Here is a 144179-nt window from a genome sequence, read left to right on the forward strand (position 1 = left end):
ATATTATTTGCAATTGTGCATCCAGCTCTAATTCCGTTAACTGCAGTAATTGTGACGCACCGCACCGAGACATGACTGGCTGTTCGCGTTTATCCGACCGAATATCCGTGTTTCTGTATGTTTTCAATCAAAATGAAATCCTTTGAAACTGTTTATATGTTTTAAATCTGTTAAAGTTATCACGGAAACACTGTAATTCAGAGTTTTTGAAACTAGGGTACGTGAATCCCATTACCCCTTGAATTGTAGCTTAGTGTTCCGCAATGTAATACTGTTTAGCAAAAATATTGATTTATTAGCGGTCTGCATTATCATAATTAGACTTATCGTTGAATGTAGGTGCACATTTACTACATGTTAAATTTTTTTCATTGAGAACTTTTGCTCAACAGGCTTTAAACGTAAACATACGACGTCAACATGCTACTGTATTTCCGTACAGTCAGAAGGAAAAGAAAAATAACGTACTGTAGTACATACCTTGCAAGTTCAGTCCTCGTCATCATTGATGCAATTACCAGCGTTGCAGTAAACGACGATATATTCTCGTAAGTTGTCGAAGCTGAAGCGTCTTCGCCTATCGCTTAAACAGTTTTTGTATCGAAGAGTTTCTGAAGAAAACCTCTAAAATGGGGATCACTCAATTTCTTTAGAGGAATATTTGTACTGAGCATCATGTTGCAAGTGTCGTTAGACCCGCAACTAAATGATGATGATGATGATGATGATGAAATATTTATATATTAATTTTATAAAATATATTTATGTATTACTTTCGTAAAACATATTTATATATTACTTTTGTAAAATATATTTATGTATTACTTTCGTAAAACATGTTTTTATATTCCTTTTGTAAAACATATTTATATATTACTTTTGTAAAATATATTTATGTATTCGTAAAACATATTTTATATTACTTTCGTAAAACACATTTATATACTACTTTTGTAAAATATATTTATGTATTACTTTCGTAAAAAATATTTTTATATTACTTTCGTAAAACACATTTATATATTACTTTCGTAAAACATATTTATATATTACTTTTGTAAAATATATTTATGTATTACTTTCGTAAAACATATTTTTATATTACTTTTGTAAAACATATTTATATATTACTTTTGTAAAATATATTTATGTATTACTTTCGTAAAACATATTTTATATTACTTTTGTAAAATATATTTATATATTACTTTTGTAAAACATATTTATATATTACTTTTGTAAAATATATTTATATATTACTTTTGTAAAATATATTTATATATTACTTTTGTAAAATATATTTATATATTACTTTTGTAAAACATATTTATATATTACTTTTGTAAAACATATTTATATATTACTTTTGTAAAATATATTTATGTATTACTTTCGTAAAACATATTTTATATTACTTTTGTAAAATATATTTATATATTACTTTTGTAAAACATATTTATATATTACTTTTGTAAAATATATTTATATATTACTTTTGTAAAATATATTTATATATTACTTTTGTAAAATATATTTATATATTACTTTTGTAAAACATATTTATATATTACTTTTGTAAAACATATTTATATATTACTTTTGTAAAATATATTTATATATTACTTTCGTAAAACATATTTATATATTACTTTTGTAAAACATATTTATATATTACTTTTGTAAAATATATTTATGTATTACTTTCGTAAAACATATTTTATATTACTTTTGTAAAACATATTTATATATTACTTTTGTAAAACATATTTATATATTACTTTCGTAAAACATATTTTATATTACTTTTGTAAAACATATTTATATATTACTTTCGTAAAACATATTTATATATTACTTTTGTAAAACATATTTATATATTACTTTTGTAAAATATATTTATGTATTACTTTCGTAAAACGTATTTATATATTACTTTTGTAAAACATATTTATATATTACTTTTGTAAAATATATTTATGTATTACTTTCGTAAAACATATTTATATATTACTTTTGTAAAACATATTTATATATTACTTTTGTAAAATATATTTATATATTACTTTCGTAAAACATATTTATATATTACTTTTGTAAAACATATTTATATATTACTTTTGTAAAATATATTTATGTATTACTTTCGTAAAACATATTTTATATTACTTTTGTAAAACATATTTATATATTACTTTTGTAAAATATATTTATATATTACTTTTGTAAAATATATTTATGTATTACTTTCGTAAAACATATTTTATATTACTTTTGTAAAACATATTTATATATTACTTTTGTAAAATATATTTATGTATTACTTTCGTAAAACATATTTTATATTACTTTTATAAAACATATTTATATATTACTTTTGTAAAATATATTTATGTATTACTTTCGTAAACATATTTTTATATTACTTTCGCAAAACACATTTATATATTACTTTTGCAAAACATATTTATATGTTACTTTCGTAAAATATATTTGTATTACTTTTGTAAAATATATTTATATTACTTTCGTAAAATATATTTATATTACTTTCGTAAAATATATTTGTATTACTTTTGTAAAATATATTTATATTACTTTCGTAAAACATATTTATATTACTTTTGTAAAACATATTTATATATTACTTTTGTAAAATATATTTATGTATTACTTTCGTAAAACATATTTTATATTACTTTCGTAAAACACATTTATATATTACTTTTGCAAAACATATTTCTATGTTACTTTCGTAAAATATATTTGTATTACTTTTGTAAAATATATTTATATTTACGAAAACAGCTTCGAATCGGAACGTTAAGAAGAGTAAAATACTAATTAATTCACAATGTTCTGTCCAAGGGCAGGTCTTTCACTGCAAACCCAGCATTCTCCAATCTTTTCTATTTTCTGCCTTCTTCTTAGTCTCCACATGATCATATATCTTAATACCGTCTTAAGTAAAATATATCACTATACAAATCTGGCTTTCAGGTAGTAGCTCCCTGTAAAACAGGTCACTGTTAATTCTGCTCCTAATAATAATGTAATTCGGATCCATTTATGATTCTAAATTCCGATAACAACATATGTTCAAGTCCACACCTGTGGAGTAACGATCAGCGCGTCTGGCCGCGAAACCAGGTGGCCCGGGTTCGATTCTCGGTCGGGGCAAGTTACCTGGTTGAGGTTTTTTCCGGGGTTTTCCCTCAACACAATATGAGCAAATGCTGGGTAACTTCCGGTGCTGGACCCCGGACTCATTTCATCGGCATTAACACCTTCATCTCTTTCAGATGACATTGTGGCTCGCAGTGATAGCTGTGCATTTCGCTTGCTTCTAACCTCCGCCAGCCCCCACCCTCTCACTCACTGGAGTCAAACTCCGTTCCATTTGTATTTGTCTCTGACCTGCGAGTGGCATATGTCTCTCTCGAAACCATGTACGAAAGTTCCAAGTAGGATGAGAGGACGCATTTTTTTGCTGCCAATATAATGAGAATATTAAATGTATGGTTTGTTCACAAGTATTACGAGGAAAACGGTTGTATAACATAAAACGGCACTATACTACATGTTACTCATGAAACATTAAAAGATTAGGTGTTATCATCATCATCATCATCATCATCATCATCATCATCATCATCATCATCATCATCATCATCTCTATACGTCGACCCTTTTTCAGCAGATGTACGAATAATGCTGTTAGCTCTTCAATTTGAACTCACTGATTTACTATGTGATGTCAAATGAAAGCTAGATGTAAGGACTTGAGAAATGTTGAACTTTCAAATCTTTTCCAAAAAATAAATATCCGAAGATTCGTTCTTTCGCTTGCTCTGTTGAAGCCATGTTCGCTACAACTTACGTTTGTGAAAAATTATTTTCAACAATTAAAATAGTAACAATCAAATTTAGATCACGACTGACAGACAAATACCTTCGTGATCAACTACAACTGGCAGTAAGTGACATAATTCCTGATTTTGAAACTCTGTCGCAGAGACATTCTGAAGACAGTTAATTTTAGGTTGTGATATTGTTCATTTATTGTTCATTTCTTTCTTCGTTACACGTACTAAACATTAGTTCGTAGCCTTGTACTGTATAAAATTATATTTAAGTGCTTGACGTAAGGAAAATGAAAATACGTTAATAAGTCAGACAGTTGCTTCACTTCCACTTCGGGTGTCCGCCTCCCTCCATAGGTGCTATGCAGTGTTGTCATACCTACTCATTAAGCAGGAGATTTCCTGTTTTTTCATTGAATCTACTCCTCTACTTCTTTTTTTGTCAAAAATACGAATTTCTCCTTCGTTTTTGGCATGCTGCAGTCACTTGGTTCTATGCCCGGATTTTCAATTTATTACATATGATATTGTATCACCATGTCTTACTTTTGCAACTTATGTACAAGTGAAACAATGTTTGTAAGAATATTCTTCTAGCTCGTTGTGTCTCCCTGCTCATAACGCGTCGCGACAATGATGCTTAAAGAGCAAGAACACGTGAAACAGTGAGAGAGTGAAGTGTAGGTAATGGTATTTGTGTGTTACATATCGTGCACAGGGATCTTTTAAAATGAGTGAAAGTGTCCCAGCAAGAGAGAAAAGTAAATACTCCTTTCCAGAATTATAAATCATAGTGGAAAAATTATCAACAATTTAAAGGGTAGTTATGCAAAAACAGCAATAGGGATTATTTTTCGTCTGTTATAATCACAGCTAATGCAGTACTGTCTTTAATATAATCTTTAAAATAAATCTCGTTCTATCGAAAATAAAGGGTGCGTCAGAAAGAACGGATGGATTTCAAACTATCGATACGCAACGAGGAGAGAGATATAGTGAGGGGGACCATGACGGTTGGGTCAGCCAGAGAATGCAGTTTCAGTTGAGAACATGGTGTTGGTCTGGTGTACAACGTGCTTTCATCGTAGAGACATTTTTGAAAAATGAAGAGTCTGTGATCGCCACTCAGGACTCATTTCGACATCGGATGTCACGCTAGGATTCCAACTGCGGTGGGTGGCTTCATTTCGTATCACAGGTTCAACATTAAAGAAGAAATCACCTGGACGAAATTCTATTGCACTGAGATTGTCCGAGGTTACGGTAAGGTCTCGCGCCCTGCGACTTCTTTCTTTGGGACCATTTGAAGGCGTAAGTTTGTAAACATCGATCACATATACTGGACGAACTAAATACAGCGATTCGTGAAGAAATCGTGGCAATTGCACCAGCTATGACTGTGAAAGTGATGGCGAACATCAGAAAACGCCTCGATGCCTGTATTGAAAGCCAAGGACATCATATGGATAATGTTGTTTTACATAAATAAACTGCATGTATTGGTGAATATGTTGCTAACAATAAATTTTTGATTTGATGAATCTTTACAATTTTCTTGTCATGTGAAATCCATCCGTTCTTTCTGACGCACCCTGTAGTTTGTCAATATATAAAAAAATTCCTGATTAATACATTTTAATGCGAAACATTGTCAATGAGACATTATTGTGTAAAACCAAAATTGCATGACTTATTTACATACGCTGAGTAAAGATGACAGTAGTAATATTTAGCAAAATTGTTCCATTTCATTGGTTAGGGATGAGCTATATAGTAATACAACAGTAACATCTTTCTTACAGTATACACTGTTTTGTAATTAATATTATAATACAAAGAGAACTTTTTTTTTAGTTGGTTATTTAACGACGCTGTATCAACTACTAGGTTATTTAGCGTCGATGAGATTGGTGAAAGCGAGATGATATTTGGCGAGATGAGGCCGAGGATTCGCCAGAGATTACCTTGCATTCACATTAAGGTTGGGGGAAACCTCGGAAAAAACTCAACCAGGTAATCAGCCCAAGCGGGGATCGAACCCGCGCCCGAACGCAACTTCAGACCGGCAGGCAAGCGCCTTAACCGACTGAGCCACGCCGGTGGCTTGAAGAGAAAATAAATTCATGTTTAATCTACTGTAATCTCCTGTTTTTTCGATGGTTTTCTCCTGATTTTCGTGAGTTGGTCGTGGCTACACTGGTGCTATGCACGTTGCAGGTTACACAGTGGCTCGGCGCACGATTACATTTTCGCCAACGCTGCCGTAATGAGTTACGAAATGTTATATTTTCAGTCATCCTATGGTTTAATGCTGTATCTTACTGATGTGTACTTACGGTTTTAAAATATTGTATTCTAACGTAGTGTGCAGTAATTTTTAATAAAATAAATGGTATCATTTAATAAAGATGTGAGGGTGCATGGAAGCCAGGAGGAATTAAAAAATTCATAAAGTGATGTAGTTAAAATATCACAATGCTAATAGAATGAACAATGTATTCCACGTGCCTTTGTAATTGACAACCTCCGTACGATGTTATATACTGTTATGTGTCCCCGTGTATTCTGACGCATGCGCATAAAGGTATAACCGCGTTGATGCTATTCGAAGGCCGCTTGTTGGTGAACTGAACTCCAGCAACATGCGAGGGTCCATTCAGTTGTGTTCCCACTGTTGCAGTGCGTGCTTGTATGTTTAGCTACGCAGTCTTTCTTCTCGTATGCTTTGCATTGATTTATTAAAACATAATGGAAAATAAACGTGCATTTCATGAGTGGTTAGCACACGTGAAGAGCTGACAACCGTGTTACAGTATTTCTTGTGTTCATGCCAACAGTGAAGTCACAAGTTTTTGTTCTGGTTTCGAGTCAGGTATTTCAGATCAGCTGATTTGCAGACAGTGCCTGTCAGACCTACATTCCAAACAGTAGTTGGACCAGACAAGCCAAGTCATCATGGACTGGGTTAGGAAGAGGAAGCGGAAAAGGTACGCTCGTAAACAAAACCACGTTTTATTCTTATTTTTTTTTTTGTCAGGAGGTTTTTAAATTGTATGTGAAGCTTCGTTCTGAAAAATCAGCAACTGAACAGATGCGATGTTACTTGATTCCTGAACTGCTTTGAAAGAGGTTCTGCTTAAAAAGTTGTCTTTTAAATTGTACGTAATGCAGTTGTTACTCTGTACATCTTTTGTCTTTTATAAATTAAAGTATATTTACATTGTTAACTAGTGATTGTCCTATTCGCGATGAGATTCTACATCGTTTATTGCAGCGTTTCTCAAACTTTTCTGAAGTGGGCAAGGACGTCGCTAGGGGGATGCGAAAGGGTGCGCAAGCACCCCATAAAAATCGGAGCACCCCTTTCCGCACCCCAAAGGGCAATTTATTAAAAAAATAGTAGACATAAATTATTTTGAAGAACAAAAACAAACAAAATTTCTTGGATGTGAGAAAACTACGTCCCTTAATGTATTTTATGGATATGAATAATAATAATAATAATAATAATAATAATAATAATAATAATAATAATAATAATAATAATACGTAGTAATATTAATAAACAGATGTAAAGTATGCGCGCAAGTGCATGAGAAAACATTTTGGATTTTTTATGTACCACATTTTTACAACTCTCACCCCATTCGCACCCCCCTGCCCTGATCCTGGCGACGTCACTGAAAGTGGGGACCACTTTCTTAAGTCAGAACAGTTCCGCGGACCACTTTACTCTTGTTCCCTTCGAAAACAAATTTATCATTTATGTAGCATATTTTAATACCAGTATACTTACATTTTAATGTAGAAATAATTAATCTAATTCAATTAATTTTATATTAGTATTAACTAATTAAGTTAATGTTAATAGAAGAAAATTTCTTATATCGTCATCTGTAGAAACAGAAGTAAAAAAATGAATGCAGAAACATGCCCGATTTTCAACAAGTAAAGATGCTATTTTTCACGTTCTATAATTGGTGTACAACGTACAGTACGCGCCCATTTCAATGTGCAGACTGGGTGTCGTCAAACTATTAAGAAAGTCATAAATACATGAAAAGGTTCGGTACTTTGGTCCTGTTATGAATTTGGGTAGTCCTTAGCTGGGTTACAGGCACAGCGCCAGATGTGCAGGGAAAGGACAGCAAGAAACGCCATGTTCATAGTGCTTTAAATCCCTCTTTTGTTGCTGAGAGTAGAGTGGGAAGGCAATAGACGGGAGGGTAAATACATTTCATAAAATATCAGTACTCGGAGAAAAAGTGAAAGGCGATTGCCATGTGTCATTTATAAACTCTGAGATTTTTACTTATTGTGCGATACGCAATTCGTTTGAATTTTATATTTTCTTCTGTCTTCTGGCAGACCTCGAGGACCACAGGTCGTCCGCGGACCATAGTTTGAGAAACGCTGGTTTATTTTATGTATTACTATAAAATACAAGCTTCATATCTATCTATTCAGATGTCAATCATACTTAGCTTATTAACACGTGCATATATGTTATGTATACAGTACAAATCTGATTTAGAGATCTTTATTACTGCTGAAACCGATAAGTAAGTCGAATATGTTTAACCCCAGCAATACCAAATTAGTTTAAATAACATGCAGTACCATCGGAGGGGGGAGGGGGTATTTTGTGACCACTACAAAAATGTTTAATTTTGAACAATTTTTTTTTTAATTTGAAATCAGCAAATAGTACTATCTACTATAATACAAGAGAAAAATTTTAATGTTATTCTATATTTTCAAACAATTACTTCAAAAAAGGGGGAGTATTTTTGTCCCCCTAAAATGTTTACTTATTTTAGTAAAACTGTTAGTGAAATCGATTAAACAATAACACAATAAATAGAAGGATTCATAACTGACAATAAATAATACTTTCAAATTTTTAATATAGACCCGATTAATCACATATTTAAGGGGAGAGGATGGTATTTTTTTTAACGTTTTTCCTATTTGGTGTAAAATATTAATTATTTTGTATGTAGAGAGCTCATAGATGTGGCAACTCAACCAAATAAAAATATTTGAAAAAAAAAATTATTTGGGGGCCCAAATTTGAAAAAAATATACCCAATGGAGGATTGTACTAAAACCGATATATCTAAACCGTTTTTAAAGATAGATTCAAACAGTTTTTTGCAATGTATTTGCAAAAGCATGTTCTACAAACTGTCTGTAACAGAATTTTGATATTAGTCCGTGCGTCTGTAAAATAAACAATTAAAATTTAATAACAATTTTCTGATTTCCTTTCTTGCAAACAAGCGGACGTATTTTTAAAATGAAATCAATTAACAAAATTCTGTTAGAGAAAAGTTTCCTAATAGTCTAAAGAATGTGTGTTCTAAATTTCATGCATGTATCTTTAATAGTTCAGAAATTATATCCATTTTTGTCTGGCAATGTAACAAAAAAATGAAGTTGCTGGAAACCGATGAAAGCAGGCGTGTGATTTAAAAATCCATAGCGCAGGAAGTTTAAAAATGACGTCTCAATATCCGATAAGGGCACAAATACCCACAAAATGTTATGCAATGCATTCCAGAAATATCAAATGGTATTTTAAAGAAAAAAAAAATTGAAAATTTAATTTACCGGAAACAACAATAAAAGTGGGCGAGTGATTTAAAAATCCATAACGCAGGAAGTTTAAAAATGGCGACTCAATGTCCGATAAGGGCACAAATACCCACAAAATGTTATGCAATGCATTCCACACATATCAAAGGGTATTTTAAAGAAGAAAAAATTTGAAAATTTAATATACCGGAAACAACAATAAAAGCGGGCGAGTGATTTAAAAATCCATAGCGCAGGAAGTTTAAAAATGGCGACTCAACGTCCGATAAGGGCACAAATACCCACTAAATGTTATGCAATGCATTCCACAAATATCAAAGGCTATTTTAAAGAAAAAAAATTGAACATTAATTTACCGGAAACAATAATAAAAGTGGGCGAGTGATTTAAAAATCCATAACGCAGGAAGTATAAAAATGGCGACTCAACGTCCGATAAGGGCACAAATACCCACAAAATGTTATGCTATGCATTCCACACATATCACAGAGTATTTTAAAGATTTTTTTTTTAATTTACTCATTTTTCACCAAAAAATACCATCCTCTCCCCTTCAAATGTAAATTTTGTAAAAGCTGGACACAAAATACTCCCCCCGTCCTCCCCGTTGGTATTGCTAGGGTTAAGAAAGATCCCAACGTCAACGATGAAGTGAAACATATGCAGTTGTGTATAGATGTAATAGCTAATACCCAAGAATTATAATTAACGACAAACAAGAGATTTCAATGAAAGTATTCGTTCTCACGTCCACAGAACTTTGACATACCCGTGAATTTGACAGCGTACCTTATTAAACTAATGTTTCGTGACAGGTTTTCAGTGTTTGTCAGAACTCGCGGTATTCAAGGTGAACGAATAGCAGTAAGCTGAACATACTTTTTGTATTGTAACATGACTGTCCAATAAGGTCGGAGGCACAACAGTATTGTCAACATGTGTTTAATCTACTGTCAACAGTAATATTATGGAATGGAATGTAATTTCGAGAGGAGGGCACTGCGACCTTTCAAGATCTATTGCGGTAACTCTCGGACTAGGCGCATTCCCAAGCCACACCGGCTGACTACACTAGGCCCATTCACAATGAAAATTAAACATAACCGTAACATAAACACAGAAGTTTGCGGCCAGGTTATCAAATGGGATCATTCACAATGATTCACATAAACACTGACATCAACATTACCGTCAGATGTTAAATGTTATGTTTTATTTAACGACGCTCGCAACTGCAGAGGTTATATCAGCGTCGCCGGATGTGCCGGAATTTTGTCCCGCAGGAGTTCTTTTACATGCCAGTAAATCTACTGACATGAGCCTGTCGCATTTAAGAGCACTTAAATGCCATCGACCTGGCCCGGGATCGAACCCGCAACCTTGGGCATAGAAGGCCAGCGCTATACCAACTCGCCAACCAGGTCGACCCGTTAGATGTTAATATGAAAGTTTGCGAACTCCAAACTTTCATGCTTATGCTTACGTGATTTGCAAACAGAACACAATCGTCGAGCGCTGAAGTATACGACAGAATATGAGGAAATTGCGTCGTTGTTATGTTTCCATGGTTACCAAGTATGTTCGCTGTTATACAGGGTGATTCAGACCACCTGTAACAGTAATTTATTTCGGCAACTAGTGCATGAAAATTTTCGAGACAAAAATATTTATAACTAAACCACATGTGAATTTTCACATGAGCTTGATTTCATCAATCAGCTCTAACAGGAAGTAGGGTCAGTGGCGTATCACTTCAAAATTTCAAATGGGAATTGGGATCAAATATGATACCATTTGATAGAGCCCTTCAAAAGAAACAACTTTCATAGGAAACGTTTTTATTAATTCCTACTCTTTCAATGAGAAAACGTACGAAAAGGCAATGGGTAATTCGGACCAGCCGTAACAGTAATTTATTTCGGCAACTAGTGCATGAAAATTTTCGAGACAAAAATATTTATAACTGAACCACATGTGAATTTTCACTTGAGCTTGATTTCATCAATCAGCTGTAACAGGAAGTAGGGTCAGTGGCGTATCACTTTAAAATTTCAAATGGAATTCGGGGTCAAATAAGATACCATTTGATAGAGCTCTTCAAAACAAACAACTTTCATAGGAAACGTTTTTATAAATTCCTACTAGGAATGAATAAAAACGTTTGTTTTGAATAGCTCTATCAAATGGTATGTTATCCTATTTGACTCGATTCTCATTTGAAATTTTAAAGTGGTACGCCACTGACCCTACTTCCTGTTAGAGCTGATTGATGAAATCAAGCTCAAGTGAAAGTTCACATGTGGTTTAGTTATAAATATTTTTGTCTCGAAAATTTTCTTGCTCTAGTTTCCGAAATAAATTACTGGTACGGGTGGTCTGAATCACCCTGTATTTATGTTCCCATCGTGAATGATGGTGTGACTTCTTGATTTTACCGTAACGTTTATATTCTTAAGTTAACGCTTACGTTATGTTTAATTTTCATTGTGTGATGCATCACAACCACACATGGCGCACGTTCCATTGAACAAAAAAACCGTATTGACAGAGATGCGGGACGTGCAGAGGAAGAAATACCGCATGAATAATATAAACAATGCAATTTTCTGGATTTGAATGTTAGAGTACAGTATACCTATAATGATGCGAGAAACACGTATTTAAAGCAATATCATTTAACAGGGTCTGTAATAATATGGACGGGCATTCGCTATCTCTCAGTTCATTGACCAGCCTATGATGACGCTGCAGAATTTCTTTTGAATAGGTGCATTTATAGTTCCATAGATGTTATTGCAGACATTAATTTATACATTGACTTATAAATTCTTTCATTCATAGTGTTATGCCCAAGGACAGGTATTTCACTGCAAACCTAGCTTCCTCCAATCGTCCCTATTTCTGCCTTCCTCTTAGTCTCCGCATATGATCCATATATCTTAATATCGTCTATCATCTGGTATCTTCTTCTGCCCCGAACTCTTCTCCCGTTCACATTCCTTCCACTGCATCCTTCAGTAGGCAGTTTCTTCCCAGCCAGTGATCCAACCAATTCCTTTTTCTCTTTCTGATCAGTTTCAGCATTATTTTTTCTTCACCCACTCTTTCCAGCACAGAATCATTTCTTATTCTGTCTATCCATTTCACACTCTCAATTCTTCTCCATATCCTCATTTTAAATGCTTCTAGTCGTTTCTCTTCACTTCGTCATAATGTCCATGTTTCTGCCCCATACAATGCTACACTTCATAGTCTCTTAGGACCGTATTCATATACGAGACTTTGGATGAAGACTTCCCAAAGTCGACTTTCGTAGTAAAGTTTAACTTCGTTAAAAGTCCTATTCATAGACAATACTTCTAAGAATTTGACTTTGACTTCGGTAAGTTGAGATTTGACGATCTTGTTCTAATGTTGGCAATCAAAATCGCTGCCTTCTAAACGAATTAAATTAACAGATAGTTGAAATAGAGTAGGCATTGCCACAATCAGAGATATCTTTTGAGACACAAATCAATGAAACAATTGAACATCGGTACATGTTAAGCGATTGTTAGCCGTTTTTGCAGCTTTACATAAGAATAATTTATTATTCGTGGGTTTAATGTGAAACTAACGTAAGTAAAAAAATTGCCATTTTTAGATCTTTACACAGAACAGCCTGTTGGATTAAGAAAACAGTGGTACACAAACTTCAAACGGAACGTGAAATTTTATGTTGTTATTTTTATATCGCTTCTTTCTGTCTACTGGCCACAAAAAATCGTAACTCAGTTCCAAACAGTCTTGTACTCGTACAATAAAATTCGTAACTACAAAACATGATTGTGTACATAGTTCATCTGAAATAGTATTGCCTGCTAAGAATTATGTTGTGAATAAAACATCGATTGTAATTATGTTAGGTTCACATTAAGCCCTCGAATTATTTTGCTGACCATCCACCGGAAGCCCGCTCTAAGAATGTCTATGAATATGGCCCTTAATCTTTCTCCAGAGGTCCGCAGAAGATGCTTCTTTTTCTATTAAAAACTTCCTTGGCCATTGCTATCCTCCTTTTGACTTCCCGGCAGCAGCTCATGTTACTGCTTATATTACATTCCAAGTATTTGAAGCTGATTTACCTAAGTAACTAGTTTCTCTCCTTTCATATTTCTTTCCTGCTGCTTTATATCAAAATGCGGTACACAACTTGGCACATACAGACACACACCTGCTAATATTGTGTGCTTGATCTAAAGAATGCAAGAAATCCTAGATCAGTGATGTCAAAGCAAGCGCATTATTCTGACCTTGACGTCGTGCGCGGGCACAAGCGCTAAGTATGGAAAGAGGAAAGGTTGTGTATATGAATAAGCAGCCTGTTGGATTAAGAAAACAGTGGTACACAAACTTCAAACGGAACGTGAAATTTTATGTTGTTATTTTTATATCGCTTCTTTCTGTTTGATATTATCTATATTGTCTGTAAACAAAAGTACTAATACCGATTTCTTAATATTGCACTTGTGTTTAAACGTTAATAACATAATAAAGAGTTAAGAAGAAATATTCACATACTTAAATTCCATAGTAATACAACTATACTTTACTAAATGGATGAAATACATCAATCGTAAAGAAAGTGATAAGAAAGAGATTGAGTATCACATGATAAGTTGGAATAGATATTGATGGTACCTTTAGCCTTATAAAAGTAATGAATAAACTAATAAAAACAATATTACAATACAAAGCAAAGTTACCTAGGAGCTGTATATGTTTTTTAAGTGTAACTAATATTCCATAACAAAACCCTTATCGTATTATTCTTTTAAGGTGATATTGGTTAGCAACTTCCTAACATCAGAATATTATTATTTTCTCGAAATGTCCCGAAGCTATAGAGCTGACATTTTTACAACACATGGGCACATATCTTTTGGTTATAATGTGACAGTAGTTGCTTTGTTAATTCATTTCCTTACAAACAATTTCCATGGGAATATTTTAAAAATTTTCAATACACTATCTTCAGTAATACGTATTTACGTATATTAGATTTACGAAAACATTCTGTAAGACTACTAAATAAATAGGCCTATATCTGAAAATTTCACTTTTCTATAAAAGAAATTGAGAAAATATTTCTTGTGAATAAAAAATGAAACTTGTGAAAAATGAGCATTAAAATTAAAACTTACATTCTTATAATGAACTTTACTTCTCAGACAAATCTAAAAATTAACATGGATACAATAAGTTCTCTTCCCTTTATCTATTGAATCAGTGCTGGCCAACCCTGTATATATCTCGACCAAGCGGCATATACTCTTTCGTCTCTCTCTTTCCTTTCCGCTGTAAAGCGCTCAGGCTCTCCTGAGCTCTAAAGCGCGCGCTTGCTCCTGTGGGCATCAATTGACATCACTGTCCTAGATCATTAGCATTGGTCAACAACATCATTTCATTTAAAAATTCACTCTTAATTGTATACATTGCGATTATTATATGTTTCAAATTTTGTTGTTGTTATTATTATTATTATTATTATTATTATTATTATTATTATTATTATTATTATTATTATTATTATAGCTTGAAATTTAATTATTGAGAACCTGAAATGATGCTTATAATTTAGTATTCAGTGTCGTCATGTTGCGACGCAACAGTCTTGATATGATTGGAGTTCCTAATAAATAGGCTACGTACGTAGTTTCCTCCATTAATTGTCTAAAAGAAATTACATAGTATTTCATTTCAAGAGAAGTTCTGGTATAGACAAAGAATTCATCAACATTCCCACATGCACTACTCTATCAAAGTATACACACTATGAACGTGCCACTGCTGTCTGTTAGTCAACACGGGACAGCCCATCAGCCTGAAGCCAATCCAAGCCAATGTATCATCAACACTTCACGCATTTCAACAACCTGCCCCGTTTGACGTGCATTCACGAGTGATCATGGACTGTTGGTTCCTTCAGTTAGATTAACTTGTATCATATTCTGTCGTTCAGTGCGTTTCTTGGACGATATTTCCAGAACACTGTTCTTGCTTTATTCATACAGGGACATCATTTTATTTTTACTAACATTTTTAATATTAACCTGGCTATATTTTCGGATTAAAGGTCTATAACCGGAAACACCGCTTGCTTCCCCTTCCAAGACTGGAGTTCGATGATACTGGCGTAAGATACAAATCACTCTACTAGGTACAGGAGGGAAGAAAAGTAGTTCATCCATTTATGTAAACTAGGAAATATCGCAATTTTGAGTTTGATAATTTTCATTAGGTTTTTGTTTAATCAAAATACAGTACTGTATTAACAATTAGTGTTTTTACTCACGAACTGAGCTATCCATTCGGACGTATTAATTATGCAGTGTATATTGTACTGTTAGAGCACATTAGCGTACAATATAGAGAATGAAGTTAAATAGAAAAATAATCATAATATGGATATTTAAACACATTTTTTAAAATGGTGGCCGTTCATTTCCATACAGGCTTCAGTTCTTTTGTACATATTATCGCACTATAGACTATTGTACCTAATTCCAATTACGTCCTTCGTACGAGTGACTTATGTTTAAATAATTCTGTACCTACTCTATAAAAGAGTACCTTACGTACTGTAAATTTAATCTTCACTTCTGCCCGATCCGAAAAGATAAAACTACTCAGAAATGCTATCTACTGTCCGTTCAAGTGGTTTTGTCGCAGGGTCGTAGAAAGGAGGGGGGGGGGGGAATCACGTGACAGTTAATTACTTAACGAGGCCCTTTTATTTAACTTATTTTAAACAGTTGTATAATATTACGTAGAGTCCACGTCTGTGGAGTAACGGTTAGCGCGTCTAGCCGCGAAATCAGGTGGCCCGGGTTCGATTCCCGGTCGGGGCAAGTTACCTGGCTGAGGTTTTTCCCGGAGTTTTCCCTCAACCCAATATGAGCAAATGCTGGGTAACTTTCGGTGTTGGACCCCGGACTCACTTCACCGGAATTATCACCTTCATCTCATTCAGATGCTAAATAACCTAAGCTGTTAATAAAGCTTCGTAAAATAAGCTACTAAAATAAAAAAAATATTACGTAGACGTCCAATTCCTAACAGAAATTAATGTTTTCAGAAAAGAGCTAAGACAGCCCAGCCACTAGCCTTTACAGAGGTGCGAACAGAAGCAGGTGGGGGAAACCGGGACGCGACGTAGGCAAACGGACGACAGTACTTGTGCGAAAATATGATTCAATATTGAAAGCTCTTTCGTCACTGGAAAACGGGAACATATTTCTGGAACGTACTATACTCACTAACTCAGTACTGCATACGCGACCTTGGTTCTGTGTGGAGAACGGTTGGTAGTTTACTAGTAGAGGGGATGGGAGTGAAGTACATTAAAAAAACTCAGGTATAATAAAAATGTAAGCAAAAATAAAATGATGTCCCTGTACTTATTAATAAAATATTTATTTAGCATTCCGGTACGTTAGTAATATCGGTCCCGATTTCATAAATTACAGCGAAATAAATACATTAAGATGATGTTGGTAATGTGACACACACACACACACGCACGCACGCACACGCACACACACACAGATATATAATTTTATAGTTGTGTGATTGTCACTGTTCGCGTTTCAAGTCTCGAACTGTGCAGTTCTTAAGATACTTCCTAGCTAAGTGCAGCCGACGCACTATATCACATATTTATCAACTTGCTTTTCATTATTAATGCGCTTGTTACACCGATTTTATCGACATATTCAACCTACATTTTATCAAATTTTAACGCGAATTTTTAAATGATCAGTGTTTAACATTTTAATATTTGTCTTATTGTACATTAACCTATGAAAGAGATTTTTGTAGTATACTATATTTTATCAATTTCTATGTATACATATTATTATGCAATAGTAATCCAAAAATGATGACCCAATGTGATGTAGTATTAATTTCGAAATGTTTGTAGCCTATATACCTGTATTGGGCCATTCCATAGTGACACACGTAACATTTTTTAAGTACCTAACTTTCATCTTCACAGGATATTTAATTAAATACTTAGTAATTCATAAAAAAGACATTACTAGGCTACGAGACTTTGGACGCGATACAATAAGTTTACTGTGCATGCACTATAGGTTGTTGACTCGCTGCAGGTAGATAAAGATGTGTTGAGGTAACATCGTTGCTATTTAGAGTAGAGTACGGTAGTATGGGGAAACACACACATAAATGGACATTCTGAAAGTAAATATACATTACACAATGATAATGTCAAAAGAATGTAAAAAGCATTTATTCTCCTGTCTTTTATAAGCATTTGTGTTTAATTATACACAGTGTTAATGGTGGAAATAAGCATGTAGCAATTTTAATTTCTTCATTTATACTATTGGACGTCTTTAGGAAGTGCAGTCACAGTACCGAATTGCAATGTACCTACTACAAAATACATTCTCAGTGTCTCAAACAAGCCACCGGCGTGGCTCAGTCGGTTAAGGCGCTTGCCTGCCGGTCTGAAGTTGCGTTTGGGCGCGGGTTCGATCCCCGCTTGGGCTGATTACCTGGTTGGGTTTTTCCGAGGTTTTCCCCAACCGTAATGTGAATACAAGGTAATCTCTGGCGAATCCTCGGCCTCATCTCGCCAAATATCATCTCGCTATCACCAATCTCATCGACGCTAAATAATCTAGTAGTTGATACAGCGTCGTTAAATAACCAACTAAAATAAAAAAAATAAAGTGTCTCAAACACAAATCTTTTTCGGTTATCTGCCAAAGTTTGTACTGTAGAAACCTGCGCTTTACTTCGCATGACGTGATAGGAGCAAAACGAAAAAACCTAACATCATTGCAGTCTCTAAGAGACAGTCCTTCATTCTCGGGTGACTCTATGTCAACTAATTTGCTGTTTATGTTACGCAATGTTCCATATCCGTTATTTTTACATAAAATTGATTTCCATTTCTGTTTTACACGTTCAGTAACCGATGTACTTGGTGTCTCATTAATTCTCTACATCATTTTCTAAATTAATTTCTTTATGACTTTTCTAACCGTGTAATAGTTTCAGACACAGTTTGTATGAAAACCAAATTATTCGTCAGAACCTTCGAATCCAGAGCGTTTTCCTTTGCGTATTTGTTGGCATTCATTCTACAGTACCCCCCACCCACTGTACGCTTTACCACTATACTCAGTACGCCGTTATGCGGATTTCCCACTGAACTGCTCTATTGGGTCCTAAGTCTCGAAGCCTGGACATTACTGTCTTTTAACATGAGCATTCCTAAATACAAACAAAAATTCTTAATGAAAAGGAATAATTAATAATGCAAAAAAATATTAAATATTGTATGGTGTGACACACGAACATTTTCTTGCCAGTAGATTTATCACCAAAATGGAAAATGTTCATATTATTGTGCTTTTTCTCCCACATACGTGTTGTTGCACAATGAGTGTTATCAAATTCAAAAAATTCGGATCATAATGAAAAAAATGACATATAACAAGCAGAGATTCGTGAGATTTTTATTTTTCGTGAAAATGTCTCATTTTCGTGGAATGACGCTATTGTATTAATCAATGAGAGTAAAATTAAGTAAATCCATGGCGCTACAGCCCTTTAACCGACCGACCAGCCGGCTGCTGGCATCACGTCCACGTCCCGAAGTAGAGGTGGACGATCATCCAACTAGAATGGAGGCTCAGTGAGAGTATTGTTCACTATATTCTATTACTCTCCATGTTTATATATGAATATTAACCTCAGGATGATCCAATGTGGTTGAAAACGTTTGTTATTAAAGACTTTTAAATATATATTAGGTTCCAGTCCTTCCATGATGATAAGTTACTAGACGGAACAGACTTGTAATTTTCATTGCTCCCATATGAAGAGTACAGGGAAAAACCTGTTAAGTCACGTTTTACTGTTTTTACAGGAGAGCAAGTTCAAAATTTTTTCAAGACCCATTATATTATATTGTCTTTGGGTTATCATTCCTAAAATTTCTTTGGACTAATGAGGTTATTATTCTGTACATATAGTTAAACTACACAAATCTACACTAACTGAGCTATTACATGACGTCTAAAACAGAAAATCAACAATTTTGGACTTGCCAAGTTTCCACTGTACACTTCATCATCTTCAGGGACATCATTTTATTTTTACTCCAATTTTTATTGTACCTGAGTTTTTGAATGTACTTCACTCCCACCCCTTCTACTAATGAAGTTCAAGCGTCCTCCACACAGATCGAAGATCGCATATACAGTCATAGTAGCTTACGGTCATAGTAAACAGTACGTTCCAAAAATATGTTCGCGTTTTTCAGTGACGAAAGAGCTTTCAATATTGAATCATTTTCGCACAGGTACTGTCGTCCATTTGCCTACGTCGCATCCTGGTTTCCCCCACCAGCTTTTATTCGCCAGTTAGTGTCTGGGCTGTCTTAGCTCTTTTCTGAGAACATTAATTTCTGTTAGGAATTGGACGTCTACGTAATATTATACAACTGTTTAAAATAACTTAAATAAAAGGGCCTCGTTAAGTAATTAACTGTCACGTGATTTCCCCCCTTTCTACGACCCTGCGACATAACCACTTGGACGGACACTAGGTAGCATGTCTGAGTAATTTTATCTTTGCGGGTCGGGTAGAAGTGAAGATTGAATTTACAGTACGTAAGGTACTCTTTTATAGAGTAGGTACAGAATTATTTCAACATGAGTTACTAGTACGAAGTACGGAACTGGTAATTGGAATTAGGTACAATAGTCTATAGTGCGATAATATGCACATTAGAACTGAAGCCTGTATCGAAATGAACGGCCACCATTTTAAAAAATGTGTTTAAATATCCATATTATGATTATTTTTCAATTTAACTTCATTCTCTATATTGTACTCTAGTGTGCTGTAACAGTATAATATACACTGCATAATGAATACGTCCGCATGGACAGTTCAGTTCGTGAGTAAAAACACTCATTGTTAATACTGTACTGTATTTTGATTAAACAAAAACCTAATGAAAATTATCAAACTCAAAATCGCGATATTTCCTAGTTTACGTAAATGGATGAACTACTTTTCTTCCCTCCTATACCTAGTAAAGTGATTTGTTTGTATTTTACGCCAGTATCATCGAACTCCAGTCGTGGAAGGGGGTAGCGAACGGTGTTTCCTGTTCTCCTGTTGATCCAAAGGTATAGCCAGGCTATTATTAGAAATGTCAGTAAAAATAAAATGATATCCCTGTATAAGTGTAGCTTGCCGTAAAGCATTTATTCCTTTCTAGAGTGAAAGTTTTCCTTATGAAGAACAGAATTTATAACGGCGCTATTAGAAGATATTTTGTGAAAGTTAAGTAAACAAATGTATTATTGGAACTAAATATGTGTTAAGGATTCAACACAGTTTCAACCAGAACAACCTCGGAAATTGGAGTTTCGGGAGGATGGCACTGTGACTCAATACTGCGACCTTTTACGATCTAACGTGCTAACCCTCAAGTTAGGCGCATTCCCAGATCCACACCGGCTGACTACACTAAGGTTCGCTGCGTACCCAGGTTTCGAGCAGACAAGCCCCCTTGTCCCTAGGCCAGCCCCCTCCGTGCGTCACCAGCTGGCGTTAGGAGAATGCTACGGAATGATGCAGCCCTAACATGGGGAAACGGGAAAATCCGAGAAAACCTCAACTGCGACTTTGTCCGACACAAGTGTCGCTATAGATTTTTCAATGAAAAATTCCAGGTCTGACAGGAACTCGAACCCGGACCGCCTGCATCACAGGCTGAAGGTCAGACCGCTCAGCCACTGCAGGGGACGAGATCAACTTTATTTTTTTTTATTCTGGAACCTGCAAGGAGAGAGAAGTTATCCAGCAATATCTATTTCATGTGTAAGCACGTTAACGGTTTCCTGCATTACAAGGCAAATGATGGGATCGCCATCTCCAGACAAATCATTCTTACGATGAAAGAATAATGGAACGGAGAAAAATTCCCTCCGGCGCCGGGATTTGAATCCGGGTTTTCAGCTCTACGTGATGATGCTTTATCCACTAAGCCACACCGGATACCCATCCCGGTGTCGGACAGAATCGTCTCAGTTTAAGTTCCAACTCTTGGGTTCCCTCTAGTGGCCGCCCTCTGCACTACGTCATAGATGTCTATGAACGTAGGACTGAAGTCCACGCATGTGCTGAGGTGCACTCGTTATGAGTGACTAGTTGGCCGGGATCCGACTCATACCATATATATTATTTTAATGTACCGAAGTACATAAGATATTTCCATGCAGTTGTTCTGCGTCATCATACGATGAAAGAGTAATGGAACGGGTTCAAATCCCGGCGCCGGAGGGAATTTTTTTCCGTTCCATTACTCTTTCATCGTATGATGACGCAGAATATCTGCATGGAAATATCATATGTACTTCGGTACATTAAGATAATATAAATCATTCTTGTCAAAAACATAATGCATGTGAAGAATGCCCGCCACGGAAAGTCTAGTATTATAAGGCCGATAAAGAAAGGCTTACTGTTATGCATACAGTGTTGCTGTTGTTGTTGTTATTTTTATTATCACTCTGTGTATTACATTGTGTTGAGAAAGAATGTATCACTTGTTTGTCCAGTGGCCTCAAAGAAACATTTATACAGCTTGAAAGTAGGCTGTGTAAATATCGTACATTGACATACACTGATAAATTTTTCACCAGTGGAGATTTGATCTAATCTGTTTGGATAAAGTCTCTTCTGTCACTCACCACTAAAGCAGAATTTCGAAAGTGTTCTAGGAGATTTCCGAATTAATGTAGCTTTTGTTGTTTTGTGCCTGGATGACAAGAGCTTGAGTTGAGCGTGTTCACTAGTATAGTGCTCAAACAGTCTCTCTTCATAATGCTAAAGTGAATATAAATATAACGTATAGTAGTATTGAATTTAACACTTTTGAAAGACTTTTATGGTGACAGTGTCCAGAATTAGGCTTTTAAGTATTGGAACGTGTTCTGGAACTTGACATTTCCAACGTTTCGGAACTACTTACAGGTTCCATTTTGAGGACAGATAGATAAGACTAGAAGGGTCGTCTATTCCGGTATGCATAGTTGCGCCCCGCGGTCAATTGGGAGGTCTAGGCATGGCATAATTGCGCCCCGAAGAAATCAGGTAGCAGATGGGACATGGCATAGTTGCGCCCCGATGAAATCAGGTAGCAGAATGGACTTGGCATAGTTGCGCCCCGCGGTCAATTGGGAGGCCTAGGCATGGCATAGTTGCGCCCCGAAGAAATCAGGTAGCAGAATGGACATGGCATAGTTGCGCCCCGAAGAAATCAGGTAGCAGAATTGACATGGCATAGTTGCGCCCCGCGGTCAATTGGGAGGCCTAGGCATGGCATAGTTGCGCCCCGAAGAAATCAGGTAGCAGATGGGACATGGCATAGTTGCGCCCCGAAGAAATCAGGTAGCAGGATAGACATGGCATTGTTGCGCCCCGATGAGCATAGTACACACAAAAGTGATTGTCATAAAATAAATAAATTACTTAAAAATATTACAGTGATAGCTGCATTCAAATCAGGTAGGCCTAGCGTATGATCAATTTTGCTATTTAAAATAATACTTTTTTATTGATCACACACAATAAATGAACTGCATTTTTTGTTTCTACATCGATATCTTAACCCTACGGTACAGGGTTTCGAAAATTGAAACTTAGAACCATTATCAATTATTAACTCTTCACCCTTTTCACTAAACTTAACATTAATTTTAAATTAACCTCACTATCCGCCAAGACGGTGTGAAAATCACTAATAAAATGTCAAGACTGCTAAGGCCCCATATTCCAACGGCTCACTCATTTGAATATGTCAGTTAATAAAGTACTGCCAACTTCATGGTGTTCATTTTAACGGTAGGCTATTGATAATCACTGCATAAACAGTAGAAAAACAGTTAATAAAGTACTGCCAACTTCATGGTGTTCATTTTAACGGTAGGCTATCGATAATCACTGCATAAACAGTAGAAAAACGGTTAATAAAATACTGCCAACTTCATGGTGTTCACTTTGACGGTATCGATAATGAATATAAATCGAATAAGAAATCAATAAGGTTGGTTGATTACGAGGCTCGAGTTTCCGTAGTGTCTTTTCCTCTACCTATTTCATCGGGGCGCAACTATGCCATGCCCCTTTTCTCTACCTGATGGGAACGGGGCGCAACTATGCCCACAAAACAGGGACCCTTTTTTATATGCTGCATTTTATCTGACCGTGTGGCGCAACTATGCCTTGCCCGTCTATTCTGCTGGGCTTAAGGCTCAAAGAAATATTTGGCAACTTCTTCCGGTAGTTACTCTGCCATATATACAGATATCCACACCGTTGTCTGATGATGTCCATAAGAAGGGGCGAAAACGTTCACGTGTAATAAGATGGATTAGCAAAAATAACTTTGTTGACTTTTAATAAATAGGTAAAGACGTAAATATCAAACTTCACTTTATAATAATTCAAGCAGAACAACTCCTGAGTCCGCGAAAGAAAAGCTGCATGATAATCTAATGCTTGGGAATATTCCAAATTGTGGAATTTCTTTCTTTTATTTGAAGCAAAACTCTAAAATACAACATTTCACGGTAATTTTCTTTTATCTGAGGCAAAACTCTAAAATACATAATTTCATGGTAATTTTCTTTTATTTGAGCCAAAACTCTAAAATACATAATTTCACGGCAGTTTTCTTTTATGTGAAGCAAAACTCTAAAATACATAATTTCACGGTAATTTTCTTTTATCTGAGGCAAAACTCTAAAATACATAATTTCACGGTAATTTTCTTTTATTTGAGGCAAAACTCTAAAATACATACCGGTAATTTCACGGTAATTTTCTTTTATGCGAGGCAAAACTCTAAAATACATAATTTCACCGTAATTTTCTTTTATTTGAGGCAAAACTCTAAAATACATAATTTCACGGCAATTTTCTTTTATGTGAAGCAAAACTCTAAAATATATAATTTCACGGTAATTTTCTTTTATTTGAGGCAAAACTCTAAAATACATAATTTCACGGTAATTTTCTTTTATCTGAGGAAAAACTCTAAAATACATAATTTCACGATAATTTTCTTTTATCTGAGGCAAAACTCTAAAATACATAATTTCACAGTAATTTTCTTTTATCTGAGGCAAAACTGTAAATTACATAATTTCACGGCAATTTTCTTTTATCTGAGGCAAAACTGTAAAATACATAATTTCACAGTAATTTTCTTTTATCTGAGGCAAAACGGTAAAATACATAATTTCACGGTAACTTTCTTTTATCTGAGGCAAAACGGTAAAATACATAATTTCACGGTAACTTTCTTTTATCTGAGGCAAAACTCTAAAATACATAATTTCACGGTAATTTTCTTTCACTCTTTCGGATAGCATAATGTTCCAAATTTCAACAGTTTTCCCGACTCTTCACAAACTCTGGTTACTCACATACCTCTGATGCACGCTGAATAGTAGGTAGGTCGTTCCCAAGCAATGTTTCTTCACCACCGACCTCTGTTTGATTGAATTACTATTTCTTGCGTTATATTAATACCAATGGCAGGCATATACTGTGAATCAATAAATACGATTATTTCCCTTCATGAGTGCGTTGATGACTAGTAACGCTTAAAATGAAATCACATCATTGTATACAAAAGAGTAGGCCTGTAGCATAATAAGTAGTGGGAACATTTGCTGCACGTTACGTTAACTTTTATAGTTATTTCTTTAAGCACCAGCATTGTCTCTGTTTTCGAGAAGAGGAGTCATTATATAAAACATGATGAACTATTTTGTCTTGTTAATACTTAATTTTTTATCTGTTGGAAAACTATTAAAATACTACCTTTTGCGAGTGAAACATCATTTTATGTAATGTTTATAAATAATCACAGTTACTACATTTGGGATAAAATTATTACAATATCGTATGGCCATGATTTACGAGAAAAATTACGCTAACATTGAATGTTAACAAAGTTAATCAAATTTTTATGATATTGCCCTATGATGATAAAATTTGTGGCACAAAGCTAACACACACTTTCTGATTGTACGTTTTAAGCATTTTGTGTTTCTTTGTCAAGTTGCGAAATGTCATCACTAGGGCTCGGAAGTTGATGACCTTAAAATAACAGAAAAATAACCTATAAAATGACTTTAAACTTCTGAAAATATGACATTAAAATTTAAAACAAATGAGCATGATTTGAATAGTAAAATACGAACAAAATAGTAGTATACTTCCGTCTGTGGAAAGTACATCGTCACCAGACTCAGTCACTCTCGCAAAAAGAACTCTGCTTTATTTTACTGTACATTCGGCACTTCCATGTCTTCACTTGTGTGATACAATATGCTGACTGTTGACCGTGGGCACTGCGGCTGCAGTATTTGTTCTGTTGCGTTGAACTGGGAAAAGCACATAACAGACGTAAACAAGAGTCAAGGCTGATGTAACCATAAGGAAAATTCTTTTAAGACGCAATCGAATTACGTAAGCAATCAGCAGAGGTTGTCGAATATAGACTACGACTACACTGTAAAAAGAATGTCCGTTCATAAACAGAAGAGGGCAAAAAATGCAACAAAATGTAGAACATTTCCTAAAAAAATGACCAGTAGACAATAAAGGACCTAAAAATGCAAACAAAAAGTGCAGAATAAACTTAGGCTATATTGGTTCGTGTTGTAATGAAACGAGTTTATATTGTATCCTGTATTGCCTGTGACGTCTCAGAAAAAAAGATTGTCATCAACTTCCAGCCCTGGTTGTTACTGTCATTCGGTGTAAAAGCCTGTAGATAATGAATATGAATATAACCCGTGTAAAAGCCTGTAGATAATGAATATGAATATAACCCGTGTAAAAGCCTGTAGATAATGAATATGAATATAACCCGTGTAAAAGCCTGTAGATAATGAATATGAATATAACCCGTGTAAATGCCTGTAGATAATGAATATGAATGTAATCCGTGTAAAAGCCTGTAGATAATGAATATGAATATAATCCGTGTAAAAGCCTGTAGATAATGAATATAATCCTTGTAGAAGCCTCTAGATAATGAATATGGATGTAATCCGTGTAAAAGCCTGTAGATAATGAATATGAACATACTCCGTGTAAAAGCCTGTAGATAATGAATATGAATATAATCCGTCTGAAAGCCTGTAGATAATGAATATGAATATAATCCGTGTGAAAGCCTGTAGATAATGAATATGAATATAATCCGTGTGAAAGCCTGTAGATAATGAATATGAATATAATCCGTGTGAAAACCTGTAGATAATGAATATGAATATAATCCGTGTAAAAGCCTGTAGATAATGAATATGAATATAATCCGTGTGAAAGCCTGTAGATAATGAATATGAATATAATCCGTCTGAAAGCCTGTAGATAATGAATATGAATATAATCCGTGTGAAAGCCTGTAGATAATGAATATGAATATAATCCGTGTAAAAACCTGTGGATAATGAATATGAATATAATCCGTGTGGAAGCCTGTAGATAATGAATATGAATATAATCCGTGTAAAAACTTGTGGATAATGAATATGAATATAATCCGTGTGAAAGCCTGTAGATAATGAATATGAATATAATCCGTGTAAAAACTTGTGGATAATGAATATGAATATAATCCGTGTGAAAGCCTGTAGATAATGAATATGAATATAATCCGTGTAAAAACTTGTAGATAATGAATATGAATATAATCCGTGTGAAAGCCTGTAGATAATGAATATGAATATAATCCGTGTAAAAACTTGTGGATAATGAATATGAATATAATCCGTGTGAAAGCCTGTAGATAATGAATATGAATATAATCCGTGTAAAAACTTGTGGATAATGAATATGAATATAATCCGTGTGAAAGCCTGTAGATAATGAATATGAATATAATCCGTCCTAAAGCCTGTAGATAATGAATATGAATATATTCCGTGTGAAAGTCTGTAGACAATGAATATGAATATAATCCGTGTAAAAGTCTGGGAGAAATTCCTGTTTGCAGACGGACAAACGTGCAGAGATGTTGAAAACATAATTTCCTCGAAAATATCTCAAATTATTAATTTTTTACAACGTCGCAATACTTTCTCAATGAGAAATCAGAATGAAATGGAATTTCCAACTCTCTAGCAACGTACAAATCGATTAATTTGCAGTAATACAAATTAATTAACTAAGCGGAAATTATCTTCGTTAAAATGTAGGATGCAATTGTCCACTCATGGAAAGGATGATTCATGTTGATGTTGAGCACGTGGTTAGAATTGATGATATGCGTGCGGTGCTTTAAACGTTCAAGTGGCCGTATGTTCTGTGAGAATGCCAAGATTAGAAATGTACGTAAATTACACATACATCATCTGACGGGGAATTGCCTGTCTTGCCCACGATCTGCTTTGCATCTTTCTTCTGGATGTATATGATTTTCCTCCCTGCAATTGCATTTTCATCCCCTCTATAAACCCAGTCTCATCTGGGTGAAGTGCTCCGACCATAGCTATGCATAGCATCATTTGACAGAGTTCCGGACATCGGAGAGCCCAGTTCCAAGTGCAGGTTATTAAAAAATTGTTTTAAAATACACAAGTGGCGAAGTGTATCAACATTGGTTAAAAACGCAGTAACCGTAGATTATGAAACGACGGTTAAACAGTAACAGTGGTTAAAATGTAATTTGTGTGCACCATTCATAATCACAGATTACTTAAACATGGCTAGCTGACACCTCATTTAACCAGAGTAAAGCCTATGCTGGTGTATTGTTTCTACAAAATGACTAAAGGAAAGCATCCATACCGCTGTAAAGATAATAGTCAACGTCTAAAAATGACTGCGCTCACTCCGTTCTACATCGAAATGAACGTGTCCTACATTTTCGCTTTGCATTTGTTTGCCTTTGGGCGCTGTTATATTTGCGAGTTGCATTTCTTTGCTGTTAGGTTAAAATCGTACAAAATAGAAAATTGAATGCAAAAATGATTATATCCCATTGTGTGGTTGAAGTGTCGCTAGACTTAATTACTAGAATTTAAATATATTATATAAAAAGATAGAATATCTATAAAGGAAAAGGATGCAGAAGATTAATAGGAATGTGTATACGATCAAGGACCTCATTTACACAAAGGAACTGTTCATTATCCTAAGATCCATAAATAACCTCTCTTTGTTCAGCCAGTGACATAGAGAAAGAGATATTAGAGTATTCTCTCTTAAAATACAGAAAATATCAGTTACATAGAATCGTAATATAAGCAGCCGAACCATAGGAGAAATATGACTTTTTGTGTTACCGGTATTTCAAGTGATCCATTTGCAGATTTTGATAAACGAAATCCCTCCTGAAATTTTCTGTCACTTAAGTCCTCGTAAGAATTCTCCCTTTCCACTAAAGAACCTTCACGCTCACGCTCTATCCAAGTAATTCAAGTACTGTGTAATAATAATCGTCTTCGAAATAAACATCTGTGGCTCTGGCCGCCATTTTGCTTTACTTGCTCTACTAATCACTGGTTATCTCTTTTAACCGCTCGAATATGGCCGGTTAGAGATTACTGTGGTTAACCTCCTATTTAAGTCGTAACCGAGGTCGATCCACTGTAAAAATGCTTAACCAGAGGTTAGGTGACAATTTTAACCGGTGGTTACACTAACCGACGTTGATGCACGTGAGCCAAGATTAATTATATTGCCAACGAATTTTAAAAATGTCCTCAAATTTGAGTGACTACTCGCGTACAGTATTCACACTGATGGTCATGTTACAGACATCTTACCCATTTTTGTCTCTGTAAAAGGATAAGTGACTTTTTTTATAGTTTCTCATTTTATCAAGGGCATCTTACCAGAAGGGCGAATCAACAAATGCAGCTTTATTGAAATATTTTATGTTCGAACCTATTTATGTTCGAAGATAATCGTTTGAGAATTACAATGGGAACGAGGAAGGATCAGAGAAAGTACCTTGTTATGTAGACAAGGACAGGAAAAGTTATTCTTTATTTAAATTGCTCTAATGTAAAGTTGAAGTTTTGTTGATATGCACTTCTGGTATGATGTCTTCTATATAAAGTGTAAAGAGAAGATATTGTTATACTATGTGATAATAAATGATTCAAGCAATTTTAATGTTGTCCCTTAAATGTGCAGAAATTTGATGTAATGTAAATGTAATATTTTAAAATTCCTTTCCAGAACGAAAATTTACATTTGTTCGGGTCAAATTTCTGCACATTTAAAGGACAAAACTGAAATTCTTTATCATGATACACTGTTCTCTTAAACTGACCGAGCATATTGGGAATTAAATCAATGTATTTTCCGAAACACGCTATGAAATCTTTCATATAAAACAATTTCTGGTCTCGAGAAGAAAGAAAAACTGAGCAAAATTGTATTGAACTTTTTTGTTTTAAATGTCTCGATGAATGATCCCTTGCAATTAGTGACATTACTTAGATTCATCCTGTATGTATATATAATTATAATTATTAATATTAATTTCTTTATTTTCTGTGAATGTGTTTTAAGCATTAGTGATAACGAGCATGCCATCTCCCTCTGTATATAAGTATTGAACGAATTTTATTTATATCCAGCGTATACGAGCTACCGCAACTGTAAATTAAACACATAAAATATAAATTACATAATTGTTTTTACTAAGGTGGTTGTTAAAATCACAAATGCAGATTTTCTTGAATTATATTTATATTTTCATTATTCTTTTACATAAAACAAAATTATGTTTGTAATGGAGTAGAAAATATGTCTCCAAAGATATTTGTGTTGGTTTGGATGAGGCCATTTCGTTTACAAATCCCTCTTCTGTGTGAAGTGGATGGTGCCATAGGTCACAACTGATATTCATAACCCCGTTATCTGAATGACCTTACGAAAATAAATTTTAATTGCTCCAACTGGAGCAATTTATCCTAAAAATGTTACGCACGTAGCCTACTGAATCATTGCAGACAGTGCTCCATTACTCGCAAGTGTCTTGCTTCAAGACTTCGGCAGCTATTTTCTTAATGCAAGTTGCTAAATGTTAACGTGTTTTTAAGTAGCAAGTAATTTATGATTCCGAATTTGTGAAGAAAATATTTATATTTCCCATGGCCTGTCACTGTTATCAATAGGGCTAGGATTTTGATGATCTATAAATCATAAAAAAGTCCTAAAAACAATGCATTTATGACCTAAAAATCTAAAACAAATGCCCTTAAAATGCCCTAAAAATTGATCTTACATTCTAAAATTGGCTTAGTAGGTAAAGAAGTTTTGTGCTACTTTATATTTACACTAGAAATTAAATTAAATTCTAGTACCAACATTTAAGTTTATTTAATTTTACATAATTTTTTCTAAGTGGTACACTTTAATTAATTATTTTACCTGATGTAGTTTCCATGTAGCCCATCACAAGGCCACTCATACGGAATTAGCAAGTATAGAGGAGTCTATATTGAAGGGTGGTTGGACTGATCCATTGCATGGGGTGTACTACGTTAAAAGGGCAATATTTGTGTAGAAAAACGATTAAAATATTATACAAAATAATGGCGTAGCTCGGTCGATTAAGGCGCTTGCCTGCCGATCCGGAGTTGCGCTCGGGCGCGAGTTCGATTCCCGCTTGGGCTAATTATCTGGTTGGGTTTTTCCGAAGTTTTTCCCAACCGTATGGCAAATGTCAGGTAATCAATGGCGAAGCCTCGGCCTCATCTCGCAAAATATATCACTATCACCAACTCCATCGACGCTAAATAACTTCGTAGTTGGTACAGCGTCGTTAAATAACCAAGTAAAAAATAAAGAGTATTAATGGACAAAATATGTAGACAAAATATCAAAGGAAATAAACATTATTTTATATTAATAATGGGGATTTGTGGCCAAAATTAAGTGAAAATGTCTAAAAAATGTCCGAATAACACAAAAAAATGCTCTTATGAGTTGAAGCAGGCAAAAAATGCAAAAAAAAATGCCCTAACAAATATGTCTTAAAACACTTAGTTTATCACTTAACATATAAATACTAAAGCAGCTATATTTCTGGCTTACTAGAAAAAAGATGCAATTTCATCATAATCCTAGCCCTAGTTATCAATATTTTGTCTCGTCCTTCGCCACACTGATGGAAAGAATTTCTTGCAAACGATGAAAGAGTAATGGAACGGAGAAAAATTCTCTCCGGCGCCGGGATTTAGAGCTGAAAACCCGGGTTCAAATCCCGGCGCCGGAGAGAATTTTTCTCCGTTCCATTACTCTTTCATCGTATGATGACGCAGAATATCTGCATGGAAATATCATATGTACTTCGGTACATTAAAATAATATATATTCTTGCAAACGGCTCATTTATTTGCCTACACTCTTTCGTATTGGTATAAAGTTTGACATAAACCAACCCTTTCTGCCTGTTTCAGTGGTTTCCAAACTTTTTGAAAGCGTGGCCCACTTTTGGGGTGACTTCAGTTTGCGACCGGTTCTTGACTTCATTCCAGAAATACAAATCCCTGTAAAATCACAAACAACCATAATTTTACTCAAAACCAGTGTATACCACCCGAAGTACGGTTTTAAACATATCACATTAATTATGTTTTACTTTACAAATGCTGAAATATTGTTTGATTTTTATGTTCAGCGTTGTTTATGTTTCTTAATGCAAAATAAATGTATGTCAATAAGACGTTTTGGCCCCCATTTTGGGAACTGCTGCCTTGTTCTAGCGCATAGATGGGCATCGTGCCTCACTTGAGAATTTGTGCCTCACTGACCTTCACAGAGCTTATCGCTCTGAGTGACATCATCCTCACGGTATCCGTTCCTCTCTCACGCAGCTCCTAGGCGTGGGCAGGTTCTATATCAGTTTCATAAGCAGTATCAGTGGTGGCATAATGGCATTATCAAAGCAGTGTGTACGCGTTAGAAAAAGATTATTTCATGAGAAATGGGGAGGAAGAGTTTTTTTGCTGTTTAGAAGGGGAGAACATACGCTGTATGTTATGCTCAAAAATCCCATTAGGCATTAATAAATTTAATACACAACGACCTTATTCCTTATGCCATAAAGAAAATGCTGAATTAGAAGGTAAGACAAATTAAATGTTATTTTTCGTACTATTCCGAAGAAAATTTATGATCTTAACATTTTCATAGTATACTAAATACGACATTATACCTTAAACACGCTGCATTAAAAGGTACGAGGATTTAAATGTTGTTTGTACGTATTATTTCCAAAAGAGATTTATAAAAAAATATATCAAATGTGCGTAGAAAATGAAATATGATTTTCTGAAATGATTTTAGGTCGAGAACGTGCAAATCTATTAAGTAATCTTGATAAACACCAGAATATTCAAGAAAATAAACGTAGACAACGTGATGGAATATTATTGGCTAGTTACGCAATTTCTTGCCTGTGATTTAAATCAATTCAATGATGGAGAAATAGTAAAGAGGTTTATGATTAATTTGTCAAATTGAATAAAAGTTTTCGAGTCTCTCACGTTAACCAGGCGCTTTCCTAATAATTCGCCACTGACCGCCTTAGCGATTACGATAAGGTGACGCAGGTCACAGCAGTTTATATTTCCCATCCTACTCTGCAGTCTCCTCTCCTAGTAAACAAACTATTTCAAATCGAGTGCCTCACGTAACCGAAAATTGTGCCCATGTATAGTCTACAAAAACGAAAGTTTCAAGGAGGACGGGAGGACGCATTTTTTTTTTTTTTTTTTGCTGTCAATATGATGAGAATATTAAATGTATGATTTGTTCACAAGTATTACGAGGAAACGGTTGTATAACCTAAAACAGCATTAGGGTAAATTAGGGTCTGTTGGACAGTCGGGCGTGTTGGACACTTTGTACTTTAACGTGTTACCTCGCCACTTGTGAGCACCACATTCTGCTAGAAGTCAATGACGGAAGTAACTCGTGGCTACTTCCGTCATTGACTTCTAGCAGAATGTGGTGCTCACAAGTGGCGAGGTAACACGTTAAAGTACAAAGTGTCCAACACGCCCGACTGTCCAACAGACCCTATTTTACCCTATACTAAATGTCATTCATGAAACATTAAAAGGTGAATAATTATTATTATTATTATTATTATTATTATTATTATTATTATTATTATTATTATTATTATTTCTGTATGTCTATCTTTTTCGCCAGATGTACGAATAATGCCGTTAGATCTTCAATTTAAACTCACAGATTTACATTGTGATGTCAAATGAAAGCTAGATGTAAGAACTTGACAAATTTACATTGTGATGTTAAATGAAAGCTAGATGTAAGGACTTGACAAATTTACATTGTGATGTTAAATGAAAGCTAGATGTAAAGAGTTGACAAATGTTGAACTTTTCAAATCTTTGCCAAAAAGTAAATATCCGAAGCTTCGTTCTTTCGCTGGCTCTGTTGAAGCCATGTTCGCTACAACTTACGTTTGTGAAAAATTATTTTCAACAATGAAAATAGTAAAAACCAAATTTAGATCACGACTGGCAGACAAAAATACCTTCGTGATCAGCTACGACTGGCAGTAAGTGACATAATTCCTGATTTTGAAACTCTGTCGCAAAGACATTCTGAAGACAGATAATTTTAGGTTGTGATATTGTGTCCTATGTTTCCTTGTTCGTTTCTTTCTTCGTTACACGTACTAAACATTAGTTTGTAACCTTATACTGTATAAAATTATATTTAAGTGCTTGAGATAAGGAAAATGAAATCCGTTAATAAGTCAGACAGTTGCTTCACTTCCCCTTCAGGTGTCCGCCTCCCTCCATAGGTGCTATGCACGTTGCAGGTTACACAGTGGCTCGGCGCACAATGACATTTTGGCCACGGCTGGTCTAGATCGCATCACTTTATTAAACAACTCCCTGCAACTCTGAAATACTCAGTTACATTGCGCGCAGCGTTCAATCCGGCACTAGAATAAGAGTTCTGTCTATTATAGATCTGAACGCTACAAAGTATCACTGCTCCCATCACAACAGTAATAAACCGTAAGTAGCAACCTGGGCCACTTAAGCGTAATAACTGCACTGTAATGGTTGCGTAAGAGGTTATCAGGTTGAATATATCATTCTGAAATGTATGTAGTGCAAACATCATGCTCTGCAAGGTTAACTTCCCGTATCTGACACGTGAAGTGTTGATCAGAAAGATAACGTTGGATTCCGAATTTTATAATAATTATATTTAAATTTATTTTAAATTGAGAAAGAATGAATGCTGACACATATATGCGGTCGTAGCACGTGGAAAAATAGAACGACGTGATACATGGTTACAATTTATGTAGCTGCTTGTCTATGCGGATGACGTGAATATGTTAGGAGAAAATCCACAAACGATTAGGGAAAACACGGGAATTTTACTGGAAGCAAGTAAAGCGATAGGTTTGGAAGTAAATCCCGAAAAGACAAAGTATATGATTGTCTCGTGATGAGAATATTGTACGAAATGGAAATATAAAAATTGGAAATTTATCTTTTGAAGAGGTGGAGAAGTTCAAATATCTTGGAGCAACAGTAAAAAATATAAATGATACTCGGGAGGAAATTAAACACAGAACAAATATGAGAAATGCCTGTTATTATTCGGTTGAGAAGCTTTTATCATCCGGTCTGCTGTCGAAAAATCTGAAAGTTAGAATTTATAAAACAGTTATAGTACCGGTTGGTCTTTATGGTTGTAAAACTTGGACTCTCACTTTGAGAGAGGAAAATAGGTTAAGAGTGTTTGAGAATAAGGTGCTTAGGAAAATATTTGGGGCTAAGAGGGTTGAAGTTACAGGACAATGGAGAAAGTTACACAACACAGAACTGCACGCATTGTATTCTTCACCTGACATAATTAGGGACATTAAATCCAGACGTTTGAGATGGGCAGGGCATGTAGCACGTATGGGCGAATCCAGAAATGCATATAGAGTGTTAGTTGGGAGGCCGGAGGGAAAAGGACCTTTAGGGAGACCGAGACGTAGGTGGGAGGATAATATTAAAATGGATTTGAGGGAGGTGGGATATGATGATAGAAATGGCTTATGTGAGGGCGGCAATGAACCTCCGGGTTCCTTAAAAGCCAGTAAGTAAGTACTTATGCAGAGTCTAAATTTATAAACAGTAATAATAATGTCATGGGAGTGACTCGGTTCTTGCGTTATACTATTTTTTTTAGTTCTTAAACAATCACCTAAAAAGACACACAAATTAAACAATTTATTGTATACAGGAATATGATAAGATACAAATCTGCTTTCTGGATTGCATTGAAGACATTCTTTGTAATTTGAATTAATTCATAAATTTACTGGCTGTTATACACATCATCATATAATCGCTTATATTATTGTTTAGCTTTTTAACAAAATCAGTATTAAATTTGATTAACATGTGATTAACATGTTAGTTTTCTTTATTGGGATTTTGTGTAACTTAAGGGAAAGAATTAAAGTCACAATAATTCATGGATAATCCCTCTCGAATAATATGATCAAACTGACTGTGAAAAACAAGTGAATGATTATCCAATAGTCTGTAAATGGCAACACTGGCGCCATTTGCTGACGTTTGTAGCGAGGAACGATTGTGATGTTTCATTTTGACTCTTAAGTGTGTCTTCCCGATCTCTTAGATTATTCTTCCGCTTTTAAGTCTCATTTTCTTTTATGTATTTCCGTAACGGCTAGAGTTATGTTAGTTCTGAAAATTAGTTGGTGTAGATATATTAAAGCTCTACAAATATTTGAAGTTTTCAATTCGACATATAATTAGTAATTACCTTCTGTAGATACTAATTTTCATGCAAAACTGAGGTATACGATATCTTTGCTCTAAGGCTGTTGCTATACTGAACAGGATTGCGCTAATTTTGCGAAGTAATTCGGATAGATAATTTTAAGCCCAACATTTTCGATACCGCGTACCGTGTACAGAGTGTATTGATAATGATTTTTAGTAATAATTAATCCATCTAAAGTGATTTTTTGGACGTAACATACTATATAATTTAATTTTTTAATGTATTACTTCATTTTATGCAAAAAAAAAAAAAACTTTAATTTCGACGAAGTCACTGTTATATCTTTTCCAATTTTAAAGAAAGATTCGTTAATTTTTTTTTAGTAAAAATGTATTTCATTGCATCTGAATACTGAAAGTAAACAAAATCCATCCAGTAGTTCATAAAAAAAACCATACACATGCACTAAAGCGACTTTTTCGATGTAGGCTAAGGGATGCTTAAAACTTTAATTTCCTTGAAAATCTCTAAATATAGATTTTTCATTATCAGAATACATTTTATCATTAGTAGGCCTAATAAAGCTCTTCTTTTCTATATTCTTCATTATAATGTGTGCTTGGTTTCTTAGGTTTGCGTTTACTTCGTAACTCTTGATGAGTAGCCTACAAGAGTCTAGATAAGGCGCATCTTACGACCTTTATTCTTTTCATTTGTTTTGTGGTTAAGAGTTCATGTTTCATATAATACAGCAGACACACAGCATTTCCATGGTTATACCACAGACTACTATATACAATGACGAAGCTTGAGTTTTGAGGGTGCTAGAAACAATAGACTGTGACGGTACTATTTTCAGTGGCGGCTCGTGGGTATTGAATTAAGGGGGGCTGCATACAAAAAGTAAACAAGCAACTTATTTTATTTAAAGATTAGTTCCATGCGCCTTGTCTTGTAGGTTGCAAACTTTTGAATCATCTTCTTATTAAAATCCAGTATGTCGTTTAACATAGTCTTTACAATGGAAAACACAGCTAATGCGGTCAGTCTCTCTTCTCTCATCGTATTTTTAAGATAGGACTTTGCTCTCTTCAAACACGAAAAGCAACGTTCTGGTTCGGAAGTTGTCGTTGGTATGGTGATAGCTATGCGTAATAGTTTCACAACTTCTGAAAATGAGACCTGCAAGTTCTCAGATAGAAGAAACTGCAAGAGCTTGACTGCGTCACTGATATTTCTGAATTCTTGTCTCTGATACAACACAGTGAGTTCCGTTTTTAATTTGTCTTTATCGAACATTGGAAAAAGCTTCACACATACTTTTAGGTCATTTTCAGGAAATGAGCTCTTATAGCATTCCAATTTTTCTTGACACAGAAGAGAAGATAATATCGGATGATCTATGATCTGGAATCGGGTGTTAGCTTGTGTGATAATGAGGTTACACACTTCCTTGGCTGCCGCAACCCTTGTCTGAATCTCTTCGACCTTACGACGCTTTTTAGGGTTTTCATTTTCACAGATCTCGCTGCTCAACTGTGCACTGTTCCGTGCTTGCCTCATTCATTGTGGCGTTGTTAGATGAAGATGTTTTAAAATGGTATATTAAACTGCTCGGAATCTCATTTGACTATAAAGAAACTCAAAGGAACTCAAGAACATAGCCATAACCTAACTGAAGACCATGACTTTACTGGTTTGAATTACAAAATTACCCTAAAATGATTAAACATTTTCTATAGTTTATAATATAATACCTACATTTACAAAAATCCTTCAGTCTACCTTCTACCGCCCTTTGTGTTGATAATTTCCTAATATCGATCTTCACTAAATGAAGCCATCCTCAATGTTCTTGTAGTTATCATGTTTGTTCCTTGTTCCGAAGTTCACAGGTTCTAATCCTACCGAGGGAGGTAGATTTGTAAAAGATAATAAAATCCTGAGCATGACTCCTCCGGGAGAGATGTGAAGCTGGAACCTCTTGTTAACTGCAGCAGAAGCCTGCCCTCTGATGGAGGGCTTCAAACAAAATCTGTCCCCAATTTCTCGCCCTGGATTATGGAATGATAAACCTAATTCTAGTCGGTTAGGAGGAAATCTCTAAATGACGTAATTGCTCACAACACATGTTTTGTTTGTGTGTTTTTTGTATATAATTTTCGTGATCTTGCTACGAAGAAAAAGAATTTGGCTTGGAATAAATTGCGTACTGAAAGATGAACTGGATGTAATGGTGAACGGGAGAACAGGTCGAGGCAGAAGATAGACGACATTGAGTTAATACTGATTGTGTATATGTATTCAATCTCTCTTTTTTATTTTATTATTTTTATTATTTTTTTTAAAGTTAGGGGAGAGTCGGGTAGTATCGGACATGGGGTAATATCGGACAGTGAGTTTCTTTCATCTACCATACGATGATAGTACCTGATTGACATGGTTACATTTCTGTGATATCGCATAGAGAAAAGTAACCATGTCATTCAGGTACTACTATATGGTGGTAGATGAAAGAAACGCACTGTCCGATACTACCCGATGTCCGATACTACCCGACTCTCCCCTAATGTTTGTATACCGGTATGTATTTTTCTGTATGTTATTTGATCCTGTTTGAGTGGAAGAGAAAGCCTGATGGGCTTAACTAAAAATAAAACTATTATTATTATTATTATTATTATTATTATTATTATTATTATTAAAATGAATAGAAACGCTGGAGTAGAAAAAGAATAAGCTAATAATAATAATAATAATAATAATAATAATAATAATATGCGCGACAGTCCATAGAAGAAGAAACATAAAGAGTAAATTATTTTAAAATGCATGTAGTTTTTGTACATAACATGTGATTGGTAGCGTGCAGTAATATTTACTCTTTATTTTATCTGCATTTAATTTAGCTATTTATGATAAAGTAAATTCTGAAATTATGAATTTTATTTATTTAGTTATTTAGTTATAACCGGATAAGAGTTCCATGAAGTTCTCGTTTATTTTATAAATCTGTAATACCATGTACAATGACTTCTCCCTTGCAATAGTAATATGCGTTACAAGAGCGGTATGCTGAAGTTTTCATGTTCGAGGAAAAGTTTGAAAAAGCGAAACGTAGTTGAGCTTTTTTAATTTCCGAGAATTGAAAGAAAACATACCGCTCGTGTATCGTACATTATTCTGTGCGAAGATAGTTTATTACATACCTGAAAGAGGAATTTCTAATTAGTTGCAATGAAATCTCCATCTTGGTTTCTGTTCAATGACGGCAAATTTGCAAAACAAAAATATCTATCTTCAACATTGTTGCTTTAAAATGTTTTCTGTGTTTACTATACTCCAGCAGGCCGTGATATAGGTCTGTCTTTTTTTCCCCCAGTCTATAAATGCGAACTTAAAACAAACGGTAAGGTTATGTAATGATTTATTTTTCATTTTAATATTTTAACAATATTATTTATATAACATATTGCAGTAATAACATCGGCAAGTTTAATTTTGCCGGTCAAGGAGATTTTTTCACGGCTTCCTTAATGTTACTTGCATCACGAATGCAGTAACTTTAGTGGAGTTGTAGAGTTTACTTAATTTTTGCAAATATTTAAAAACAATAATAATTAACAGTGTAATTTAGGTGAAATTGCAGTGGTAAGTTTCCAATTTATAATTATTATTATATTGAACGTCTTTAAAAATAATATGTTAAAAGCCTAAAGCAGTAAAATGAATATGTCACTTAAGCGGTAAGAAGAGGGGAAATGGTTATGTGTGTTAGGTTGGGAATACTGAATGTGGAATTTTAGACTTTCCGCGGATTGGTTTTGTGCGGAAAGCAAGCAAATGCGCACGATCTCACACAAATATAATTTGGATGGTTTGTTATTGTCGATTTTATAACCGTTATGTGTGTTATATTTTTAAAAGTTAGAACAAGCAAACGAATACTTCTGCATGACTGCGCCTAATTTAATACCAATACAATGTGAACCGTAAGTAATGTCATTAATTTCGAGAGGCCATTCTTTGAGATACTTCAAAAACTAAAAAGTTTAATACAATTTTGTTCGTTTTTTGCTTCTTTTTCGAGAAAAAATTGTTTTATATGAAACATATCATAGCGTATTTTGGGAAAAGCACTGAATTCATTCCCAATTTGCACAATCAATTTAAGAGGGCACTGTATTATGCTAATAAATGATTGAAAGAATTTCAGTTTAGTCCTTCAGATGCGTAGAAATTTGATACCCACGAATGTAACTACTCGCTCTGCAAAGGAATTTCAAAACATTACATTATTTCGGATCAAATTTTTGTACATTTCGCAATATGAAATTATTCACATAAAACTATTTTTATCTCGAAAAGGAAGCAAAAACGAGCAAAATTGTGTTAAAGTTTTTTGTTTGAAATACCTCAAAGAATAACCCCCTGAAATTAATGACATTAATTACGACTCACTATGTATAAATTACAGAGATCCCGATATTTGGGATCCAGAGATCTTGGTATTGTAGATCCTAACTAACTAAGGTTTTCCATGGTACAAGTTTTATTTTGGATGTCCCTTGCCTTTACATTTATGTGTGAATGAAGCGTAGAGAAGTGTAATATTATGATCAACAAGATTTCAGCTCGCAATTTAACTAAAAATCGTGCATCGCCTCGAATATTCATACGGTATTAGAACAACTTTCTTAATTTGTGAAGTATCATTTGTGAATTACACAACACCGACCTGCTGTAGATCCACTCTTGTCATTCTCGCTCCAGGAATATCATTCTACTAGCGAAGTCTCGGGTCTCCAGAAACTTCTATGCTAAATGATCTCTTCATGGTCTGTTAAAAGGGGAAGCAAACTGCTTAACCGGATCATCTCGTTTACTGCTCCAGTGATCACAGCTTTGGTGTTGTCAGTCCAATGAATCTTGCACAATGGAGTCGATCGTAATATTCCACTCGAATTTGCACGAACGAACAATACTGAACTTTTCCAAAGAAACGCTTCAGTTACATAAGGAAGAGAGTACTTGGGTATCTCTAAATTATATCAGTGTTTTGTGACATGAACACGAATTTTATGCAACTTTATGTCCAAGTCTTGCTGTTACTCAAAATGATGCCTTTTCACCAAAAAATCCAGAGAAACCTCGGTTCGATTCACGACGTAAAAGTAAAAGTTTATCTCGCTTCCACAGAAATTAGGCGTTTATAATTTTAAATACCTGGGCTGTGAAATTGGAAACACAAGAGAATTAGATCAAGAAAGAAAATTACAAAATTGTAATCAAATATGTGGAACGATTAAGAGAACCCTATTAAACAAAACAAGGAAAGAAACCATTTTGAAGTTTTACGAAGTCTTGGCAGTCCCATCTCTCTTGTATGGCTCAGAATGCCGGACCTTAACAGAAAACCAAAACCACAAAATATAAGTATCAGAAATGAGATTTTGAGATCGGTAGCTGGATACAGAAGAACAGACAGACAATATAATGAAACGATGAGAGACGAACTGAACATATTCAACTTAAACAATAAAATAAAAGAATACCAAGAAAAATATTATGAACATGTACAAAGAATGCCAGAATACCGTATTCCTAAAAAGATTCTAGACTACAAACCAAAGGCAAGAGAGACAGAGGAAGGCCTGCGAAGAGATGGAGAGATCAATTTCTTTGAGAGGACGGAACAGGTCGAAAGGCCTAATCCTTGTGGATGATGATGATGATGATGATGATGGTGATAAATTTCTAAAATTTTCCCTCTCTTCTCTTACTCTTTGCCATGAAGCAGTTCCGATCACTTGACCAGTAAACATACAGGGTGTCCCAAAAATCCGTGTATTAAATCTAATCGATGGTAGAAGAAGTGGGGGGGGAAAAAAAAAAAACATTTTGTTACACAACTTAGGTTCGGCGTTACGCCGTTTGCCCGCTAAATGACATTAGAATCGGGAGTGTTATTTCTTCAGCTAGTGCGCTGGTTTGTCTCATCCTATTTCCAGTTCTTCTCAACGGCGAAATCTACCTGCAAATTTTTCAAGAAATCCTCCCCTGCCGGTTAGGCAGTATGATAATCTCGCATGTTCGTGCGTTCCTGGACGGTGTCTTTCCAGATAGGATGATTGACCATAGCGGACTCTTTTGCTTGGCCACCAAGACTTCCGGATCTCACCAGCCTAGAGTTTTTCAAATGCGATTATTACGGTATATTAGTGTACGCCACTCCTGCAAGTGATGAAGAGGATCTACGGACAGTATTTTGGCCGTAGCGGACTCTATCCCTGCAATCGTTGAGAGTCCGGCAGGCAATGTTCGACGTTCAGATTTCAGTGAAGTTCACTTTCAGTATCTCCTCTGTGCTCAGCATGAGAGGCGACAGCTGTATCCAGCAGTTTTGTGCTCTCCCAACTCTTAACGCCGTCTACCGGGCTAAGTTGTCTGACAAAACATGTTTTGGTCTCTTCTACCATCCATTAAATTTAATGCAGAGTAGAGACGGAACTACTCAAAGGATGTGATCCTTGAAAGTAAGTGATGATAGTGGCGTGGCTTATCTTGGACTGTGTCCTCCATCATTGTTTATTTTTTGTTCTAAAACTGAACTATTCTTCTTCCCTCCGCCACTGGCATCTTCTTCTGTTCTTCTGTTTTCCTGAATTTTTTCCACATTTTACTCATGGATTTCTCTCATCTTTCCTCTTCTTTCTCTTTGTTTCTCTCCCCTTTCTTTCCTTGTTCTTTCTTTCTCTCTTTTTTATTTTCTTCTCTTCTTTTTTCTTTCTCTTCCTTTTTTATTTCCTTCTCTTCTTTTTATTTCTTTCTCTTCCTTTTTTATTTCTTTCTCTTCCTTTTTTATTTCTTTCTCTTCCTTTTTTATTTCTTTCTCTTCCTTTTTATTTCTTTCTATTCCTTTTTTATTTCCTCCTCTTCCTTTTTTATTTCCTCCTCTTCCTTTTTTATTTCCTCCTCTTCCTTTTTTATTTCCTCCTCTTCCTTTTTTATTTCTTTCTCATCCTTTTTATTTCCTTCGCTTCTTTTTTATTTCTTTCTCTACCTTTTTTATTTCTTTCTCTTCCTTTTTATTTCTTTCTCTTCCTTTTTTATTTCTTTCTCTTCCTTTTTTATTTCTTTCTCTTCCTTTTTTATTTCTTTCTCTTCCTTTTCTTATTTCTTTCTCTTCCTTTTTTATTTCTTTCTCTTCCTTTTTATTTCTTTCTCTTCCTTTTTTATTTCTTTCTCTTTCTTTTTTATTTCTTTCTCTTCCTTTTTTATTTCCGTCTCTTCCTTTTTTATTTCTTTCTCTTCCTTTTTTATTTCCGTCTCTTCCTTTTTTATTTCCTTCTCTTCCTTTTTTATTTCCGTCTCTTCCTTTTTTATTTCCTTCTCTTCCTTTTTCATTTCCTTCTCTTCCTTTTTCATTTCCATCTCTTTTTTTATTTCCATCTCTTCTTTTTTTATTTCCTTCTCTTCCTTTTTTATTTCCGTCTCTTCCTTTTTTTATTTCCGTCTCTTCCTTTTTTATTTCCGTCTCTTCCTTTTTTATTTCCGTCTCTTCCTTTTTTATTTCCGTCTCTTCCTTTTTTATTTCCGTCTCTTCCTTTTTTATTTCCGTCTCTTCCTTTTTTATTTCCGTCTCTTCCTTTTTTATTTCCGTCTCTTCCTTTTTTATTTCCGTCTCTTCCTTTTTTATTTCCGTCTCTTCCTTTTTTATTTCCGTCTCTTCCTTTTTTATTTCCGTCTCTTTCTTTTTTTATTTCCGTCTCTTCCTTTTTTATTTCCGTCTCTTCCTTTTTTTATTTCCGTCTCTTCCTTTTTTATTTCCGTCTCTTCCTTTTTTTATTTCCGTCTCTTCCTTTTTTATTTCCGTCTCTTCCTTTTTTATTTCCGTCTCTTCCTTTTTTTATTTCCGTGTCTTCCTTTTCTTTATTTCCGTATCTTCCTTTTCTTTATTTCCGTCTCTTCCTTTTCTTTATTTCCGTCTCTTCCTTTTTTTATTTCCGTCTCTTCCTTTTTATTTCCTTCTCTTCCCTTTTTATTTCCTTCTCTTCCCTTTTTATTTCCTTCTCTTCCCTTTTTATTTCTTTCTCTTTCTTTTTTATTTCTTTCTCTTCCTTTTTTATTTCCTTCTCTTCCTTTTTTTATTTCCTTCTCTTCCTTTTTTTATTTCCTCCTCTTCCTTTTTTATTTCCTTCTCTTCCTTTTTTTATTTCCTTCTCTTCCTTTTTTATTTCCTTCTCTTCCTTTTTTATTTCCTTCTCTTCCTTTTTTTATTTCCTTCGCTTCCTTTTTTATTTTTCACTTTCTCCTTTTTCTTTTCTTGTCTCCATTTTTCTTTCTTTCTTTCTTTGTTTCTTTCTAATTTCTTGTTTTTCTCTTTTTTCTTTCTCTTCTTTTCCTTTTTCTTTCCTTCTTTGATTATAGCAATATTTATTTTATTACTATATCCCAAAGTAATGTAACAATTTCAGGTAGTCTAAAACTATTGTAATTACTGTCACAAATCGAAATGTGCTCTGAAACAGATGTTCCAGCAAACTCGTGTGTTTTTGTGTATTATGTAGGGGGCGGTAGGAAATGTAGCCAAGAATTGTCTCTTCTGTCTGTGTCGTAGTTATTCTTAGTTACATGAGTTTAACTAAGCAGAAAGGTTCTGACTCTAGATACGAACTTGCTTGCATGATAGAAAAATATTGTTTGTCACGTGCTAATTTCCTTGTTCCTACAATGTCTTTGCAGCGTCAAGAAAGATGGACTTGCATAATGTGAAATATAGCGACTTACCTCATTATTGAAGTAGACGAAAGGGAAAGTTTCCTGACAATTTCAGCTTCATGTTAAATAAAAGATTTCTTTGTAAGGATTGTAAATTAAATATATCATCTTACTGTTTCTGATAAGGATACGGAGAATTAAAAGTGCCTAAACTTTGGACTTTTATACAACGAAAGGAAATTAAAAATAGTTGTAATAAATACTCGATACACAGATGTTCCATAACACTACCAACTTAGCAAAGATACATACATGGAAGCATTTGGTGTAGAACGTTGGATAAGCACTTCAATTTCTACACTGAAGAAGTCGTAGGATATTGACATACATAAACGAGAGACTGTTTACGGAAGGAAATTCCAGTCAGATGACGAGATGATGAGTTTAGCTGTCACAGACAATGCTTCATGAATACTGTCGTATAATGTAACTACATAAACTTGCAAAAAATAATGTTTTAATCTCTACAAGAAGAGAAAAGATATTAGAGGCATTCCTATAGCAATGAGCCGTTACAGACTAAAATAATGGCACAAAATCAAATGTTGCTCCAAATTAATAATTTACACCAGCGGTGGCGAAAATGTGATCGTGCGCCGAGCCACTGTGTAACCTGCAACGTGCATAGCACCTATGGAGGGAGGCGGACACCCGAAGGGAAGTGAAGCAACTGTCTGACTTATTAACGGATTTCATTTTCCTTACGTCAAGCACTTAAATATAATTTTATACAATACAAGGCTACAAACTAATGTTTAGTACGTGTAACGGAGAAAGAAATGAACAAGAAAACATAGGACACATTATCACAACCTAAAATTAATTGTCTTCAGAATGTCTCTGCGACAGAGTTTCAAAATCAGGAATTATGTCACTTACTGCCAGTCGTAGTTGATCACGAAGGTATTTGTCTGTCAGTCGTGATCTAAATTTGGTTTTTACTATTTTCATTGTTGAAAATAATTTTTCACAAACGTAAGTTGTAGCGAACATGGCTTCAAAAGAGAAAGCGAAAGAACGAATCTTCGTATATTTATTTTTTGGCAAAGATTTGAAAAGTTCAACATTTGTCAAGTCCTTACATCTAGCTTTCATTTAACATCACATAGTAAATCAGTGAGTTCAAATTGAAGAGCTAACCGCATTAGGCCTATTCGTACATCTGCTGAAAAAGGATCAATAATAATAATAATAATAATAATAATAATAATAATACTTAACCTTTTAATGTTTCATCAGTAACATGCAGTATAATGCCGTTTTCTGTTATACAACAGTTTTACTCGTAATACTTGTGAACAAATCATACATTTAATATTCTGAACATATTGGCAGCAAAAAAATACGTCCTCCCATCCTACTTGAAACTTTCGTTTTTGTAGAGGTACATGGTTTCGAGAGAGATATTGCGACGATACGCCACTCGCAGGTCCGAGACAAATACAGATGGAACGGAGTTTGACTCCAGTGAGTGAGAGGGTGGGGGTTGGGGGAGGTAGGAAGCAAGAGAAATGTACAGCTAACATTGCGAGCCACAATGTGCTCGTGAGTCACATTTTGTATGTATTTATTCACACTGCAATGGGTATATACCCTGTGGCAGTGGTAACTAATTACACTCAATAATGACAATAATAAACTTATTAATTAAAAATACAATTAATAATAATACTAATAATTAATACTAACAATAATTTATAATAATAATAATAATAATAACAACAATAACAGCGAATATCCTAAATTAAATGAAACGATCACTTAAAATAACATTTGAAATAAATCTAATTTGTATCTTAAACCTAAGTTCGAACTAAAACCCACGAGAATGATATGTTCATATCTGCACAAGTACCTTTCAACATTACACTCATTTCGCTGTTAACTCACTGCATTGGAACTACGACACATTTCACTTATTCTATCCTGATTTCACTAACACTTCAAAAACATTTCACTGTTCAAATACTTTGCACTGCCACTATAAACTATAAAGCTTCACTGACAGGAACACGTTTCACTGACACAACACACTTCACTGACACAACATAATTCTTCACTGATACAACACTTCAATAACAACATATCATTTACACCCTTTCAATACTTTGTATAATTACCGTCTATTAGTAAAGTTCTTAAGCCTATTTTTAAATACATTTTTGGTTGTTGGTGAAGCCTTTAGTAAGTCTGCAGGTAAAGCATTCCAGTCCCTGATAGTACGATTCGCCACGGCTGATGTATTCTATAATATCGTCTTACTTAATACTTACTGTTGATGGCAAAATTACCATTTTAACGCATACTAGGTGCCATGGAAAAATCAAATTTAGAGTTTCGTCATACATTTGTGTAAGATAATGGCATTTCTCTTCTATGACATAATGAATTAAAACATTTTGACACTATCATCATCATAATCATCATCATCATCATAACAAGTTACGGTCTCAGCAAGTCATCCTCGGTCCACTTTTTTTATTTATTTATTATTTATTTATTTTTTTTTTGGACGGCCTAAAGATCTCTTGGGGACAGTATTGAAGCATGGCTTTTGGAAATCTATTACGATTCATTCGTTGCGCATGGTTTTCCCACTGCAGCTGGTACTTTTTTATAAACTGTGGGACTTTCTTCACCATTCAGTCATTCTCTGACTTGTGTACTGCTGACGTTAAGTGATTTTTGTGTAACATTTTATTTTCATGGCTCGCACTTCAATTAATAATAGAAAGAGAAACTACCAAAAAATGCATACGAGTATTTTTGTGCATGGGATTAAATAAAACCTCCAAGAGCATACGACGGATATTAGAAACGATTATTTCTGCCGAAGCACCAGCCGCTACTGATGCACGCCAAGTATTTTTTCGTGTTTTCTTGTGTCAATGAACCCCGCGCATTCGGCGTCGATAAGTACAAAGTTCATGCTGTCACGTATCAACAAAACGCAAGAATAATGGAGCTTTAATACTGAATGCACATTATATTCCACAGCACGCAGATTTTGTGTCTGTGAACTGCTGTGTTGCAATATCCCCAACGAGAGGACCCTCCCCCTTTGATGCCTCGCTCATCTCGTATTGAAAAACCTTCCTTACCTCTCGTAATCTGTGCTGCTTTAAGTGGTGTATAGCTATCCACATTTATTCCCATCTGAAACAAATTCGTATTATCCCACCTTCCACACAATCATTGTCGTTGGTCTGGTAGTTACTGTGCTTGTTCTTGGCTCCGGAGTTCGCGGGTTCGAATTATGTTGAGGAGCGGAGATGACATTTTTTTTTTTTTTAGAAGAACGGCTGGTTACAGAAATTGTGCAAGAATTATTATAAATTAAATATTTCAAAATTTTTAAATTTATTTACAACTAGCCGTACCCGTGTGTTCCGCTGCACCCGTTAGAAATAAATATAAAGTAATTACATAATTAAAATAGGACATTTGATCCAGGGAACATTCGTGTTTGATATAAGGATAAATCGTTTATTATGTTACTTAATTTAAATTGTATTTGCATAATTAAAATGCGATCATTTTGATCCAGAGACCACTCATTTGGTCATAAAAATTATTTTAGGAAATGCAGGAAACGAATATACAGAATAGCCTATCAAGTTTTCTGTGCATAAGAAGCTATTTTAATCTTACCTGTCCTCGATTCACTCACAAGTTACTGTAATAACATTATAGCATTATGTCCATCCAGAGAAACTACACTTTCCAATGGTGAATTAGTAATTAATTATACAAATCGGTTAATTTAGCTTAAGATATTACTTCATACAAACACAGAAACATTATCTGTAGGCTATCTTTCATAGCTTTCGATTGTTGCTGTCCAAGGCCCCTTATAGACGAAGTCATTTGTTTTTTAATTCATTACACGGCCTTAGATGGCAGTTATTTTAATTTTAAAACTCATTTATCTCATTAAATATCAGTCCTATCAAAATTTTTCAAGGAATACAACTTATCGCAAATCATTTTTAAAGAAACTTTTGTTATGTAATATTTTTCACAAAAATCAATAATAAGCGAGATATTTCGATTTATTTAATTCAGGCCCCCTTATAACCCCCCTTTTAAATAATGTATTTTGAATGCCATATAGCCTAAAATCTAAGTTACAACGAACTTAATTTATATTCCAATTTTCATCGAAATCCGTTCAGCCATTATCGCGTGAAAAGGTAACAAACATCCAGACAGACAGAGAGATAGGCATACAAACAAAAATTTCAAAAAAGCGATTTTCAGTTTCAGGGTGGTTAATTATATATGTTAGGACCAATTATTTTTGGAAAATCGAAAATTACCAAAAAAATTTCGGCTACAGATTTATTATTAGTATAGATTTACATTTGAATTGAATACATATGAATAGATACCCGAAATGAGCATATGCTCGTGCTCGGGTACAGTCCAGTAGTCTACATAAATTTTACAGGGTTCAAATAATAATGCTGATGATATAAATAATAGTAACAATAATAATAATAATAATAATAATAATAATAATAATAATAATAATAATAAAATAATCGTGACAGAAATGATACAAAGATTGTAATTCAAAATAATTCATTAATAATAATAATAATAATAATAATAGTGATAAAACAAAAATATTTACAATAATAAAATAAATACCAAGACGGATAAAATAAGATATAAAACCACTAGCGAGAGTTAACACAACTTAAATAAGCATATAATAATCGGAAAAAATGCCAAACTCGAAAATAAACAGAAAAGTTTGTTGTATCGCAGACGACAGCAACCGCCGTATTGACATTGTGTTGTGCATTAATGGTAGTAGTGGGGAGCTGAAAGTCTACGTAACTGCCGTTCTCTTCTAATCTTCTCGTAAAATCATGGGAAGTTAATGCTGAAAAAAACAAAATGTCTACGAGTCAAGCTGTTCATTATTACCAGGATAAATACAAATAATACTGAAATATATTAATAGAGTTTCAGTTATAGATCTCTCCTTTTGTGCAAGAGGTATCATATCAAAATATTTTATGAATGGCGGGGAAAATATACATTTCAATAACTTTCTAGTGACAAGATATAGTGACAAGTACAATCAAGTGTATCTGTGGCGATGCTAAGGAATGATTTATTGGAGATATACACTGTTATTAATTAAGAAAATGATCTATTTATATTTATTACAATGTTTTATCTTATAGGGTACATGCATCAGATAAATACAATAAAAATTAGTACCATATAATGCTAGTAACACTTAAAAAAAATTATAATAAAATTTATCAAATATCATACAAACATTTTCACTTTATTTTTAAACTTAAGAATGTGTAAATTGCTTAGGTCTGGAATATTTTTCAATACTGAATTGTATAGTCTTGGTCCATAATTCCTACTGTGTCTTAATCCAGCTGTAGTGTGGCATTTAGGTTCTGCCAAAAGAGTTGGGACATTTCATCTGGTGTTGTGTATATGTTTTTCAGTTATAAAATTCATTCGATTTTTGTGAAAATAAGTTAGTAATGTATGTTTATATATTTGCTCAATTTTTAGTACTTGGAATTCAGAATAAATAAATTATGTCGGATAATCAAGTGGTTTATGCAGACAAATTTTGATGATACGTTTTTGTAGTAATATTAATGGAGTTAAGATAGTCTTTGTCATTCCACCCCATCCTATTATTCCGTATTGGATGACTGATTGAAACGAGGCTAGATAAACTACACGGAGAACATAGATAGGCATATATGCACGAAGGGTTACAAAGTTGTGAATTGTTTTCAGTAACCTATTACATAAATATGTTACATGTTTATTCCATCTTAAATGTTGATCAATGACAACACCTAAGTATTTTACTTGCGTGGATTCTGTCAAGGAAGAGCAATTACAATCAATTTGATAGATAGATTTATTAATATTAGTTCACAAAAGTACAAAACTTAATAATTTAACAAAAAGATCTATATGCAAAAGTAGTTATACATAATAAATATACACTTTCCTAAACTACTTAATTTATCGCAAATCTCAGTAATTTATTGGTTCAAACTTGCACTTACCTGTGGTTTCAGTGCAGGTTTAAACCAATCGTAATAACCATTAAGACTTTAAACCTTATTTATCTGCTACTTTTCACAATTTACTACCATAAATATTTTTAAATCAATTATTCTTTTTTTACTTCAACATCTAAATTTATTCTATAACTTTCGTATTTATGTTTAGTGATAGGTACACTTAAGTATGTTTTATTATTCTGTGTCATCAAACTGCATCCAGGTTAGCAGTTGTTAATATATAGTCAGCACACTGCAATAGCTGAATCGGTATATAAATTAAATATGTTCTAGAAAGATAAGAAATTACAAGCAAAACTAGATGCAATGGCAAAAGAATTCCTCTAGATTCTGAATTAGCTACTGACCCAGGGAAAAAAACTAGGAAGACCTTAAAACATGTGGAGGATTATGTGCACCAAAACGGACCACCTGTCCTAGAAACGTGAAAGATAAAGATGATGATGATGATGATGATGATGATTTATCAATCGGTTTAGTTAAGGATAGTTCTTATAGGATACAATAATTTTGTAACAGGGTCATTCCATACAAAATTTTAAGAATATGCCAGCGATGTCCTGAATTTTTTTGGGGCTTTTAATATAATAATGCTATTATGAAAATAAATTAAGCTGCCAACTATGACCGCCATATCATTAACATTTTAGTAATACGGATGACTGAAAAATGGGTGGCAGTTACATGTTATCCATCATTTAAAATATTCTAGACACCCTGTATGAAGTGTCATCGAAACTAAACAGACGCCATTGTAAACCTGAATAACCATATTTTAATACCTTAAAGACTAATCCGAATAATATTAACGCATGCTCATAAAAACACCTCATTGAAAAAAAGAAATAGTTTTATATTCGAATGCAACAAATTGAATTAATGCGAATTTCATTCGTATTAAAGAAAATCTTATTCCTAATCCATCTCCCAAGTTTAATGACTTTATCTAAAAAAACCTGTGAATAATTAAATTAATAAAATTATTAATATTTGTTCTGACGGTTGAAAATCGCTTGCTATGTGTGGCGGTCGCAGCGTTCGCGAGACTTCATAACAATGAGTATTTTCAAACGTCCGTCTCCCTGATCTTGATCGCGCAACATTCTGTACGACGGGAGAGCCTACCTGCTGAGCTCCTTTGTTCCAGCGAGTTATTTTTATTAAAATCTGACATGATATTTAAGTCAACATTCTGAAATTTTCACAGTGGAATCAATATACCCTAAAGAATTAAACACATGTTTTTTCGTCTGTAAAAATGAATTGCATTTTGTGTTCTATATTTTTTACAATTATTTTACGGTGGGTAACTATTTAAAAAAATATATTTTTTTTTTCACTTTAAGGGCATTTATAGACAAGGCTCTCCTTTTTCGAATTGCATTGAAATCACTTTTCCATCTTCCTTTACATAGTAAGAAAACTTCAATGAATGAAATCGTGTTCTTTGTTAAACCAATATTTTAAATTCTGATTGCTGCCAAACTATGAAAGATATAAATATAGTATTGCTTGAAATTCATATTTAGAACATACAAAATAACCTACTACAATATTTTTAACTTTTGAGACATCATGGTTCAAAAATATACTTTTTTTGCATGGAATGACCCAACAAAAATATATGGCCCAATGAAACTCAAAATTGGTACTTTCACGAAAGAAACTCGTACATTTCCCCCCCCCCATGATTTATCACTTCCTTACAAATGGGTTTAAGGAACCCGGAGATTCATTGCCGCCCTCACATAAGCCCGCCATCGGTATCTATCCCGAGCAAGATTAATCCAGTCTCTACAATCATAGCCCACCTCCCTCAAATCCATTTTAATATTATCTTCCCATCTACATCTCGGCCTCCCCAAAGATCTTTTTCCCTCCGGCCTCCCAACTAACACTCTATATGCATTTCTGGATTTTCCCATACGTGCTACATGCCCTGGCCATCTCAAACGTCTGGATTTAATGTTTCTAATTTATGTCAGGTGAAGAATACAATGCGTGCAGTTCTGTGTTGTGTAACTTTCTCCATTCTCCTGTAACTTCATCCCTCTTAGCCCCAATTATTTTCCTAAGCACCTTATTCTCAAACATGATTTATCACTTCATGCGTTAAAAAACGTTGTAGAGCGTATGACCTTAAAATAATTTTTTCGGTGACATTATTCTCCACAGAATTATGCCTACAAGCAATCACTTGTTTCTTTGACAAATTGATGTACCCAAGCCGCTTAGAAGACACGGTGAGAAGTGGTTGTCGCTCCGATTACTGCAAGAGACAGCAATAAGGGACTAGTTACCACAGAACTAGCAATGCTGTGTTACACATAGGTCTATAATGCAAGTCGTTCTTAATTTCTTTTCTTGGAGTTAAACGGCAGTTGTGTTTCGTAACGTTTTCAGGTATCCATTGCATTTATTTTCGATATAACGATCGTTAGTTGCAGAGGCATAATTATGTTGGTGGGTGTTTGTTGTCCAGCTCGTAATATTCCCCTGTATCAGTCATAAACAACTGTTTTAAAAATTAAAAATTAAATACGATATATTTATACTGTATCATTATGGCTATGAATGTACGAATATTTTTAAGTCTGGATGGAATTCTCGCGGTATCGTAACACGAGTATAGGCTACGTGTATGGTATAAGAATAGCAGAATCTTACACAAGGTTTAGCACCCTGCCCTTCAGTCTGTATGCATAGAACATACCTGCACAAACAGCGCTCAACGAGCGCGCGCGCTCCTTCGGAGCCGGAGAGCTGTGATTACCGCTCGCCGAAACGGAGAGGAAGACATGTCAGAATGACATAGACTTGCTATAGGTAGAGGCGAGGGAAACGACCACTCAGTTATCTAGTGGAGTGCAGTGTGTAGGCCTATTCTCAGTAACTGTTTCACGTTGCTTACCTACTGCTACAGTACAGTATGGAGGAATCTAAAAGACGGAACATAACATTTAACATTTAACGATTTACAGCTCGAATTTATTGATCTTCAATGTGACCCAAGGGCTAAAGATCGTTTGAATAATACTACTAGCCTGGTTGAGTTCTACAAGACTAAATATTAGCAACAGTATCCACGACTACACAGGCTGGCTGTGAAAATGATTGCTATGTTTGGCTCAACATTTATATTTGTGAGCAACTGTTTTCTATAATCAATTTTAATAAAGGCAGACATCGAACTTCTGTAACTGATGTTTCATTACGATCAGTAGGCTACTGTTCCTTTCAGCTGCCAACAGCATAAAACCTCGTCTTGATGTACTGATAAATAAAAATATAACAAAATAATATTGTACATTTAAGTAGCTATAGAATTTCTATTATTTCTGTAAAATAAATATTTCTTTATTAATTAATAATAGTCCAAGATACTTTTGCAAACACTGAACGGGAATTCATTTCATAAACACTCGCAATAGTGCTTCCTTTTGTGTATATTTTGTACGAGATCACCCCTTCTTCCAGTCCACCCTTATACAGAGCGCAGCTAATATTTGCCTCCGCTCATGAGCTGTGAGCCGGCTCGGAGAGCGCAAACCTTGTGCAGGCCTGGCATAGAACGACGTAGGTTAACACAGGATAATATTAATATGAACACAGTTTGTCAGCCGAAATTTAAAATGCATCTGTCATAATATTAGGCAATGTGCTTATACCTAATATGTAGGAATTTTACACGTAATGTTCCGCCACAATAATTATTTTCAGAGATTTTTCTCTATGTATGTAACAGGCATCTTACCTTTCACTTATATAAGAGCTATTAACGATACATTTTGCAGCCATAGTACGTTCGCTGGACAACTGGCTGGCCTTGTACTTTCGAAGGTTGTAAGTAAAAACTTGAAATATTTTACATCGTATTGGGAATACTTCTTGGAAACGCAATTATTAATGTATTAGAGAAAATGTCTATAGACTGTCTCTATAATTTTCGTACTTAGTTCCGACTCCTAATTTTCGTATTCGTCTGGAATTTATCTTCGCAGTCAACATTGATTTAACACAACTACGGAGTCTGTGTTTAATTTTATTGTTCTATGAACATAATTTTAGTAGCTCAGTGTCATCTGTTTCAGATGATTTCGATTTCATCCATTTCTAAAACTGCCTCCTTACTTACTGGCTTTTAAGGAACCCGAAGGTTCATTGCCGCCCTCACATAAGCCCGCCATTGGTCCCTATCCTGAGCAAGATTAATCCAGTCTCTATCATCATACCCCACCTCCCTCAAATCCATTTTAATATTATCCTCCCATCTACGTCTCGGCCTCCCTAAAGGTCTTTTTCCCTCCAGTCTCCCAACTAACACTCTATATGCATTTCTGGATTCGCCCATACGTGCTACATGCCCTGCCCATCTCAAACGTCTGGATTTTAAGTTCCTAATTATGTCAGGTGAAGAATACAATGCGTGCAGTTCTGTGTTGTGTAACTTTCTCCATTCTCCTGTAACTTCATCCCGCTTAGCCCCAAATATTTTCCTAAGCACCTTATTCTCAAACACCCTTAACCTATGTTCCTCTCTCAGAGTGAGAGTCCAAGTTTCACAACCATACAGAAGAACCGGTAATATAACTGTTTTATAAATTCTAACTTTCAGATTTTTGGACAGCAGACTGGATGATAAGAGCTTCTCAACCGAATAATAATACGCATTTCCCATATTTATTCTGCGTTTAATTTCCTCCCGAATGTCATTTATATTTGTTACTGTTGCTCCAAGATATTTGAATTTTTCCACCTCTTCGAAGGATAAATCTCCAATTTTTATATTTCCATTTCGTACAATATTCTAGTCACGAGACCTAAAACAGCCTCCAAAGCACGAAATCCAATCATGTCTATAGGACAAGTGATTGAGTTATCCACGTGTTTTATATAATCATTCCGTGCTTCGTAGGGTGTGAATATGGGGCAGGCGTTAAATCAAAATATTTGCGCGGAAATCGTGTATGACTTACTTGCTTAGCTTTCACATTCATCTAAGTAGTGCTGTGGCAAAGAGAAGTAACTGACAGATCTCTCGTTCAAACCGTATTTCCTTAATGTCCGTTTCTGTTCCTACATAATTTTGTATGGATGTTGTTGTTTACAAAACATTAAATATTTTGATTAAAATTTAATAAACCTTTTCATTTCTACACGTTTAACTCAATAGTTCAGTAAAGAATACTATGTAATACGTTTGCATCGATATCTTTTCAAAACTTGACGCTCTGAATGTGATGAAACAGTTAACACAAACCTAGCAAACACCTGCCCAAGATATTAATGAAGTTCTTAAACATTTTTTTCCCCACAACTACCGAAATCCGATCTCCGTGAAGGCCAAATGTAAGAAATGCAGAGAAAGTGTAAGTTACTCTCATCACTTTAAATTATTTGAATAATACAATGGAAAACAACCTTTGGGGAGGCCGAGACGTAGATGGGAAGATAATATTAAAATGGATTTTAGGGAGGTGGGATATGATGATAGAGACTGGATTAATCTTGCTCAGGATAGGGACCAATGGCGGGCAGATGTGAGGGCGGCAATGAAACTCCGGGTTCCTTAAAAGCCACTAAGTAAGTAATATAATGGAACTTACTTACAAATGGCTTTTAAGGAACCCGAAGGTTCATTGCCGCCCTCACATAAGCCCGCCATCGGTCCCTATCCTGTGCAAGATTAATCCAGTCTCTGTCATCATACCCCACCTCCCTCAAATCCATTTTAATATTATCCTCCCATCTACGTCTCGGCCTCCCTAAAGGTCTTTTTCTCTCCGGTCTCCCAACTGACACTCTATATGCATTTCTGGATTCGCCCATACGTGCTACATGCCCTGCCCATCTCAAACGTCTGGATTTAATGTTCCTAATTATGTCAGGTGAAGAATACAATGCATGCAGTTCTGTGTTGTGTAACTTTCTCCATTCTCCTGTAACTTCATCCCGCTTAGCCCCAAATATTTTCCTAAGCACCTTATTCTCAAACACCCTTAACCTATGTTCCTCTCTGAGTGAGAGTCCAAGTTTCACAACCATACAGAACAACCGGTAATATAACTGTTTTATAAATTCTAACTTTCACATTTTTGGACAGCAGACTGGATGATAAAAGCTTCTCAACCGAATAATAACAGGCATTTTCTATATTTATTCTGCGTTTAATTTCCTCCCGAGTGAGTATAATGGAACATCCTATAATAATATATTCTTCTTGGGGCGCAACAATATCATCTAAATGTTTTGACTCTTTCTTTGGATCAACACTATGGCGGACCGCCCTGACCATGTGGTCAGCATGATGCAGGGTTTCAGCAGAGACGTCATAGGATACAAGAGACAAAGATCCCGTCACTTGGAGGTAAATTTCCAGCCACACGGGATATCTATTCACGGACCGCTCAAGTGGGAAGCGCACACACTGTCCACTGAGCCATAGCGGCGGATAAATAGTTATAAATGATCTGATCATTCAACATTACTATGAAGAATCAAGCAGCTGAATAAAACAAAAAATATCCAGTTAGGGAAGAGGGAAAGGTACTTGTAGTTCATGATCATGATCTAGGAACTAATAACACAACTTGCTTCAAGTGGCCCGGATGTGTAAATCGAAGTGGTTAAGGTGCTTTTAATTGGTTTATTTTATTCCATAGGTTTTGCATCAGCGTTGTAGCTTTCAACGAAAAATAAATAACGCAATTGGCCTACACAAAAAATTATGATACAATGTATTGGTAAGTACAATGTAAGTGAATTAATTTAATTTACTGTAATGAACAGTTCATCAGTTGAATAGAGGATTGTCAATATGGGGAAATTTTGTTAATTATGTTTTAAACTTTTTCTCTTGCCACTTCGGAACTTGTAATATATTCAGGTTTTTTTTTTCTTTCCGGAGGAGGGCCCATAGACTTACTGTGCAACCTTCTTATATTGAATGATTTCGAAGTCTTTAGGATCGCTCTTCAAACATGTGATTCACTGCTTGGTGCCATTGTACCAATTCAGCCACAGCATCCAGTTCTGACAGGAGTCCACACTTCCTTCTCCCTGTGATGTTCCTCTGCAGCCTCCTCAGATCGACGGTATCTGTTCGCAGTTAATTCATGTGTTTGTATTCTGCTGCATTCCTTACCAGAAGGCCCCACCACCGTCGGTTCCGCGACTCACCAAGACGCCATCTATCCGAGGGAGCTACACTCACCCTGTCTACCGCAGTCCACTATTGAAGTCCTTGCGGCTTCTTGGGATTTGTGCAGCTACCGCAAACAGATGTCACCTGTATTTTTTATTTTAGTAGATTATTTTACGACGCTGTATTAACATCTCACGTTATTTAGCATCTGAATGAGATGGTGATAATGCCGGTGAAATGAATCCGGGATCCAGCACCGAAAGTTACCCAGCATTTGCTCATATTGGGTTGAGGGAAAGCCCCGGAAAAAACCTCAACCAGGTAATTTTCCCCGACCGGGAATCGAACCCGGGCCACCTGGTTTCGCGGTCAGACGCGCTAACCGTTACTCCACAGGTGTGGATTGTCACCTGTAATACGGATAATTTTACTTCTTCATTTTTCTGCAATGTTGACTTATTTTTAAGTCTTTATATTGAATGTGTTTTATAAGTGTGACGATTTTAGAAGTTATGTAATGTAGAGATGAAATTATGCTAAAATAGCTTGTGTTAGTTCTTGTGAGAATCCTGTAGGTCTACGTATATTTCGGATAGTGCATAGAAGTAGCAGGAAACAGTAAAATCTACACGACCTAGCTAATTATTTATTCAATTCAATTCAATTCAATTTATTTGGCCATTAGAAATACAGTCGTCAGAATACATTGAAAAACACATAACTACATTTTTAAAAACACTATATATAATTTATTTCAAGAAATAGTCTGCCCAGGCATCCTGGGTTGCCAAAAACACAGAATAACACACATATAAGAATAGTAATGATTACAGTAAGATAGATGAGCCAAATTTAAATGTGAACTAGGAGCTTAAGTTTAAGAAGCAGTAAAATTTAAATAATACAATGAAAACATGAAATAATTTGAAACTTTTAAATTATATAAAACTAACTAAATTGCAATTAAACTTATTTATTGAAATACAATTTCATACAAATTTGTGTTGAAAAACTCAGCAACAGAATAAAAAGGATTATTTAATAACCAATTATAAAATCTAGTTTTGAAGCTATTGATTGGTAATTTATAATATTGACTTGGGAGCTTATTATATAATTTCATCCCCATAATTAAAAAGTTTGTGTTGCTCTTGTGTATTCTACAATATGGAATATTAATTTGTTCACTATTTCTAATTTCATGATCATGTATATTGGCCACTAATGAGTAATTGTCGATATTTTGTCGAGTGTAAAGTACTAGATCATATATATATATATATATATATATATATATATATATATTTATGATTGTTAAAATCCGTGATTGTCTGAAAAGTGGCCGACAGTGTTCCAGATAGTTTGATTTACATAAAATTATAATGGCTTTCTTTTGTAAAATCAAGACGCTTCCAATTTTGGTTCCATTTCCCCAGAAAATTAGGGCATATCGGGATATCGACTGAAAGAAAGAAAAGTAGGCACATCTTAAATAATTTTGAGAAACGAAAGTCGTTAATTTCTTTAACAAATATAAAACTCTTGATAGCTTTGTGCATATGTATTCGATGTGCTTATCCCATGTTAAACTGGAGTCTATAAAAAGTCCTAGAAATTTTGTGTAGTTGAGTCTGTTGTCCTTATTTATTAGATAATTCACAATAGTATTCCTACGCATTTCCGTAATCAAGTTAGGAATTATTGCAATTATCTGAACAAAAGGTGTGTTCAAGAACCAGTTGGTTGGCCAACCATATCACCGAACTTGAACTGCTCCCGCTTTGTATTTCTGCTGTCGCTATCATATGCTTGTTAGGAAAGAAGAGAACGGAATTGATAACTGGAATAGCTTTGGAGTAACATGAGATGTGTTGAACTAGTTCAGTGGGGTCTGGCGTTTCAAGGCCACGAGCACGTCTCATGTCTTATAGAGTTCGGGAATGTCACTGTGAAGATTTATTATGAATATTGAATTATTAATGTTAAAGTTACATTGATTTTTATTAGATACTTTTTACTGTAACTTGAAAGATTCTAAAATAATTACTAACCTTTGTTTTATTTCTGCATTTACATAATCCATATATATATATATATATATATATAATTTGAACTGGTAATGGAAATTACGGGAAAACTGCTGTAAGGATTTTAATAAATGACCCCTCATTTTGAAGCTTGGAACCCAAAGTTTTTCAGAAAAATAGTAGTTTTCAGTGAAATGTCAATTTTCCTACATTATTTTCCTATTTTCCAAAATCCATCTTTCGTCAGTTTTGAGAACTAATTGCATTTCAGAATAAAACAAAACACGCACTACAGTAAACAATAGGGATTACACGAAGGCCATGACCTGCAGGATTGCTGACATATTTAGAGTTCACATTCAGTTGGTTATTAAAAACTTCAAGACTTACTAAAAATAATTCATGTGTCTGATTCTACGGCGTGAAATTTTCTTAGTATTGGATATTGAAATCCACAAACTTGAGATGGTTTGATGACATTATTACCATTAGAAATGAAATTTTATTATAGTTAATGCCATGATGGACTATTTTTCATTAATTATACATATTAATGCCATACTGATGATATGAAAGTGAAATGTTTTGCTGTTATATGATGTAGAGAATGTCTTAAATTAGATTTTCATTTCTATAATTTACTGAGTGGCGGCTATTATTTATACATAAAACTACAAAACTTACGTAAGATAATAATAATAATAATATTATTATTATTATTATTATTATTATTATTATTATTATTATTAAAAATAAAATATTTTTATGGTTATTAATCAAGTGGGGTTGGATCTTTTTCATATACTTAATGGCGGTGCGATGTGGTGTAGATATTTATATGCGTCATTCTCTTCAGTATTGGCTCGAAAGAGCGCAAGAATTACAGTTCCAAAGGAAAGACCAAAATGTGTTACTGATAAAATAAGAAGCCTACAAAATTTTGTAGTCTCCCGATCATTTCAGCAAGATCTCTTAGCAGGATAAAATGATTTTACCCTCTACATTTCAAGCTCTCCATGCAGCAGCTATACCAAGATGCTATGTCTATTGTTAGAAAGCATAGCAAACCTGGCATTTTTTAACTTTCACCTACAATCCACAATAACCTGAAATAGCTATTGCTTTACTCCCACATGAAAAACCCATTAATCGTCCTGACATTATTAATTGCGTTTTCGCGTTGAAACTCAAAAACTGAAGATGGATAGGTTCAAGAAAAAGTATTAACATAAAAAAACATTCATAGGGAGTATGTTTCATTCTTATGGAAGCAAATAACTTTCAAAATGTCTGGTATTCTTCATTGAAAAGAGATCTGAAAAATTTTTATTTGAACGTCTAACGAACTTAGTTGGCAGCATTTGCTGCACAAGCCACTAGTATCTCTAGAATGTTAACACTTACGCAACTTCCTGCTTAGAGGTCATACGTAACACTAAGATCATTCATAAAAGCTGCAATATCTGAAGTAAAATTTATTTAACACTTGTTGTGCGTCTATATACACGTGGTAATTAAACATAGATTTTTCAGTGCTCCTGCAATTTATTTCTTGCTTTTATTGATAAACTCTGTGGTTAACATAGAAGTTGACAACTTTGCATATGAATCCAGTCTGTCTATTGCTGCGTCAATGAGGCGGTTCGAGGTCAAGTTTGTAGCATTGTAACACTTCAGTCATGCAGTCCACAACGTGTATATAACTGAGCTTTATCATCAGTTGTGTCATGACATTTCTTCTTCTATTCGTGCTGGGAAGGTTGCTTGGTGTTACAGAATACGATCCTGTGTATCACTTTGTGAAGGTTGTTGTCATTGCCTGCCATTATTGCTTGTGAAAGGTTTTCGAGATTCTGTAAGAAAAGTAAAGCTGGGAAATCCGTGTAGTCCACACCTGTGGAGTAACGGCTAGCACGTCTGGCCGCGAAACCAGGTGGCCCGGGTTCGATTCCCGGTCGGGGCAAGTTACCTGGTTGAGGTTTTTTCCGGGGTTTTCCCTCAACTCAAAAATGAGCAAATGCTGGGTAACTTTAGGTGTTGGACCCCGGACTCATTTCACCGGCATTATCACCTTCATGTCATTCAGACGCTAAATAACCTGAGATGTTGATAAAGCGTCGTAAAATAACCTAATGAAATAAAATAAAAATCCGTGTAATGAATGTAAGGCACGTATCAGAACCCTGCCTCTAAATGAGAGGACTCTATAAAAAAAAATTGAAGTTAAAAGCAATGTGCATTTTCTAAACAGTTCATTCTCTTAATTTCGTGGTGTCGTTAAATATTTATTCTATTTTATTACTTTGTTAATGTTGAGAAATAAATAGAGTAATAAATATGTTTGAATTAGAATGTCTGAATAGATATTTTTCCGTATGCCAGATGGGGCAAGTGGGACTGAGGTCCCTTTAGAAATATTTTGAATTCCTCTATACAGTAGAAATGTTTGTTTTATTTGTTCATTGAATAATATTTAAATTTTCCATTTAATATTTTAATACTTTGGTCTCATAAGAATGATGATGATGATGATGATGATGATGATGATGATGATGATAGATTACTGCTGTTTCGTATATTTAAGCGTCATTAATTCTCTTAGCTTAGGCCATCCTATTTTCGAATATTAGTTTTGATGGTACTTCATTAGATAGCATTCATTTCTACAGAATTAGGCCTACATATAGTATGTAACAAATTGTAAGAGTGTTTAATTTGCCTTCTAAACATTACCTGAAAAATAACGCTGGTTCTTCGTAATTACTAATACGTGATGGAATTATTTTCAACCGGACCTGAAATGCATAGCCTACAGACCACAGTGATAATATATTAACTATCTAACTTCAATTCTTTAAATCCAAAACTGATCCTAGTAATAATAATAGGCCAGGAGATAATGGGGTAGGGTGGCCAGTTTCTTTCCCCCTCCATTGCATACATCACCGACTAGTTGCATATTACACTAGTCAGACTTCAGATGCATACAAACAAATTGTTCTTCCTCTGACACATATCGTCAAGTGACATGTACTGCCTGATATTACGAGTTCAAATTATATATATATATATATATATATATATATATATAATTTGAACTGGTAATGGAAATTACGGGAAAACGGCTGAACGGATTTTAATGAATGACCCCTCATTTTGAAGCTTGGCATCCAAGGATTTTCAGAAAAATAGTAACTTTCAGTGAAGCGTTAGTTTTCCTACATAATTTTCCTATTTGCCAAAATCCATCTTTCGTCAGGTTTGAGAACTAATTGAATTTCAGAGTAAAACAAAACACACACTACAATAAACAATAGGCTATTACACGAAGGCCATGTTCGCGTTGAAACTCAAAAGCTGAAGGTGGATAGGTTATAGAAAAAGTATTTGACATAAAAAACCATTTAGAGGAAGTATGTTTCATTGTTATGGAAGCAAATAACTTTTAGTATGTTTGGTATTTTTCATTGAAAATAAATCTGAAAAAAATTTTGTGAACGTCTAATGAAATAATTTTGCAGCATTTGCTGCACAAGCCATTAGTATATATATACATATTCCTCAGTCAGAGGATATGATATGAGTGAGCATCATTATTATTTGCCAAATTAAATGTTAAATTATAATTTTGAAATTATTAGTTTTCATTCTTGTCCCATCACTATAACGGTCATCATCGCCTCAACCTACAATGAAGTCTTGGACTTTGACCGGTTCCACTCCAGCTTCTGAGGGTTATATTTATCAATAAACACTAAACATCTATAAATAGCTGAACCCACTGTTCGCATGATCAGCATGGAACAAGGACACCGCTTAAAACATCGGACACGTATACCTGATTCTTGTGTAGGAGTTTACTTTCTCTGTGTATTTATTTGTATATTTCATATAATGCTCTTACGTTGTACCAACTTGCAAATCAGTGTTCAGATCAGAATACATTATACAGACTATTACACTTTTACTACGTCACACTACTTTCGACCAATAAAACGGTACGAAAGGACGTCTTTCAACCAATCATGGCTGCTTATCGCACAATTTTATCGCGTCCCTAGCATTTGTTTAATTTTATCGCGTCCCTAGCATTTGTTTATTTTTATCACTACCCTAGCATTTGTTTCTTTGTTTGCCAACATTTCAAACTGCACTGGTCTGGACGTTAAAAAAACAGAAAAATATAAACCACTCCAGTCGATGCACAGCACTTTCAAATATGACTCGCATTGGCATTCAAGAACAAGAATTAATAAAAATCACTGGTCATATATGAAGAGCACCATTCGGAAATCCTGAATAAGTTGGATACATCATGTACAGTACATCAACGAGTTCACTTCTTTTACGCACATGTCCAATATAACATCAACTGAACCACCAACCACTAAAACATTCAAATTTGAAAATTGTACTTTCAATAATTGTTTCTTTTAAAATTATTCATATTTATTTTTTATTTCATCATCGTTAATTAAAACGTCTCTTGTTTATTTCATCATCCCTAATTAAAACTTTTCTAACACTTGTTTATATTATTTAGGTTATGTTTGTTATAGCTTCTGCTATATGATATTATGGATAGTCACGTATCAGAGATTGTTTAATACTAAGATTAATTGAAAATCATCTGTCAAGTGACGTTGATTACTGGGATCCGGATGATTGAAGTGAAATGCAAATGTTTTAATAAAAATGAAACTGAATCAACAAAGCCTTCTTGACTAGTAACAGTCCACAGAGTTCAATGATGATTCCATAGTTGGCACAACTGATACCGGTAACAAGAAAACATAATCATAAAACACTACTGCCATCTAGCGTAATGTTGAGATAGTACAATAATACATTTGAAGACAGTTGTATTTTCGCACATTCCTACTATGTCCCGTATCCCAGTACATTTGTTTAACGAGCTCGTCAGAAGTCAAAACCATTATTAAACGCCTTAAACCTAAAAAGGCACCAGGTCCTGATAAAATTAATAACATGGAACTTAAAAACTTACCTAGAAAGACACTTATGTATATTACCAAGCTTTTCAATCAGTGTATAGCTTATCGATATTTTCCAGATGCTTGGAAACTTGCATATATTACTGCCATTCCCAAACAAAAGAAAAATCCAAAGGTTCCAGCAAATCGCAGACCAATAAGTATTTGAACGAATTCTTATGACCAGATTTATACAAAGTGTACCAAACCTTATTGCACCTTATAAGGCTGCATATCAACAAAGTCTCTCTACAACACACCAACTGCTGCGTCTTGTTGAACAAACAACTATCGGTTTCAGCAACAGAGCTACTACCGTAGCAATATTTCTCGATGTCAAAAGTGCATTTGACTCTGTGTGGCATACTGGTATAATTTATAAATTAATCCAATCAGAGGTTCCTGATGCACTGATTCATACAATTGCTGATTTTCTTCGGAACAGACGTTTCTGTGTTAAGGAAGACTGCTGTTTATCAAGACAAAAGAAAATTCCAGGAGGAGTTCCGCAAGGCTCAGTACTGGGCCCTTACTTATATTGTGCATATACTTCAGATCTTCCAGAAACTGACGTCACCAGGTTAGCCTTATGTGCAGATGATCCACTAGCACACACTACACATCGTAATGCCGATCTAGCCATTGGTCGACTTCAACGGCATGTCCACCTTATAGAAGAATGGTTCCAACAATGGCACTTACTTGTAAATACAATGAAGAGTCAAGTCATAGCCTTCAGTAGAACTCGAAGTGTACCACAAACTAAACTAACACTGTATGGTACCGTCCTTGAATTTCAGGATTCTGTTAAGTATCTTGGAACCCATTTGGATAGTCGTCTGTTATGGCATACCAACATTGCAAATACACGAGCAAAAACAATAGCAAGAATGGTACAACTATATCCCCTTCTAAAAACGCGTGCATTGTCAACATCTAAAAAAGTGACAATTTATAAATTGCTGATTAGATCAGTGCTTTTGTATGGTTCTACAGTATGGGGATACGCACCTAAGACAACGTTAGATCCCATTCGAGTTGTACAAAATAAACTATTACGTGTAATTCATAACAGCGGGTGGTACACAAGAAACGAAGAGATGCATCAAGATCTAAAAGTGGAAAGTATCCCAGTTATCATTAGGAGATTCGCTGAAACATTTTATAAACAGGCACACTCCCACCAAAATGTGTATGTATCAAAACTAGGAACTTATAATCCTCAGTACTACACAAGACATCGTACACCTTTTGTTCCTCTTCTCATAGTTATCTGTCTTATTTGTTTTCACGCTGTTCATCCTGGTTATGACGGGAGTGCAGCATCATAAATGAACTATCTCTCAGCAATAAGTAAAAGTAATTAGGAACAGTCGGGAGATCATCCAAGATTTCGATACTGTATCCAAAAAGTTGACGAATTAAAAAAAAAAAGTTGTATTTTCGTGAGCCAATTAATATTTTATTGTATTGGAGTACTTTGTTATTTCTAATCTTTATATTCTTTCTTCTAATCGTGTAATAGTCAATTAAATCCCACTCGAGTTTTGATTTTCTCTAGATAAATCAAAACCTCTAATGAGATTACTGTTGATAATCTTTGTCTGGCATACAGTAAACAGACTTGTATGCATGCAAGCCATGATGATGATGATGATGATGATGATGATGATGATGATGATGATGATACTTGTTTCATATAACCAAGGCGAAAAAGTTCATCTCCTGATAAGATGAAGGTTCTATACTTCCTAATTTTTGCTTTCTGCGTAACATGAACCATTTTGGAAACTTCTTGCCCACCACAGATTGCACTCGCAGTTCCAGAATTTGATGCTATTAACATGTTTTGCTAAACGCTTAGAGGAGGACTGTTGTTTGTGGTTTCAGCCTGCTCTGACCCGAATGCTAATTCAATCGTCTTCAATTGAAGTGCACAGTCTTAGTCACCAGTAATGGATTTATGTTTGTGCATTATATAATAGCATGTTGGCAAGTACAAGGGTCACGGCACTTTAACGCAATTGAATGACTCTAGGTCAGGCTGCTCGGTTGAAGGGTTAAGTGCCGCAATTCTCTGTCACTTGTTTTTAACGACTTGGCACTCTCAATCTAGATATTAAACGGCAATTGACCCAAGTGCCACAGTTACGTTTGCACATTTAATTGTGATTTTAATCGATGGCGGTTTACACAATGATTATGACGGAACTTAAGGCCCATTCACAATGAAAATTAAACACAACCGTAACATAAACACAGAAGTTTGTGCCCAGGCTACCAAATTGGATCATTCACAACGATTCACATAAACACTGACATAAACATTGCCGTTAGACGTTAACATGAAAGTTTGTAAACTCCAAACTTTCATGCTTATGCTTACGTGATTTGCAAACGGTACACAATCGTGTACAGAAAATGAGGAAATGGCGTCCTTGTTATGTTTCCATGGTTACCAAAGTATCTTCGAGGTTATGTTTATGTTCCCATCGTGAATGTTCTTGATTTTACTGTAACGTTTACATTTTTAAGTTAACGCTTACATTATGTTTAATTTTCACTGTGAATGAATGACCCTTTAGACTTCACTACAGTCATGAGTTCGAATTCAAGTTACATGCACTGTGCTTTTCGCTTTCGATGTCAGGTATTTTCTCAGATGTAGTCGCCGGGATACCACCACGTGTCTGGTTCAGTATGCAAGGTTGAAATTGAATAATATGATATATTTGTCATCCAACTTTACAGTTCATAGTTGTGGTGGGCCTTTACATTTATACTTTTCGATCCACCTTCACTTTAATATATACCACATACCACCCTTCTTGATTATTATTAACATTCTAGCACTTTTCTTCACCATACATCTTCTCTAATTCTTATCATCTATTTTATAGGCTATTCCACCTCAAATCGACCGAAATATAGAGAAAATTAACCTTGCAATTTTTAAATACAATAAAACTTTTTCTGTCCGTAGACAACAGTGATACAATGCTTTGTGCAAAGTTTGAGGCATCAGAACTTCATAGTATTTAAATTTAAAATATTTTAATTTATCGTATTTTCATAAAATTACAACTTTAAACTGTGGTGGCTCCGAAACCCTTTCACCCAATGATCAAAATCATGGTTTATTTTGATGCTGAGAAATTAAAGTTTATATTGACATGTAAACAGTTTTTCTTATTTTTTATGGAAATGGAGAAATTAGAAATTTGCCGGACATAAGAAAAAATTAAAATAAATCCGTTTTCTTTAGTGAATGTTGTTAGAATATGAATTCAAAACATACAGTATTTTTTTCAGAAATTTATATATATATATATATATATTTTTTTTTTCATTTTAAAAAAGGTCGTATTTCTATGTACAGTACTGTCAGTATCCTTGATGGATTTTATTTATCAGGTTGCACGTAATTTCTGGCGGTTTATTATTCTTCCAGGTCTTCCAGTATGCAAAATAAATCACGGTACTTCTAAGTACCGTCAGGCAACAAAGGGTTAAGACACCTTTGCCCACGAAAAAAAAATATTTTTAAAATATATGGTTAGATTCCGCATTGAAAGTACAAATAAACACGTATTTTTTACTGGTGCACCGTTGATAAGAAAGTATTGAAAATATCAAATAAAGAAAATAAATTGTACGCGCGTGAACTAACCAGCTGACTGTAGGTAGTCGAGACAAGCAAGGCCAGGAGACAAACACGTGATGTGTCGTCTAGCAGTCATGGCTGGGCTAGCTTTATGACAAGTTTTCATAAACACAGGAGTAAAATGACGCCCAATGCTCGCTTATCTTCAGCTCTCGGCCAGTGCTTGCGGTACTGCGCCGTTCAAGTCTAGGCGTGTGAAAATAATTTATTTAATACCCCCGAAACTTATTGCCGTGACACTAAGCAAACAATGCCCAATCCCTCTTAATAATGCAAGGTTTTTTTCTCAATATGTATTTTTACATTTTTACAAATGGGCAAAAAGCCTAAAACTAAGTAAAATCAGATTATCTGTCTCTCTGTATACAATAAAAATAAGGATTACTTCTTATCATAACCTACCAAATGTCAGCTTCAAAATGAGCTCCCGTTCAATGTTCTGCAGTAAATGGTTCCAGAGTTCTGAGCGCTGAAAGAGGCTTGTTTTTCTAAAATACGCTAAATTTGTCGCTCAACAATACGAAAACCGTTTGACTTTCGATAGTATATTTTTGAAAATGCACTGTCCTCAGCACCTTGTATAAATAGGGAAAAAATTAGAGTATAAAAAATGCGAGGTTTTTTACTGATCGATTTCATATGGAATAGCCCTTATATAGGTCTAAGTGTTAATATATTAATTTACCAAATATTTCCCGTTTAATTCTTGTTCTTTTGTTTTAACTGCATTTGCTATCTATCCTCTCCTATTCGCTTTCGTACCTAGGGGATGGAACCTGGCTCTGTCAGAGTTGAGGCAGGATGGTCCAGCTTGTCAGCATCGGATTCACGAATATCATCCAGGCCACCTGTCGGACTTGGGCTATTCATTCATAGTTTTCTGCCCAGGGGCAGGTTTTTCAGTGCAAACCCAGCATTCTCTGTTCTTTTCTATTTTCTGACATTCTCTTAGTCTCTACATACAATCCGTATTTGGACTATCATCGTATATAATTATAGGGCGCACAATGAGTCAAAGCAAGCCGGAGTGCAAGGTTCGGCTCTCGAAAAGCGTCGTTGTGACCCCATAACTGAAATCCCGCTACGAGTATTTCTAGTCTGTGAGATCAATTTTTTGTTACTTTTCAGACTATGTATATTAAGAAACTAATATCGTCCTCAAGAAAACACTTGGAGATATACCGGTTAGGTAATTTTTGTGACTTTTCCTATGTGTTATAATAATAATAATAATAATAATAATAATAATAATAATAATAATAATAATAATAATAATTTATTTTACCTGGCATAGTTAAGCCGTAAGGCCTTCTCTTCCACTCAACCAGCAAAAAGGATACATACATACATATGTATGAACTTACAAAGAATTCAACAATTTGATTTAGATAAGAGTTACATGTATAGGCCTACAAGAGTTATTTACGAATTAAACAAAATACTATGAACTATTAATTAAACACTGAAATACAAACTATGTAGCAGAATTAAGCTAAAATACAAAGAATTTAAAATAATGTTAGATGATAGAAAGAGATTATTACGAGACAATTGTGAAAATACAGCACTATCACGATGCATGTCTAAAGGAAGGAGTAACAATGTAGACAGTGATAGTTTAAGTCAGTATGATTGGAGTTATACAGGGTGTAATTAATATAACTGAAGATTTTAATAGCTTATTTCTTGGCTAGAGTACAGCAAGCAATTCTAATACCATATTAGACGTAAATAAATACTTTTCTCAGAAAAAAATTACCTAAATGTTAACACTGTTTCACTCGATAAGTACTTTCAGTACGATTATAATGGAATCCTCCAATATTAAAAGGAACCAAGTCAAAATAATGCACTTTCACTTTTCTCCTGATTTTAAAATGTTATATAAGTTCGGAAACATTAGGGATGTAGTCAAAAAATGTGTTTAATAGGCCCCTAATAATATAACAAAACAATAATTTATTTTACTAAATAAAACTCAAAATGGCAATGTTTTTTCTCTCTTCTGAAAAGTTGTATTTTTTTTTTACTTAGTTCCTTTTAACATTGGAGGATTCAATTATATTTCCACTTTTAGAGAAACTAATGAAGAATAATTTATCCCTTCGCAGTTTTTCAATGAACTGGAAGATTGTCACGGAAATTGATTATATCGCTACTATCTGCCATCTGAAAGTTTAGCAACTCTGGTTACAGTCACTTACGGAAGACATTTTCTCATGAAATTTATATAAATTTATAGGATTTCGAGAACTATAGTGAGTAGAAAATCTTGTTTCGCACGGCTGAAATGCGGACCACATGTTACCGCCGTACTGGTTGCATGATTGTTGATGTGAGGCCATCGCATTAGATTCCGTCTCTCTCTTCCTCCCACATTCTGAATACGAGCCGCTCCTGCCTATGACACTATCAGTAACAATCGTGAACAGCGTAGCCTTATCTGTCTTATCCTGCAAGTTCTGATGTCACAATGATTTCCTGCATCTGTTGTGGTCATAACGCTGAGAGTGAGTCACTAGCATGATCTATGAATCAACTCCACGAGTCAACCGCCACAGGTGCTCTGTACCAGTGTTGCCAACTGAACGAAAATTCCGTCGAAATTGACGGAATTTCAATGTAGCAGACGGGAAAAGAATGGCTTTGACGGGTGACGGATTTTCTGGCGGAAATAACCATTTACATCGTCCTTTGACTTTTTTAGCTGTTGTCATTTGTAATTGTTTAATTTTGTGGGTAGCGTAGACCAATAAAGCACATGAACTGCAGAAATAGAAGCAGATGATGTGGATGAATTATTATTATTATTATTATTATTATTATTATTATTATTATTATTATTATTATTATTATTATCAAGATTGCGTTTATTTGTGTATAGATATATTAAGTGGGTTTTAATTTTTTTTAATTTTGACGAATTCTGACGGATTTCCAAGTGATAGACTGACGGGGATGCAATTTATGTGTTGGCAACACTGCTCTGTACAGTCATTAGTTCTGAAAGCGGCTTTTTTGTCTACAAGCAGTTCTTGAAATTGAAACTTGAATTGCAGTATCTTTTTAAATCACAGATTATACTATCGGAAAAAAATAGCGTATGTTACATGAATACTATAAAAAGATATGAAATCACACGTGTTCCGTTAACTTGTATAGAAGCTTAAACGGAACGACATAAGGAGACGTTGGTTCTGTATTTGACTTCCTAAAGCCTATTATTTCAAAAAATGGCTAGAATGTACTGTTGCGCATGGATGCTTTAAAAGTACTTTTTCCACCTAGGCTACATCACATATTTCAAGAATGTGACGTTATTCTTTTTCCTGGGAGGTCTTCAATTGTAACTACTATCTTTGTGATTTCTTATATTACATAGAATGAACTCACAATTAAAACGGTAGGTACATTCTTATCTAACGAAAGTACCGGCCACATCCGCGGTTTTTGGTATTGGACTTTGGTCAACAAGGTTCTTTTTCTTTCTCTCCGTTCATCTTAATATATTGTATATACTTCTAGAGATGAGCTTAAACGATATTTTCAAGTATCTGTGACAACCGTGACTGTGAAAATTAAATATCTGTGACTTTTATCGGTGATTTTGTCACACCGATATTTTATATCGATACGTAGCATGAATTACACCGATATTTTGTCACACCGATAAAAATTAGCAGGAAATATTGAAGAGCAGTGAAATATGAATACGATTTCTTTATCCACACCACTCATCAGTGATTTATATGGGAAAATCCAACAAAGAAATTATATACATGTATCATTAGCAAATAAATACTTACCTAACTGAACAGTAACATGTCAAAAGTTAACCTCATGTACCAAGAGGTTATATTATAGATATTGAACCAGTTGATCATTTTTAAATGTAGTTGGGTATGGAGAAATTGAGGTTATATGATTATCCTAATAGTTTTAAAAATTGATCCTTTTTATTGTATATAATATAATGGATAAATTATTTTAAGTCGTGCATTAACATTATAATATTGAGTCAGAGAATAAAAATTAATGAAACATAAGTATTCGGAAAAACATTGGAAAATAATTACATAACAAAACAGTTGTTGAGACAGGATTTTACACAAGATTAAGTACTGGCAACCAATGGTGTTATTATTTAAATCGTGTAATAACTACATCATTTACAATAAGATGGAGAAACTACCGCCAGATTGCTGTTATTATATCATGCGCACGCGCAAACCTACGACACAGAGGAGAAAATATCAGTCACAGAGTACTGAATACTAAGCAGATTTCGATAGCGATATTTTGTCACATATTTCGCGTCATCAGTCACAGGCTTATCTGTGACAAAGAAATACCTGTGACAAAATATCGGTTTGTGAAATATCGGCCATCTCTATATACTTCTAATTTTGGTGTTGTATGAATCTTGGTTAAGAGTTTCTGAAAGCGAAATAACCGCGGCTGTGAATTGTGTTGCTACCCACTAAACAAGAGAGCGTATTTGTCTACTCTCTACGTCTACATAAAGAGAGAGTATTATTTTGTAGTATTTGTACTCTCTTTACTCTCAAAAGTTTTTACTTTGGATATAGATAAAGCAACATTTACCTTATCAGTCATGTAGAATTCAGTTTCACACATTCTGTTTTTAACATCTACACCCATAAAAGCGATAAGCGAAGATTGACCTGGACATGCAGATGATGGATATGGTATCTTATTCTGTTATCAGAACTAAAAATAAAGTATTTGATTAGAAAGCGGTATTTTCTTTTTCTTTCTTTCTCCCTTACTTTCTTCTTGATTCCTTTCTTCCTCTGATTTTAACTTCCCTTAAGGCTCATTCACAATGAAAATTAAACATAACGTAAGCGTTAACTTAAGAATATAAACGTTACGGTAAAATCAAGATCATTTACGATGGGAACATAAACATAACAGCAAACATACTTGGTAACCATGGAAACATAACAACGACGCCATTTCCTCATATTCTGTCATATACTTCAGCGCTCCACGATTGTGTTCTGTTTGCAAATCACGTAAGCATAAGCATGAAAGTTTGGAGTTTGCAAACTTTCATGTTAACGTCTTACGGTAATGTTTATGTCAATGCTTATGTGAGTCATTGTGAATGATCCCATTTGGTAACCTGGCCGCAAACTTCTGTGTTTATGTTACGGTTATGTTTAATTTTCATTGTGAATGGGCCTTTAGGGTTGCCATACGTACGACTATTTTCACTAATTGTACGAGGTACGACCGCAATCTATGTCGTACGCAATTTTGTACGATTATTTCACTGAAAGGAAAAAATAATTGGGAACTTGTAATGTTGGTCTATAATTAAAATAGAATTGATAGATAATTCGTCCCTTTTAGACAAGTTTTCTTCATTTAATATGTCCTGGACTAATATGAAATAAACATGCTTTTAAGGGGGGGAATGCTTTGAAAATCGATATGGTAACTATGCTTACCATGGAAGTCATAATTTGTCATCTTGAACTCTAGGTTTCACGTAGACGGCGCACTTTTATCAAATAATACGAATTTAATTTTATTAACTTGTTTGTTCGATAAAGGAAAATTTTTATCAATTAAATAGTACCGCACTAGCATTAAGAAGTCTAAACACGCCGACCTTGAGTCTACTGTAGATAAATTAATTTTCAGCCACCGCATTTATTGATACTAGGAGGGCTATTCATAAAGTAACTTCCGTTTATTTTTTACAAACTTGTGAATGACGTTACAGAATTGGGTTACAATACGTTTGAAAGTATACACTCTAATTTATTTTTCCACATAGTTTCCAGTCACATTGAGACACTTGTCGTAGCGTTTGACGAGCTTTGAAATTCCGCAATCGTAGAATTCGGCCGCCTGCGACTGAAGCCAACCTACGACGCTGATTTTCAACTCTTCGTCATCGTCAAAGCGCTTTGAGCCAAGCCACGTCTTCATGTGCATGAAGAGATGGTAATCGCTAGGTGCAAAAAGTGATGCTTTTCTCGATCAGATTGTGACAGGAGATGAGACTTGGGTGCGGCATGTGAATGCAGAAACAAAGCTTCAATCAATGCAGTGGGGCCATACACACTCCCCGAAAAAATCCACAAAGTGTCGTCAAACACTTTCCACGACGAAACTCATGGCAACTGTCTTCTGGGACACAAAAGGAATTTTGCTAGTGGAGTTCTTGGAGAGGAATGCCACAATTAACGCTGAGCGTTACTGTAACACACTAACCAACTTGAAAAGGGCCATTCAAAACAAACGTCGTGGCATGTTGAACCCTGGGGCGATTTTCCTGCATGACAACGCCCGGCCGCATACAGCGCGTCGTACTGCGACCAAACTGCAAGAGTTCAACTGGAAAGTATTGGATCATCCTCCCTATAGCCCAGATTTGGTGCCTAGCGATTACCATCTCTTCATGCACATGAAGACGTGACTTGGCTCGAAGCGCTTTGACGATGACGAAGAGTTGAAAACCTGCGTCGTAGGTTGGCTTCAGTCGCAGGCGGCCGAATTCTACGATTCCGGAATTTCAAAGCTCGTCAAACGCTACGACAAGTGTCTCAATGTGACTGGAAACTATGTGGAAAAATAAATTAGAGTGTATACTTTCAAACGTATTGTAACCTAATCCTGTAACGTCATTCACAGGTTTGTGAAAAATAAACTGAAGTTACTTTATGAATAGCCCTCGTAAAATAAGCCTATCTGCCGTCGCGCCGGCCAAAGATCAAATTCTGCTGACTTTAAATATAAAAAAGTTGTTTCTAACCAAGCGTCATCGTGCACGCCTTACTGCGATGACAGTGTTGATGATGAAGAAATGGGTGGTGATTGGTTTTAATGCTGAATGTCATTGTGGATGTGAACTATAATTAGTAGTATTTTTAATTGGAACTAAAATTTACTTGTAGATATATTTGTTTTGTGAGTCTTGATCAACTACGTAATGACATGAAGGTGATAATGCCAGAGAAATGACCTCAGTATAATTTTGAACTGCCTTCTATTCACTGCCTGCTTGGAACAGCCAACAGGGACTGAATTCGTCACTGGCTTTTCCGGCGCTGCAAGGCAAGTGAAGACGACATTGCCACATAACCCTTAGCTCAGTTAATTTCAAAGGCATGATGGTCCGTTAAGTACAATATCAATTAATAGCGGAATGTAATTCAGTCAATATTTAACAAAGAGAAATATATAAATTCTATATTATACCAAAAGTAACATTACATATATTTTGATGACAAACGTTTTCGCCAATCATATTGGGATCCTCAGGTCGAGCAAAACATGTTAACAAAGTGAACACTGGTATTAACTAGTTAAAAACAACATTAAAATCATGATATAACTTAAAACAAGCTCAGTTGTCATATTTCTATCCGCGCTTGACAGTATAGTATATGCCTCCTGTCAGAGAAGATAGTTAATGCTGCTACGTAACGCAGCGCTCTGGCCCTGTAGCTTCCACGTTCTTCACTAGAGGCGTCAGAAGTCGCTTCTTTGGCTGCGACAGCTGTATCACTCACGGGCGTGCTCTCTCAATTAAATTAAGTCCCCCACAAGTGTGCGGATAAAACTAGAGCAGGTCAAGCGCCGATAGCTGTACTTTCCCCGGCCAGCACGACTTGACATGCAGCTGTGCTGTTTTACTTTCTCCTTATGTGAAGTACAAACAACGGATTTTGTGATGCTGCAAAAAGAAACGGGTTCAGAGATTTTCATAATGTTCAAATTTGTCAGCATTTCTAGTAAGTAGAACGTGGTGCCGGCGTGCCATCGTCAGTTTTTCCTGGCCTTCCGTCTGTTTCATAAGGGAATGTCGCGGTGAGAAAGACGACATTGTAATAAAACCGATACCAAATGGAAGGGTTTGGAAAGTAAACTCCAGGGGCGAATGCTAGTCACGAAAGTTAGGCTTGCTCTTTTATTCATAGGGGAAGATGGGAGGATATAATAATTCATCATTAATAAAAATAATCAGACCCACATAAATAATTTATTTTATAATTATGAAATCATTATGAGTCATGGATCATATTCGCTTATCAGATGTAGAAGTTCGCTGTAATATAACAAACATGGCCAACAAAACAGTTTATTTAGTTTTTTTTCGACCCTGCCAACCAATGCACATTGTTGTATTGAGCTGCACCGCACATATTCTCTGTAATGTCTGTCTTCTCTTAAATAGTCCTTCGGGAAAATGGATTTAATAATAAGGTTTCAATGACACACAATTCCGAACTCATTGCAATACTTCAAATTAATGTTTAAGAATTAATAATACATGCAGAAGCTAACATAATATGCATTCCGCTCATACAATTACATTGTACTCGCAAATAACAGCACATTCCCGCTGTCAATACTGGTCTGTGTAACGTTAAATAGTCGTTGGTGTAGCTCTTGGACCAGAGCTTCAAACAACACATAACAGAAGCATGTGCGCCTAGGACGGGCCATCATATTCTCGCTATTTCTAAGCCTTTCCTGTAGCTCCAACAAACGAGCAAGCGTTGCGATAATTGTTGCGGTGCAACCTGCGGATGGTATTACGCCTATACAGTATTCCAAAAATCAAAATAAATTTTAATGTACGTAACGCCATTTTGAGAAATACACATTCTACGAAAATATTGGGCTTGCGCAGCAAGCATAGCATGCCCTGAGAAATCGCCCCTGGTAAACTCAAACACCTAGTTTATAGGCATTTTGTCCAAAAGAATTAAAGTCCCGTCGCTCTTATTTCCGGCAGCCAATCACGTTGCTGGTCGGCTACATTTAAACGTGTGCGTCTTGTCATTCGTTATTGATGATGTAGTGAATTTCCTATGGCTCGATAAATACTTAATATAATCGCCCGCCATTTTGGCTCTTTCGTTGGCGTTCGCAGAAATCACACGAGGACGTTATTTGCCGCTCAATTATTTGCTGAATTACAGTGTCTTTGATTTATTATCATAGGAGCTACGACATGATAATGTTTAACGGTGATGCAAATAGACTCCTAATCTGGTAGCTCGGCAAGGAAAGATAAAAAATGGCGAACGATACTACCTACCTAGACTTCATAGAGCCTTCACGTCCTAAGACGTAAACAAAGGGAAGGAGTCCTACCGGAAATAACAGCGACACGACTAATTCTGAAAGTCATGATTACCATCAGATATAGACTACTTGTAGCAAGGCAGCTTACCCTATCGCCTAAGGATTTGGAATAGTATTCAAAAGCACCTTGTAATAGAATCTATAGTCCACACCTGCGGAGTAACGGTTAGCGCGTCTGGCCGCGAAACCAGGTGGCCCGGGTTCGATTCCCGGTCGGGGAAAGTTACCTGTTTGAGGTTTTCCCGGAGTTTTCCCTCAACCCAATATGAGCAAATGCTGGGTAACTTTCGGTGCTGGACCCCGGACTCATTTCACCGGCATTATCACCTTCATATCATTCAGACGCTAAATAACCTGAGATGTTGATAAAGGGTCGTAAAATAACCTATTAAAATAAAAGTCTATAGTAATTATTACTTTCACTTTCCCCATTTGCCTTTACTTCAATATTGTCGTATAAAGTCTTACATATGTTTGTCTAAAGATATTTATCGCTTATACCATGGGTGTCACCAAATCAGCACGGCAACTTATGACTTCCAAGTTACAGGATATGTCACGTCCTCCTCTGTATACGACTGCATATAACTGTGTGACTACTCAGCATTCAGGCAGGGGTGTAGAAAGTGTTACAGTAAGTAAGAAAATGTAGTTGTAGGGAAAATCGCAGTCATACAAATATGAGAATTTAGAAGTGCCCGAGATACGTCATGCACAATAATAATCAGCAGTAGTAAATACATTTTAATGTATTTATATTACAACTTCTACAAAGGAATAAGGCACAAACATTTGAAAATTGAAATATTTGTGAAATATAATTACAATGTTATGACTATTTATTTATAAATTAACAGTAATTCACTTCTTCTAAGGCAGCCGTGGCGAAAATGTGACTCACGAGCACATTGTGGCTCGCAATCATAGCTACGCATTTCCCTTGCTTCCTACCTCCCACAAGCCCCACCCTCTCACTTAGTGCAATCGAACTCCGTTCCATTTGTATTTGCCTCTGACCTGCGAGTGGCGTATCGTCCCAATATCTCTCTCGAAACCATGTACCTCTACAAAACGAAAGTTTCAAGGAGGATGGGAGGACGCATTTTTTGCTGCCAATATGATGAGAATATTAAATGTATGATTTGTTCACAAGTAATTACGAGGAAAGCGATTGTATAACATAAAACGGCATTATACTACTGTACATGTCACTCATGAAAGATTAAAAGGTTAAGTGTTATTATTAACTTATTATTATTATTATTATTATTATTATTATTATTATTATTATTATTATCTCTGTACGTCGATTCTTTTTCAGCAGATGTACGAATAATGCGGTTAGATCTTCAATTTAAACTCACAGATTTACTTACAATGTGATGTTAGAAGAAAGCTAGATGATTGTAAGGACTTGGCAAATGTTGAACTTTTCAAATCTTTGTCAAAAAATAAATATCCGAAGCTTCGTTCTTTCACTTGCTCCGTTGAAGCCTTGTTCGCTGGAACTTAAGTTTGTGAAAAATTATTTTCAACAATGAAAACAGTAAAAACCAAATTTAGATCACGACTGACAGACAAATACCTTCGTGATCAACTACGACTGGCAGTAAGTGACATAATTCCTGATTTTGAAACTCTGTCGCAGAGACATTCTGAAGACAGTTAATTTTAGGTTGTGATAATGTGTCCTATGTTTTCTTATTCATTTCTTTCTTCGTTAAACGTACTAAACATTAGTTGGTAACCTTATACTGTATAAAATTATATTTAAGTGCTTGACGTAAGGAAAATGAAAATCCGTTAATAAGTCAGACAGTTGCTTCACTTCTCCTTCGGGTGTCCGCCTCCCTCCATAGATGCTATGCACGTTGCAGGTTACACAGTGGCTCGGCGCACGATTACATTTTCGCCACGGCTGCTCTAAGGGAAGACAGTATGTAGTGCCCACTGTGCTTGAATCATATTGTGTCACGAAGCAAAGAAAGAAATTCTGGTGCGTAAATAGGCCTACATACACAAATTGGAAATAAGAAAAAAAGTAGTTATTTTCTAAGATTTTATTTCATTGCTTATTTGTTGCAATTGCAATGTCTATAATGTCGATACATATTTTTTTATTACAAGTTCGTTTTTCTCACTTGAAGGACTTGCTACAGACGTTTGACGTTTATTCTTAGTCATACAGTAACATTTTCTACATCATTACGTTAGAAGTTAGCTTAAAACTGAACATAAATGATTGTCTATCATGGACTCCTTAGCCTAGATTTGTTAAGTTTCATGAAAGAAAAAACTGTTTACATCTATACATACTGCTGAACACACACACACACATATATATATATACATATATATATATATTGAACTGGTAATGGAAATTACGGGAAAACGGCTGAACGGATTTAAATAAATGACCCCTCATTTTGAAGCTTGGAACCCAAAGTTTTTCAGAAAAATAGTAGTTTTCAGTGAAATGTCAATTTTCCTACATAATTTTCCTATTTTTCAAAATCCATCTGTCATCAGTTTTGAGAACTAATAGCTTTTTCAGAATAAAACAAAATACACACACTACAATAAGCAATATTACACGAAGGCCATGACCTGCAGGATTTGACATATTTAGAGCAAATGAGAGCAAATTCTGTGACCTCATAATGACAACAATATGTCGATCTTCATTTGTGTGGTTTTTATAACATCTCTATAATTGGTTATTAAAAACTTTCCGCTAAACTGGAGAATTCCCACGGTATTTTTGAACCGTGCCGTTACGTTTAGCACCAAATTTAAGTAAATACACAATCTTGCCAACATAAGAACACGACGTTGGTGTGTGGCATCGTTGGAGGGAGAAATTTGTTTATTTTGTCTCTCTACCTCCTTCGTTCTGAACATTACTGAGAGATAGCACCACTGTTAGCTACAAGATATATTCGGGCAAACATATTGAAGTAGATTACGTGACTTAGATGAGAGTCTTGGGACAAAACAGTTTTGCTATATTTCGTTTTTTATTAAATGTTAAGCACAGGAACGCCATTTCGTAATTTTATTTAAGAAACAAACCAAACAAATTATCTTTGTATCAAAAACGGATGGTCCCTGGACCAAATTATCGTATTTTATAATTGTTTGAATGCAACAGAAGCCAGAAGTCTTGCACTTGACTAATGCAGTGAATTATTTAAGAATATAGTCGCGAATTTTACTACCACCATTTCGATTGTGTTCTGTTTGGCACGGCTCGGTACGGCCTGGTGACTAGTGGCCAGCGAGTAACGTCGACTATCGACATTGATCTGCCGTGGGTATTATCCAGTTGTTTCAAACTTTCAAGACTTGTTAAAAATAATTTACTGAATATTAAAAACTACGAAACTTGAGGTGGTTTGATGACATTATCACCATTGAAAGTGAAATATTATTATAGTTAGTGCCATGGTACGAGTATTTGTCACTAATATACATATTAATGATGATATGAAACTGAAAACCTTTTGGGGTTATATAATAGACGTAGAGAATATCTTAAATCAGATCTTCACTTGTATAATTTACTGAGTGACGACTGTATAATATATGCAGTATATGTTACTAAAAACTACAAAACTTACGTAAGTTAAAATTATTGCTATTAAAAATGAAATATTTTTATACATAGTTATTAATCAAGTGGTGTAGGTCTCTTTCATATATTTAATGGCGGTGTGGTGTGGATATTTATATGCGTGATTCTCCCCAGTGTTGTCTGGAGAGAGCGCAAAAATTACATTTCCTAAGGAAAGACCAAAACGTATTACTTACTGATAAAAAAAGAGGCCTACAAGATTTTGTAGTCTCCGATCATTTCAGCAGATAAAATGATTCTGCCCTCTATATTTCAAGGTAGTTCACGAAACATGCAGCAGCTTTACGAAGATGCTACTGTATGTCTACTGTTCGAAAGCATGACAAACCTGACATTTTCTTAACTCTCACCTACAATCCACAATGACCTCTACTACTGCTTTACCCCCACATGAAAAATCCACTGATCGTCCTGCCATTGTTACTTGCGTTTTGGCTTTTAAACTCAAAAACTGAAGATGGATAGATTCAAGAAATGTATTTGGCATAAAAAACCATTCAGAGAGAGCATGTTTCATTATTAAGGAAGAAAATAACTTTTAAAGTGACTGGTAGGCCTATTCTTCATCGACAATGAATCTGAAAAAAATTTATTTGTATTTCTAATGAACTTAGTTTGCAACATTTGCTGCACAAGCCACTAGTTTATATTATTTCTGAGACAGTTTTTTATTTTGTAATCATTGAAGTAATTGAGGATATTGTGGCAATGCTCTTTACTCTTTAGCATGAGGTCGAGTGATGCACTGTATTAAATTTGTACTCCCCTATGACGTCTAGCATAAGACTAAAGCTACGGTTTGGCTACGGCGATCTTCACCGACGATCATCGCTGGCGATCTTCGCTGGGATTCTGTCCCGTTGATTTGAATGTGCATGGTTTCCTTATGGCGATGAACGTCAACGAACGTCGCTGAGCTCGACGAACATCGTCGGCATTTGCCTTGGAGGCAAAAACCTGGCGATCATCGCCGAGAAGCCAACTGTAAAATTACAGTAGGTCATGAATTATCATTTAATAACATGTGATTTATACATCATACATACCATAATGGCGGTAAAACAGAAATCTTTCTGCAATTTCTCCACTAATGAAGATGAGATATTAATTGACATGAGCCAAAAAGAAGAATCAACGTAAACAATAACAAATCTATATTTTGCAACAACCAGAACTGTTAATACAATTGAGTAAAGTGATTCATAATTGAAGGACACACACACGATGCGGCAGATTTAGCTACTGAAGCAAAAGTTAGAGTGTGAAATAGTAAGTGAAGTGGAATTCCGAGCAAAGGAGAGAAGTGCAACAACCTCCTCACATTATTTCTTTTATTTGTAACTTTATGCCCTAAATAAATGCTCCTAAATGAAAAAAAAAAAAAAAAAAAAGATTGTAAAAAGTAAAAATAAAGTGTTTATATAATTGGTTTTTACCTTAAAGTTATGCTTACCTTTCAGCTGGGCTTATTGTTTGTGAATAAATTTTGTGGATAATTTTACAATATCATTTTCATTTGAACTTAAGACAAAATAAAATTGTTCGGAAGAAAGTCTGAAATATTCCTTAAAATTGGTGGGTTAATTAAATGACTTAATTTTCAAGATGTCTTAATATCAGTGAATTAAAAGACCCCTCTGTATGTCTATTTCTGAACATGACATTAACTGCCTGTACTTTAAAGATTCGTACTTGTTTTTCAAATTCTAGTTTGAGACCGTAACAGGCCACTTGGCCTAATACATGTTAGGAAGATGATGATGATGATGACTTGTTTTTCAAGGCAAAACTTATATTATAACGTTATCATATTGTCATCCACATATATTATCAGCTGATCAGGCATGGTCAACTATATAAAACTATTTACTATCCATCTACGAAGTTCGCCGGTAAAGAAACCACTCTCTGACGATGACCGCTGGCGATTTCAAACGTCGGCGATGTTCGTTCGACGAAGATCGTCGTAGCGAAACCGTAGCTTAAGAAGGACAGGGATATCAGGGGAGGCAAGGTTTGAACGCGTGCTATTGCTTGAACGAAATTGAAGAACACGACGTAATACAGCGGGATGACATCGCTGGTTTATATGAGCCCTCTACACAAGATCACTGCATCTATTGCACGTGGATAACGTATTATACATTTCTCATTTCAGACGGAGTTTACCTGAAGAGCACGACGGTTTGGAGACTCCTCAGGAAAAGAGGGAACGATGGATCTCAATACGCATAATCTATTTCACAATGTTTCTCATGTCGTTGGGCTTCAGTATCATTTTAACCGGAGTCTGGCCTTACTTGGACAAGGTGAGCATCTTCTGTTTTATTGTAGGCTAGCATTTTTATTAGTGTTGTATTGTTGTAATTACAATTTCTTTCAAATGGATATTTAAGTGAATGAAATGAAATGTTATGTTTTATTTAACGACGCTCGCAACTGCAGAGGTTATATCAGCGTCGCCGGATATGCTGGAATTTTGTCCCGCAGTAAATCTACTGACATGAGCCTGTCTCATTTAAGCACACTTAAATGCCATCGACCTGGCCCGGGATCGAACCCGCAACCTTGGGCATAGAAGGCCAGCGCTATACCAACTCGCCAACCAGGTCGACGAATGAAATGAGAACGCCTTAGAAATTTCCTTGATATAATTAGCAGTATGAGTATACTACCATTATCATCGCCAATATCACCACCATCACCATAACCATCGCCAACACAACTACCACCACCATCACCATCACCACGATGCTACTATATTACTTCATTCGTTGTCACAATCCTTAAGGCCCATTCACAATGAAAATTAAACATAACCGTAACATAAACACTGAAGTTTGCGCCCAGGCTACCAAATGGGATCATTCACAATGATTCACATAAGAATTGACATAAACATTTCCGTTAGACGTTAACATGAAAGTTTGCAAACTCCAAACTTTCATGCTTATGCTTACGTGATTTGCAAACAGAACACAATCGTGGAGCGCTGAAGTATACGACAGAATATGAGGAAATGGCGTCGTTGTTATGTTTCCATGGTTACCAAGTATGTCTGCTGTTATGTTTATGTCCCCATCGTGAATGATGGTATGACTTCTTGATTTTACTGTAACGTTTACATTCTTAAGTTAGAGCTTACGTTAAGTTTAATTTTCATTGTGAATGAGCCTTTAGTTCCTCATATTACAGATAACGGTTATTAAATTTAGTTGCTGAATATAAATACAAATTCAAAAACGAAAAATGTAGACCACTCTATAAAACAAAAGATGACTGAACAAGCCATTGATTTAATGATTTTGATGTATACACGTTATGTTTTTTTATTTATGATGAAGTGATAATAAAATTTTTATCATTATTTGAGTGCGCATGAGTTACTTTTGTGATGCAATCGACTTCCGTGTTAGCAGTACACTCAGCATTAACAAGACAATCATTAGGATCAATAGTACAGCTTCTGTTAAACTAACCCTACCTGTGTTTAATAATTGTATTGGATGACTGGATTATTTCCTTAACCATAAAGCGGCAACTTGACCGTCTGCCGATGTCCTTCCACGCGCCACTTACGGAGACAGCGTGTTATGGGAGAGTAAACAGTGTATTTCTTATGGTTTGATGTGCACTGAATCCGAAAATATATCTCTTTTCTTCATCTCAGGTAAGGGTTTTAAGATATACCGTACTATGATTTCTCTTTTCCATAAGGAAACATCTGGCGCGGGTTGGGGGTTGTAAACCAAAGCAAAATTAGTAGGCCTGAGACCCGCAAATGGGTTCTAAAGTCGACGAATTGTGTGCATCTACTAAATTAACTTTAATCTTGTAACCAAGAGCCCCTAATCCTTTTTTTTTACTAAATATTAATGCGTCCTTATTTGAAAATAAAAATAACACGAAATGATAACCTTTATTCTCGAAAGAGGCTGTGAAAATTTGCATGTTGCATAAGATGAAATCATACGTGAAACGTTATACGTAGTTTGTCCCTGAAAAGCACAGTTTAAGAAAAATTAATTATTAAATAGATCCGTAATTATGTCTCCAATTAAAGACTTGTTAGGACTGAAGTTTTGAAGTTTAATGTCATCTACGTGAATTATTCTGTAAAATTATCACTACGGAAATACAGAAAAAATGAAATTACTTAATTTTTCTGTGGAATCTTCACTTTTAATGTACGGTATCAGTAATTTACGGAAGAGTCTGAACAGCTTGCACGTGTTGCGATAACTTAATAAAATAAAATTTACGTTATCGAAATGTTTTGATCCAATCTACTCACTTGGATATAGCGTTACAAAGATAAGGGAAGAATAATTTTGTATTGCACATGCTAATAGTATACATGAGTTTTATCTTTCTTTTGTTGATGTTACATGATTGAAATGTGTTCTGCGTGGTTGTACATTCTCCTAAGATTTTTGAAACCTTATACACCAGATATTTAGAAAGAGTGTAAAATTATTCCAGTGGCAAAGATACTGTTTCTCCAATAATCTGTATGAACAATACTCACCCAGAAGCACTTCATATGAATTCTGTTACTCATTTAGCTATCTATGGAATTTGGTTTCGCAACATTTGCATAGTTCTATAGGGTAGCTATCAAGTTTTCATATCACGCAAGTGAAAACCTTCCACACAGAAATGTTGACTTCAGACACTTTACTGCAGCTATATTGATAATTAAGTAACTATTTGGAAATTGAAATGATGAAATACAGGAATACATTTTAGTGAGATAGTTCAATATATATCATCTTTCAGCTATTCCAGCGTGAGCCTCGAATGGAATCTGTGAAGTTTTGTACCATTACAAATTTATGGAATAGTTTCATATTATTTAAAATTGCTGTAACATGAAGTACCATGTGTATCAGTGTGTAACGAACGGCATTTCGTGCGTCACCACCATCAACTACAAATATTTCCTGTTCTGTCTTCGGAAATAAACGAATGTCTCCTGTTTTTGTTTTCGTGCGAGTTAAATTCTCCAGTCTTCCCCCCCCCCCTCATGAATGTCCCAAGTTCCTTCTTAATCTCTGTCTATATCTTGAAAGTATTTTCGGTTGTCTGTTCTCATCCATATTTTCCATAAGTTGCAAACTTGTATTTTGTAGCTTTCAGTTTATTATTGACAGTAGACCTATTGTTGCTAGTTGTACACATTCGTGTTTAATGAAGACTATAATTTGCGATTCTCTTCTGATTTTTTAATATAACTGTATTTTGTATTCATTTATATTGGATCCCGCCACAGATCACAGGAAATGTATTTTTGTAATCTAGAATTACCAAATACCTTACTATAATAATACCGGACAGCTGTATACTAGCAGCATTGGCATGAGTGCGAAAAATCGCGGGCCTGACATCTAGCGGAGCGGGATGGAATTACGTCCACATATACAAATATTAACATAGCGAGATTCGGACTATTGTTTAAAACGTGAGTTACTAATGTGGAATAATATATGAAACACTTAAGAAATGTTGAATAATATTTAATTTAAAATTATTATCTTATATCAAAGCTGCATATTATGAGAAATATTGCATACTTCATATTACTTTCCGTAATTAAGTGTTACATATTTTTTCTTTGGTTTACCGAGACAAAATCAATCTGATATTACGAGTGAATTTACAGTAATGTTTTATATGCGCATTTATGACAACTGCAAAGATAAAATTGATAGTAATCTGATGCTTGTAATAATTAGTAAAGGCATGTGGACAAGAATAAAACTTAATTTGATAAAATCTTAAAATCCAATACATTTTAACTTCTATTTATTTCTTTATTTATTAGGTCTAAATTAAAAAACTAATTTGTATTTTTCTATCAACACAAAGACGAAGGAATTAGGTCTACTAAAGAATGTTGTTGACTTACGTTTTATGAACTGTCGGAAATCGAAAGTACGATTTGGAGCAATTTGTAATGCTGCAATTGTCACAATTATAAACAGCACATAATATACACCCTGACATTTTAACACTAGTACTAATTCATAAAACTATTAACAAATTAACTAGCCCAGCAACAATATACATTGTAGTTGATTACAGCTTGTTTCGCGAGTATCTCCATCCCGGCAGGTAGGTAGCAGCACCATCGTCGTTCGCACGTAAAACTGCTAGCTGTCCGGTATTATTATAGTAAGGTATTTGGAATTAGTACGTAGGCCTAATATATGACATTTTTCGTAATTTCTGTTGTTCTGGCACTGAACTAAGGTTCAGAAATTTGGATTTTCATAAAAAAAAACCTTTACAACAGGGAGATGTAGATGTAACAGATATAAAATTAATTGTGAATGAGAAAATTCTTGACAGATCAGTTCTTTAACCAAGCTTTGTGATGCTGTAACAAGTCAATGGACGTAAACTTTAATGGATGTTAGTGGCAAAGGTGGTGCTGGTAGTGATGAGAGGTGATGATTATTATTATTATTATTATTATTATTATTATCATCATCGTAATTTAGGGTTGAATATAATTTTCAGCTAGATCCGACAGCTGGCAAGGAATTCATGGGATATGTTGTCGCAGCAAACCCCTTTGGACAAATGATATTTTCTCCGTTAATCGGTTGGTGGGGAAATCGACGTGGTTCCATACGCATGCCCCTGATGTTCTCCTTGACTGTCTTCACCTTGTCCAGTGCCTGCTATTCTATGGTTGAAATATTTCCATCGTATCACAAATATTGGATGCTTGGGGCCCGGTTCTTCGTTGGCGTAAGCTCATGTAAGTACTTACCTCTCACATTAGCCTGCTTTATCGTTATAAGTAGACTTCGTGGAATTGCCACGAGATTCGCAAGGTTTACTGTGCACGCGGTATAGACTGTATGAGAAGGGGCGTGTCTCTGATGTAAACACTGAGCAGTATACTGCGGTTACAATAAAACCTGTATCCTGCATTCAAGAAATATAATGAATGATCATTGAAGTAGGAAATGTCTAAACATGTAAATACACAATTATTTTGTAGTGAGATATATTAACTCTTAAAATTTAATGTAAGATACATCATCCTTGAATATGTGCATTGCAGTGAAGAGTTACGTACATTTTGAGCGACTGCAAAGTGAACCTCCTCCGATGGTCACTTAAACAGTTTGTATATTGGGAACATGTATGTTCAACATCACACGATGTAATACGTGCATTTCTTAAGAACGGGAAGTCACTACTTTTTAGTACACCAACTTCAGACGTCTTGTCATGATCTGATAGTACATAATTTATAATACGAAGTTGTGAAAAGGCAGAATTTTTAGCAATAATGTTTCTCAACTTACATTTCACTTTTTCTGAAATTAGTGAATTGTTACTTTGGATAACGGTTTATGATACTTTATCCACTATATTAAGGGCTTCTGAGAGTTGTAGTTTAGACGATTCTAACAGGATGATGTTTTTGGACACGATTTTAAAATTAGAATCAATGACAGAATATCTTTCAATAGTTGTTCAGAAAGCAATGATTTTACAGCTGCAACAGCGGAACTGCCTGTGCTACCCAATGCATGAATTACCTCCATTATTTTTCCGTAATGTTCTGCATAACAGAACAGAATTCAACCACGTTCCCCAACTGGTCAAGACTGGCTGTGGGGGTAAGGTTATTCCAGGAGTAATAGTTTGCGACAGCAACGCTCTCATTGTAGTATGTTTGATTGAATTCTTGTCTGCACTGAACAAATGTTAAACTTTGACTATTCCAACCACAGTTATGCAAAAACAAGTGTTTACATAGGTATACATTAGCTGTAGCTGTTCTATGTATTTGGACCGGTCACAACTCTTAACATGAACTGCTTATACTACGAGACCGGGCGGTCGCTCGCCTCCTCTATACTACCGTACATCGGCAACCTGATTGCATGCTGCGTGTGGCAATTCAACGAAGTCTAGTTATAAGTTACCGACCGGTACTATGTGCTGTATTATTATATCAAGTACCGGTACAGTAAACATATGTTGCTCATTGCTATTTTTGGGTCTGAGTTTGAATCCTGTTTGAGCATATTATTTTCATGGATGTCTTTAACTTGAGGCAAATGTTGGACACTTCCACAGCGGATCAAAATACTAGGCTTATCTCTCTACCAGTATTTCACATACCGGTACATTATAAATAACCGTGCAGTTGATACTGCGTCGTTAAGTATGTCTAGTTGTTAAAAATAAAAAAAGGGACATTAAAAAAGTTGCGATATCTATTTTAAAACAAAAATACCTTTGCATATATTCGTTTAGGGCTACCTGAATTTGGAGTCATGAAACTTCATATGTAAAGTGTAAATACCTTAAGAATGCGTTCAGAAACTACTAGTAAACAAAATGGCGAATACCAGGTGCGTTTGAAAAGTTGATGTCAAATTCTTCAGTTGAAAGCCTGTTTCTCATAATTGTGGAAACATTACAAGCTTATACGCAGATAACAAAAATTGACAACAAACACACCTTCAAAATATACAGAAAACCAACCACCTCTACCACCAACACCACCACCACACACATACACAACACATCTAACCACCCCATACAACACAAACATGCTGCATTCAGGACAATGGTACACAGATTACTCAACATACCCATGAGCCAACAACACTACAATGAAGAAGTAAACACAATCAAATACATAGCACAAGAAAATGGTTACAACCCAAACATTGTATTGTATTGTATTGTATTTATTAACATTCCATGGTATTCATACATGCTTACAGCTAGAATATGGAACAAGTCAAAAAACTTAATACTATTATAAAATCTTAATTTATAGTCACGGTCTAGATGAAATGTATACAGACGAGATTTACAATATAGTCTACTAGTACAACACATAGTTTTAGTATCATATTCATGAAGTGTTATTGAATGTCATGAATTTACCTACAGAATAGAAGGCGTGAGAAATTAGGTATTTCTTTAATTTGGCCCTAAATAATTTTATGTTTTGAGTTTCATTTTTTATATCGATATGGAGGCTATTAAAAATTTTTACTGCCATATAACGCACTCCTTTTTGATAGCACGATAGACTTGCCGATGTAGTATGAAAGTAATTTTTTTGACGTGTATTTATGCTATGAACTGTTGAATTAGTTACAAAGTTTTCACGATTACATACGAGGAAGACTATTAATGAAAAGATATACTGACAAGCCATGGGCATTATTTGTAGTTTTTTTTAAATAGTGCTACACGATTCCCTAGATTTGGCACCTACTATTATTCTAATTACTCTTTTTTGTAATAGAAATATATTGTTACTATCTGTGGAATTTCCCCAGAATATTATTCCAAAACTCATTACCGAGTGGAAGTATGCAAAGTATATTGTTTTTAATAGACAACATCATAAGGAAGACAAAACAAAAACTTTACAAACACAAAAACACGCAAAACACAACACAAACACAAGAACACAAGAAATCATCACGCTAACATACGAAAACAAAAACACACACAAGATCGCATTCTCATTCAGAAAGCAGAAATACAACATAGCATACAGAACAGAAAACACACTACAGAGACATCTCAACACACAAACACACAAACAAACAAATACAACCACACAGGCGTATACAAACTCACATGCAATAGTTGCGACAGTTTCTACATAGGACAGACAGGCAGATCACTCCAAACTCGATACAAAGAACACATTAAAGCAATAACCAGAGAACACAATACATCTACATATGCCGATCACATAACTAATGCTAACCACACATACAATAACATAAATACAGACATGGAAATCCTACACATACAACCCAAGAACCAAAAACTCAACACACTAAGAACAATTCGAAATATACAAACACACTAAAACACACCCTGATCAAATTCTCAACACACAGATCAATTTCAGTACACACACACTATTTGACTCCACTTTTCAACACTTTTCAACAATCGAACGCACCCACAAGTTCGAGATGACGCCGAGATCTAGTAGGCTCTGAGGATAGTGTGATGAAGCACCGAAACAGCTGTAAGCCGCACAGACTTACATAATTAACACGAGTAAGTCCGCTAGTTAATCAATTACTTATATTCAAGTGTTAAAAGTAGTGTACGCAAGATTCAAAATGGATTATAAAAATTATAATCTCAGATATTTATTTTCTTCACATTAATGTTCCAGCTTATGAGAACAGTTAAAATGGAAAACATAAGAACGATCATTGTATTTAATAATACTATATTTCAATGCTTTTTTTATCAATATCTTTCTTTATCTTTTGTGTGATTAGCACATTATTTTCCATTTGTCGAAGGAAAGACATCTTCAAATCATCATTCAAAATTGCACCTAGAGTCACTAATTATATGGCTATGATAAGCTAATTTCAAGTGAAAATGTCAATTTTAGGTGGATGACGTGCTCACCCGTGGTGTATTTGATTTCAGCGAGCATTGCTGTTTGCCGTTCCTATTTGTCTGCAGCTACAAAATTCAAGGAAAGAACTGGCGCTGTTTCCATGGTGTCCTTGGCCCAAGTCCTTGGGTTTGTCGTTGGTCCAGGTACAGTTAGGATTTAAAATTGTGTTTGGAGTAGGCTATTACATTTAAAAAATTCATACCAGTCGATAGATAAACGGACTGGTAGGCAGACGAACAACTCTTTAATGTAAATTAAATTCTTAACTACAAAGATTTAACCTGTTTGAGACATTTCCTAGCTACACCTTCTAAACCACTATACTACGACTTTATGACTTAATTAACCAATTAATAAAAATGATAAGAGTGACGGACGATATGTACATATTTAGATTAGATTAGATTTTATTAATTTGTCCTACAGAATAATATCTCTAATATTAATTGTCAATATTAGAGATATTATTGTGTAGGACAAATTAATAAATCTATAATATTCTCAAAGCTACAGTGCATATGTCTGTACAGATTACTGTGCACTTAACTGCGGAATCCCGGCCAAACAAGTCACTCAGCTGAGTGCTCTCCTAATATAATGACAGATGACATTGGACATATACGTCAACATATATGCCTAACTTGGAGTCAGGCCACAAAGGGGAACATTGAAGGAGGAAGGTTCGATCCGGTGCTGTGGATTGAATTCGGCGTATCTCAGTGGTCAGAGCACTTGGTACGTAGAACTAAGGACCCTGGTTCGATCCACGACGCCGGAGCGAATTTTTCTCCTCAAATATTAATAGATTAGATTAGATTAGATTAGATTAGATTAGATTAGATTAGATTAATTTTCCTGTCAATGACATAAAAATGCATAGACATAGTCAAAAGCATACATACAAATAGCCTATGCTTGCTTAAGCACGGTACATAGATACGAAATGCATGGATGATAGTTACTAAAGAAGAAATAAAGAAACCTTTCTAACATCAAGATACAGGCTTAAATTTGGAGAGGTCACACAGGAATGTAGCTAATATGAACCTCTAATGTACAGTACATGTGTAAATGTGTATAGACTATGTGTACACAGTGCTTTTTTTCTGACGGAACGCGCAGGCATGTTTTTGTTGTATTTTTCATTATAGAACCGAAAAACGTGCTAATAATTATGTTTTTCTTGAAGTTCGCTTAAGTCTTAAAGTTGCACGGAAAGGAGGTTAAAAACGACAAAATTCCCTTGCACTGGACAGTACGGTAATTAATTCCCATCCGCTTATATTCTACACAAAGTTCCACCATCTTTTTGTCCAGAATAAAAGCACTGCATTTATATATATACAGACGTGGACAAATTATTAGACTAAAACGGTTTTCTTGGAAACATAATATAATTCGTCTTATCAACTATCAGTATAATTCAGAGTCTCAATTGTTGTAAATATGATTGTTTACATCTTATGGTATATTTTTCCAATGGTTAAGTATATTTTGTCTGTCTGTGTTGGTACTACTGATGTTTTAATTATATACTGCAGAAGATATTCAAGAGTCTGTTCTCCTATGGCCTGCAAGAAGACCGGACATGAACGAAATTGAAAATCTGTGATCTATACTGAAGAAGAAAGTAAACAAAAAGAGGCTTACAACAAAACATGGACTCATTTAAGCACTGTCTGATATCTGGCTAAATGATGCTGATATTCAAAGAAAGTGTCAAACTTTGGTTTCCAGCATCCCTGACAAAATCAGCATGTTAATAAACAATAAGGGAATGTTCACAAAATATTAGTAACCTTCAGACTCCATTTTATATTCATTATATATGTGTAAAATGCATTTTTGTTTATTATTTCTGCTGATAAATACAACCTTGTTACACATATAATTAATTTAGTCTAATAATTTGTCCACGTCTGTATATATATATATATATATATATATATATATATATATATATATATATATAATAAACAAATTTGTAATTAAGATTATACATATTGAAATGAGCTATTTGACGTTTATTTTATTAAATATGATTTCCTGTATCACATTTCAGTAAATTTAAAAATTAAACAGCTTGTCTGTCTCTCGTCCTTACATTCATAGAATTTACATTTATTGTAATAATTGTGTATAACTTCAGAAACGTTTGTGACAATTCCTGTGTATTGAATTAGTTACGATTAATTTCTCATACATTCACAATGAAAATTAAACATAACCGTAACATAAACACAGAAGTTTGCGCCCAGGCTACCAAATGGGATCATTCAGAATGATTCAAATAAGCATTGACATAAACATTAACGTAAGACGTTAACATGAAAGTTTGCAAATTCCAAACTTTCATGCTTATGCTTACGTGATTTGCAAACAAAACACAATCGTGGAGCGCTGAAGTATACGACAGAATATGAGGAAATGGCGTCGTTGTTATGTTTCCATAGTTACGAAGTATGTTTGCTGTTATGTTTATGTTCCCATCGTGAATGATGGCATGACTTCTTGATTTTACCGTAACGTTTACATTCTTAAGTAAACGCTTACGTTATGTTTAATTTTCATTGTGTTAAATGAATTTTAAAATGTTGGAAAGATAGAATCGCGAAGAGAGTTTGAGAAGACGAAGTACCGCTAAGAGGAAAGCTTGTCCTGACATGTGCAGTCTCACAATTTGGTTTGTACGTTCTTAAATATACGTACACCAACTAAGAAATAAATATATGTTATTTGTAGGTCTCCAAGCAGCAGTGACTCCACTAGGTGACAAAGGTGTGCCACTCATTCCTGGAGTCCTCAGTCTCAACATGTACACGGCAGCCGGATGGATCAACGTGCTCTTGGGTGTCCTTAATTGTCTTCTGTTCCTACCTTCCGTCTTCCGAGAAAGGAGAATAGCAGCTAGAGAAGCAATGTTACGCCAAGGCATGGAGTCAGGTATGCACAGAGTTATATTTTATAGATGCAACTAAGTCGTGGTTAATATGTAGACTTAGCTGTTTATTTTTTGCTTAGCTAGCCCAAATAACAGTCGATACATTTATTTACTTATTTATGTATTTATTTACTTATTTATTTATGTATTTATTTACTTTATTTATTCATTTATTTATGTATTTACTTTATTTACTTATGTATGTATTTATGTATTTATTTTATTTATTTATGTATTTATTTATTTATATATTTATGTATTCATTTATTTATGTATTTATTTACTTATGTATTTATGTATTTATTTACTTATGTATTTATGTATTTATTTACTTATGTATTTATTTACTTATTTATTTATGTATTTATTTACTTTATTTATTTATTTATGTATTTATTTGTGTATTTATTTATGTATTTATTTATTTGTGTATTTATTTATATATTTATTTACCTATTTATTTATGTATTTATTCATGTATTTATTTACTTTATTTATTTATTTACTTTATTTATTTATTTATATATATTTATTTATTTATGTATTTATTTATATATGTATTTATTTATATATGTATTTATTTATATATGTATTTATTTTTTATTTACTTTATTTATTTATGTATTTATTTATATATGTATTTATTTTTTTATTTACTTTATTTATTTATTTATGTATTTATTTATGTATTTATCTATTTATTTATTTATGTATTTATGTATTTATTTATTTATGTGTTTATTTGCTTATTTATTTATTTACTTATTCATTTATTTATTTATTTACTTACTTATTTACTTATTTATGTATTTATTTATGATTTATTTATGTATTTATTTACTTTATTTATTTATGTATGTATTTATTTATGTATTTATTTACTTATTTATTTATGTATGTATTTATTTACTTATTTATTTATGTATGTATTTATTTATGTATTTGTTTGTTTGTTTGTTTGTTTGTTTGTTTGTTTGTTTGTTTGTAAAGAGTATAAAGAAAAAAGTTGGAGCCAATTTTAAGCAAAAATCGTTATATGTTATTTAAACAGGATTTTTTTTTCCATTTCTATTCCATATTTATCACCTTACCGGTACTTTCAATTCCAAATTGAAGTCTTCTGGATAGAGTCAAAGATCGTTTTAGAAACATGATTCAAGAAAGTTTCGAATTAATTAAATATATTTTTTCTCTTTTCAGAGGAAGATACCTGGAAGCAAATCCAGCCTGACTACATCTCCACGTGGACTCTGATAATCGCCTTTTTTGTATTAGTGTTCAATTTTGTTCTTCTTGAAACGTGAGTACCTTCTCGACTAAAGCAATTAAACATTTCTTCTAGTTCGAGTGGTTGGAGAAAGTTTTGAAACTAAGAAAAATATACAAGGTATTTAATCTTCAAATATTCTATATTGTTACATGGTGTAGTAATTTCTACCATTCTTGTCATCTTTCCTGGTGTCATCCTGGCATGGCTTCCTTCGGAAAAGAACTCAAGTTAGGATAGTAGACTAAGTCCATCACTTATTTACGGTCCTTATCAAGAAACTATCCCTGATTGCGAAGGCTTCAGCAAAGCCTTAATTTATTTGTTACACAGATCATAATTTTAAACAATGGAGGTTCTATGGAAAATATTTTGGGTGGCTCCAAAGATAAGGTAGACGAATCTTACTTCACCTGCAATATTAAAGCAACATAATATTCGCTGTTTCATATACTAGTAGAGTCGGAAAGTACCGGAACTTCGGGTGGCAACGCCTTGCTCTATAGGCAACTTCTCTGCCTTATCCGTGTGGTATGCGATCTACTCTCCAGGCGTATAGACTCAGTGCGAACATGTGTAGATAGTTTTGTTGCAGATGGCACAACACCGCCTTCAAGGTACGCTCTCTGGGCAGTGACACACTTCTTCCAGCGTCCATATAACTTCTCTAAACATTCCTGCAGCCCATCTTTGGTCGCTTCCCGTAGAGCGCTTGCCGCATGAATTTTCACCTCTTCGGCTGACGCAATCCGTTGTTCCTTGAGTAGGGACTTGACCTTTGGAAATAAGTAGAAATCTGCTGGGGCAAGGTCTGGAGAACGTGGTGGCTGTGGAAGGACAGGTATTTCATGTTGTGCGAGGAATTGGCTGGGGCATTGTCATAATGGAGAACCCAATTCTGTCCTTGCCACAAGTTGGGTCTTCTTCGTCGAACTGCATCACGAAGATGCCCAAGAATTGCAAATCACAGGAACCTGCAGAAAAGTATATTCTATTATCCATGTGCTAAAAAGGATAAATGTTCATCTTCCCTCTGGCTTAAAAAAGTCCCTTGTGCAGACGCTTGTATTTCCCTATTTTGACTATGCTGACATTTTACTGACTGACCTTTCCAGCGACAACAAAACGAAACTTCAACGTGCTCATAATTTGTGTGTACGTTTTGTAAGCAATGTTCGTAAATATGATCATATCACCCCATCCCTGGAAGCAATAGGTTGGCTTAAACTAGATAAGAAAAGAAATTTACATTCACTTCTCTTTCTCTTCGAAATCTTGAACTCTTCTATTCCTTCGTACCTGTCGTCTCGCTTCACTTACCTTTCTTCCCACCATAATCTTAACACATTCTCTCGTCATGAAACAATACTAACAATACCATCCCATCGCACCTCCTCATACTCATCCTCTTTCACAATAGCCCTGCCAAGACTCTGGAATTCGCTAACTGCTAGCATCAGGGACTGTCGAAATAAAATTGAATTCAAACGCAAACTTACTAGGCACTTGGTCAGTAATTGAGACTCGTTCAGACATGGTTTCTTGTAAATAGTTCTCTTAATCTGTCACAAAATATCTCAGTATCCGGTAATTTCATCACTATAGAATTTGTTATTCTAGGTTTAATTTTTTAATTCAGTAAATACAAAAATATTCTTTGTTCTTAACTTCTATGATAAATTGTCTAGCTTTCATTAATCAGGTAATCTTGTCGTACTTTAATTTTTATTGTAACTGTAATTGTAAATTTAATATTAATTGTAATTTTATTGTTCATATTATAGTTGTAATCCCCTGGTAGAGGGGCAGAGAAGGCCTGACGGCCTTATCTCTACCAGGTTAAATAAATAAATGCTAAAATACTAAAAAAAAATTGCAACATAGCCTCCTTACTGACAGTTCGACCTCAGAAATAAACTCGAAATGTACGAGACCCTGGATATCGAAGAACACTTCAAGCATTACTTTCCCCTTTGATCGATCGGCACGGAATCTCTTTTGCCGTGGTGAGCCGGGAGATTTCCACGTTGAAGACTGCTGCTTTGGCTGCGGGTAGTGAAGGAAACACCATATCTGTCACCTGTGATCACTCTGTGCAAGAGAGTTGGATCCTGGTCCACCCTGTCGATCACGTCTCCACTAAGGGTCATATTCATGTATGTATGTATGTATGTATGTATGTATGTATGTATGTATGTATGTATGTATGTATGTATGTATTTATTCACACTGCAGTGGGTATATACCTGGTGGCAGTGGTAACTAATTACACTCAATAATGACAATAATAAACTTATTAATTAAAAATACAATTAATAATAATACTAATAATTAATACTAACAATAATTAATAATAATAATAATAATAATAATAATAATAATAATAATAATAATAATAATAACAGGGAATATACTAAATTAAATGAAACGATCACTTAAAATAACATTTGAAATAAATCTAATTTGTATCTTAAAACTAAGATCGAACTAAAACCCACGAGTATGATATGTTCATATCTGCACAAGTACCTTTCAAATTACACTCATTTCGCTGTCAACTCACTCACTGCAATGGAACTGCGACACATTTCACTGATTCTATCCTGATTTCACTAACACTTCAAAAACATTTCACTGTTCAAATACTATGCACTGCCACTATAAACTATAAAGCTTCACTGACAGGAACACGTTTCACTTACACAGCACACTTCACTGACACGACATACTTCTTCACTGATACAACACACTTCACTGACACAACATAATTCTTCACTGATACAACACTTCAATAACAACATATCATTTACACCCTTTAAATACTGTGTATAATTACCGTCTATTAGTAAGGTCCTTAAACCTATTTTTAAATACATTTTTGGTTGTTGGTAAAGCCTTTAGTAAGTCTGCAGGTAAAGCATTCCAGTCCCTGATAGTACGATTGAGAAAAGAAAACTTTCCAGTGTCCGTCCTCTGTCTTCTTTCCCTCAATTTATATGAGTGGTCGTTCCTTGAAGAGTAATTTGGCGGCTGCAACCTATTTTTTATTTCTCTCCAGGCAGGCTCACCTCTGTTGACTTTGGAATGTACAAAGTCACCATTTTCCTATTCACAGTCGACATTTTGAGGAAAGCGACCTTCAATCGTGATTTTACTTCGAAGTCGCCGAAAATCTAGTCTTTGACTATGACTTTCGTTCGTGGACAAAATGAAAATGACTGATATTTGGGAAATTGCTGAATTTTCCGAGAATATTGAAGACATCCAGGAGATTATTAAAGCTGCTCATGTTCCTTATCTTCACAACAAAATTATTTTACAATGAAATAATTCCAGGGCTTAATGTGAGACTAACGTAACTACAATCGATGTTTTATTCACAACAAAATTCTTAACAGGCAATACTATTTCAGATAAACTATGCCATCATGTTTTGTATGAATTGTGTTATATACAAGACTGTTCGAACTGAGTTACGATTTTTTGTGGCCAGGTAGAACAAATTATTATCGATTGGTGTAAAGACCTAAAAATGTGAATTTTTGTACTTACGTTAGTTTCGAATAATATTATTCTTATGTAAAGCTGCAAGAACGGTTAACAATTGCTTAACATGTACCGATGTTCAATTGTTTCATCGATTTGTGACACAAAAGATGGCTTTGATTGTGGCAATGCCTACTCTATTTCAACTATCTATTAACTTAATTCGTTTAGAAGGCAGTGATTTTGATTGCCAACATTAGAACAAGATCGTCAGTTCTCGACTTACCGAAGTCAAAGGCAAGGTCTCAGAAGTATGGTCTAGGAATAGGACTTTTAACAAAGTTAAATTTTACTACCAGAGTCGACTTTGGGAAGTCTTCATCCAAAGTCTCGTTTATGAATACGGCCAGTTGCCTCTCTTCCCGCTGCTCATCTGCTATGCTTCTTGGAACAACGTGCTCACACACGTTGCACTTTCAAATCATTGTGAAGAATGGACTGCACAGAACAACGAGTTAGAAAGAGAAAGATATAGAGTGGTCATTGCGCCGCCATGTTTGAAGAAAATTGAACGACCGTCCGCCATGAACTTATGCGCCCAAAACAAAGTGGGCGTGGCGATAAGTGGCATTAGAATCGTCAGCTGTCAAAATTTCGTTTTCATAAATCAGTTAAACTGAAGTGGAAAAACCTAGTATTTCGTCAAATACGTGCTAGGAACTTAATCTAAACTTATATACGCTAAATTTAAAACACTTGAGCTATTCCTAAAAGGAATGCTTAAAAGAATAACTTAAGCAAAATTGTCATGTAGTATGACAAGAAGTCCTAGCAAATATACTGAAGAAAATGTTAATATTCCTAGGTTCTTTTAAATGAGACCTGCAAGATTGCCTATAAAATGAACGAGTATGATTCGGATGATTTTATTAAATTGTTTTCCCAGTCTCTACACGTTGCAAAACTACTTACGTCACCAAACATCGTAAGATGAAAACTACTTATTATACCATAAGATATAGAATGAAAGTAAGCCCTAACTGTAATAAACAACCTTTACCTCCAAGCTTGTAACGTGGGTAAAACATACCCAAACACGCTTTCAGTTTTTTTTTTTTTTTTTTTTTTTTTTTTTTTACAGTAAAGTATAATTATTATCGAAATGTGAACGTGAGGCCAACAGCCGGCTAGTCTGTCTGAGCCTTTCAAGGGCTGTGGCACCACAGATAATTATATGATTGAGCACCCACGTACAATAATGGGGTAAGTAGTTACGAAATATATTCATACGTACCCCATTATTGCACGTGGGTGCTCAATTATGTTCTTTCATGTCCTTCCAGTCAAAATAGTAACAACAATACGACCTACCCCAGAGTTTTGCGTTATTTTGGATGCGAGTGTCGAAATGCAGTTTTATTATTTGATTGCTATTACTGGGTTTGAAACGGAATTGTAGCGGTTTTATCCGTATTTAGTTTAACTTTATTACTAGTGAACCATTTATTTGATTAATTGTTTGTCTTCGAAATAGGCCTACTTTTTATAAGCTACAGCTCATCGTCTTCTTCTATAAGCAGTAAGGACAGAAGGAGCAGAAATAAAGGATGCCGGTGTGGAAATACAGTTTTAATATTGTATTGCTATTTGTTTTTCACTGAGTCTGAAACGGGAATTATAGTGGTTTTATCCGTATTTAGTTTAAGTACATTACCAGTGAACCATTTATTTTGTTTATGCCGGGCGTTGTTACACATTTATGCATGAAAAAAAATGCTGCTAATTAACAAAACAATGGACTTAACTTCATAAAATTTACATGAAATATGATATATCAGTTGTCTTTTTCCTTTTGACATTGCAGTTATATGCAGCACACACAACAGGCATGTTTTTTTCTTCGTTTTTTTTGTAGTTGTTACCTCCGTTATACAACATTGTAAGCAGACGAATTTCTACAAAGTGGGCGCTTAGTTCAGATCTGCCGTGTTTCGCGCTGGCACCGCAAAGAGCGCTGTACAGGACAACATGGCCGCTCTATAGTCTTCTCTTTCTAACTCGTTGGCACAGAACCATGCGAAATGCCCAACAAAGTAGCCACATCATCTATTGACTGTCTGCAACTCGTCTAATTTTTGTGAAACTCGAGCTATCATTTCTTCCGTTCTTCTTGAACGTGGATCATCATCCGTTGAAAGACGTGAAGCGCTTGTGCCACTCATACACTCAGGTCTTGCTTCTTCTCCATACGCTTGGCGCATGACTGCCAAAGTCTCAGTAAATGTTTTACCGAGTTTAACACAAAATTTAATGTTACCTCTCTGCTCTTTCAAGCTCATTTTACAACTGTATTACACGTCTTCACTAAACAAAGCTGAGAGCTGCACTGTATTTGGATTGGTTTCCGGCTACGTTAGTCGTCCCCTGAGTCTATACGCCTGGATAGTAGGTCACATACCACACGGACAAGGCAGAGAAGTTGCCTATAGAGCATGGCGTTGCCACCCGAAGTTCCGGTACTTTCTGACTCTACTAGTATATTTAAAACTATTGCGAATACTTGATAGCTTTTAATAATTTATATATTATTTTAATGTACCGAAGTACATATGATATTTCCATGCAGATATTCTGCGTCATCGTACGATGAAAGAGTAATGCAACGGAGAAAAATTCTCTCCGGCACCGGGATTTGAACCCGGATTTTCAGCTCTGCGTGCTGATGCTTTATCCACTAAATCACACCAGATACCCATCCCGGTGTCGGACAGAATCGTCTCAGTTTAAGTTCCAACTCTTGGGTTCCCTCTAGTGGCCGCTCTCTGCACTACGTCGTAGAGGTCTATGAACGTAGGACTGAAGTCCACACATGTGCTGAGGTGCACTCGTTATGAGTGACTAGTTGGCCGGGATCCGACGGAATAAACGCAGTCTTAAATCACGAAGTGATTTACGCATATCTTATATTATTTTAATGTACGGAAGTACATATGATATTTCCATGCAGATATTCTGCGTCGTCGTACGATGAAAGAGTAATGGAACAGAGAGTATCCGTGTGGCTTAGTGGATAAAGCATCAGCATGTAGAGCTGAAAACCTGGGTTCAAATCCCGGTGCCGGAGAGAATTTTTCTCCGTTCCATTACTCTTCCATCGTATCTTTTAATAATTTGCAAATGCATAATTTTTTTCGTAATTTAGAAATGTAATATAAATATTATGTTGAATTATCGAAAGGAATTATTGAATAACAGTGTTATGTATTGCTAAAAGGTAAACTGAAGACTTTTAAAGACGCGAACTTGTTGATGATGGCATCTGATTCACACAAGCTGTGGTAACTTCATATGTTTCTTGATTGATATAAGTGCTAATTGCCAAGACACTCTTCTATCACAGCTGCTCTTTAGGAATGCTTTAATTACTTTTGTCCTTGAAATATTTGACCCTGCCATGCCTGTAATACCGGAGGAACCAGTACAATTTTAAACATATCCAGTATCTCTTTGAAAAACTCTTCCACTTCGTTTATTTTTAGACAGCTTGAAGTGAATATAATTGATTTACCCTGTACTTTATAGTTCTTACAAGACAACATTGACAGTTGAAAAGAGTAACAGCTTCTTCATGTTTTAAAGTTGTAGATCAAGTAGAGAATTTTCGAGTTCATAAATAATTCTGGGTAAGGATTATAAACAGGTAGCTACAGTGTGAATCATATAAGCATTTTTAGAGATTTTATCAATTTTCTGCAAAATATTGTCCATTATGTGGCCCTCAATGTATTTTCACTTCCTTTTCCCGTCTCTGAATTACTTCTACCTATCATTGGTGCAATACTTACTTACTTACTTGCTTTTAAGGAACCCGGAGGTTCATTGCCGCCCTCACATAAGCCCGCCATTGGTCTCTATCCTGAGCAAGATTAATTCATTCTCTGTCATCATACCTCACCTCCCTCAAATCCATTTTAGTATGATCTTCCCATCTACGTCTCGGCCTCCCTAAAGGTCTTTTTCCCTCCGGCCTCCCAACTAACACTCTCTATGCATTCCTGGATTCGCCCATACGTGCTATATGCCCTGTCCATCTCAAACGTCTGGATTTAATGTTCGTAATTATGTTAGGTGAAGAATACAATGCGTGAAGTTCTGTGTTGTGTAACTTTCTCCATTCTCCTGTAACTTCATCCCTTTTAGCCCCAAATATTTTCCTAAGCACCTTATTCTCAAACACCCTTAACCTATGTTCCTCTCTCAAAGTGAGAGTCCAAGTTTCACAACCATACAGAACAACCGGTAATATAACTGTTTTATAAATTCTAACTTTCAGATTTTTTGACAGCAGACTGGATGATAAAAGCTTCTCAACCGAATAATAACAGGCATTTCCCATATTTATTCTGTGTTTAATTTCCTCCCGAGTATCATTTATATTTGTTACTGTTGCTCCAAGATATTTGAACTTCTCCACCTCTTCAAAGGATAAATTTCCAATATTTATATTTCCATTTCGTACAATATTCTGGTCACGAGACATAATCATATACTTTGTCTTTTCGGGATTTACTTCTAAACCTACCTCTTTACTTGCTTCCAGTAAAATTCCCGTGTTTTCCCTAATCGTTTGTGGATTTTCTCCTAACATATTCACGTATCATTGGTGCAGTAGCCCAATAAATTGTTACTACTCCAATTCTTTCAACTTGAATACATCTTGTTCTAAACATCATTCTAAAAGAGGGAATTTATCCATATTTTTTTTTTCAATGACATCATTTCTAGACCCTTCTTATACGAGGAAAATATACGTACTCAAACTTCCATGAGTACTGCTTGTTGGGTTGCTTTTCTGTGTGCCACTTAATCAATCCTGAACTGTTCTCTAAGTTGATTCCTTCAATCTTAACTACTCTGTTCTAATAATATGTATGTTGCTTTTATGCATTTTTTTTCTTATGTTGTACCTGACTTTTCTTCTTCCATTTCAACCGTTTGCTGTACAGGCACTTTATTCAAAACTCTCTCTCTCTCTCTCTCTCTCTCTATATATATATATATATATATATATATATATATATATATATATCTCCCTATATATCTCTCTATATCTCTCTCTCTCTCTATATATATATATATATATATATATATATATATATATATATATCTATATATCTATGTATATCTATATATATCTATCTATCTCTCTATCTCTCTCTCTCTCTATATATATATATATCTCTATCTCTCTCTCTATATATATATATATATATATATATATATATATATATATATATATATATATATATATATCTATCTCTCTATCTCTCTCTATCTATATATATATATATATATATATATATATCTCTATCTCTCTCTCTCTCTCTCTCTATATATATATATATATCTTTATAGGTAAAAGGTAAAGGTATCCCCGTAACATGCCATGAAGGCACTTGGGGGGCATGGAGGTAGAGCCCCATGCTTTCCATGACCTCGGCACTAGAGTGAGGTGGTGTGGTCGGCACCACGCTCTGACCGCCTTTTACCCCCGGGAAAGACCCGGTACTCAATTTTATAGGAGGCTGAGTGAACCTCGGGGCCGTTCTGAAAGTTTGGCAACGAGAAAAAATCCTGTCACCACTTGGGATCGAACCCCGGACCTTCCAGTCCGTAGCCAGCTGCTCTACCAACTGAGCTACCCGGATATATATATATATATATATATATATATATATATATATATATATATATATATATCCCTCTCTCTCTCTCTCTCCCTCGTTCTGATACTTAGTTTCTTTGCAGTATATTTCTGAGTGTGACGAGGAATTTCGTTTCTGTATGACTCTGACTTGCTGTGATATTTTTTGAGCTGGTATAGCAAGCAGTATGGTGCGTAAAGTTTTGGTCAGCATTGTAGTAACATTGCTTGCCCTGTTTTTTTTTCTCTCATTTTCTGTTTAGGCCTACTCCATCCATTCTTGATTTTCGTAGGCTGCCTCTTTAGAGTTTGGTCGGGAGAAATAAGTTTACTCTCCTTTCAAAATCTTCATTCCAGTTTTGTAGTTGTTTTACCTTATGGCGCTTGTATCACATGAAAGCATAGTTTCATTCTCTTCACTCAGCATCTCTTTTGGGATGTAACCACCATTTCCATTTGAAGCAGACCCTACTACAGGTTTAACAGAGCTTTTTTTATTATTCTGGATAGCGTGTTCATTACTTACTCTTACATGGCATGTAGAGCCACATGTTGCTCCTTACTTGTCAGTCTGCAGTAGTTATTTTATGTCTCATCTACCTACACAGAGAGAATTCTTTAATTTTCCATCCGGAGTTGCAAGGCTCATTCACAATGAAAATTAAACTTAACGTAAGCGTTAACTTAAAAATGTAAACGTTACGGTAAAATCAAAAACATTCACGATGGGAACATAAACATAACCGCTAAGATACTTGGTAACCATGGAAACATAACAATGACGCCATTTCCTCATATTCTGTCGTATACTTCAGCGCTCCACGCTTGTGTTCTGTTTGCAAATCATGTAAGCATAAGCATCAAACTCCAAACTTTCATGTTAACGTCTAACAGCAATGTTAATGTCAGTGTTTATGTGAATCATTGTGAATGATCCCATTTGGTAGCCTGGGCGCAAACTTTGTGTTTATGTTACGGTCAGTGGTGTAGCGTCAATGTAAGCGAAAAAGCTTAGCTTCCCCAGTTAATAATAATTTCATAATAAACCTGCAGTTTATGCACAAAATTATTTATTAATTTTAATAGAATTTATATTTACGCGTTAAATATTGTGATGCTGCAGCTCAGGATGATTTGTGATGCAGCAGTAAACAAGAAGCCTGCACACACCAGCTTCCAAGCAGACTGGTTTATTCTGTGTAATCCACCCCGCAGATTTTCCATCCCTTTCTAACTAAGCTACCTTAGTCACAAGGCTCGCAAGAAGCTAGCTTTAACATTTAAAATAAGTAGTTTCCGAATTATCCCTTTTCGCCGGTTGTGTTCAGTTGAAGTGTTAGTGTGCATTGTGGTGATATAATAAATAATGAGCGAAATAACAGTTCCCGACACTAATTTACTTGCATTTTTTAGGACAATTGTATTATCAAGACTGACTTACGAACAAAAGTGCGATTTAAAAAACAAATGACCGACTCCCTTGCTGTCAATGAAGGACACAACCAAAAGACAGACGCATACTTACGTAATGGTACTAATATTGTGATTTCTCAAAGTATGACAGGGAGTGAGCTAATGTTATACGTATACGTGTCTATTTGTTAGAGATATGTGTAAACCGTGAAATCATATTTTATTACGTATCATTTGAGGTCATGCCTTATTGGTGTTACTTACGATGTTCCAACCAATCTTCGACTGCTGACTTGACATTGACTACTATTTATTTTAAGACTGTATTTTTGTAATATGTTTTCTCATATTGCATGAAAGACAACTTGAGTTAGCTTCCCCTGCTCAAAATTTCATGGTGTGCCACTGGTTACGGTTATGTTTAATTTTCGTTGTGAATGGGCCTTAAGAGTTGCAGGTTGCTGTGAGGGCTATTAGCTAACTTAATTTGAGTTCCTGTTACTTTCAGTCTGGGCACATCTCTTACCATGGATCAATTTGCATGGACTAAAAAAGAGGCGCTCTATTATATGGGCATATTGATGTCAGTTGGGGCCGTGGTGGCGTGTGCAACATTCGTAGGCATCGGGCCCTTATGCAAGAGGTAAGCTTCAAATCTGACTTTTGACTTTTCTTCTTTACAATACTATTACAATGACGGTTTCTGGCCAAGTTGCAGGTTCGCGCAACCGCTACCTTTATTATATTCTTTTAATTGAGCTGCAATTCGTTTAACAGCGACACGACATTCGTTTCCATTCAATCCAGCGAGGTGTGGCAGTTGCTCTGCCTCGACTGCCTCCGTGGTCTGTTGGTCAGCATGCTGGCTTTCAGAGCAGGAGGTCCCGGGTTCGATTCCCGGGCTCTTCTTGAAGAAGAAGAATTCCCTGGGTGTATAGAGTCTGGAAATTTGTATGAATGTGAGTGTGCCGGGTTAATATTAATTAACCAATCATCACAAATATAAAAATACATCAGGACTGTCGCTGGGCAGTAACCTGAACACATGTTTCAGCGTCACATTGTTGACAAGTAACTCCATCTGTTAGCACAACCATAGATGCTATAGAGTTACCAACAACGAAAAATGAAAAAATTGCTCTGCCACCCTGCTGACACTCAGAATTCTCGTTTATCAGACAATAATGTACCCCTTTACAGTATCAAGAAATAAACTACATATCATAAAAGGACGCTTTGTTTTATTATTATTGTTGTTGTTATTATTATTATTATTATTATTATTATTATTATTATTATTATTATTATTATTATTATTATTATCCAATTTAATAAACACTATTTCACCCTGAGTATATTAGGGTTATAGTTGGCATCAAAATATTTTATAACCAATAAACAATAGTAAAGTGACAACATAAAATAGTGGTCACAGTTACAATTTACATGAATTATGTAGAAGCATGCATATTAGTGAAAGAATGGCTCTTGTTAAAGATTAATGAGATGTTTGAGGAATAATCAATATCAAAAATATACAAGAATTTCTAACCGTTTCAGAGTAAATCACGATCTTAAAAAATAATCAATAGTAGATTAATAAAACAAAGTTTCACTTTCACTTTCAAATTAATCCTTAATTCATGAACAATGAAACAGTTAAGAGTAATAAAGAGATATTACAAGCAATGATTTACGGTTACAAGTTACATATTATTATTATTATTATTATTATTATTATTATTATTATTATTATTATTATTATTATTATTATTATTATTATTATTATTATTTCTAATACGACTTCTTTTCGAAAAATTACCGGTACCGGTATTCGACGTAAAATTTGTTCCAAATAATACCGTATTTGCTCGCGTAATTTGCGCACTTTTAAATTAACTTTGGCCACTGAAAAATTGGGGTGCGTAAAATATGCGGATTTTTCAAATAAGAGGTCCTGTTCTGAGTTTATCTCAATTAGTATATGTATAGGTAAGTATTTACGGTAGGGCTAATTTTCTATACCGGTAACTTGTCTCTACCAAGGACAAGCATTGTTAAAGTAGCGGGACTTTGGGGTTTCTTTCTGAAGCAGGTACTTCAGTTGATGGTGAATGACCTACGATGGACTGTAGGGAAGGAAAATCCCTACTACACTGAAAAAATATGTACGTAATCCCTACTACACTGAAAAAAATATGTACGCAAAATACACGGAGCAAAAATTAAAGTTAAAAATAATCCCTTAAAAAGTAGGGTGCACAAAATACGCGGGGGCGCAAATTACGCGAGCAAATACGGTAGTTTTAAGTTCTTGTTTCGTGATTTTGGAATTTAGTTCAAATATCGTACCTACTTCCTTAATTTCCAATTTGTATGATAAATATATAGATACGGTTTTACAAATGGTAATGCGGGAAACAAGACTATTGCAATCATCAATTGATCTAATTATTATGAACTACAATAAATGTATAGGTATTTTATTTCATTATTTCAGATTTCAAGAACGAAAAGTTCTGATGTGGGGTGGTTTCTTTTTAATGGTGCTAGGAAGAGCATTGTACATCCCTTGGGGTAGTGAGCCTCCGATTATAGCTGAAGACATATCTGGTGAGTCTTTTATTATGTTTTAATTTTGTTCATGAAGATTTAATTTCTGCACAACCCTGTAGAGCTGTATGGAATGTCTTTGTGTACGGTATGTTTTGATCAGATTTTTCTCCATTTGTTAAATGAACTGACCAAAAACTCTAATACTGGTATATAATTGACTAACATCTATAAATAACCATCCTGACGGAAAAACTGGCATACCTAGCATTTCCCATATTTATTCTGCATATAATTTCCTATCGAGTGTCATTTATATTTGTTACTGTTACTGTCTAAGGTATTTGAATTTTTTCACCTTTCCAAAGAATAAATTCCCAATTTTTATATTTACATTTCGTACTATGTTCTGGTCACGAGATATAATCATATCCCGGTTTTTTCGGGATTTGCTTCCAAACCTAACTCCTTACTTGTAATACTTTGTGGATTTTCTCCTAACATATTCACGTCATCTGCATAAACAAGCAGCTGATGTAACCCATTCAATTCTGAAAATCCTTGAATACAAAAAGTATTTATTTTTTGCACATAAATGTATTAAAATAATAGTGTATATTGTAAAACTTTGCGAGTACAATCTATGAAAAGATTATAAACGCAATTAAAAGTAAATATTCAAGTTACATTATTCAATTATTATTCACTTTTGTGATAGCATATAGTAATTCATAGAAATTCCATACTCGCCAAGAGTTACTACGCCTGCTATTAAAAGGTAGTTCAGTGAAAGGTAAATCAGCTTATGGTTGCTCAAAGGTTACTCAGAAAGCTGAAGTTTACTTTTATTTCTGAAGTAGTCAGGGCTACCATCATACAAAAGAGATTTCGTTTAACTGTTTTGTAAACTTATTTGGCACCAACAAGGAATGTTATACTTCTTTTGTTTCAAACATTTGAAGAAGAGAATTTTGTTTGGTCAACCATCTGAAGACAGGATTGAACCTCATAAGTGACAGCAATAAGACATCACTCATGAAGCAACTAGGCCAGAAGATAGTGGGGTAGTGTGGTCGGTTCCTTTCACCCTCCATTGCATACATCACATATTACACTAATCAGACTTCAGATGAAGAGAATGTACTGGATGGAAAAGGAGTATGCACTTCTCCTATATGGTCTCCTGAAGTGGTGAGAGCATATTGTATGACTTTACAGGAGAATCCCATTCGTTATTTGTAGATCCTTTAAAACGACATTGCAACTCATTGCAAATGGCAAGACTGTTTGATTGAGAAATACTGAGATTGTGCTGAAAGGCCACAAGAAATGTCTACACTGTTTCAGGAGACCGTACTGGTGAAGTGCGTGATCTTTCTTCAAATATTTGACGTAAATGAAGTATCAGTCTTCCTCAGTTATGGCCAAGAAGTTCTTAAGCAAGAGAGATTTCACGCTGTTTTATGGATATTACCCTTTGTTTCGACAAAAATTTACAAATTTCATATATATTATTTTAATGTACCGAAGTACATATGATATTTCCATGCAGATATTCTGCGTCATCAGCACGTAGAGCTGAAAACCCGAGTTCAACTCCCGGTGCCGGAGAGAGTTTTTCTCCGTTCCATTACTCTTTCATCATATGATGACGCAGAATATCTGCATGGAAATATCATCTGTACTTCGGTACATTAAAATAATATATGTGATATGCGTAAATCACTACGTGATTTAAGACGGCACTTATTCCGTCGGATCCCGGCCAAGTAGTCACTCATAACCAGTGCACCTCAGCACATATGTGGACTTCGGTCCTACGTTCATAGACATCTATGACGTAGTGCAGAGGGCGGCCACTAGAGGGAACCCAAGAGTTGGAACTTAAACTGAGACGATTCTGTCCGACACCGGGGTGGGTATCCGGTGTGGCTTAGTGGATAAAGCATCAGCACGTAGAGCTGAAAACCCGGGTTCAAATCCCAGTGCCGGAGAGAGTTTTTCTCCATTCCATTACTCTTTCATTGTTACAAATTTCAGCTTTTTCTTAGCAGGCTTAATGTTTCATGGAAATGACTGCCATGCAGGAGGATGTCTTCGAATTAGTGTAGGTATCGGTATTGAAAAACTTAAATAACTTGACATGAATATTTAATTTATAATTACTTTTGCAATTGTGTCAGTTATTTGTGCTCTATTCTGTATTAAATGAGAAAATGGTTATGCAAAACTGAAAAAAGAACTGGCATGATAAAAACTACGTTTAACAGTCTAAAGTACCGGTAGTAAAGAGTATACCGTAGGTATTGAATATAACAACCCATGCAGAACCTAGCATTAGGCGTAGGTATGTGTAAAATATTAAATAAATGAAGACAAGTCACTAAATTCCAACTTTGGTGAATATTATAACCAAGTATGCTCTCTGTCATTAGATTTATGAATGAATAAAATGTTTCAGTTGCGGAATTCAATGGAACTTTTGGCAATCTCAGTGTTACTGGTAACGATACTGAAATTGTCGGTTGCCCATCAGTACAAAAATGGTGCTACTACATTCCAGCCATGACGCTTACTCAGTTTTTATTAGGATACGCGTTTACTGCTGTTGGTTATCCCATTGGTGTCACTCTGCTGCAGACAATATTCTCCAAAATATTGGGGCCTCGTCCACAGGTGAGTCGTTAAGATTTTATGAACAGAATATATTAGCATTAAGAGAGTAATATTATAGCTGAGAAACTGGGGATCTGTCTCTATTTTATGAACAGAATATATTACCATTAAGAGAGTAATATTATAGCTGAGAAACTGGGGCTCTGTCTCTATTTTCTGAACAGAATATATTACCATTGAGAGAGTAATATTATAGCTGAGAAACTGGGGATCTGTCTCTATTTTATGAACAGAATATATTACCATTAAGGAGTAATATTATAGCTGAGAAACTGGGGATCTGTCTCTATTTTATGAACAGAATATATTACCATTAAGAGAGTAATATTATAGCTGAGAAACTGGGGATCTGTCTCTATTTTATGAACAGAATATATTACCATTAAGAGAGTAATATTATAGCTGAGAAACTGGGGATCTGTCTCTATTTTATGAACAGAATATATTACCATTAAGAGAGTAACATTATAGCTGAGAAACTGGGGCTCTGTCTCTATTTTCTGAACAGAATATATTACCATTAAGGAGTAATATTATAGCTGAGAAACTGGGGATCTGTCTCTATTTTATGAACAGAATATATTAGCATTAAGAGAGTAATATTATAGCTGAGAAACTGGGGATCTGTCTCTATTTTATGAACAGAATATATTACCATTAAGAGAGTAATATTATAGCTGAGAAACTGGGGATCTGTCTCTATTTTATGAACAGAATATATTACCATTAAGAGAGTAACATTATAGCTGAGAAACTGGGGCTCTGTCTCTATTTTCTGAACAGAATATATTACCATTAAGGAGTAATATTATAGCTGAGAAACTGGGGATCTGTCTCTATTTTATGAACAGAATATATTAGCATTAAGAGAGTAATATTATAGCTGAGAAACTGGGGATCTGTCTCTATTTTATGAACAGAATATATTACCATTAAGAGAGTAATATTATAGCTGAGAAACTGGGGCTCTGTCTCTATTTTATGAACAGAATATATTACCATTAAGAGAGTAATATTATAGCTGAGAAACTGGGGATCTGTCTCTATTTTATGAACAGAATATATTACCATTAAGAGAGTAATATTATAGCTGAGAAACTGGGGCTCTGTCTCTATTTTATGAACAGAATATATTACCATTAAGAGAGTAATATTATAGCTGAGAAACTGGGGATCTGTCTCTATTTTATGAACACAATATATTACCATTAAGAGAGTAATATTATAGCTGAGAAACTGGGGATCTGTCTCTATTTTATGAACAGAATATATTACCATTAAGGGAGTAATATTATAGCTGAGAAACTGGGGATCTGTCTCTATTTTATGAACAGAATATATTAGCATTAAGAGAGTAATATTATAGCTGAGAAACTGGGGATCTGTCTCTATTTTATGAACAGAATATATTACCATTAAGAGAGTAATATTATAGCTGAGAAACTGGGGATCTGTCTCTATTTTATGAACAGAATATATTACCATTAAGGAGTAATATTATAGCTGAGAAACTGGGGATCTGTCTCTATTTTCTGAACAGAATATATTACCATTAAGGAGTAATATTATAGCTGAGAAACTGGGGATCTGTCTCTATTTTCTGAACAGAATATATTACCATTAAGAGAGTAATATTATAGCTGAGAAACTGGGGATCTGTCTCTATTTTCTGAACAGAATATATTACCATTAAGAGAGTAATATTATAGCTGAGAAACTGGGGATCTGTCTCTATTTTCTGAACAGAATATATTACCATTAAGAGAGTAATATTATAGCTGAGAAACTGGGGTTCTGTCTCTATTTTCTGAACAGAATATATTACCATTAAGAGAGTAATATTATAGCTGAGAAACTGGGGCTCTGTCTCTATTTTATGAACAGAATATATTACCATTAAGAGATTAATATTATAGCTGAGAAACTGGGGATCTCTCTCTCTCGGGAGAGAAACGTAATCTTAAATGCCACCTTAATTTTTGTACTCTGAATTTGGACAGCACTTCATGTGATATGCAATGTGTCTTGTGTATAGGTAGTTTGTTTTGTTCCTCTGCTTGTAGCTTTTAATTAAATACTGTTAGATGTTAACAAATTCCCTTTCTTACTGTAACACTGTCATTATGTATTTAATCCTATAACTGTCGTTTTATTTGGACCACAAAAATCTTTTCTTACTGTTCACGTTGGGAACATTGTGTTTGTTTGTGTATGATTTAGAAATTTAGAACACACCGTTACTGGCAAAAATAAGCCTGCCATAAATGTCTCACGAAAATACGGGAAACTTTTACTATCAACTTTTTTTTTGTAAGGAAATTGAAGTTGGAAGTTAATGTAATTACTGAAAAATTTATTAAGTAAGATTTAAACAAGGGAGTTGACAAAAGAAAGAACACTATTATCTTTAAACAATATTTATTCATGTCAATTTATTTATGGTATGACCCTTGACGTAATTTGCGCTTATATTTTTGTCTAACAGTATCTTTCATACATACTTCATGTTTGCTAATTTCAAAATCAAAATGTATGGAAATGTTGGAAAAACTGAGAGATTACATTTGGGGCAGCATGGTAAAGTTATGATTAATTGGTTAACCAGCGGACTTACTCGTGTTATGGGTGCTATGAAAATGCAGACAAAAACATGAGCAGAATTTATTGTTGCAGCTGCCTTAACAGTACACTTTGTACATCAAATGGGCCTAATCCAATTGGATTAAGTATAAATATTGATAAAATTAATTTCATCCATACTTTACAATAAAGACATCCAAATTAATTACATTATAAACGATTTTATCGTTAAAAAAGGTTGGCTTTCTGACCTGCACATGTTTTACAGCCACATGCTCAGAGAATTTCAGAGATCCACACTGGCTAATCGTACTTCGGTAAATTCCTGAATGTTTAATTTTTTTAACAAAACTGAATCGTGTAATCATCAGTAAAATTATTGTAAATTTGTTACTTTACAAAGTTTGCAATTTATCTGTGGGTTATTACTTACTTACAAATGGCTTTTAAGGAACCCGAATGTTCATTGCCGCCCTCACATAAGCCCGCCATCGGTCCCTATCCTGTGCAAGATTAATCCAGTCTCTATCATCATACCCCACCTCCCTCAAATCCATTTTAATATTATCTTCCCATCTACGTCTCGGCCTCCCTAAAGGTCTTTTCCCTCCGGTCTCCCAACTAACACTCTATATGCATTTCTGGATTCGCCCATACGTGCTACATGCCCTGCCCATCTCAAACGTCTGGATTTTAAGTTCCTAATTATGTTAGGTGAAGAATACAATGCGTGCAGTTCTGTGTTGTGTAACTTTCTCCATTCTCCTGTAACTTCATCTCGCTTGGCCCTAAATATTTTCCTAAGGGTACGAACATGTTGATGATGGTAGACTAGCTGGTAGAGTAGCTGGTAGCGGTAGTGGGGGAAATGAATCGCTAGAATCATATGACACCGCACACGTTGACTCATGGATGGTCGCTTTACTGCTAGCTTTCCAGCACGCTGTAAGCTCCAAGAATGGTTTCAGTCATTCTTTCAAGCTTGCAGCGCAAGTCTCTGTGTGGAGCAGAGAGGCATTGGAGAGGTGGTCAGTGGACCAGATGTCAATGATGACTTGTGTAATTAGTAGAGACGACTTTTATCAATTATTTGTGTAATTCGTGCTTTTTAATTTACACAAATTTGCATTCTATTTTAAACTACGCACGTGTGATTTACTTTTGACGTTAATTGGCCGTAACTCGGTAACCAGTGAAGATTTTGAGGAGCGGTAACTTTTAAAACGAATTTCCATTCTTACTCAACATTTTTCTCGCTTTGACCCCCATCTAACGTGAAAAACAAAAAAGTTTACCGCTTACCGCAAATTTTTTTCTGTGAGCAGATCACTTCAAAGTTAGTATTTTTTTTCTCACTTTTAAAAACAATATTTTGGCTTCGAATTGTTTTCTATGCTTCCCTTGGACATTGACCTATCAATACAAAAAATTGCAGCGCGATTGTTTGAATATCATAGATGCTACGACGTGATAAGTTAAACAGAGTGGGAAATATCATTCTTGGTTACTCAGACTATCAGCCAGCGGCCTGTCAAGCTCTGCCTTGAGCATACCGTTTGCTTCACTTGTGGCGGGAATCCTGTGTCAGTGGTTGTAAAGTTTTAAAACACTGCACACATTGGATGTAGAAAAACGTATTGCTCGTGTGTTCGAAAGACCTGCCACGACATTAACTTTTCGTATAGATTCAAAACTGGAGGTAGAATTTAATTAATTTTTTAATTACAAACTACTAATGAATTCGGGTGAATGGACATCGTCGTTCACCAATAGGCCTGATTTGCAGTCTTCGACCTCATTTCAAGAGTTTAATCGCTTTCTTCTGTATGTGCCTTAATACCACGAAAAATAAAAAAATAAACAAATAAATAATAACTAATATCAATCAAATTATTGAGAATGTTCACTAGGCACTATTTTGTAAGAATTGTACGGTTTACCTCAGTGTGAGTATAAGCCGTTCTTCCTGCAAAATAGGATTCCCTGGCAATTTTACCAAGCCTTCTGTATGAAATCTTTGGTTAAATAGAGAAGATAATCGAAAGTTTCGATTTCCACTCTCGGGTAGCTAATGCATTTTTCTGGAAAGTTCCGCAGATATTTAAAAAGATAATGTTCACCAAACGCAACCCTTTATTATTTATAGGATGAAGGGAACACTCTCGAGAAAAGAATTCTTGTAATAATAATCACTTTGATTCTGCACTGTCTAATAAATCAAATTCGTCCTCACTACTTGAATCCCTTGCGATATCAAGTCTACACAGAGATTCCAAGGAGATGACCTAATCAGCTGTGAGTCAGCTGACAGATTAAAGCAACCTGCAAACAAGCTCCAATTTGTGCACACCAAGCTTCCTTGTCTTTCATAAACACTGCTAGCGGAGCCTGCTAGCTTTAAAGCTAGGCGCCAACGTGTTCATACCCTAAGCACCTTATTCTCAAACACCCTTAACCTATGTTCCTCTCTCAAAGTGAGAGTCCAAGTTGCACAACCATACAGAGCAACCGGCAATATAACTGTTTTATAAATTTAACTTTCAGATTTTTGGACAGCAGACTGGATGATAAGAGCTTCTCAACCGAATAATAACACGCATTTCCCATATTTATTTTGCGTTTAATTTCCTCCAGAGTGTCATTTATATTTGTTACTGTTGCTCCAAGATATTTGAATTAAATTATAATGTGGCTTGTGATAAAGTATTCAGCTTCTCTATTGTGTTCTGCACTGTGATGAATATATAGTAGCCAGTAGCCTACCTGTGAATTACACGCAATGTATCCTTGCATTTCAGGGTGTCTGGATGGGCTTAATGACAGGAGCTGGCTGTCTGTCACGTGTTTTGGGTCCTGTATTTGTCAGTTCTATCTATACACGTTATGGTACCATTTGGACTTTTGGTATAACCACAATAATGATGGCTGCGTCTATGGTGTGGTTACAACTTGTAGACAAAAGACTTGTACCACCAGAACTGCTACCTATTCCTCCACCTCCTGTGGAGATGCAAGTGCGTACATCTGGGTCAATTAATGGGAAACAAAATGGAGAAGAATATAAACCTTTGCAAGAAAAATCTGATGCATAGCCTACTGCACTTAACAGAAAAGGAACTTAAACTGAAATAATTGATTAAATGGCGTTCTTACTTGTGTTAATTGTGTAAGCATGTGCGGCTTACAGCTGTTTCAGTGCTTCTTCACACCATCCTCAGAGCCTAATAGATCTCAGCATCATCTCGAACTTCACTGCCTGTTGTGTGGGTGCGTTCGATTGTTGAAAAGTGTTGAAATGTGGTGTCAAATAGTGTGTGTGTTCTGAAATTGGTCTGTGTGTTGAGGATTTAATCAGGGTGTGTTTTGGTGTATCTGTATATTTCATATTGTTCTAATGTGTTGAGTTTTTGGTTTTTGGGTTGTATGTGTAGGATTTCCATGTCTGTATTTGTTATTGTATGTGTGGTTAGCACAAAAACACACACAAGATCGCATCCTCATTCAGAAAACAGAAATACAACATAGCATACAGAATAAAAACACACTACAAAGATATCTCAACACACAAACAACACAAACAAATAAATACAACCACACAGGCGTATACAAACTCACATGCAATAGTTGCGACAGTTTCTACATTGGACAGACAGGCAGATCATTCCAAACACAATACAAAGAACACATTAAAGCAATAACCAGAGGACACAATACATCTACATATGCCGAACACATAACTAATGCTAGCCACACATACAATAACATAAGTACAGACATAGAAATCCTATACATACAACCCAAAAACCAAAAACTCAACACACTAGAACAATATGAAATATACAGACACACTAAAACACATCCTGATCAAATTCTCAACATACAGATCAATTTCAGAACACACACACTATTTGACACAACTCTTCATCACACGAACGCACCCACACAACAGACAGCGAAGTTGAGATAGCGCTGAGATCCAGTAGGCTCTGAGGATGGTGTCGAATAGCACCGAAACAGCTGTAAGCCGCACATGCTTACATAATTAACACGAGTAAGATCGCCATTTAATCTATTATTTATATTCAAGTGTTAAAAGTAGTGTACGAAAGATTCAACATGGATTAAACTGAAAGCTCGTAGTAGCCAAAGTTACAGGTGAAGTGTAATAATATGAACAATTTTCCTTCTGGTAATGCAACATAAAGGAATTTGGCAACAGAGCAAACATATTCTGAAGACTGAAGCTTGATGGAGAGGAGGAGGGGCAGTGATCTAGAATTCGTACGATGAAGGCCATTTTGGGGTAGGTACTATATTGCAAGTCTCTAAATGTTTTGTCTGATGAACACCTCTATTTGAGCATATCAGTATTCTGGAACTGTGGCGATAATACCATATTGATTCTACAACTCTGCTAAAACTAAAAATGTGTAATCAGAAGAATGCATATAAGACGAGGGTCATTCCAAAATTAATGCACGATATACTTTGAACATGTTTAATTCTACAATGTCATTATTACAATGTGTAGACACCCAATAGAAATATACGATATTTTTCCAAAAATTCTTGCCTTTTTCGACAGTCTTGTGCCACAGCAAACAGAACAAGGACTTGTACCATGTTAAAAGTGGTAAGATTGTTCTACCTAATTTTGGGATCACTTCCATCGAGGAAACAAAAGATAATCTTGTGTGTCTTTAACACGGTCCAATACAGCACAGTCAAGAATGAAGCTTCTTCAGCATCCACACGTAAATTTCAGAATCAGTGGTCATTGGGGTTCATTTTTGCCTGATATCTACAAGAATAAGTTCTTCAAGTCCCAGAAAATCATCATTATAACTTTTTTCTGCCAAATTTCCTCATTGGAGATCTTCGTGACTTATAGAATGAAAGTAGGCTCAAGATTTAGTGAGCTCAGCTGTTTTCGCATACAAAATTTGCTTATAGTAAATGTGAAATACTTGACATGCTTGATCTCGCAAATCAAGCTTTCAGGTATAACTCCCTGTAAAGTTGATTTGAATAATTTCGAGGGAAAAATTGTTCCGGGGCCAGGCATCGAACCCGGGACCTTTGGTTTAACGTACCAACATTCTACCAATTGAGCTACCCGGGAAGTCTACCAGATGCCTGGCCCCGGAACAATTTTTTCCTCGAAATTATTCTAATCAACTTTACAGGGAGTTATACCTGAAAGCTCGATTTGCATAATACACGTCACTGTTCGTTAACAGAAAACCACAATTTAAGTCACACAGAGTTAGTGTGCACTCATTGTTGGTTGCTTGAAGGTTGTCACCCCACTTTGAGGTCTGTGGATATAGAGGGAAAAATCGGATCGGTGTCGGGTAGAGTTCCCAGGTAGCTCAGTTGGTAGAGCGTTGGTACATTAAACCAAAGGTCCCGGGTTCGATGCCTGACCCCGGAACAATTTTTCCCTCGAAATTATTCATACTTGATCTCGTTTCTATATAGTGTAATACTATTGGGAGAGGGAGTGGATTATGTAGAAAATAGCGTGTGCATTGTGCAAGTAAAATTGTAGAATAAAAGGATTTTTTTATGTAGTACCAGTACGTGACTCTTTAGGAACTGAGCACTTTCTTGTCTGCCATCGTTGACATATTATTGCGCTCAAAGTATAAAATTATACTTTTGTCGAAGGAACCTCAATTCGTCATATAAAAATTCTATGGTTAATGGAAATTTTGCAAGTATATACAAATTACAAACTACAGTGACAACTTCTAGTCTTAAAAGATCGAGAATGCAAGGTACCAACAACTCTGCTACTACTAAATCACTGATAGTATGTGTCAGCTTGTCGAATTCTAATCATACATTGACTCCTGATGGAATTAGCTCGAAAGAAAGACATTTTTAAATGCCTTTTTCGTAATCAAAGGTTAATTTAAAACTGTGGAAAGTTTTCATAAGAAAGTAAAGTAAGATGATAATGTGAATATTATATTTTTTACTATAAGAAAGTAAACTTAAGTATCAAAGAAGACTGTGACATAAAACGAAAGAAATGCACGAAGTGGCATCTCTTAAGTAGGCAGAGAGCAATAGGTAGAATCAAACCATAATATTTTAATAATTTAAAATATGTATTGTAGTTAAATAGTAACATAATTTACAATTGTATTTTGATATTAAATATTCATGAAAGCTTGAAGTTAATAATAAACACGCATAAATACGATAAGAGAATTTGATAGAATATTTGCATTTCACAATAATTAACAGAAAAATTACTTCATACAGATACATTTTATAGTACAGTTGTTGTGCGATGTACAAGTATTACGTTTTTATTCTGCTAATGTATAGTTGCTCAAATTGACTTGTTTAAAAATGTTTTATCATTATATTTTGATACAGGCATAGTCCGCTCTAGATTCATCGGACTAACAGGGATACTTTATACTGCGTGTTCAATCCAAAGTGTATCATGGCTCGCTGTATGTCGTCATGTGGCTAGCAGATGAGCCTAGAGAATTCAATCTTCCTACATTTCCGCAGAGGCGTATTACCTATGTGCCAGAGAAGTTGCCTGGCAAGTACGGCGTTCATTCTGAAGAGTACTTACCAATACGTACCGTAATGCCGGTAGTGGCAGGAATGTGAACTGTTTGGAAACACGTACTGAGGTGAGTTTTTTTCTTACTGTCGGGATATGAGGAGAGGGTTAAAACGATTACTTACGTATTTGTTGACATTAACTTCGACGGTCAACATGGACACGGAGCATTTGATTTGTGTTGTGGAATGTTGCCGTACGCAAGCGATGATAACAAATACCCTGCATATGACTTCCTGCGCAAAACACAGTTCGAAAGAGGTTATGGTAGCACACAGACCGTACAGACTGCCATCTGTTGCTACGACGTTCAAGTTATACCATACACGTTCTCAATTCAGATTGAACGCCTTGATTAATAGGCAGCTTCTCTGACATAAAAGCTGAAACTCACTTCAAATCGCTGACTCACCAACAGTGACGTCATGACACACTTTGAAATGAACACCCAGTAGTGTACCCATGGTGTCTACTTGTCCATAGTTTCAGAGGGATGCCTAAATAATTTTAGTACATACAAAAACCAAAAAAAGACTGATTAAATTAGTGTGTATGTAGATGTGAGCAAATGTTTTTGGTTCAATGCCTCTTAATAGGCACTTGACAATGAAATCATTAGCAGTCTTGCACTCCAGTACCTTCGTATGATGCCTTCTTCTTGTAGCAATGCTGTGCGTCTTTTGATGTGTCCCATGTTCATCACACATGTATGAGAAATTATTATCCTCTGTCAAACAATTCTGACTTGTCATCAGCCTGAACATAGCAATAGAAGATTCACATGGCCCTTGGAGGATCATCTCGGATTTAGTCAAGAAAATCTCTTACTTTTCATCTTTTGCTCTATCCGAATTTTGTTGTTTTACTTCTGATTAATTGTTTTACAGAATAAAATGGAAGTTCATTATTAGATGGTTGTAAAATTTCGTTGTCCTTTCTAGCCAAAAGGTCAGCTGTTTCATTTCCCTTTTATATCACAATGGGAAAGAATCTACTGTAAACCAATTTTTTTTTAGTTAGGTAATTAATAGATAATTTTCTTACAAGCCGCTTTTGTAGACTGTTGTGAAATTATAGCTTGTATGGCTACCCTTGAATCTGATATGACAGTGTTTTGGAATTTATTTAATCTATATGTTACTGTAAATGTACGAAGACCGGTAAATCTTAGAAATTACTGGTATAACCTAACATTTACTGTTATAGTGCGGTAAAACCCCGAAATATCTCATTAGATCCATACATTTTGAACTTTTACCAAGGAATGTTGGTAAATCTCAGGATTTACCGATGCGAGCTGGTAAAAACTAGATCGAAGAGTTCAGAACGAAGAATTCTGCCTCCGTTTTGTTTGTGCAGGTTCAGACATAATTGCAGGATCGATAAAATGAAGCGGTTCTGAGATGCTGCCAAAGAAAGAAAATGAAAGCAGCCACTTCCAACAAAATTCCAAAACTTTCAATCGGACATAATTTGAGAATCAAAGTACTGGATGTAGACCGGGCAAAAATTGACGCAAAATCAATAATAACAGTGGTCATAAATATTCAAGATGACGAGTTTTGTAAACTTGGTACCAAAGCTGGCAAACTGAAATCATTGTACACTAGGAACCAATTTACATTGTGCAAAGAAAATTTTATCATCATCGAAGAAGTAGGAAAAGAAGAAATTAGTGTACGGGAAGTGGTTGCAAACTATCTTTTGTTGGAGGACAAGGGTTCAAAAAGTGTAATTGTTTAAAAATAGTGTTGAACAAAAAAAAAAAAAATTGCGTAAATCATCTGCCATGTTGTGTAATTCTAAATGTCATAACAGCCAACCTTGTTGTAACAAGAATTAACATTCATAATGTTTGCTTTACTTTATTTGTGGACATGGACTGTTTGAGGGAATATAAAGGCTTTGTTAATTTTTGTACTGAATAATATGACAGTGGTTAAAACTATAATATTTTTCACTACTTTTAATAAGGAATATTGTTTATTATAATCACATTGGAATGTAAGAATATTTAAATAACTTCAATTTAAAATAAATATAAATTATTTCAGTCATTGCTGAGGTATTTTTATTTATGTTTTCAAATAGATCCTAAAACAATAAAGAGATGAATCGGAAATGGATATGTAAAAGTGCGAAAAACGGCAAATCTTAGTAAAGATTTTTTTTTATCACAACTGATCGGTAAATCCTGAGATTTACCAACATCTCTTGGTAAAAGTTCAAAATATATAGGTTAATAAGATATTTCGGGGTTTTACTGCACCATAACGGTAAATTCTAAGATTTACCGGTCTTCGTTCATTTACAGTAACATATATAAGAGATTTTGCAAAGATATATAAATAGTAGTAGCTTCTTCAGAATTTCTTGTATATTCTCCTATAGAATGGTAAAATGAAGAGACGAAATGTTGCTCTTGTTTATCTTAAATTTAATGTAATGAAAGGATCCAGCTGTACATATTTGTAAACCCCTCCTTTCTTGTGTGGGCATCTTATCTCAGTCTTAAAAACTAGTTTATCTACATAGTTCAGATTTTTAACATCGTCCATGAGGACCAAAGTGTGTTCTATATGAATGGTCTTTCATTACTAATTTTTTTTTTTCCTTTGAGGTAAGTTTTTTTTTTTAAATTCCTGTACTAACTTTATAAAACTTTCCTATGTTTTCAATCTTTCACAGTTTTGATATTACACGAATTATTTCCTGGATATGGCAACGTAATTACTTTCTCATACTGTATTAGTAGAATGAGAGACATATTCCTGTGGGAAATTATGGAATGGGAGAACCAGGGCAGAAGAAGAAAAGGCAGGCCATCAAATAATATATGATTGGATGGATGAGGTGAAACTTAATAATGATAAATAATAATCGGTGGTGTAAACAGCCCATGAAGGGTGAAGGCCGACCAGCTGGCTGCCCACATGCCTCAGCAGAGATAAACAATCATCCAACCAAAATGGGGGTATCGTTTGGTTAGCACAATGATCCCTCCAGCTGTTACAGCTGGTTTTCGGAACCGGATTTCAGCAACTACTGAGCTTTCCAAATTCATCCACGATGCTGTGTGGGCACTGGTCCCATACACTGGTCAAAATTCCTTCCCATGTCTCAAACTAGCATGCATTCGTAATGCAAGTCCAAGTCGTGATGCCTTACTCCACGATGACTACGGCACAGGACATAGGCTACTGCATTAGTGCTTGTTTTTCCAATTACTTACTTACTTACTTACTTACTTACAAATGGCTTTTAAGGAACCTGGAGGTTCATTGCCGCCCTGACATAAGCCCGCCATCGGTCCCTATCCTGTGCAAGATTAATCCATTCTCTATCATCATATCCCACCTCCCTCAAATCCATTTTAATATTATCCTCCCATCTACGTCTCGGCCTCCCCAAAGGTCTTTTTCCCTCCGGTCTCCCAACTAACACTTTATATGCATTTCTGGATTCGCCCATACGTGCTACATGCCCTGCCCATCTCAAACATCTGGATTTAATGTTCCTAATTTTGTCAGGTGAAGAATACAATGCGTGCAGCTCTGCGTTGTGTAACTTTCTCCATTCTCCTGTAACTTCATCCCGCTTAGCCCCAAATATTTTCCTAAGAACCTTATTCTCAAACACCCTTAACCTATGTTCCTCTCTCAGAGTGAGAGTCCAAGTTTCACAACCATAAAGAACAACCGGTAATATAACTGTTTTATAAATTCTAACTTTCAGATTTTTTGACAGCAGACTAGATGATAAAAGCTTCTCAACCGAATAATAACACGCATTTCCCATATTTATTCTGTGTTTAATTTCCTCCCGAGTGTCATTTATATTTGTTACTGTTGCTCCAAGATATTTGAATTTTTCCACCCCTTCGAAGGATAAATCTCCAATTTTTATATTTCTATTTCGTACAATATTCTGGTCACGAGACATAATCATATACTTTGTCTTTTCGGGATTTACTTCCAAATCGATCGCTTTACTTGCTTCAAGTAAAATTTCCGTGTTTTCCCTAATCGTTTGTGTATTTTCTCCTAACATATTCACGTCATCCGCATAGACAAGAAGCTGATGTAACCCGTTCAATTCCAAACCCTGCCTGTTATCCTGAACTTTCCTAATGGCATATTCTAAAGCGAAGTTAAAAAGTAAAGGTGATAGTGCATCTCCCTGCTTTAGCCCGCAGTGAATTGGAAAAGCATCAGATAGAAACTGACCTATACGGACTCTGCTGTATGTTTCACCGAGACACATTTTAATTAATCGAACTAGTTTGCTTGTTTTTCCAATACCTCAATTATATTAAGAGTACCGGCATAGCAAAAATTGGAGTTGTTTTTACTGCTCCAGTAATTTATCTTAGAACCTGACTTTGAAATAGATCGAGTTTATAGAGATATTATCCACTTTTTTCCTACCAGTCTTTTTATAAATATACGAGATTATATATATTAGGTGAAAGTCTTGTTACCTTCTCTGTAATAGTATCTATGCTGTTGTTTCATGATAGTTTATCATAAAAAAAATTACTCCAGGATATTTGCCACTTAGTCCTAGACGGACTTCTATTGTGAAGTTATGTTCACTGTGTTCTTACCAAATAAGAAAATGTCGTATGCTGCTTTATCAGTGTTTATGTTCATTAAATTGTCGAAACTTTTTTTTTTTGAGATCCACATGACTAAATTATCACCTAACAAGCAGTTTTCTTCGGAATGTGTATGATAAGAACTTTCTTGTGTTAAATTTTGACGTACCTTGTTAACATGTTTCGACCTATTTTCGGTCATCTTCGGAACTGGTCGTTGTTGGTCTTGGCTCCTCTTGTTTCCTGTGTGGGTGCGTTCGTAATGTAGAGTCAAAGAGTATATGTGTTTTGAAATTGAGTTGTGTGTTGAAAATATCGTTGGGGTGTTTAGAACAATATGAAATATACAGACACACGAAAACACACCCCCACGATATTCTCAACACACAACTCAGTTTCGAAACACATACACTCTTTGACTCTACACTACGAACGCACCCACACAGGAAACAAGACCAACAGCGACCAGTTCCGAAGATGACCGAAAATAGATCGAAACATGTTAACAAGGTACCGGTACGTTAAAATTTAACACAAGAAAGTCCTTATCATACATATTCCGGAGTGATGCAGTGTTAAAAGTTGTGTAATCAAGATGTATAAGCAGTTTTCATTCCAGCCTTTTCCAGGATTTTTGAGGAGGTTATTGATGTAAACACCGAATAAAGTTTCACTAAGAACTGATCCTTGGAAAACCTCTGTGTAACTGTCTCTATTGAGAAGTAGCATTATTAAATGTATTGCACAAAATCGTTGTGCTACGAATTCTGAAAGTCAAAACATATTATCCTTTATGCCCATTTTATGTAATGTTACATTCCAAATGTAATCATAAGCTACTTGAAAGCCTATGAAGTTAGTCAAAACATCCTCTCCTTTATCGAAAGAGTTTTTAATTTCTTGACAAAGATTAATGACTTGTTCATCTGTAGAACGAAACTCCCTAAATCCAGCTTGGCGTGGGAAGGTAAGATATTACTCAAGTCTGTTTAAAACCATTATTTCCACTATTTAAGCTATCACACATACGTAAGTTATATTAGTCTAGAAGTTGTAATATCTTGAGAGGATTTCCCCTTTTTCAAAACAGAAATAATAACTGCTTTTTTCAATCGCCTGGTATTGTGTTTTCTCTTAAATGTTTCATAAATTCTGGGTATAAATTGTCAATTGCCTGGCCCTGGAGATTTCCTGATTTTTAGTTTGGCTATTGCTACGTTAAGTTCGTTGTATTTGAAATCTGTATAGAAAAGTGTACATTAAATTTTCTTTATTATCCATATTTATTTTTCTTTTAGGTTTTTTAGTTTTTTTTATATATATATATATTTCCAGTGTTCCAGTATTTATAGTATTGGCATAATATTTGTTAAAAGATTTTGCAATAACTCTGTTATCTGTTAAAATTGTATAATTGTGAATAATTGGTGTAGGCATTCTATCATTATTTATGCTATTCAAGAACTGGTACAGATTTAAACTCATCTGTTTTGTAATTTATATTTTCTATAAGCAGATGTAACAGGGTGACAAAATGGGTCGAACAGCTACCTCAATCTTCCTTTACTATGTATCCTGTGTGTACTTCTTATTTCTTCAGTTCGGAATACCGGTACCTGGTAACAAGAGTCTGATTAATTTCCATCTCACAAATTCTGAATATCATTTAAAGTTATCCTTGCAACGCGTTTTGAATTCTGCAGTTTCATAAATCCATTACATTGGATTCTGACGAATCAAGAGTTGACTGTATTTGTTTTCTATAAAACAGCATTACGGTTTAACCACTGCCTGCTGGATCGCATCCTATAGCTGCGTAAACTGCCTGTTATTTTACCGCTAGGTGGCAGGCAGTGCCCACCGCTATTAACATTATCAGTATATGCAATGTCATTACCTGCTACCTAGTGGCTGTTCGCGCATAATCGTTGATTGGGCAGGCAGTATAAGCAGCCATAGGATGTGATCCAGCAGGCAGTGGGTTTAACAATTAAAAACACAGCTATTACATACTGGGGCCTGTTTCTCAAAACTCATGGACTAGTAATACTAGTCTGTACACTAGTAATATTAGTTTATTGTACAAGTCTGTGTTTCTAGAAACTACAAGGGTAAAGTAGTAGTTACCAGTTCACAGACTAGTAATATTGGTCGATTTCACCAGTTCATAAGTGACTTTGTTTCTCAAAATGCTAATCTAGTTGATTACACTAGTATTCAACAGGAATATTCCTACAAGACTCTAAAGACTGATGATTTCTACATTATCAGTTACCAGTGACAACCTTTCTCAGATAAAACAAAATATTGTAGTTATTTTCTTTTAATATCTGGTTTGGTGATTCCAAATGAAGTGATGAAGAAGTTGTGAGAAGAGCTAAAACTATATCGAGAAAGAACAATTATTATTCCTTTATGGGAGCATTGTTTAAATATAATGAACGGTTTAGGTAAAGTACTGAAAAGCTTGAAAAGTTGTTAAATATAGTGGGACCTGCCATAACAAGACAAACAAATAGAAGTCTTGCATTATCAGCAAACTTCAAATACAAATTGCTCTACAAATCGGGATGTTGATTATTTTCCAATGCCGTCTAGTCTTTCTGTCCTAGACCTGCAACACTTGCAGAATTTTTTCCTAATAATATACTACCAATTCATCAACTGTAGTAATTTTTACTGGCTTTCCTCCTCCACTGCCAGTTCTTCTGGCATTGTCAACTTTAGCCTACAAATTAAATATAAAACGACAATAATTTATGAATAGATCAAATATAAAACTGAAAAAAATTTAGCGAATTTTTCATCAAGTCATAAGTGACATTCATGTCGGCAGTAGACCCACTAGCTACATCATAATATGTTCATATTATGATACTGTGAACTTGAATTGGTACTTATCAAAATTACTTTCTTAATGTTAGGCCAGTAAGTGTCCCTAACGTATGCATAATCTTTGTTCTGAGGTATCAGTTCCATAGCCCCACACATTACAACACTTTTTGTCCATTCGTTTACTTCATCATTTTTTGTTAACATGCTTGAAAAAGCACCGAATAATAATCCTCTGATTCATTAATCATATTGAGTATAGTTAATTTGCTTTCAACTGATGGAATTTCAACCGAAAAGAGAAATCAAAACCAAAGCACAAACAACTTAGCCTTCTAATATCAAATAACAATACCTACCAATGCCTATAAACAAATGAACTCAATCAGCTGACTAGTGAAAGAGATCATGTGACTGGTGAAACATTGTCACAAGTTACTAGACTGGTAAAATAGTTTGAGAAACAGAATCTACTAGAGCTGGTGAAATATATAGTGAGGGTCACATAAGAACAGTTCCTAAACAGCAAATATTGCCGTCTTGTCAGTGTTGCCAACTGTTACCAGATACCACATGATCCTACGTACTAAATGACTTATTTACTTACCGTACTTTATGTTATTCTAAATAATTCAATAATTTATAACATATTTTCGTAGGCAAACTATATGAGAAAGGGATCAACTTGTCAAGTATTTTGTCTGGCAATACGAATACGAAATTCATTGGTTTAACTAAACAATGACTCACAGAACCTAACCTAAAAATGTATTTTGTTTGACCACATGAAATTATTTGTACCAACTCCGAAAACTTACCCGACTATAGTCTTGAATTATAAACACAATGCAACACACAAAATAACTATTATGTATTAATATCAATACTGATATTAATTAATTATTAGTATGTTCAAATTTCACTAGCTTCCAGTAACCGCCTCAGAATTCTAGTACAATTTTAATTTCATGGAACTCCAGTACCGATAAATATTGTCGACATTTGTCTCAGCTGCCAACATACCAGTTACAAAATCACTACCATTTGTAGTATTTATCAGTATAGAAATTCGAAACGAAGTTGGCAAAAGAAAATTCAACCTGCAAATTAGAAAATCACCATAATCCACTAGCATATGTAGTAATGGTGGAAAAGTGGTTAGGTTTCACCCTTAGGGTATGAAGTAAGCTGACCCGGACTATACTCTGGTAACTAGTAACTGGTGAACTACTAAACTAGTATTTTTGAGAAACAGGCCCCTGTAATTATATTGACGTTGCTCTGTTTTTTTTAGTTCTGTCTAGGAACTGTTACAATAAGTACTTTTACTATTTATGAACTTGTAAATTTTGAATATGGGTGCGTGTATACAGACACTGAAGAAGAAATGTGTAGTAGCGAGTGCATTTGATTTAAATGTGGATATTGGAGTAAAACAAAACATTGCCCTAGTGCACCATATTGTAGTGGTGTGGATCGTGTTCATGTCAAGGCTGTGCTAAACATGTTGCTACATAGATATCAGATATGTGTACATGGACGTGGCTATATCCTGTAAATATTCTTCACGTGGACTCTTTACTCCTTATTTTGAGTGTTGTATCATTAAGAAATTAGTTTGTATAACTCTGTTTGCAATACAATTGTTTTATGTTAAGCAAAGAGGAGATAAATTTCTGTACAATATTGTCATTTATAATTTTGCAGCCTTTGTTACTACAATTTATTAATATCAATGGTAGTTTTTTTATCGTGTGCTGTAAAGGAGCATACATGCGTAATTTTTACTTAAGGTTAATTTAAAATTTGTTTGTATATATTGTTGTTCTTCATAAATCTGATGACAATAATAAAGTAACACAGTATTGTAATTTTTAGTACTACCTTACTGTACCTAGGTATGGCCCGAAACATGCTTAAGAACATTAAATGTGAAGCACAGGAATGCCATTTCATAATTTCAATTAAGAAACACGCCAAACGAATTATATCTTTGCACCAAAAAACAGATGCTCCCTGGACCAAATTATCGTATTTTATAATTGTTTGAATGCAACAGAAGTCAGAAGCCTTGCTAAACATGTTATTGCTGAAGCACTACGAAATGCCACTGAACGAATATTTCACACTTTTATCACTGCCAATGTTGCGCTATACACCAATTTTCGGCAATCTAATGTAAAAGACTGCCTACAAATATCTGGAAAGTTTCAGAGAAAATACACAAATTCAATCTTCTAACACGATTTTTTAGTTTTTAAATTAAGTAATTTGCTGGGAGACATCGTTAGATATAGGCCACTCTTACACTAAACCTGGAGTCATTTAAGCTTATTAATCAAATAATACTTACCGATTTTCGGTAATTTCATAGAAGACGGGCACCTGGTTGGATGTACTAAGTATTACCAATCTTTTTACTTTAGAGTTAAATGTTAGTGATTTTTAGTGACTTTTATATGTTAGTTCTAGGTTTTTATACGAGGTGTCGCATTGATGATGTTTCAATTTGATTGGTTATAGTTGTCATTTGTTCTAGAATTTTCGTTAATTTTGAATGGGTAATGACGTTGTTAATTGTTCTTGGTTGTTTGAAGTGAGTGGTGTTATACTGTTTTGCTGGCTAAAGCTATTGGAAGTTTGTCATTTAATGATTTTCCTTCGATTTGATTGGTTATAGTTGTCATCATGTGTTCTAGAATTTTCGTTAATTTTGAATGGATAATGACGTCAGTAAGTTGTTCTTGGTTGTTTGACGTGAGTGGTGTTATATTGTGTCTGATGGGTAAACCTATTGAAAGTTTGTCATTTTATGATATTTGTGAAAGATGTGTGAACATAGAACAGAGCATTAAATTTTATGTCGATTTTGGTTCAGTTCTTTCGCTGGTGAATAAAAATTGTATCGATTGTTGACGAGAAAACTGTTCCTGTGATTCCAAGGAATTGTTCATTGAATTCTCCGTACAAGTTAAGGTGTAATAAGAGTTCAAAGAGAATTTCATTTTGTGTAAATACATGGTTTAGTTATGTGAACTTGACTGTACGACAAAGTGGTGGTTTAGTTCTTTGTTGGCTGCATGCTTTAAGTTTAGATTGCCTTGAAGCCTGTGTCATAATGCAAGTGAAGTGGTTGTCTTTGAAGACGTCAATGAGGATTGAATTTTGTTTGATTAGGTGATAAATTATTGTTTTGTTTTGTGTTTTAGTGATTTGTAGGGGTAAAGTGCGGACGAAAACTGCCAGAAAAGTACTACCAACTATGAAGTTCAAATGCCAGCAAACACCATAAAAATCAGAGGTGAAAAATTAAACATATTTTCATTTTTTGAAAGGCTTTTTCTTCCTTAAAAATATGAATATATGTTTGATTTTGTAATGTTTGGTGACATTTGAACTTCATAGTTGGCAGAACATTTTGGTAGTTTTCGTCAGCCATGTTGGATTTTGCCCGTCTTCTAGGAAATTACCCGATTTTCTTATATCTCACCTGTATGTAATTTATATTTTATACATATTTCATTGTTATTTTCCATCCGAAGATCATTAAGAACGCTGAATATTACTTAATATCTCCTTTCTTCAAATAGTGTTTATATGCCATGCTAATTTTAATTTGTTTTTTCATAAGTTAACAATGATGCACATTGGGAGCAACTTATAAGAAATTATTTTCATACACAATCCACGCTATATTCACGTTGTTTTGAAATTATTAATCGAAGATGGTTCGCTTATTGTTTATTACACACACATTTGTATGTAATTTCTATTCCATACGTTTTTTTCTATCCCAAGATCATTAAGAATGGTGAATAATATTCATGCTTGTTTTCTGTATTTCTTAAAATAATGTTATGTGGCATGTTAGTTTTTATTTGTCGTTATTTACGTAAAAATGATGCGCTAAAACTAAAAAAAAAATAATAATTTCATACTCACTCCACATCCTATATATTCACATTTGTTTTTGAGTGATTTATTAAAGAATGTACCGGTATTTAAAAGACTAATAATTTAGAAACAGGTTACATAAATCATCCTTGTGCCAAAAGAGAATGCTCCCTGGACCAAATTGTCGTATTTTGCAGTGGTCGTCAGTACTCGCTGAAATGGGTAATAATATAATATAATTATGTTGTACGTAGCAAGATCGATTATTCAATTGATAGGATATTTTATGAAGTTGTCACGACTGAGATATCTATTGTCAATTGCTTTTATTTGTCAGAAGGCCTTGACTGACGGGTATATAAGGACTGGCGCTCTCAGCGGTGGAGGTCGGGGTTTGGGATGGCCCACAAGCAACAAGTTATACTAAATATGTTTAGGATTGGTGTAAAACTGGCCTATGTCTCTCACCCGAAATGGCGTGCCTGTGTTTCACAATTACCCTTAAGAACTAATGCATCATTAGCTGGTTTTCTCTGGGATACTGCACCTCGTAACACTGCTCCATACTGTTTCATAAATCGTCAATAGAATACTGGAAGTTGGTTATAATTATGATTATCACCAACTACAAGTTTAATATGTCAGATTCATTCCAGATTACATCCAGCATAGTGAGTGATCTTTTTCTACAGTTATTTCCTTGAGAATAGATATGAGCAATTCTTTGTAATATAGCAAGTAGTAGTTCCAAAATTTGCATCAGTTTTACAAAACTTTTGTCAGCCTCTATTTCCAATTAGCACAACCTCGGTTTTCACACAGCATATTCGACCCACCTCTGTGAAATTACTTTATTATTATTATTATTATTATTATTATTATTATTATTATTATTATTATTATTATAAGAAGTGTAAAGAGAAAGTAGTGTGATGCTATAAAAATTATTTTAGATTTTCACAAAAATACAAGTTTTCGGTGTCAGATTTTGAAAAGGTGGTTCTGGTTATGACATTTGTCTGTGTACAGAGATTTCTCAGGAACTAATAGTCTTTAATTTGTTCATATTCAGTATCTGCGTCAATTCAGTCTGGAATTCGCATTAAAATACAATAAAATAATTTTTAATTAATAAATTAACGGATCTCTGAGGGAAATGTGCTCAATATTCAGACGATTTTATTGGTAATTTTTTTATTACACAGAATAAATCGACTAATGAAATGAAGTTCATTCAAGAGAAATATTAACTTCTAATAGTAATTAGTGTATACAGTGTTCTACTTTTCATGGTGAATTCAGCTTACGATTTTAGTCCCTAATTTAATAAAATTGGTCTTGTAAACCAAAAATAAGAGAAATTCTAGAGAAAAAATACGGCAAGATGAATAAACAAGTAGGCTAGCATTTACAAATTTGGACAAATATTTTCTAAGAACGATTTTCACTAGTCTTAGCTTGTTTCTCTGATAATTCACTGATGCATAACTAAATATTACAGAAGTTCGGTTTCTTTATAAACCATTACTAAAACTTAATAAAGAATGACACATGAAAATTAAATACAAATCGAAATATTTACTTTTTAAACTTTATTACTCACAATATTACAATAAACAATATTGGAAAAACAGTTCATAAAAGTTCATCATGTATACATTGCTTATAAAGACAATAGCACCAAAATTACCTTTGCACTGTATCTAAAAAAAGAAAGAAATCCAGTACGCCACCAAAATATTATTGGTAGCAAAAGTACTCGCTACTTCTATCCTAGGCAAAATGATTGTTTCAATATAGATATTACAAAGCTCCCAATACACACTATTATCTAAACCCACGTCTACGAAATGCTCGTATATTGTTTAAAAAAATTGTACAAAATTTAACAAGGACTCTTGCATAAAACTAATTGTTTAAAATGAGTACAAAATATTACCTATATAAAAATAGGCATTAGATTCATATGCTGATTGTAATGTGGCATCATTATAAACCATTCCCATTTACTTTTTAACATGGAACGTGTAAGGTAAAATGTCAGTTTCCATTAGCAGGAGTGTGCTGATGCAACCTGCAACATACTGATGTCGAATAGCATTACTAATGGCTTGAGCAGCCACGTTCCACGAATCCCTACCATCTTCTTGGAACAGAATATCAGAAAACTGTTCCAAAGTATTTTCTTTAGAGTTCTGTATTTCTTAAACGACGAATATACAAGATTAGATATATTTAGCAAGGGAGGCCTAATATTCGAGATTAATTTTTGAATTGTGTATAAAGAATTTAATTTTATCGAAATTAAATTTAAGAAAAAGAGGAATAAGAAAGAAATTCTTGGAATAAAACAAATTATCGCATCTTATAAATTGGACAAGACTATTTTGGGAAAATAAATTATATGACTTCACAGTGGCATGAATCAATACCTATAGTAACATCAGTTTACAAAATAGATTGATACCACCACTTCTAAATAATGAGAGAAGGAAGGGAGGTCCCAATTCAAAATCTTGCATCTGAAATTACGAATCTCAATAATTAGGTAAAGTTTCAAAAACTTCAACAACGAAAATATTTCACAAAAGCAATATATAACTTCTCTGAATGGATTACAGATCTACAGTACTTGATTAATACAATTTAAACAAGTTTTTTAACTACAGATCTATTAACTAATGATTCCATGAGTAGCAGATATATTCGATGATCAATGTATAATAGTTAGTCACACTTATAATCCACTTGAAGAACTTCAATATAATATTAAAGTATAACATAAAAAATAGCACAATTATAATTTTAAGTTCACATAGGTTTCCTTTACTGTTAATTCATTTAGAATGTCAACATCTTTAATTTACACGTGTGCGATAGAAATTACAACTACAACATTTCTCTAATAAAATTTTTCACAGACTGTTACAATAAAAAATAAACAACCTCTAATTAAACAAATTTAAGACAACAAATGCAAAAGCAAAATACTACTAAGTACATTCTTCAAAATATACAGAATATAAAAATGTATCAAACAATAAGAAAGATACTTTGAAAGATGATACGAAAGGTAAATATTCCTTTTAATTATGTGAATTATCTTATTGTGTCCTCCTTTTGGAAGGTCGATTCCAAATATGCTTCCATTCGTCTCTGTCTTCCAAAACTTTTTTCCTGTTTATTTCATCCCACTTGTACCCCCGTCCTTGTAAGTTCTTCTGAATTTGATCTATCCAACTTTCGCGTGGTCTTCCCATTGGTCGTGTTCCTTTCACTTTTAAATTTAATATTCTTCGGCAGCCTTTCCCTTTCCATTCTGTTAAGGTGCACAAACCATTGTAATCTCTTACTTTCTAATTCTTAATTACTATGTGAATATAATAACAATTGTTACCGTACTAATTAGAACTCCAGTTACAAGATTTTTCAACAATTCCACTTATTAGGCCTACATTCTAAAATTCACTAGGCAACAAAATTTGAATATTAGTGACGTTTTTATATAACTTAATCAGTGTGAGAAATAATCCAGCACAGAGAGAGGGAGGGGAGGGGGGAGAGGGAGGGGAGGGGGAGAGGGAGCTATATATGTATTCTATATGTAATAATTCATTGCATACATTCGCAAATATCAGGAAAATAGACGCATATATGGTCGAGGTATACATAGCTACTTTCACATGCGTTTTTATTCAGAAGTTCTGAAAGTAAAACAACTACAAACAAGCCTGCTTTCTCATCAGATAGTCTTGCATAAAGTATATGGTGTAAAATTAATATACCATAAAATAACTTGGCTTTTTTATATAGGGGAGACTGTTGTACCTTTAAACACTTTCATATTTTATTTTCTTTCAATTTTGGGAAATGATATTTTTTAAATTAAAAATACTTTAAATAATTATTGAAGATTCCTTTACAACTTCGTGTATATATTTTCCTGTTTTACACATTTATTAAGGATGGAAAAAATAAAATGTAATATGTTCAAAGGTACAACAGGCTCATGTACCTTAGAACATACCCTCTTGTAAGTTGGAACACATGGTATATAGGTGGGAATATAGCTGTAAAAACTGACAATCATATTTAAAATGTATTTGCAATCATAAACCATAGCAGGCTTCTCTGATTGAGATTTTATTTCCTGGGAGAACAATAATTGCTTCAACAGCTTTCTTCAAGGCATCCGGATCAATTGGGGGCCTCTTATCTCCAGACTTACTTAGTGACATGATCTTAATATAAAAGAAAGACAAAAACCAATAGTAACGTGAACTTTGGAACATGTTCCATGGTACAAGATGTTCAGTGTTCAAAGGTACAAGAGGGTGCACGTTTAAACAAATATGGCTACCAAAACTAGAGATTCGAATAAATCACGGAAATTAAAATATGTTATTACTCACCAGATGATACGGAACACATTGTACTTAATGGATGGTAATAAATACAATCGGGTTTTATGTTAGATAATATATATGATTGAACGAAATGTTTACTTTTGGTACCGAAAAAGATTCTTTCGTTCACAGAATTCACATTTTGCAATAAATCAAACCAAAACTACGACCAGATCTACTTAGTGGCTTTCCCTACAATCTACTTCAGTTTGAGACGTCTAGGTAGTAGCAAAAAAATAAAAAACAAAAAATGTTCAAAGGTACATTATGCTAAAGATACAACAGTCTCCCCTACCATACAGCTACAACAGAACTTTAGCAAGTGAGATATTTAACCTAACTTAGAACAGATAGCATAGACATTTCAAATGGAGATATCAGTACAAAGTTAGGACTTTCTTAGAAAACATGAAATCAGAAGTGGAATGTGTGTTAGCACAATTCAGGAAGGAGTGAATTCCTTTAATTACTGTCTGTAACACTGAATGTTACATCTGACTGAAACTGTCAACTTCTGTGTATAAATCCACGACTGAACATGTACAGAATGTTAGCAATATTATTGACACGTAACACCGAACTCAAAGAATAACAAGCCCCATGGCCTAAAATATGGAATGGTAATGAACCAGTACTGAAAAATAACCAATCAGATGTATTGAGATGTGAGAATAATTTCTATATATGTTACGCTTACATAAAGAGTTAAAATGGGAAAATTTACCTTTCGTATCATCCTCTATCACATCAGAATATCCTGCGGTCCAACAGAATGCTGTCTGCATCCTTTTAATTCCACACTATTTTCATAAATCTTGTAACTATTGCATGTATGTGCATATTTGATAAGGTATTTTAATAAAGTATGCATACAAACAAAACTATTAAAATATATATATATATCAATATCACTCTGTTTAGGCCAAGAAACTTATTTGAGAATATAGTTAATTATAATAACCATTTTCTAGTGTTGATACGAAATACTTGCAGTATATTACCTAGTTTTTCTTATTAACATTAGAAAATCATTATTATAATGAACTATATTCTCAAGCGTGCAACTTAATTATCCTATCACTGCATTACCACTCTGTGAAATTTTAGGCCAAGCAATATTTTTCTCCTGCTTTATTTTATACAAGAGCTTCAAAAAACAATTTCAAATTTATGACTCACAACAATAGTAAAAAAAAAAAAAAAAAAAAGAATCGTGTGTAATACTGAGCACAATTAAAAGTAACATGCTCACACTGTGACCATTTATTGTGCAGTAATAGTTAATTGTTAAACGTAATTAATTTCCAAAACAGCTGTTTAATCTCTCGCTGTGAAGGAAGAATTGCTTCATTTGACCGAAACTGCTGTTAATCCATTTGACAGGCAAGTGAATAAGTTCACCATTTAGGAAGCAAAATACCATTTTAAGTCAGTGGCGGTTTCTCGGGGGAGGGAAGGGAGGAACGTCCTCCTCACATTTTCCTCTTTTGAAAGTAAATACCAAATAAAATATGTACCTTGAAATTCGAGGAAGATTCGATAATTTTTAAGTTCACAGCTATAAGAAAACCTCGGTTGATCGAGTTTTAAACGACGCGCAGTTAACACAAATAGACAACAGCGCACTAGCGGCCAGAGAAAGAAGCAAACTACATCATTTTTAACATAAAAAATTAATTGGCCACCGGCAGCTTTGAACAATAATGATAGTACGACTTTACAAGAACTGACATTCTTCAAAAGTATGTGATACTGAACTTGTAAAATGTACATGTAGCAACACAGACCACGTGGGTGGGTGCAGTATTCTCGCTTTCTTCAGATTATTTCCCATTCCCATTTCCATAAAACGGTTCCGGTTACGAGTTAGTAGCTAGTCTCTTCCAACACGTGTGATGCTGTAGTGTGCTCGAAAAATGCTACGAGGTTGTGAATTTCCTTGTAATTGTTAATTTGTGCAATTATTCAGCAATGAATGGAAGTGAAAACATAATATATTTTGGACAATTTAGGAAACTCAGTTTACAAGAACAGATTATTGCTATACAGAAGGGAAGGCCAACCCCAACACTACCTGGCCTTACATGTATGCATGTAGGCTAATTTGTAGCATGTTTCATTCAAGAAGGTGTCATTTAGTGCTGTTAATTTCTTTCCTTCTCTTAAGAAATATGCAGGAGCCGCCACTGTTTTAAGTCTTTTCATTTAATGTACGTATATTAACATTTTGTCACTTGGCTCACCACCTCATCAGTAGACGAACTACAACTTATTTTTTTGCTGAATGAAATAAACAAAGTCTATAAACATTAACGAGTGTTCATTTCAAAGGCAAGCAAGTCTCGATATTGAAACATATTTATGCGATATATTATGCTAGCTCGTCCTCCAGTCTCTAATACAGCTGCACATGTACAACTCTCCTAAATTACAAGGTAATGTTGGAAATTGTTTTACATGTACATTGCACGCAATATTTTCAATAGACGACAGAAAAATTGTAATAAATGTGTTATGAATTTCAATGTGGTCAATCTCAACTTCCCCAATTTTCGATAATTTTGCTTACAATCGATTCCCAGGTAAACGATATATGGTAACCTCAAAGCATTCACAAAAGTAGTAAAGTTATTACGAAAATTTTCTCTCGGGCTCAAAAATAACCAATGAAGACAAATGTTTTAAAACAAGTCTAGTTTTAATTAGTCAATATGAAAAACAAGTTTCGACTTAGAGAAAGATAGAAAAATTCTAGTAATAGTAATGTTTTAGAGGAAATGGTAATTCTTATTTTTACATAGGCCTATATGGAAGTGAATGGTAATGAGATAAAGGAGTAAAAACAGACTGCAGATAGTGTGGATGACAAGCTAGGGTTATATGGAGATGACACAAATTGAATGAGTTGCGAAAGAAACCAATTAGTAACATATTAATTACAAATCCAAAGGACGAAGAGATTGAGTTGAAAGATATTAGGTTTTTTGTTAAACCTTTGAAGTGAAAAAATTGAATCCCCCTGATGTTGAGTGTCCTAACTTTATTTGATTCCTACTACCGTCTGAAAAATAAATGAGACAATAATCAGTCTCAATAAATCATTTTTAAATGGCTTCATCCCTTCATTTTTAGTTGACAACGGAAGAGTAGATACACTTCAATCTTGAAGTAAAATTAATAAACTGTAAATTACAGTTACTTCTACGAATGTTTTGCGAATTACACTGTTATACTGTTCACAAAATATTTTATTAGGTTCATTTTATTTTATTTTTTTCAGCAATAAAATTGTCACTATATGAAAATAATAGTATTAGCGAATTACTTCTCAAATCAGGCGTTATGCACTATCTATACTGCGGACATAGAGGAAATGTGTGTACTGTTCAGATACAGTCAACCGGGTATACTTTACTCAAGGGGGGTAACTTTACACATTTCTAGAAAAATGTTTAGAAGGCAGCACATTACAGACAATGTGTAGCAACTCCGTGGAACTGATTCTATATAATAACAGCACATATGTGTGGTAGACTGAAGTGTGTGCCATTATTAAAGCTGTTATACACCATTAGAAATGTGTAAAGTTACCCCCCTTGTGTAAAGTATACCCGGTCGACGGTAGTAGTGTCCTGTAGCACAAAGGCGAAAAAACTCACCCTGGTGCTGATTACACAGTTCGGAATCCCGCTGCCCCCCCCCCCAAATAGAGAGAGAGAGAGAGAGAAATATAACCTAATCAAGATGGCAGATTGCCAGAGTGGAATGCTTGAAGTTGTCTAGGAAAAGCTCGAAAGAGTGATTGTGCATGTAATCCTGAGTTATGTTGACCAATTCATTGTGTAGCATATACATGTTCCTTTCAGTAAATACCGGTACTGTGGTATGTACTGCAAGTTCTGCTGTAAAATACTATTTTTCGCGTCTTTTAAGTAGGCCTATAATTAATATCAGTGTAGTGTTTTTGTATAAAATGTACATAGACGTTAATGAAGAAACTGTAACTTACTGTATCATAAAGTCCTCGGCTGATACCAGAAACAGATTAATTTGTTCTTTGTATGTAAAAGTAAGACTGCTGTTAACCTGTGCTGCAAGGCAACAATTACGAGGATTTAAAAAATGCGCTGTTGGGAAAACTGAACAGAATTGTAAACTTTCAGTGTATTCTGAATCTCACCGGTCCGGTGGCATCAATGACGTCACGTTGCAGTGAAATAAGGAACAAAACTGCTGGAAGGATCGATGGCTGTCATGGCGACTGTGTAAGTTGTTGTCTGTGCTACGCTAGCAAAATTTTGCGAAATTTCCGTACTGCCATCTCGTTCAAAGAAAAGAGATCATAAACAATTTATTTCTTGAACTGGTAGTAATAACTGGTCCGTTGACATGTTCGCTCATAAGCCATTAACATATTGTTTTTACGTTGTGCTCATTACAAACAATACAGCAGAACACACCGCCATGACACAACAGTGCACGATGTCATTCGTCTGCTAATTCCCGCCCTATACAAGAACCAATCAGATTCACTGATGGCGGGTGATTGAGACTGCCACCACCTCTGCAAGCTGATGGCACCGGTGGAGCATCAATGACGTCATCGGTGGAATTCGGAACACCGTGATGCCATCGGATTGCTCACCGGTGAGATTCGGAATACGCTCTTTGCCTTTTGCGTTGTTATTATTATGTGGGGCTGTACATTGGAGTTAGAACTGGAGAGAAACATTACAAACGTAATGGTAAAATTAGAAATTAATTAAAAATTACAGAAATGAACACAAAAATAAACTATTGCAGAAAGAAATTCTTAAATAATTCAGAGACAAAGCTTGATTACAGGATTTAAAAACTGCTTCATAACTACACTCCCCCACTTCAAGTCCAAGAAAAATGGGGAACAAGATTTTAAGAAAGGAAAATAATACAATTTTAATTTTACAATTTATAATTTTGAAACAAAATTTTCCTGAAAAGAATCAGAAACCACTTGTAATCTAAGCAGATCAACATATTGTATCCGTGATGTTCATGAATGAAAAATTAATTTTACTAGAAAGATTATTTTAGGAGAGAGAAAACATTTCACGTACTGTAGAAAAACTTAGATTTAACGTGATTACTGCACCACTTCTTACAATATAGCATTATGTTTACATGCATGTATGCCTCGCTTTGAGAATCATTTAGGTTTGAATTTTTTTTTAATTATGAACTTACTTCTGTTAAAAACGTTCCTTCTTGTAAGAAATTTCACACATTACACATTTTACAGATTGTTTAGAATGCAATATGAATTTTCAGTTCTCTTCATGGATATTTTCTTTCCCTTGAAAGCATGTGGATTAGGAATGTAAACCTCATTAATCCAACACCATTGCTCTTGATACTATGAGAAAACAATCTTTTTTTTAAACACTTCTGGCATCTTCACTATGGTTTAGTAAACTGTTTTGGGCACAGTTGAAAAAAACCTCTTGTTAAAAGAAAGGAAGGAAGGAAAAAAGAAAACAAGATCTCCGACATTCTGGAAGACTAATTGAAAATCGATAATTCAGATCTCACAGGAACCTTGGATGCACTTATCCACAAAACTTCCATTCGATCCCTAGATTTCTATCTCTACTAGTGAATGGAAGGAAAAAAGCAGTAATAATCAACTTAACTTGTGATAACTTTGCAGTAATACACATGTTCAATATATTACTTGATATTTGAATTAATGAGATGCATTATGTATAAAATGATACCTAGACAAGTATCAAAACTGTAGGTCTAATCTTCTGAGATACATGTGGACGTGGAATATTCCTCGTAGCTCAGCACATGTGCAAACAGAAGATCCTGGTTGTATTTACTGATTTCAGATCCATCAATGAGAACTAGACCACCGGTCACGAGCTACTTAATCAACCAGTGCCAACAAAACCTTCTTGTAGTCGCCAGATGTGTCACCCTGAAATGCAAAATAAAAATATGTGAGAAAATAAAATATACTTGCTTATTTAGTCGATCCTCTTCTACCACCTGATGTACAGGTTTTACAAAGAGCCCTTCCATCCAGTGGCGGTTCCTCGGGGGAGGGAAGGGAGGAACGTCCTCCTCACATTTTTCTTCTTTTGAAAGTAAATACCAAATAAAATATGTGCCTTGAAATTCAAGGAAGATTCGATAATTTTTAAGTTCTCAGCTATAAGAAAACCTCGGTTGATCGAGTTTTAAACGACGCACACTCATGTGCTGCTAGAAAACTGTGAGAAGGATGCGAGATTGATTGTGTGGAGGAAAGCCAATCCATTCCTCCTTTACTGCAGTTAACACACATAGACAACAGCGTGCTAGCGGCCAGAGAAAGAAGCAGAGTTTTAAAGGAAGTAAATGAACGGATAGGGAGGAGATCCTCCTCTGAATCAGCGCATGGGCGGGAAATAGAAACCAACTGGTCTTGCAGCAAGCTCGCTACCGCTGCCATCTAACGATGCTGCATTCAACCAGACTATAACACATTTAAGAGACACAATAAAAACAGTTTTAACACAACGCTACGAAAGACACCATATAAACTTTTTAAAAATTATAAATCAAAATATATTATTCATTGCACTTTATATAAGCTACTGTTCATGGTTTGAAACTTTCGAGGATATCTGAAAGTTGAAGTTGGATTTATATAAAACAAAGAGGAAGTAGTTCTACGTTAGTATATCAGATCTTTTTGGCCCCTGAAATTAACTTCCATTCATTGTCTACTAGACAGGAGTTGTCAATTTTGTACAAATAGGCCTATATTTGAAATTGAAAGTACTCCAAACTATATTATTTTTAACATAAAAAAATTAATCGGCCACCAGCAGCTTTGAACAATAATGGTAGTATGACTTTACAAGAACTGACATTCTTCAAAATCATGTGATACTGAACTTGTAAAATGTACACGTGGCAACAAAGACCACGTGGGTGGGTGTAGTGTTCTCGGTTTCCTAACAGATTATTTCTCATTCCCATTTGTGTAAAACGGTTCCGGTTA

General features: G+C 34.7%; 2 protein-coding genes across 3 annotated transcripts in view; one reads left to right on the forward strand and one right to left on the reverse strand.

The window, feature by feature from the left end:
- Positions 1-6496: 6496 nt before the first annotated feature.
- Cln7 (CLN7/MFS domain-containing 8) lies at positions 6497-118014 on the forward strand. Its single transcript, XM_069840540.1, has 10 exons — positions 6497-6847; positions 83944-84094; positions 88308-88551; positions 92241-92354; positions 94954-95154; positions 96353-96452; positions 107531-107665; positions 109523-109635; positions 112037-112251; positions 117630-118014. The coding sequence occupies exons 1-10, from the start codon at positions 6816-6818 to the stop codon at positions 117921-117923; spliced, it is 1599 nt and encodes a 532-aa protein (XP_069696641.1). The 5' UTR covers positions 6497-6815; the 3' UTR covers positions 117924-118014.
- A 16304-nt stretch (positions 118015-134318) lies between these two features.
- Positions 134319-144179, reverse strand: part of LOC138709636 (annexin B9-like) — a 38212-nt gene continuing 28351 nt past the window's right edge. For both annotated transcript variants that reach the window (XM_069840546.1, XM_069840545.1), the window contains exon 9: positions 134319-143108. In XM_069840546.1, coding sequence (XP_069696647.1) covers positions 143058-143108 — 51 coding nt within the window. In that variant the 3' untranslated portion in view covers positions 134319-143057. The remainder of the gene's footprint in view (positions 143109-144179) is intronic.

This window comes from Periplaneta americana, chromosome 11 (assembly GCF_040183065.1).
Source record: "Periplaneta americana isolate PAMFEO1 chromosome 11, P.americana_PAMFEO1_priV1, whole genome shotgun sequence".
Lineage (NCBI taxonomy): Eukaryota > Metazoa > Arthropoda > Insecta > Blattodea > Blattidae > Periplaneta > Periplaneta americana.

Coding starts and splice junctions, on each gene's coding strand:
- Cln7 (XM_069840540.1), top strand. CDS start 6,816: ATGGACTGGGTTAGGAAGAGGAAGCGGAAAAG. Junction 6,848..83,943: donor AGGAAGAGGAAGCGGAAAAG/GTACGCTCGTAA, acceptor TTCTCATTTCAG/ACGGAGTTTACCTGAAGAGC. Junction 96,453..107,530: donor AATTTTGTTCTTCTTGAAAC/GTGAGTACCTTC, acceptor TGTTACTTTCAG/TCTGGGCACATCTCTTACCA.